The sequence below is a fragment of the Lytechinus variegatus genome, chromosome 4, assembly GCF_018143015.1.
Source record: "Lytechinus variegatus isolate NC3 chromosome 4, Lvar_3.0, whole genome shotgun sequence".
NCBI classification, from domain to species: domain Eukaryota; kingdom Metazoa; phylum Echinodermata; class Echinoidea; order Temnopleuroida; family Toxopneustidae; genus Lytechinus; species Lytechinus variegatus.
In genome coordinates, this window is record NC_054743.1 from 26,955,615 (window position 1) to 27,099,793 (window position 144,179).

General features: G+C 35.8%; 5 protein-coding genes and 1 pseudogene across 7 annotated transcripts in view; 3 read left to right on the forward strand and 3 right to left on the reverse strand.

The window, feature by feature from the left end:
• Positions 1–499: 499 nt before the first annotated feature.
• LOC121413726 (enolase-phosphatase E1-like) lies at positions 500–16,672 on the reverse strand. 3 transcript variants are annotated; one of them, XM_041606653.1, is made up of 7 exons: positions 16,559–16,672; positions 13,252–13,288; positions 12,145–12,277; positions 10,929–11,029; positions 8,850–9,022; positions 7,817–7,971; positions 500–6,572 (listed from the first exon to the last, which is right to left on the reverse strand). In XM_041606653.1, exons 1-7 carry the CDS (start codon positions 16,636–16,638, stop codon positions 5,137–5,139), a joined length of 2,115 nt encoding a protein of 704 aa, XP_041462587.1. In that variant the 5' UTR covers positions 16,639–16,672; the 3' UTR covers positions 500–5,136. The 3 variants fall into 3 exon arrangements, with proteins under 3 accessions (XP_041462587.1, XP_041462589.1, XP_041462588.1); XM_041606655.1 differs by having other exon boundaries at positions 16,563–16,628; XM_041606654.1 differs by lacking the exon at positions 16,559–16,672 and adding an exon at positions 16,388–16,552.
• Positions 16,673–23,771: 7,099 nt separating this feature from the next.
• Positions 23,772–34,475, forward strand: LOC121413727 (superoxide dismutase [Mn], mitochondrial-like). The gene is made up of 5 exons (XM_041606656.1): positions 23,772–23,886; positions 28,476–28,675; positions 31,211–31,327; positions 32,542–32,721; positions 33,434–34,475. Exons 1-5 carry the CDS (start codon positions 23,858–23,860, stop codon positions 33,580–33,582), a joined length of 675 nt encoding a protein of 224 aa, XP_041462590.1. The 5' UTR covers positions 23,772–23,857; the 3' UTR covers positions 33,583–34,475.
• A 5,173-nt stretch (positions 34,476–39,648) lies between these two features.
• On the forward strand, positions 39,649–65,463 carry LOC121413729 (cylicin-2-like). The gene is made up of 7 exons (XM_041606657.1): positions 39,649–39,671; positions 52,158–52,389; positions 53,692–53,835; positions 57,902–57,994; positions 60,919–61,020; positions 62,198–62,290; positions 63,717–65,463. The coding sequence occupies exons 2-7, from the start codon at positions 52,201–52,203 to the stop codon at positions 64,977–64,979; spliced, it is 1,884 nt and encodes a 627-aa protein (XP_041462591.1). The 5' UTR covers positions 39,649–39,671; positions 52,158–52,200; the 3' UTR covers positions 64,980–65,463.
• A 9,677-nt stretch (positions 65,464–75,140) lies between these two features.
• Positions 75,141–104,372, reverse strand: LOC121413730 (moesin-like). Its single transcript, XM_041606658.1, has 15 exons — positions 104,259–104,372; positions 103,503–103,633; positions 100,608–100,691; positions 99,203–99,298; positions 85,696–85,800; positions 84,341–84,507; positions 83,810–83,893; positions 83,310–83,456; positions 82,281–82,377; positions 80,387–80,550; positions 79,865–79,974; positions 79,227–79,480; positions 77,741–77,971; positions 76,735–76,921; positions 75,141–75,693 (listed from the first exon to the last, which is right to left on the reverse strand). The coding sequence occupies exons 2-14, from the start codon at positions 103,512–103,514 to the stop codon at positions 76,754–76,756; spliced, it is 1,719 nt and encodes a 572-aa protein (XP_041462592.1). The 5' UTR covers positions 103,515–103,633; positions 104,259–104,372; the 3' UTR covers positions 75,141–75,693; positions 76,735–76,753.
• Positions 104,373–109,464: 5,092 nt separating this feature from the next.
• Positions 109,465–129,293, forward strand: LOC121413731 (annotated as a pseudogene).
• A 5,863-nt stretch (positions 129,294–135,156) lies between these two features.
• Positions 135,157–144,179, reverse strand: part of LOC121413732 (citramalyl-CoA lyase, mitochondrial-like) — a 25,811-nt gene continuing 16,788 nt past the window's right edge. Inside the window, exon 7 of the mRNA XM_041606660.1 lies at positions 135,157–135,704. Coding sequence (XP_041462594.1) covers positions 135,603–135,704 — 102 coding nt within the window. The 3' untranslated portion in view covers positions 135,157–135,602. The remainder of the gene's footprint in view (positions 135,705–144,179) is intronic.

A 144,179-nucleotide genomic window follows, 5' to 3' on the forward strand; every position in this document is an offset into this window, starting at 1 on the left:
ATGCTTTGATCGCCTAGGCAGCCCAGCTAAAGCCGGGGTAATAATAGCAGGGCCTGCTGGGAGAACAGTTTTCAGAACTGAAGTGGCTTCCCTGGGTAAATAAACCTATATTATTATTATTATGATCACTCACAGCAATCAATCATAAAATCAGCTCCATAATCAATCACTAAGCTTTATTTTACGGTTCCCAAAAGTTAATTCTTTTTTTAAACAATTTTTGAATCCCAAGTATTGGCACGATTTTGGCACATAGGAGAGAACCATGCATAGAGGATTATTGTAGATTTTATTAAAGCCGGGTGGTCACATTAAGTGGTCACATTGTCAGAAATTCAGTAACATTTCAACATTCTACAAGCACATTAGTACTTCTTCCAACTCTGAAATCGGCATGGGACAATCATAAGGTTTTTTTTTTACATAATACTTTTAAAAAAATATTCAAGACAGCCAATGACTTGGAATGAAACAACCAAAATACTTTTTTTAGAGTACATCTATACACAAGAGTGTTGTCACTTTTTTGACATTGTTGCTTCAATGCAACTTTAATGATGATTCACAAAAGTGAACAATTCGAAGCCCCTTTTACAATTCTACCCACAATACACCTTGCATATGGTATCTTTCATACACCCGTCGTATTACTTACTCAGGGAAATATTGAGAAATCATCATCATAGATATTGTTCCATTTTGAACAAATATCAAACATGACCTGTAGGCTGTACATAGATCATGTCCGTACTACACTGCAATTATTGGTTCAAAATTTATCTTTGGATTGCTACGCTGGATTTATTTCAGAATATTTTCAAAGGAATTGCATCTGCCTAAGATTTTAGCTCTTCAAGAGAAGCTTTCATGAATTGAATTCATGAATTTTGACTTAATCAACAATGATATGCATTGCAAACGGGAAAATATGTTTATTTCTGACGATAAATAACAAGGTCAATTTCGGTAGGTTCAGGATTACAATGTCCGTAAGTAAAAAAAAATGACAAAGGATCAGAGAAGCACGACTCTGTGTAGTTTGGGTTAACAATGTGATCCTTCATTCCACGGGAAACAATTGACATATTATCAAATCACTTACACTTTTATAATCATATAACTTATCCAGTTCAACTATACCAAATATTACACATGAACTCTCAATTAAGGTGCTGTAGACGAGACCCAAAACTTTAAAAGTATAAGGGCCAGGGTTTAACTCCCAAAGTATTAAATGTCTTTTAGCAAGACGTCTATTGAGATATATGTCATTCATCCATCCATTAAAGCCCAGCGCACATTAAGTGAAGCAATAGCACTAAGATCCGATTGCAACAAAATCCTGTGTGCGCCAACCTGCAACGCTCTGCAACTGCAATCCGACATGTTGCAGAAAAATAGCAGACCTAATCTCAGACATCTGACATGTCAAATCTTCCAGGGATTCTTTTGCAATTTTGGTAATTTCAGCCAATCAGATTTGTCCTAGACAATGACATCATGACCAATTCCTACGCCAACAATGAACACATAAACAAACCACTGGCCAAAATCATGGTCGTTCTTCTGGCCGAGTCTATCCCCGGTCACGTAATTAGGTTGTTGCACTGGATCTTCAAGCAACTCGAAATAGTAAATTGGAAAATGACTATTTGACTGGCCTAAATTGGTTTAACTGCTTCAGAGCTGAAGTTGAATGATCATTGGTCAAGGTTAGACCTCAAATTTTAAATTTCAGTTGACATTTGATTTAAGTCTAAAAATCTGAAATGAACATGTTGTACCCCCAAATCTGGGACAAATGGCAACTCAGAGATGGCAAAAAACCATGCATCAAATCGGCCCTGTATCAGTGCATAGGCACCATGTAGATGCAGCGCGTTGCAGAGCGCTTGCAATGTGCAGGCTGGCCTGCAATGCGATTGCACCAAGACACGACTGGCAACTTATTCCAACCATATTTCAGTGCAATAGCATCGCATTGTGTGCACTGGGCTTTAGGCAAGACATCCCCCCCCCCCTGGACATTATCGCTAGTTGCAATGGATATCGTTATCAATCACCAGTTGTGATAGATCACGTCTGAATGCTCCTTAATCACGAGGGGTGATTGATCACCACTTGCTACCACAAACAAAACACTAAGCAAGAACATCTGTATGTATGATTTAATTTTTACATTTGATTTTATATTGTGTTCAATTGCTGTTCAATTTATATTGTGTTCATTTGTTGAAATCTGTTCTGCGATCAATGGCTAAGTTTTGTATTATGAAACCCAGGGGCCCGTAACACAAAGCTTAGCAATGATCATAAAACATTTTTCTACGACTGATTGCATTGACTACAATGTACAATCAATCGTAAAAATCAAGCGTACGATCAATCGCAAACCCTTGTGCTTTGGGACCCAGGTCTTTTCCAGTACCATTGCAAGAGAATCTATAAGGGACTCTCAAATGTTTTTCCATCCATGGACCCTACCTTTTTAAACAGGAAACGTAGTTGACATATGCATTTTGGTTGGAGAGATCTGGAAGTAATGTAAGCTGACATACATGACATAACAGAACGAAAATATGATAAGAATTTTCAGAGATGCCAACCTTTCCCCATTAATGTACTAACATACTTTAAAGCAGTTCCTTGATTTCTTTGATACAACCTAGGTTGATATCTTTAAAATATCTATTAAAAAATGCATCTCTTCTCTTAATTTATCTTTAAAGAAGTACACACAAAAGTGACAAAAGTGTGCAGAAGAAATAAATGATAATTTTCATTAGGATTATTATAATTAATTCTATTTAGTATTATAATTACTGCTATCATTATCATAAATATTTAAGTAATCATAATCATTCATAATATCACTATTATTTTCATTGATGCATATCTTCAGGTACATCTTGTAATTCATGGATAAATGGCATAAAAAATGAATTATCCAAATATGCAAAAGGCATAAAATATTAATTATCCAAATATGCAAATGATTTTCCCACCAATTTCAATTTTTGCTCCAAAGGCCCGAGGCCTATTTTTCATAAAGAATTACGATTAAGGTCAATACCAAAGAAACCTTGATTTTTATTGGCTGCCTAGTCAAGACCATGATATTTTTTATCTTTCATGACAAATTATATATTGTATTAAAGTTCCGTTACATGCCGACTGTTTCATAAAGCTAATCGTAAGTTACAAACGACTTTACAAATGACTGATGACCCCGTCTTAGCAACTAATTCAACACAGTAGAAATCTGGTGTATATCATATACCACAATAAAAGTCATTAGTCATCAGCAAAATCCCTCATAACATTTGAACAGCTTGATGAAACATCCACCTGGGCCCTGTTGCATGAAAGAAAAACTCAGGCAATATTTTTGCCAGAGTTTTCTATGGCAAAATTGTTATGCAATGGGTCCCTGGTCTCTGAGAGGTGTTATGGAGAGATCCAAGATGGCCATCAACTTTGGGTATCAAAAACCCACTCTGCAACAACTTGAAGAGTAATCCTGTAAAGAAATGACTAACCTGCAAATCTTGAGTAGGTTACAAAATGGCAAGAAAACAATTATTAAAAAAAAAAGTAATAAAAAAAAAAACGAAATCCAAGATATAAAACTAGCAAAAAATGAAAATAATAAATGCCTCAGGAGTAAAGACCCCTCCTTGGTCCCAGTTTCACAAGTACATCAATCTGGGTGTGTCTCTTTCTGCCGGTGGTGCCATAATGTTCTAGGGCCCTGTCACAAAAGGGTTTGCAATTGATTGCACATCCATCTGTAACATTTCTGTTAAGGTATCTTTACTGGTCATCATTTGGAACGGTGACCTTGATTGGCCATTGGCCACCTAGCAATTGATGACAAACCTTTTGTGTAACAGAGCCATCAGACAAAAGATTGAAGGGGAGAGAGCTATTGAAAATAAATGGTGTGTTTGAATTTAAATTCAAAACAAACATCTCCAAAATTAAATTGATTTTGAAATACCTAGAATAGAACCATACCTTATGCATAACTTGAAAAGTACATTGTGCATAGAATATCAAAATTAGACCGGACATATTCTCCTCGACCTGAGACATACCAAGGAATAGAGACATTTATGAACTTCATATTTGAAAAGACAATACTTTTTTTTCGAAAATGGAGATATTTTTAATGATGAAAATGTAGTTCTTTTTTAAATTGCCCCGATTGTCTCAGCCAAATAATGATGGTACTATTCTTTCCTTTGTTTTCATAACACTTTCCACAAAATATAAAATGAATCTGTGTTACAATGGAAAAATAATTGTTCATAAGAACATGAACATGGGAATATATCTAGTGGTGGTGCAATGTGCACACTAATTATGGATTGATACATCTACACTGAATGGACACTTTTTTTTGTGACAATAAGTTATTTGAAGTCTATTTGACAAATTCTTTGATTTTTATTCCCCGATTTGCATTTTTCAACATGGTAATATACTTAATATTTCCTAATACTGCATTTTATCCTCTTTTTTAAGTCTGAAATAAATGGATATCAAAAAAGAATTTGTTTTCAAGTTGGAAATTTGACAATGTGCAAGAATAATTTCAATGATTTATTTTTCCCTGTAAACACCATTTAGCAAAGGATTAAGGACACTGATGCAACAGAAATAGGCATAATATGTATCAGGACTTTTCACTCTTCTCATGTATACAGACTTTTGGGCTCTATACCTGACGCTATTCAACCACAACAAAAAAAATGCGTTCACTTTGTCACAAATGTTAAGCACTTCCCCTTGAAAAAAGGGTAAAATGCAAACTTAAGGTGAAACAAATCTTATTTTACCATGCAATTTACATTCATCATTAGCAATGACACAAATGCAGAATTACAGAATAAATATCTGTCAGCTTACATTTCAATACAGGATCATGGGTTGGCATCTCTGAAAACATGACTTTATATTTTCTTGACAAGGATAGAAAAAGAAGATACTGTAAGTGCACCAAAGATATCACAAGTTACAATTACTTTCATTAAACATAAAAAAAACATGAGGCTGAACAGGGAACATAGATTTTTATGATACACTGTCTGAAGTTTGTGAAGTTAAGCTCGATTTACTAGTGCGATTGTTGACTCAGACAGAAATCTCTTCGGGATTAGAGTTTGTAGCGGAAGGGATCTCTTCGCACTGTTCTAAATCAGTCCTTTCATCTGGACTGTTACTGTATGAAACTGAATTGATGGATTTGTTTATCACATTGTCTGTCGTCCTTACAAATTCCCCATCCGACACACAATTTTGTTCTTCTTGAGGACTAGACAAGTTACTATCTATTCCGTCCCCTGGGTTAGACAGCCCGTTATTATTATCAATAGTCGTTTCGTCAGACTGCTTATCGGTGATGTCTGACTGTTTATCAGTGACATCGGATTGTTTATCAGAAATATCAGATTGTTTGTCGGTAATTTCGGATTGTTTGTCGGATTCATCGTCGAGACTGCTGCTGAACTCTCCCTCAATAGCAGCCCCGAAAGTACTATGATCTCTACCCAAGGTGTTTGATTCTTTATCATCGTCATAATCACAATTCTCACTCTCCCCCAACCTCCCATGATCGGATTGTTTCCCGTTATTTTGGGGTATGAAAAGAAGGGGTTCAGAATGGCTGTCATCGCCATTCGTACTGAATTCTGGGGTCAGGGTTCCTGACCTGCCACCCGTCCTTGAACTGACAGCATCAATCTCGGGAGCATCCTCGCTCTGTAAGCTTCCCTGAGAAGATTCCTCCACTGGAGTCCTGACTTGCGCTTCTTCCTCCTTCACAAGGTCTCTGAAGTCTGTACTTTCCACTTGCTCCTGTTCTGAAGGGCTATCTCCAATCAACAACTGACCATTGGAGTCTGGAGCTTCGGGAGAATTCCCTCCTTGGAATTTAGGGATTTCCTCGCCTTCCGCCGCAGGGTTGGGTGGTTCGCACGTCTCCTGGGACGGCGCCTCTGTCCTGAAATCTGCATCACCGATGACAGGTTCATCAGCTGCACTACGGCGGTCCTCCTCAACCGGGCTAGCAGGAGACTCGACGAAGTGGGATGGGTTGCACCAAGGTTCCACAGACAAACTCTTATTTTCCACCGGACCTTGATCATGCGGGGACATCACCTCCATTGGTGTCTCTTCATCTATGTATTCTGTAGTTCTCACATCAGGTATCTGCTTATCAAATGACTCCTCTTCCTTCTTCTCCTCCATCATCACCTCCTCCACCTCCTTCTTTTCTTCTTCATAGTCTACAAGCTCTTTACAAGGTTCTACATGCTTACCCTCTGTGCTTTCTTGCATATTTGTTGGACTAACCGGCTGCATGTTTTGCTCCTCATTGTCTTCAAGCTGAGGTTCATGTTTCATGTCGGCTACTGAGTCGGGGGTCAGGAGTATCCCGGCAGACTCTGCAGCATAAGTCAATCTGGCAATTTCCAGCTTTTTCTCTTTGAGTTCTTGCTGAAGTGCTACGATGGTACTCTGCATGCCCTCCCCTTCGTCGTTCAGTTGGATCACCATCTCGTACATCTCTGTAGAAAGGACACAAAACAAAGCAAATGTGTGCTGGTAAAAGAGGTTTCAACAAGTCGAGTTCCAGTATAAGTTTTTTTTTTTTAGTGTGCCAGATAATGTTTTAAAGTGATTTAGAAAAGACTGATACTAATAACTATGGACTTAACAATCTATGTATACAATTTGGCTTTGGAAGTACTATTGATTCAGTCTAACAAAAAGAACATTATAAAGGATAATAATACTAATAAAGACATTTATAATGTGCAAAAACATCTCTTCAACAGTGCACAGTCGCAATACATGTATGATCAAGATAGGTAGAGTGGATATGCCATAATCTCTCTTTGTCTCAGGTCTAATCACTATTAAGTTTGCATTTGATCAATCAAACATTTCACATTCTATGCAGTCCTATGTCTCAGTGTGAAAATCTGAACGTCCCTATTCTCATTTTGTTGACACAACATTTGCTCCTGCAACAATTGCTCCAGGCTTTATTTTGTCGAAGATGCAGGGTTAGGGTTAGGGTAGCAAATGGGTTTTAAGGCCCCCATTCCACAGAGGGGGGAGACCTTTGAAAGACCAAAAATTGAAATTTGTCATCTCTGTGGAATGGCTCGGAAAGATTCCTCAAAGAACTCTGAAAGACTGATTGATACTTCTAACTGGACTTAGACTAGTCCTATAAATTTCTTTCAATGGTCTTTCAGAGATCTTTTATGCAACAATTGATCTTTCAGAATTTTTTCCATGGACTTTTTCTGGTCTTTCGGTGATCTTTCAATGACCTCTCGTGACTCTTTCAGCGATCTCCACAAAAATCTTGAGAGACTGTCGGAAGATCATGGAAAGACTAAAAACTTTGAAAGTTCATCGAAAGACCACTGAAAGACTGCGAGAAGACAACCAGAAACTACTTTCCTGAAAGACTTTTGAAAGACTGTTTTGAACCGTTTCAATGTTTTGGGACTCAGGAGGACCACAAAGACCATTGAAAGATCCATCAGGAATCGTGAAAGACCTCAGTGTCATGGTCTTAGAGCAGTTTTTCAGAGGTCTTGCTCTCTGTGGAATAGGGATTTAAGTTAGATTAAGGTTGGGTTATAGCTTTTTGCCGGAACCCCCGCTTTTGCAGGGAACCCTCCTTTGCTAGAAGGGTATTCAAGGCCTGTTACATCCAGGACTGAAGTTAGTCATATGAACAGTAAGGGGAATTTACAGCCGAGCAGAGTAAATGTGATGGAATCATCCTTCCTACCATCCTGGCTGTTCTTGAGTTCTTCATTGATTTCTTTCTGCAGAGCTAGTTCTGCTTCCACTTGGGCTACCTTTCCCTGAGATACTTGTTTACCAAGCTCTTGGTTCTCCTGGATCAGTGTACGACAACGAGCCATCAAACGCTTCCCAGTTTGACTGAAATGTAAAGAGAATAAACGAGTATATATAATAATAACATTCCGCTTTTATATAACAATAATAATAATATAGGATATTTATATTGTGCACATATCCACCTTGTTAGGTGCTCAAGGCGCTCCTATACCACTTATAGAGAAATTCCAGTAGTTGCAGTAAACACTGATTTCATGAGAAAGTCTGTAAAACAAGGCTTAATTGTCAGTATATCATCGAAGATCTAGATCTGGTACAGTTACATTAACTGAACTTTGTGAAATCTTGAAATCTTGAAATCTACGCTGAAAAATGTTCACACCGAAGATCCCCAACACAGATAAGCGCACGTGGGACAATGTATAATTATTGCTTAGAGCGTCGGGCCCGACGCTCTACCCGAATCCTGTGCTTATTTGATTTCTCAGCAATTACACAATTTCTTCCAGAATCCTTTGGCACATGCGTTTTATTTATACAGACACTTTGGTGGTCATTACATTGGATTATGTACGAACTCATTTTGATATCGTTACCAAAACTAGCATTTACCTTTAATACATTGGAACAAAGTCTCTATATAAAAGCACATTACAGAAAGATCATCATCCCGATCATTGGATCCTGGCATTTCAGCACACAACATACATGCATGCACTTTCTCCATTCCTCTTTAAATAAATAAGTGACGATGGTGATGAGAAATAAATAATATTCCAGATACATTTTTGCAGTATAAGCTCCATCCACTTCACCCATTTTACCCCAAAATAAAAATATGATATTGTATCAAAAAGCTGAAATTCAAACAAAGAGTTAATTGTGACACCATCACTTCTATGCAAGTATATGTATTACAAAGGACTTGCCCTTCTCAGCCAAATATTCAAGTTGTTTACCTGTCAGGAGTGAATTTCCAAGCAGCCATATCCTCATGAGCTTGTTGAAGGTTGGTGGTCTTGTCCTCCAGTTCTTTCTTCAGACGTTGAATCAAGAGATTAAGAGCAGGATCCACAGTGGCAGCTCGAAGCTGTGCTGTGCTCGCATTTTGATTCTTATCTGCAAGCTGATTCTATTTCATGAAAGACAAAACAGCATAAATAGGGTTAAAATCAATATCTTATTAATTTCTCTGTTAATGATCGCACCGTTAATCTTTATTATTGCTCTGTTAACGATTGCTCCTATGGCAATTCTCTGCCATTTGCTATGAATTACTAAGATGAGAAATGAAAAATATTTGTCCATCTAAGGAATAATTCTCACGGACATCAGTTAATTTAATGTTGTTACTGAATGAAATGGTGTCGGTAAAAAATTCTTAAGAAAAAAAAAATTCTCTCGTTTAATTAAAATCAACTTATAATTGGGGTTAACTTGACCTATAATGATGAATGACGGGAACATGGGAACATGTTCTTTGGTGAAAAGACAGATTTTCAATCATTCCAATTCACATCAATTGAATTTCAATTAAGAACTAATAGTAGATCCAAATTCTGATTGCTAAGTATCCAAATGAAAAGTTGAACTTGTTAAATATTGAATAGGGTTATAGGAACTTAATAAGTGCCTCCTTAAAATATTAGGGAAAATCACAGCATAAGGGCATGTACCAGTCTTTCGTAAACTCAAGCGTTTCGTTACATACAGCTTCCTGGTGAGTGTTTCATAAAGCTGTTCGTAAGTTAAGAGGGACTTTAAGAACTGGTGATCCTTTCCTATGGTAAATGGTATATACATTGGCGATGGTTTAGCGCATAAGGATCGCTGGTCGTTCTTAAGTTTAAACAGCTTTATGAAACAGCCCCCTAGAACTGCACCCCAGACCAACTGTCAACTGACCCGGGGGGGGGGCACTCAGTATATAATGCATAGTGGATATGTGCCGCAGAGGGGACCCCCATTTTTACACTCAAATTTCCATTCCAAGGCATAGCATTTTTGCCTTGTTGAGAAAAAGAACACAGAAAGCCGCTCCAAGGCATAGCATTTTCTTATCGAGAAAAAAGAAGAGAGAAATCCGTTAAAAATCTTCGCATGTTTTTTCGTTACGCCGCTCCGATCGCGTTGAATGAGCTGCAATTTTGGTGAAAAGCGGCCGCAGAGCTCCCCGGCGGAGGCCACGCTAGCTGCATCATGCACGCATGACCGTTCCGTAGGGAGGCATACAAGCTCACACGCTGGCGATCCGTTCCAAGGACCCCCGTTTTTACAAACATTTGTCGTTCCGAAGCCCGTTCCGAGGACCCTCCTTTTTACAATAAGCCCGCTCCAAGGCCCCCGTTTTTTGTCTCGCCCGCGGCACGCCCCTACCACTTTTTTGGTCAAGTGCCCCCCCCGGCAACTGATAGTATTTGATGCTAGTACCTACAGCCCTGATTGATGATATATCTGACCTTTAGTGATCTAACAACAATTACAATTTTCAGTAATAGATCTGTCAGAAACAAACAAAAAAGGATTTTTTTTTATCATATTATTATTTAAATAATAAAAAAAGTTTTCTTCACTGTAAACTTTGTAGATTTTGATCTAGTAGATTTTGATCACTTTGCTACCAGTACTGGGGGTAATGGATCCTTAACATACTAGTATACACTTTATAACAAGCAAATTATATATTTTCTTAAGGATTTGCCATAGACTCAGAGTTATGATTAATTAATTTAAACAATAGGTCTAGTCGTTACGGATCTCGTCTTTCAATCAGAGTAATATCGGTTCAATTCTCAATCTCAACCATGGCATTCTTTCCTTCAGCAATAAATTTACCCACATTGTGCTGCACTCAACCCATGTGAGGTGAATGGGTAACCGGCAGGATACATTCCTTGAATGCACTGAGCGCTGGAAGGCAGCTCAAGCTAATGCTGGGGTAATAATAATAGTGCACCACCAAATAGATTATTTCTGGATAGATAGCGCTATATAAATGCCTATTATTATTACCATGTTGTAGGGTACTGAATACTTACAGCTAGTTCATGTAGTTCCTGTTCCTTGGTGGTCAATCTCATAACAAGAAGCTGTTCACGGCGAGCTGCCTTGAGATGACGAAGCTTGTCCTCTCCATCACCTTCAAAATTAAAAAAAAAAATAGATCACCCCTAGAAATATCATCAGATATTCCTAGGAAAATATATATTCCAAAGAATTAATCACATTCCAGGGGCCCCATTGAAAAATAAAATGCAATCACACGCAAAGCAAAACTTGATACAACCTGATTTAAATTCGATCAGAAAAGGTCATTTAGAACTTGCATTTGATTCTTTAAAATGCATTTAAAGGTAAATTTTTCTATAGCAGGCCCCCAAGCTCATGGCTTATTCGTAAAAGAAACTTTACATTTGATGGAAAAGTTACAGCCTTTGGAACAAAAACAAATAGAAAGAAATCTGTGTCTCCCAAAAAGGTAATTGCACTGTACACAGGAACAATATGCAACCAATATGGAAGGTTGAGTTATAAGGCCATTCAAATGAATGTTAAAAAGCTCAACCATAATACTAGGGGACTCAACATTTTTCGCGACAAATCTGCTACACAAAATTAGTTGACCGTGTCGCTCTCTGTTTACTTTCAAGTCTCGCGCAACCTTTGTGCATGTGCCACACACAGTGTCCTTCCTGCTAACGTCATCCTTCTCTCAAGCACTGTTTGGCAGACCACCATATAAATTTTGTATGTAATCACTCCATGACACATTTAGAGCTATCGGAAGCACACATGCACGTGTGTATAAAATTCCATCCAGGGCTTTCTCTTTTTGGGCTGTGTCTGATCCATACAGCAGCACAGACTCAATTGTTGAAACAAGAAGTCGCTCTTTTACGGCATCTTTAAATTTGAACTTCCAGACTTTCCTCATGCTATGCAAGGGATTCCATGTGAGGGCACGTCTAATCCCGATGTCCGTCGATGTAATCCAGAAACCCAGATATCTGAAGTCACTCTTCATCTTTCATGTAAGTACATGTACTGCACCATCTATGGTTGTACATGTAATAGTGGTGCCATGAATATATTACAGGCACCTTTATTACCTTTGTCTTCTTGGCAATGAGTAGTAGACCAATCTCCTTGCAATCCCTTTCAACTGCCAGTAGCACTTCTCTTGCCTGGAGGAACCTGACAGCTTTGTCCAGGCACCAACTATCATTAGTAAATAAATCCATGACATGTTCTTACCATTGTTACTAGTACTGGCAGCACTCATCTCTAGTCTTGCCTCCAGCTCTGCTATATATTCATCCTGTTTTTTGATGTGTTCCTGCAGATCAGGTTTACAAAGACTATCCACCTCATCCTCACACAGCCTTGCCTGAAAACAATATCATACATGAACATCAATACAAAATTTACTACCTCCCAACACATAATCGATAATAAGATGGCCAAGATTAATTTCCCACTCTTTTTATTCATTCATAACAAAATAAACGGGAAAAAGATCTTAATTAAACTAAGCTAATGCACATGTACATGTAACTTTTCATTCAAATTTGATCAAATACACAATCCATTACCCTCTGAATATCAAAGAAATTGTAAGAGCCTTTGGTATGAACTTCTAAATTTAAAAATATTAATGATCAAAGTTCTAAACAGTGGTATGAACACCATAAATCAAAAGTCCAGTCTATTTTGAGCTTCTGTAGGAATTAAACCATATTCAATTCCAAATATGAAATGTCATCAGCGGTCTGAAGCTGATTAGGACTTTATTCCAAACAAAAGATTTGCAGCAAAGCAGGAATTTGATTTCAGTATTTCTATCATTACGCCAAGTTTGCTAAACTTGAAATAAAATAATTTTACTTCTTGAATCTATTACATTTAAAATGCATTTTGTTAAACAAATATTCTCATAGTCGGATCGTGTAGTGATGGTGGGTTTGAACACCACACAAGAATACCCATAAGATGAACATCATGTATTGTACATGTATGTCAAGTTTGCAGATTTCTTTTTACACATGTAGATCAGATCATACTGAACACAAAGTTTTAAAAAAGTCACAATAATGAACCACATTTCCTTTAACATGTGACATGTTCCTTTTTTCGGCTTCAATGGCTGATCAAAAAGCAAATTGAAATAATGACAGGTGTTGAATACATGCACGGACTCAAATTTGTGTGAAGATGAATTAAAATTAATTCCATATGCATGTAGAATGTTTGAAGAATGAAACCAGCTCAGACCCCTAAATACAACAACATAAAATACATTATTGAAAAACAAAAATACAAATATTATCTTGTCAGAATAAAATGATTTGTTTTGATTCTTACCCTTTTTCTGGGACTTTCTTCTGTCATGTTGCTGTCTCTGAAAGATGAACAAATAACAAGATATCTACATGTAAATCATCTACAATTAATAGCAACTGTGCAATAATTACGACAAATGAAATTGATCGAGTAAGAGAAAAGGATTCTAGCTGAGCTGAAAATAATTTTCAGTAAAGCATTACTCAAACCTTTAAAAAAACCAAGAACCGTTAGGGTGTTTCTGAAATTTGTTAGCTAGCTTTTAGTCAATTTTTGTATAATTGCATGAGATATATCACATTTTATAAAAGATTCTGTTTAATACTCTTATGGACATGTAAAATGTTTGCAGACCTTTATTTAAAATGTATTTCACATGGCACATCATAATAAATGGGCAACACGAAAGATAGTTCTTGCAAAGACCCTTACATGTACGTGCAATCAGCCCCTAATTTTTCAACAAAAAAAGGACATTTCGATCTAAGTGAATGAACCATAAAAACATGATTAACCATTTCAATAATTAACAGCTAAAATGAAAGCCCCACTTTCTAGAATCATCATTGTACACAAACATATTACAGTGATATATTCCTTTACAAAATTCATATGTTTTACAAGGAAAGTGAATATATCAAATTCTGGTAAATTAAACATACACATTGACATTTCCTTTCAAGTAGGCTACATTGTAATCTCCTCTAAAAAGGCTAAGAAGGTTAAGACTATATTGGCGTCATTTCCCCTGACGAAGTACTCAATAGGCTTAATTTGGTCAGACTATGCCTCATGAATATTCATGGCCGAATTATAAAGCATAATATTCAACACCCGATAAGCTTGACTTGTGCGGCATAACGGTAAAAACATTATGTCATGTGAGGTTTGTCCCTTTTGCTGACGGGGGCTTGAATCTCAACTTCAATGATTTTTACAAGATCAGTATTTTTTTATTAAATATTTAGGCAAGATTCAGAAAAAAAATCCAAGACCAAGATTTGAAGTCTGATTAAAAGCCTTCAAAACAGAGTTAGCCCTTATTGGCACCCACGGCTTGCAAGTGTATATATGATATAATGGTGGTTTACTTGAATTCTATTAACATATTTATTATGAAATACGGCACCAGCCTTTCGACATTTGTTGATGTAGATGGCGTGCTTTAATATTGATGAACGAAAAGCAAATAAGAGATTGACATCAATCTTGACGTTTGCGGAGTGATTGTGCAAAACAAAATCACAGAGCGGAAAGCGTGTTGCAATTTGCTTTTTGCGTTTTCAAAACACAACCACAGAGTCGAATTCCGCTTTTTCCTTTTTCATGACTAAAACAGAAAAACGATTTATCCATTCATATCTTGATCGGGCTTGATTGTTATATATATCCTCATAAACCAAGACAAATGGTGTATTGATAAATTGGGATTGTCCTTGTTTATGTGGACAGTTTTTTTTTCACTTACCCCTGCGGGACATAGATGGCAATTACTGCCCAAGTTCACCGTCTATTTTTCATGACCTGATATGTTTACATTGACTAGATTCTAGCGCACTTGATTGGTGTAGGCACTTGACAAGGTGAATGAACCTTCCTAGATTTCTTGTGTGGAGAAATCTTTTGAAAACAGAGACGATTCCTGTAAACTGGGACGATCCTATTTTTCTGAAGCTGACCAGCACTCTAGTCTCTACTGACTGTAGATCCAGATCTAGATCTAAAGTTGGGTCTAAACGAAGTTAGCATAGGCCCTACACTTTGACAGCAGCAATGACATGACACTTGAGTTGATAGAGTGCAAACCATGGCAGAGTTAAAATACTAACAGTTACTTTTGATCTAGTAAAAAAAAAAGTCAACTGAATTTGTTCATTTTTTACTTCAGAATCAGACTTCAACATGAAGTCTTCAGTTTGAAAATCAGTAGGCCTTGCCAAGTCTAACGTTACATGCATGTCCAACAAACCAACCAACCAAAGTCAGACTTACAACTTTAATTTTTTAAAAGCTGGCCAGTTAAACAATCAAAACGTTACTTGAAAGTTGAAAATACATGTATGATACTATATGAGAATTATTGAACCCATGGGCCTCTGGTAAAATATGCTTTGCAGGGTTGAAAATAGACTGAGGGATGAGCGATTCCACCCTCATGTGCTTTGGAACCGCTCTCGTAACTGCCCAAGTACAACTCCTAAAATGAAAATCGATCCTGTCTGCGCCCGTCCAGTCTACTGTTTACGGCAGGCAGGCCAGCGAAGCTACAGTTTTTGCTTTCATGCATCATCGCATTCAAGGTCCTTTCTGACGTGTAACTGAAGGCGCGGCGCTTCAGAAAAATGCCTATCGAGTTTCAAACTCTCGATATCTTGGAGGATTCCTCTAAATACAAATTTGATAAACTTCATCCTATTCAATTTGATGGACAAACTTGTATAGACTAAGTCAACGTCCAGGTAACGAGATACAAACAATAAACATTACTCATTAGTCTTAACGTTCCATGACGGGCTACATCACTAGATGTATTGATGTAAACATTAACGTCATGAACGTGGCAAATAAAAAACAAATTAAATAATAAAATGAAGAAAAAAATAATTCGCAATTATCTACGCCTAACTTAGTAACTTAGATCTAGGGCTGGCCCTAGCATGCCTAGGCCTAGATCTAAATAAACATTGTTTAACATTAAATTAATTTGTAAACATGGTAAACTAGAACGAAGAAGCAGGACAAACTGTGATGCGCAACCCAATCATGACTTTGTGAATTGTCAACATACACTGCCACTGAAAACAAATCTTGATTCATGAAAAAAAATGGCTCTGGTAAAATTATAAAATGGCTCTTAATATTTGTTTTTTCAAAATCATAATCATATGGCCTCAAAATCGCTTCCTAAAAATAAAAAGTAATTTCAACACTGATGGCTGATGCCTTGATCGGGCTAAGTCTGGCTGTGAAAAACATCAGCTCAATACTAAAATAGCGTCAATCAATCGAATAGGGCCTAACGCTAACCGGGCTAACGTTATGAGTGGAGCTGGCCTGGCCTTGTTTTTTATTTTTTTTTTATAACGGGCCTGAATTTAGTGAAAACTGCCCATGAATGAAGTTTATTGAGTAGGAATTGACTTTGTCTTTAACTTACATTAATCCCTCCCAGATGTGCCTCTTCTGATTGTGTTAGTCCAACAAGAGTTACAAATTTAGGAAACCATAAAATATCGAATTTCCCTGTCTGCATGCATTACGATGTTCACCATGTGCACTCATATACAAATAGTCCGTGTACAATCTCTATGGGATTTTTTTCCCATACCTACATGTAATGCGCATACCGTATGCATGTAGCTCGCCCGTAGCTCGCGCTGATAGACGGTCAAACTGCCGTGCCTCCATATTGCCGAGACTTGCGTTTACAAATTCACGTGTATGTTGTGAACCGTAGGGGGGATGGCTCCCGGGGTGGCTTAAAAATATAATTTCATTTCATTCTCTTACTTCTTTACTTTATTTGATTTTTAATGTTTCATTTTATTTCATGATTAATTTCATTGTATTTTCTATTTAATTTTATTCTAGTGTTTTTTTTCCAATCTTATTCTATTTTATTTCATTTCATTGTATTATTTATCTCAGGCTTTTCTTTCCTTTCCTTTCTCATTGTGGCGTGTCTAAAGGGGGTCAATTAGGGGCACATGCCCCGGGTGCCGCTTTCAGGGGACGCAAAAAAGGGGAGAGCTAGGAGGTGCAAATAAAGAATAGGAAAACAAAAATGAAGAGAAAAGGCAAAGAAATAAAGACGCAGAAAAGGAATTCCACTGAAGGCGATTTATACCTCCGTCTTATAAGCGAGGATACATCATGATTTAAAAACATAAGCTCGCGCTTCAAGCTCGCATTACGCTGATGAGATATGTATCCTTTTAATGAATTCCTATTCATTTTGAAAAAATCAAGAAAATCACAATATTTACAAAAAGTATATATCTAGAGTACAAAATAAAGGAAACAAGAAAAAGAAATAATGAAACAGGTAGAACAAAGACTAATTCAAGGGTGAATTTCGTATTGGATTTCAGCCCTACTATGAGAAATAAATTTCCCTTTCTTTCGTGTGCTAGAAAGTACTATAGTTCATGAAACTTGGGAGTGATTTTGGGACATAAGGGTAGTGAAGTATTAATGAACATCCTGCCCGAGTTAGGGGCGGTGACGAGACGACCCTTTTATATAGGGCGCTGTACCCCCTTCCTGGGTAGCCGCCCATGGCCTATATACAGGTTTCTGAGCCACTCGTTTCTACTGATGGTCAGAAGAATGTCTGGTGTATATACTCAAAAATTTATAACAAATTCTTGACCAATATTGATTTGAATTCAAACAGCAACAATACTGACGTCCTGGCAAAAGGGCCGGAATTCCCTCAGCTTCAGGCCCGTCTGAAGGAAATTGAGAGTAGAACGGTTATGTTTTGAAATTATGAACTGAACCGTGAGGACTAATTTAAATAGTTTGTGAATATGATTTCTTTCACCAAATAAATAATGCGAACGAAAATGGTGAGTTATTTTTGGAAATATTTACCTGAAAACGGGACAGTGTATAATTGTGAACATGAAACATATCACCGGAAATGCAAGCGCGAAGCGCGAGCTAAGAAAACGGGACATTTTAAAGGGGAAGTTCACCCTGACAAAGAAGTGTATTGCAAAGATAGCAGCAAAATAAAAAAAAATGTTACAGAAGGTTTGAGAAAATCCGTCAAAAAAAAGTTATTAGAAGTTTATATATTTGACTTGTGACGTCATATGCAAGCAGCTTTCCTACATATCGTATGGTAAAAAAAAATCAGTGAAATGTTAAATTCTAAGAAATTTGAAAAACAAAATTTTACTGTACCTCACTGTCATTTCACGCCTGTTCCTAAAAAGAAAACAAATATAAGTCATCACGAATCATTAAAAATTTGAATTTCACACATTTTATATCATATATGGGGCAGCTGCTCATTTTTGATGTCACAAATTAAAAAACTTAAAATTCTAATAACTTTTTAAATCTGTAATGGATTTTCCTCAAACCTGCACCAATATACTTATTATTATTTTTTCTATTTTTACAGCAAACTTTTATTCAGGGTAAACTTCACCTTTCAGGATTATTTGCAGAGGTTTATGATTAGATTCGTATATTCACTGAAATAATGAATGATGTGAGCGCGAAGCGCGAGCTTAATTTTTTTGAAAAATTGACCTGAAAATAAGCACTTTTGATGACTTTTGTCGGTGTTCAGTGGAATTTCCCTTTTACACTCTTTTAATTTTCAGTTCTCATTTTTAATGTATGATTTAAGCCGAGATGAAGAATGCTAATAAAAGTGTGGTGACATTGAAAACGCGGTAATAAAATAAATGGGACATATCCCATGCACTTGGTTGCGGGGAGGGGAAAATTTGAATAAAATAAATAAAATGTCATGTATAAAACATAAACATTACTTTCTCACCTTTGATTTTTCCTCCATTCATCTGTTTAAAAAACAAATGATCACGGTCATAATGCGTATCCGACAATGATCATAATAATTATTCTTCCCCTATTTTTGTCATATAATTATGATCATTCATCAAAATATGATCGACCATAACTTATGGGGGGGGGGGTAGCACAGCTACTGGTCATCCTCAACCTGACTAGTCTTCAGACTTTGAAACAGATGGTCGTGGGTTCGAATACCAGCCAAGGCGTAATTTCCTTCAGCAAATGCACTGTCATGCTGCACTCAACCCGGGTGAGGTGAATGGGTATCTGGTTGGAAGCAAAAAAATCAACTTTTTTTAATAAAAATACCAAATTTTGTGATTTTGACATGATATTCAGAAAATGATATCATATTTCACTTTCAATGTTTTCTTTTATTTTCCTTTCCACTTTTTTGCTTGGTCATGATTTTTTTATTTGTGGGGGGGGGCATCCCGAGCCCCCACCCATCAGTATACCACTGTTCAAAGGCACCATAACCTTCGTAGCACACAATGAAAGGATTTTGGGGAAAAAAACACGCTCTCCCACTTCGGTTAAAAAAATGTTCTTGCCTAAAGAAGGAATATTCAAAGCTAAAAGAGAACATATTAAAAAGGAATAACAACAGAAATATTCAAGCAAATATGTAGATTTGGAAATGAATTTTGACCGCACAATTCGAAAATTATGGCAAAGATCATGAAAAGGTTACGAGGAAGTCTGCTGATTAGCAAGAAGTCCGACCATCATATTTATCATTTTATGCCATTTTGGCGCAAGCTTCCTTTTTAACCCCAGACAAAAACATTCCTTGTTCACTCAAGCATGAACGAAACTAAATTATTTTTATGGCATTTGAAGGATAAGACTTCAGGGCACCTATAATGACACCAAAATATCGAGATCATAATTTGAAACAAACATTTTATAGACTTTTCAAATCTGTCCCGTTTTTTTTTTTTTGATATACGCATTGTATTATTATTATTATTATAACCTTAACTACTCGGGGGATAGCTCCCCCCCCCCCCGTGATCTTCACCCAATTAAGGTTGTATAATCGTTGGTGAGAAATTGCCGGAAATTCCATCTCTGATCATTGATCAACATAACGATCTTTTCCTGCACCATTATTTTGACAGCACATTGCAGGGGCGGATCCACGATTTTGAAATAGGGGGGGGGCGCCAGCGGCGAGGGAGCGAAGCGACCGAGCGGGGGGGGGGAGGGTGTGAAAGGGGGATACCCCCCTCCCACGGCAAGGACTTTTTCAAAAAATCATGTCCAAAAGTCGTATTTTGAGAGCACCTTAAGAAGAAAAATGCACACTTAAATCACTGTAACTTCATGAATAAAAGACACATACTGACTCATTTTGGAGCTGGTTTCCAGTCACACACCGTATAACGGTCATTCAAAACATACATTTGGCAAAGGCTCTTCACTTGCTTGCATCGTGTGATTGAAACGTCAAATTTAAATGATACGAAACTGAGACTTGTAATCGATAAGTTCCGAATAATCCATTCTGTTTATTGTCATATGTGTATTTACATTGTGTGTTTCAAACGAGAATTGTTTAGTCGTATGGCAACATGCATATAAAATTTTGTTCTTTTTTCCCCAAAATGCACAGTAAATTGTTACAAACTACAGAAAAATAACGACATCATCCTCTGGTAATCAACCTTTTCCCTCGTATTATTTTCAAATCATCTTCAATAATCCAGTCATTCTGCACAACCTCAAAGTAATATAATGCTTCTTAAGGGGATTCTCATCATTTTTATTGTTTACGTTTTCAATTTTGCTGGAAATTTTTTTTAAAGATATATTGTAATCAGCAAACCTATAGATTATCAAACATTAAAAATGGGGTAAGGGGGGGGGGGTTAATGTCACAATTTCTACTTTTTAACAATACACAATGTGTCCTCGGGACGTTTTTCCCCAGCACGAAAGTATTTTTATCCCCCCCCCCCCCCCGTCACATAAAATCTTCGCTCCTTACGCTGACATATAGCTGCCTATACACAGCAAACGCGGAGTGGGGTCGACTGGTGATTGAGAATATACAATTTTGCTCCTTGATAATTCGTTGGAATGATTGCTTCGGCGAAACTTAGTTGGGGCGCCCTGGATAATATGCCTCTGAATCTACCAGAAAGTGTAAAAGTTAGTTTACATTAAATACAAATATGTCTGACCTATACATTTCAGTGAAAACGTACATGACCAAGGCAGAATGATAATGCTGCGCACGTGGCGCCCGATATAGGGCTTCATCTTTGAGTGAATTAAGAATAATCTCGGGGATAGACATTATCATTCGCATCGTTGACACTTTCTCTCGCGATCTGTTACTTACAATTTACATGTATTTGCCATAAAGACGGACAAACGCATGTTACAAAAAACACAAAATTTCGGGAAAAAATGATATCCAATCCAACATCTTCACACTGGTCACTGCACTGCAACTCCCGATTACAAGTGGTGCAACTTTCCAACCAATCGACTTGCGCGCCCTGGAATTCCGGAATTTACATATTGCAATACAGTATGACAGAGGTGCATTTGTGCGAACACAAAGGCCATGAGCGTAAGTTAAAATATAGTTTTGACTATATCTAGCCCTTGAAATTGACTACATCGTACCAATCCAGTAAATGTAACCATCAAAAAAAAAAAAAATCCGGCGAAAATAGGGGGGCGCGCGCCCGGGGCGCCCCCCTCTGGATCCGCCACTGCATTGTAATATTTATCTCTGATGATCGATGATTTCCTTATTTTTTCTCGAACTTATCAAACTTGGGGCTTGGTGAAGAAAGAAGGAAAGGAGAGAGAGAGAGAGAGGAGTGGCATGACATGCATGAGAGGAGGACCAGGAACTGTTGTGCGAAACGAAATCTCAATCGGAACGCTGATGCTCGCTCGATAATCGCGACGCGCGCATGACGCACTGTACGTGTTGCATAGAGGGGCACTGCATTGACTGCAAAACACATTGGCAAACACGATTCATCGAATTATATCAAACTATATAGGCCTAGTAATTTTACATCTCTATATGGATCTGTATTATGATCTTATATATATGATCTGTATGATTAGTTAAGGAGTCAAGGACCATTGGCGAGGCTCGAGAGAAAGATTAAAAAGGATAGGGTGACTGAGAAAAAACCCCAACAAACATCCAATATTGTAATGGGGGCGCGGGGCGAAAAAAAATCAGCAAACTTTTCCCAACATGATCAAAGAGCTAACAGTTTTGGGTTTATTCGCGGGGAGGGGTCGATGGTCCTTATGAAATGTGTATAGGCCCCTATGTGATATTTAGCTTTGTGTAAACATAAAATATATGCGCGAGCTGATTTTTTTTAATATGATCTGTATATTTAAGACTTTTAGTAAGAATTGGGGTAAGATCTTAATGCATATCTCATAGTAAAAAAACAAAGAATAAGTGAAACGCAAGCTGAAGTGATGCAGTGATGTGTATATTGCATATTTTGTGCAGTGATCATAGACAGGCAATGGGAACGCGCGGAGCGCGAACTGATTTATTTTTCTAATTTTTAAATTATTTCCCTCCCCTTTAATTTTGTCTCATAATTATGTTCTCCTAACTTTTTGTCTCCTTTTTTTTTGCTGCTAATAGAGGACCGGTGGCTTGATCTTCAGCCTGGAGTACTGCCTGTGTTTGGGGATTGGACAGGAAGAATGAAAATGCCTCTTATTTATCGGCGGAGCGAAAAGGGGAAAGAAAACTAGTGGAAAAATAAGAAGAAAGAGAATTGGAGAAAGAAAAGTGAGTGAAATAAGGGTAGGGGAATCGAAAAATATAAAAAACTTATACTCACTAACAATTAACTGAAATTTCGCTCGAACTTTAAGCTCCCATTGGCTGTTGAGTGGGATAATTTACTACAGAGGATAACGTGGGACATGAACTTTCCATTTTCAAGTCAAATTATTATTCTGTTCGCGATTTTAGTTTGATATTATTCGTATATTACTTTGTTATGGCAAGATACACATCCTGCATGTTCAGGATTTTTTTTAAATATGTGCTGAATGCATAAACATGTATAAAAAAAATAATAAATCGCGCGACGAGGTTGATCGGATATTTTTATTAGTCATGAATTAACACAAACAGTCCTTGAAATGTCTTGATTTTCAGGTCCTGAGTATATACTAAAAAAATATAATCCGCTCGCACTGTCTTGCTTGCATTAAAGGGGTACTCCAAGCTGAAAATAGTATAATTTGAACAGATTAAGAAAACTCGGACAAAAAAAGGGAAATTTCATCAAAATCGGTGAAGAATGACAAAGTTATGGCATTTTAAAGATTTGCGTTATGCGGTGAAACAATTCTAGGCATGTCTTTATGAATAAATTCAAATTTTTCCTTCAAGAACCAAATTGGAATAATAACTGCATATATATATATATATATATATATATTCATGGCTGTAATTTACAAGGGAGACACATCATTCACACATAAAATAATTATGACTTCATGATGACACTTCGTGTTCGAATTATTTTTTAGCTAGGCGATATGAAATACCTTGTTTGTAAGATAAAGCCAAGAATTGGTATACTCTTTAGCATCTAAATGCTGATCGTTCTTTCAGCCTAACATTGTAGGCCTTGTTAGTAAGAACCACCCCCTAAGAAATGCAACAAACAATCAATTTCAACGGCCGATCAGGGGAAAATGCGAATGAAAATATCACCCACCCCCTTAATGGCGAAAGCTTGATCCGCCCTTCTACAACGGGCTGCACATACCACTACCCCCCCCCCCCCATACTCGATCTTATATTTGCCTTATACGCGACACCATAACATATTTGCTGACCTCGTTCGCGGGCATCCGCGAACATCTATTCCCGAACACTTGTACGGTACTTGCCTAGGCCCTGGCCTGTGCGCTGGCCCAGATATTTGACCAGGTTGCGCTAGCAGATAACGGCTCCTTGGCCCTGTGAATTAAGCACCGGGTGTAACTGTAAGCATCAACTGGAAAGTTGCTGATCGGAGCTGGATTGACAATTTGACGTGAGGCTGTAGTAAAAATGCTTGCTGCATCTGCTTTAGTAGGAAGGTGAGTACCGGTGCACAGTCTACACCGTCTTTTTAGATCTCTATTTTAAATTCAAATCTAATAATGAGCATGCAATAAAGGGCTAGGCCTAGATCCTAAGTAGGCCTAGGCCTAGACTCTAAAAAAATCACAAAAATGAAAAGGTTGTCCCTCACTTCAGTCAACATCAATTTATCAAAACAAAAAGGCCTCATCGTGATCATACTCATCCAGGCCAGGGTGACCAGATTTCACAAAATGAAATATGGGACAATCGACAAAGCACGCGCACACTGCAGACCAAGTCGGGTCTAAATAAAGAAGGCTACACTGCACAGTGTTGGACTTAAGAAAAAAGTATAAAGAATTGGAAGGGAGGGTGAACGCAAAAGAAAAGAGATTAATTGAGAAGAAAGAAAGAATGAAGGGGAAAGTGAAGTAAAGTAAGGAAAAAATTAAAAGAAGGATGAAAGAAAGAATAGAAGAGGGAAAGGTTTCCATCATTCTTTAAAATGAATATAGAAAGAAAGAAAAGGAAGATGAATAAATGTGTGAAACTGAAAGAAAAAATAAAGGAGAGAAAGGAAAAAAAGTAAGAAAATGGAGGAGGAAAGAAAGAATGAAGGGAAAAAATATCTTCATTCTTTGAAAGAAAGAAAGGAGCAAAGAAAGAACAAAAACAGGAAGGAAGGAATTAAGGGAAAGAATCAGAAGGGAAAAAATGAAGAATGAAAGAAAGGGCCAAGAATGAAGGAGAGAATGAAAAAAGGAAACAATGGAAGGAGAGAACTAAAAGAAAAAGGAGAGGTAGGGAGAAGGAAGCAAAGAAAAGTTAAAGTAGACAACCGAAGAATCAAAAGTATTTTATAATGTCTTTTCGTGGTCATCATTATAAAGGGGAAGTATTACTAATCAGATATATAACTTCACTTTTTAAAATAGTGATTAGAGTTTGCAGAAATCAGCTCTCAAAAATGACTTATTTTCATGGCATATTTCTGCCTTCGTCCGTCCTCTGGCGAGCTCCAGCTGAGTGACGTCACACCAAGAGCAGTGAGCAGCTGAGCTGACAGCAGCCCATTGAAGACGATCTTTCCAATCAGCGTTTTTTGCTCTTAGAATTGTTTATTCCTCACGATTGGTCTTATTACATAGATAAAAGTTTGAATTTTCTGAACAGTAAAATGAAATGCACATTTAACATATTTTGGTAACCGATATTTAGCTTAGAAAAAATTATTTGTTTTCAAGAAATATACGTGAATAAACAAAGCATATTTTCACTTAGAAATCATGCTTGCACCACATTGATATTATTATCAATATAAAACATAGACATTCGTCTTCACGACTGAATAAAAATTATGAAATTTAATTACGTAGCAAGTTCAGGAACCACAAAAAACACGGCAATATCCATCGCGAAATGATTGGAATTGCAGTTGGATTGCCGAAGCATTGCGAGGCAACAGCAGCGAACGCACTTTGTATATATATCATTATGAACGATAAAGATACTCTCTGTGGACAAATCTGTACGCACATAGTTTTTTTGTGAGTGCGGGGATCCTGGTTCGAAACTCTTTGATTTTTTTTGGTTCGGGATTTTTTTTTTTCAATTATATTCCTTCCCCGTTCCTACCAGCTCTTTTTTCTCTTTTTATTTTCATGTGAGATTCTGTTCAGTCCTGTATTTATTAAATCTTACTTCTTAATTGCTGCTTTTTATTTTCAAGTTAGATTCTCTAGGCTAGGCCTACTTTGGGCAGCGACTCCCTCACGGTAGTCACTTAAGAACCAAGTTTGAAAGGACACTCGTAAAATTACGTCACTCTCGCCGATGAATATTCATTAGATCGTGGTCGTGCGTGTTCAATACAAACTCTCTGCATGCATGCACTCGGTTTGTATTGAACACGCACGACCACGATCTAATGAATATTCATCGGCGAGAGTGACGTAATTTTACGAGTATCCTTTCAAACTTGGTTCTTAAGTGACTACCGGTACCCTGATCACTCACTGACTGGAGTGGAGCAACACAATGATGAATGCAGTAGACAAAATCGGTCTTTACAGTCCACAATTCAATAAAAACGGGCAAAGGAACACAGTTCTGATTCACGTTTGGTCTGAAGTTGTCGAAAACAGAAATTGAATGTCGCATAACATGAAGAAAATGGTAAATTCGGAAGATATTGAACAGGTCAGTAAGGTGATTCAGTGCATGATGCACAGAGAGCTGATGAGCTTGTCGATTGTGTGACGTCATTATTCTCGACTGTTTTCAGCTGCGTGATTGTCGGTCTGGGGGGCTGAGAAGGGTGTCTAATAATTTCATTTCTTGCATTTCCACGACATCTATAAGACTTTTTAGTGATATATTTGTGTATAAAAAGACAATACCTTTCCATCCATATATAATTTGTCTATAATCATCACTTTCGTGAATTTTCTTCGTGTGTATCCTTTAAAGGAAAGAAAGAATGAAGGAAATAAAAAAAAGGAAATTTAAAAAAGAAGGAAAGTAAGAGAAAGTAGGAAAAAGAAAAATGAACACAGGAAGGATCAGGGCAGGAAAACAGGAAATAAAGATAGATGGAACAAAAAAGGGCAAGCAGGAAGGATGAAGAACGAAGGATAGAAAAGAAAGAAATGGGGAAAAAAGTTCAAACTTCAAGCAAAAAAAAAATAATATCATCTAACAACAATCGTAATGATATTTTGTGTGTTTTTATATTCTTAAAATCTTAAAGAACTAAAATGTTTTAGAAATGAATGAAATTTTAAATTGAAACATCGTCAAACTTAACAATTAGATGAAACATAGGGCATCATACACAGGCATCTCTCCCATCCCAGTACAAGTTCGCAGCTGAAACAACTAGATCTAGTTATGAAAACTCAATAATTTGTTCCTCCGATTACATCTCAGTCCAAATCAGTTGTCTGAGAATCCATAATATGATTATAAAAATTTCCCCGCAGATTTTATTATTTTGGTGGAAAATTGTTATCATGTGAGATTGTTTGCACCATTGAAATCTGCTTTGATCCTACATGGCTAGCTAGTAGCCTGCTACACACAGGCGCGCAGGAGGCCAGTTCATTTGCAATGTATTGGGTTAGCAAGAAAATCACTGCAGATCTTGCAAAAGTTAACATTTTTTATTTTATTGTCTACGCTTCGTCATCTGTTGGTTGTTTGATAAAAATTTGTCACTTTTAAATGTATTCACTATATTTTGAAATACGGGACAAATAGGCTTCCCGGGAAGGGTTCGTCGTGACAAAAGGAGCAAAATATGGGACGATCCTGGAAATACGGGACGTCTGGTCACCATCTACTCATCTGTCGTCATAGTCATACACCTTCTTAATCTTATTCCAAGTTCTAAGACTAATGTATGACCCAGAAAAGATAAAGACCACTCAGTCAATGAACAAGGTTATGAATATGATAGTCCTAGGCTTGTTCTCTGTTAGTTACTTTTCCCTGTCTGCCTTTGTGGTGAAATAAGGTTGACAATGTTGGCTTATTTTCTCTTGTTTGGGCGGGTGGACAAATGCTTGATTTTTTGACACTGTCAGTTTCCATTACAACTATTCATCATACATATTGGTTTTTAAGTGAATTTAAATCTTTTAATTATTTTTTCTAAATTAAAAATAGAGATTGAGAAATGACAATTTTCTCGAACTTTTATTTTTCACCATTAGAGGGCCCACACAAAAATATGCAAAAAATTGCATTTTTGTAGCACTCCAATGAATACATAAATGATCCCTATGCTACTAATGAATAATAGATTGCAAACTGTATGAAAACTAGTGTTTTAGGTTACAAAAGTGGCATTTTATTTTTAATGAATTTTTAAAATGTGTGTTGCACACTGCATAGCTACAAGTCTATCTACATTTAGATTCCCCACAGGCAGGGTGGTAGCAGTGAACAAGTGATAAAAATGCCTATTCTAGAATAAGAAAATGGAAAATAACTGAGAAAATGAGATTGTATTAGATCATCTTCAAGATTGCAATTGAGACAATTAACTTCTTGTTACTGTTAGACAAGAATAACCTTCGTTTCTGGGGATTTATTTTTCAGTTTCTGACATCTTACTTCAGTGGAACAACCAATGTACTGTCTACAGAGGCTGAAGCTTTTGTGAGTTTTGGTCTAGACAGTGAAGCCAACATAGACATAGTTCAGCAGAACAATGAATGTACAGAAACTAAGTTGTTTGTAGTCTTCACCTGAATGTTAGGCTTTTTATTCTAAAAATTGTTATGTTATTGTTAGTATTTTTTTCTTTTATTGCACTAGATTTTTTTTTTCATTTGAATTTTATGTTTTAGAGATTTAAGAATATTGATACTTGTCTAACTAGAGCTAGAGCCAGAGGACAAGAGACTTACTTTGGTTTACATCCTCCGGGTCTCAGCAGAAATGTGTATTACTGTACATTGTTATGCTATTATAATTTACCTCTATTCATTTGTTCATCAATTGCTAGACTGCTTTTTATACAACTTGATGTTTGTGTATTGCAGTACGTTACTATAATAAATTAAATTTGATTTAATTGTATAATTTTTTTCTCATAAAGGGCACTCCTAAGGAGTCAAGCCAGAGTGGTTTCTGGAGTGAGTTCCCTTCACACATTGCCAGATCTTCCATACGATTATAATGCCTTGTCACCAGTCATCAGCTCTGAGATCATGGAGCTCCACCATAAGAAACATCATAATACGTATGTGACCAACCTCAATACTGCAGAGCAGACGTTGGAACATGCAGTTGAAGCAGGTATTCACCGTAAATTCCAGCCATGGTATCAATCACAAAATTAAGTTAAACAGAATCCAATGAAAATGATAACCCACTTTGTGTTGAAAATAGTCAGTTAATAATTAGCAAAATAAGCATGTCATACTGATGGTTAATGGTAGCAGGCGTGGATCCAGCTGAATTAGATACCATTTCGGGGGTCATACTGTTTTTGAACAATACCTTGCCTCCAGGGTTGGCGATTTTTTTGATTTTTTTTAAAAAATCAAAAAAATCGGATTTATTTGATTTAAATCAGATTTTTTTTATTTTTTTTATTTTTTTAAAGTTCCTTCGAAAAAAAGGGTAATTATCCCCCCCCCCCTTACTCTTACAATGACATCAATATTGATGTTATACATTTCACCCCTAATATTGTTCTTAACCACATATTTTGTAATTAAAATCCAGTAAAAAAGGACAATCAAAAATAAATTTGAGGAATCATGTATCTGAACTTAATTCTATCATACATAGGCCTATGAAGGAATATTCCATAGGGAATTCCCAGTGAGTAGAGAAAATTCCCCTCTGGGATTTTTCATTCAAATATTTAAAAAAATCCAAGAGAAAAAATCCCTTATCAAAACTGCCAACAAACCCTTTGCCAATTACTAGTATTCATGTATATTGTAAGAGAAATATTTCTCATCAATGATTTTTTTCAATTAGTCACAGCTTTACAATAGTCAAAGAGAGTTACAACTGTACATGTTAAGGATCTTTTTGATAAAAAGCTCTTCGCTTGCTACAGATATAGATGCAAAACTCTCATTTTTGGAGAACAATATAGGAGATAGCTTAGTCAAAGGGTGACTATACTACATTCTGTTACTGTGATTTTTTTACATTAATCTACAATTTTTATTCCCATATTCTCTACAAAAAAATCTGTTTGATCCATGAAGTATGAAAAAAAATCTACTTACTTTTAACTTAAAGGATAAAAACTGCAAAACTGCTTAAATTACAACATATGTATTACAAAAAGAAGTATTTTATTTTAAATGAGACACAGCTTACAACTGCCAATGATTGTAACTGAAGTACTTGCATCTTAACGTTAAAATACAGTGTTAAATGTTTATTCTGAGTTTTGCAAATTGTTGTTATAGAGCTCTTTCCATTATTACATGCAGATACAAAACTTCCATTATTTGTAGCACTGAACATAAAATGGGCTGCAGTGACTTAAAAGGTTTATAAAAGAAAGCTTTTCTCAACAGTCAAATTATGACTGTACTACATTATGTTAATGTGATTTTTATAATTATGTTATTCAAAACATCAAATATATGATAAATGTAACAATACGAAATAAGAGGCATGTTAAATATGTTGATTACATGCAGGTATCATTTTTTATTTTACATGACAGAAGTAGTTATGTGTAGGCGAAGGATCAAAACTGGAAAACTGCCAACAAACCTTTTCTCATCGACTTTTATATATTATATATTTTTTTACAAACTGCTCTCTGAAAAGTCTTTGGATTATGTGAAAACTTTACGTTAAGAAAGAAATTGACTAATAATAACTGACAAAGAATGTAAAATTTCAGAAGAAAAACTCGACATAATTTACAAAAAAATGAGTACCTATTGACAACATACATCTGTAGTTTTTAAGGAATTACCTGATTTTATTAATTTGATTTTAATTTGTTTTAAGTAGATATGAAGACTTTGTTGATCTTTTATTGATATAAAGTTAATTCAAAGTTTTTCAGTTGACTTGAAGAATTAAAACTGCATTGAACAAATACTTTGTCCATGATTTGTACATGTTTCAATGGAAGTGATTTAAATCAATGATTTTTTAAAAAAATCATGGTGATTTAAATCGCGATTTAAATCACGATTTAAATCAACGTGATTTAAATCCGCCAACCCTGCTTGTACACGGCCTCCCATAGCTATTGTATCTAACCGGCTTGATCAGCGCCTGAATGGTAGACATGTTTTTTTCCACGTGTCCACATACATATCCTTGCAGAAATTTTCAGCCTATACTCTGTTCTTAGCATAGATTTCATTAATTGAAGCCGTTTGAAAATTACTTCTTATTATGATTATTCAAGTGTACAGGCTAAGTAATGCGTACATGAATTCATTTTAAATATTGAATTGAATGGATTACTATAATATATTTTTTACACTGTAAAATCAGGTTTGTTCACCTTTGGTAATGCTTCTGAATGAGTCAATGAAGCATTTCATCAAACTTATATCTCTTTTAAAAAGCAAAATGATTTTGATGAAATTTAACTGATACAAATCCTTGGTGTTTTGGGACCCTGGAAAGATTTGGAGAAGAAAGTATCATCTCATATTCTCATTGATAAAATAATTAAATGTTCAGAATAATTGTTAATAATTGTTAACCTGTTGACTACCGATTCTGATATTCCCATCTAGGCTTTGTATGGTGATGACACAGTTCCAGTAGGCAATGTAACATTTGTAGAAGTTGTACTCCTTGTTAATATTTACATTATACTTGACATATTCCTAGGTGACATCAGCGGAATCATATCGTTGCAGTCAGCACTGAGATTTAACGGGGGAGGCCACATCAACCATACCATCTTTTGGCAGAACCTCTCGCCAGACGGTGGTGGAGAACCAACAGGTACATGAAGCACACCCTAGAAATCAACCATTAACCAGACCCAAGAGTGACAAGACGGTCCATTGACCACACCCTGGAACCCTTTACCACCACTCCCTAGAAGAAGAACAATTAACCACACCTAAGAAGAACCTTTAACCACACACCCTAGAATAAGACCCTATCACATGATGGTCCATTGACCACACCGTGGAACCATTTGCCACCACTCGATAGAAAAAGATCCATAAACCACACCTAGACCCTAGAATAAGACCCTCTCACAAGATGGTCCATTGCCAACACCCTGGAACTATTAACCACCACTCCCTAGAAAAAGACCCATTAACCAAACCTAGACCCTAGAATAAGACCCTCTCACAAGATGGTCCATTGCCAACACCCTGGAACTATTAACCACCACTCCCTAGAAAAAGACCCATTAACCACACCCAGACCCTAGAATAAGACCCTCTCACAAGATGGTCCATTGACCACACTGTGGAACTATTTACCACCACTCCGTAGTAAAGGAACCATTAACCACACTCTAGAATAATAGGACCCGCTGAAAAGACGGTCCATCGACCACCACACCCTAGAACTACACCTAACAAAAAGAACCCTTAACCACACACCCTAGAATAAGACCCTCTCACAAGACAGTCCATTGACCACATCCTTTAACCATTAACCAGCGCAAGAAAAAAAAACCACACCCAAGACCCCTTCCAGAGATGGTCCATTGACCACACCCTTGAATCATTTACCACCATACCCAAGAAAAAGACCCTCTCACAAGATTGTCCATTGACCCCACACCAGGATAAGACCCCACAATAACAAAGTAATAACAATGATAATTTTTATTTTTGTAGCACTATTTCCACTTAAATAAAAAATTCGGCATCCCATTTTACATTGCTTGATAAATAAAAATGTCAGATCTTGTTAGATTACTTCATATTCATCATCTGAATAATGATATTATCTGATTAAAAAAAAACATAACATCTTTCTCCTCTCATATAATCTCCACCTATCCCCCTCCCTTCTCCCTGTCATTCTCCCTATTCTCCTTTTCTGTTACCCCTCCCTCCCTTTGCTCTATTTCTTGTCTTGCTTTTCCCTTCCTCTGTCAATCACTCTTCCACTTTCTCCCTCCCTACTTTTCACTGTCACCCTTCTCTTCCTCTCTATCTCCATGTTCTTGTCACCTATGTATTCTCTACTAGGCGAGTTGTTGAGTGCGATCAAGAAAGACTTTGGATCCTATGACGATATGAGAGCCAAGCTGACTGCTGCTACCGTAGCCATCCAAGGATCTGGATGGGGCTGGTTGGGTTACAACAAAGGTACAGGAAGTATTCAGATTGCCACGTGTGCTAACCAGGATCCTCTCCAAGCTACCACGGGTATGATATTATCATAGTAATGATGATGATGATGGTGGTGGTGATCATGATGATGATTGTGATGATGATGATGAAGATGATGATGAAGATGATGATGGTGGTGGTGATGATGATGTTGATGATGATGTTGAGGATGATGACGATGATGATGTTGATGATGATGATGATGTTAATGATGATGGTGGTGGTGGTGATCTTGATGAGGATGTTGATGGTGAAGATGAAGATGGTGGCGATGATGATGGTGATGATGATGATGACAATGACGACAGTGATTATTTTATGATTGGGATTATAACTGGAATTTATCCTGCCTCCCTCCATTTCCCAGCCTGGGTGTAGTGCAGCACAATGTGGAAAAAATTATTGCTGATGGAAAACACACCATGGCTGAGATCCCACAACCACAACAATAAAGTGCCTATTATCCCAGTGACTGCATGATGGGACCATGCTATTGAAATATTGCGACATTGAAAATTGTGACATTGAAAATTGTGACATTAAAATATTGTGACATTGAAATGTTGTGACATAGAATTTCAATGAATGTGAAATATTGACCCAAATTCACATAATTGTTCTTTATTCAGAGGAAGACTACCTGCAATAATAAGAATGTTCATCCTGAAGATTTCAAGACTTGTCTTTATGTCATATGTTGTACTACCTTTGAATAAGTCTTCCTTGTCTTTATATCAATCTATGACAGGATTGGTCCCACTCTTTGGTATTGATGTATGGGAACACGCCTACTACCTACAGTACAAGAACGTCCGCCCCGATTACGTCAAAGCCATCTTCAACATTGCAAACTGGGCTGACGTCGAGAGGAGACTGAGAGATGCGATGACCAGTTAGACCATTTGATAAGACCCTCCTGTAAGACCAAGCTTGGCAGATTATCTAGCTCCTACGCTCAAGATTGTATAATCTGTCCAAGAGTGTCGCTCTACATGCTTTATTCATCATTATATAATGACACTTCTGCTGTATTGTTCAGTATATCTCTATCTCGCCAATCAAAGTGTGGAAATTGAAATAATATTATTGTGCATGAGCTTGTGTCTGGTCCACTGGACCAAAAAAGCATGATTGTACTGGAAAAGTACAAGATTTTAATATCAATTTTCTCTAAGCACTGTATGATCGGTTAACTTGCTGGAATTTGTACTAAAGATTCTATTGGATCTTGATTAAAGGCAGATATATGAAACAGAATTTTAAGTACATTATCTATCATGATTATGAGTTCCCAATTGCGAACTTTTAATGTCTTCAATGCAAGAAGGGTTGCCATCTCTGTTCATAATCTTGTATTGCTCTCACTATGGTCTCACATGATAGGCATACATGAATACGTGGGACTGTACATAAATTTCACTCATTTGTGATGCGTTGACTTGTGATAAGTTTCACCTATCATATGCGAAACGAATTTCATTGAAATATGATTTTACTAGTATATGTCAAAGAAAGTTTAAAATGAATAATGGATTTTTTTGGTTTGTGGACAACTTCCCCTGGCCTTGGGACTATGGGAAGATGTCTTTGGGAAAGGTTTGCTCGGCGTGGAGAAGCCCTTTGGAGAATCCACCCTCCCGGGAATCTATGTTCTGGGAGGGGGGGGTGTTTTCAGGTTGGAATGGTATTGGTATGTGGGGGGAATTACCCTCCTGTGGAAGTCGTCCTGTTGACTTATTTTGGGATTTTCTTCTTGATTAGTTCAGCTACCACTGATAAATCTTGCGAATCATGCTTAGAGAAAAAGAAAAAAAAAACCCAGGAAACAATCATCTTTGAAATCTATACACTTTTATATTTTCTAGGTATTTTATGTTGTCCTCCATTTCTTGAAATGTGTATTGTATCTGTAAATGTAAAATTGAAAACAAGAAGGTATGTAGATGTTGACATTTACGTAATTGAAGACAAAAATTGCCAATACAGCATCAAATGCCTATATTGCATCAAATGTGTATAGACTTGTTGAAATATTAATTGACCATTCTGTATGATGTGAAACAAATCATTGCATGTGAAGGGAATGGGATCATTTAATATGTGAGATCATTGAATCCATTACTGTAAAAGTTTTAGTGGACCCTTGAATCAAAGATTTTTGAAAGAATTTTATTTGGATATATTTTCACCAATCACATTAAATGTGTGAAAAGTAACATCTTTGTACTTTGTTTTGATTTTTTGTTATGTCACCCCCATAATAATAACATAAAATGCTAAATAAATGAACAAATAAACGAAATTACTAGTTGAATGAATGAATGAATGAATGTGTGAGGGAGGGAGTGAGTGAGCGGATGGATGGATGGATCAGTAAGTCTTTCAATTATAAAAGCATAAAATAAAGGAAGGGCTATGTAGACAGGTCCTGTGGAGATGGAATGACTGATAAAGTTGGAAAGCAACAGAGTGTTAACGCCCTCAACGTTCATTGATGGAAAGGATAGTAGATGAAAAAAAATGATAGGATAAATTTGATTGTGGTTAGATTTATTAAACAAATAGACTATGAAAAATAGAAAGTTTTGGGGATAGAGAACAACGGATGTTTCGAATATTAATTGTTAAAATATTTTCAAACAACTTATTTTTAAACTTAAACAATTCTTTAAAAGTTTAAACAATGGTTTTGTCGGGCTTAACTTCAAATTAAACATTTTTGTTTACAGTATAGAGACTTTAAGAGATATATTGAGAGGAAGTGGTGATGGAAACACTGAGAAAGAAAATAAATGGAACATTGAGAATAAGAGACGTTGAGGTAGACACACATTCGGAGTCATTCGCCATTTTCATTTTAATTATATCAAAGTAACGATTATATTTATAAAAATGGAACAAAAGAAATCAAGAAAATCACGAAAAAACATACATATATATATATAACGAGTGATAATTCTAACAGATGAACCTAAGGCTAAGAGTGGCATTTATAATGAATATTATTTCTTGTATAATTCCTAAAGCTGATTGAAAAAGCCCGGGGAAAAAGCTACGAATGAATTTTATGAACCATCATCGTGGATGATTCGACTGAAAAATAATCACTTAAAGAGAATTTTCGAATAACTTCAAATTATAAATTAGAATATAAATGGTATTCAAGAGACCGACCAAATAAGCAACCACTGTCAGAATTATGGATATCTTCTTATTTTGCCTAAACCCTGAAAAGCACCTAAAAATAACCCCGGAGGGGCCACTTACATTGACGAGTGGATACCATGCGCGACCAAAAAAACACGTAAAAAGGATGTCTTTTTCACGATAGGGCACGTTACGTACGTAACGTGATAAGGGTGCCCAAAACACAAAAATAATGAAAAAAGGGTATCTATTTCGCTAGGAAAATTACGTGTTTAGGGTCTAATTTGCGGGGATGATAAAACAAAATTAAAATGTTTTATAAAGGATGTCATTTTTGCCCCAACACTTCGTGTTTAGAGTCCGATTTGCGCGAGGTGTAGAAGTGGGGTCGTACTAAACCAAATAAGGTAAAGCCGACGACCGAAGGAACCGTAACAATAAAACATTCCTGTACTTGTTTAGGGGTTCATTTCAGGGAATATTTGCCAAGAGTATAGTTTTTGTTTCCAATACTTGTTAAGGGTAGGGTTTCACACGCCAATACTTGTTAAGGGGTTCATTTTCAGAATATGGAAATTACGTGTTTAGGGTGCTTTTCGAGACCCCTTGGTCGCGCATGGTATCCACTCGTGAATGGAAGTGGCCCCCCCCCCCAGGGAAAATAACACATTATGAAAATGAAATGAAATGCAGAAAGGGAGTAACATATTTTCAGAAAGTTAATTTGAATCGTGTATTCTTATATAGAACTATGTAGTTATGATCTATTTAATCAACTTGTTTTTATGATTTTGTCATCATCTTTTGTTGATTGCGTGAAGCTTGATGTCAAACTTATTCGTCTTTGTTTTTTCTATAATATATAAAGATTTATGATTCACGATATTCGTTCCGATGTATATGTAAAGCGGAATATTATCATTATTGTTATTTTAAATTGCGGAGTTATGATCTTTATTTAATCAACTTGTTTTACAATTATTTTTATCATCTTTGTTGATTGCTAAGTCTAGACCACTAAATTAACATAATGATTGTGAAACTTCATGTATAAAAAACAAATAAGTGTGATATCAAAACTTTCAAGTAATCATTGCTTGAAAGTTTTGATATCACACTAACTTATTTGTTTTTTTATACATTAAGTTTTACAATCATAATTTAGTGGTCTAGATTTAAATGATGTATGACCCCATCAGAAATAAGCCTTCTCGGCTTTTATGGGCTATCCTGTCAAGGTATCTTTTTTATACTTCACATTATTCATGTACTTGTTATATTTTGCCTGACAAATAAAATCAATCAATAAATCAATTTGGAGAGTATAAAATTACCTAGAATCAATCAAGGTATAATTTTTTGGCACGGATTCTTACTATTTGAAAAGCTAAAACATATAAATTGGTCTTGTAATGTTTACACGATTGCTATCTTTAATGTTTAAAAAAAATCCTGAAAGAAAACTGAAACTGATGTTTAACTTTAAGAGCTAGAAGTGAAAACAGTGCCATTTTCAAATGTGAGCTCAGACTCTCACTGCGTGTAACCAGTAGGTATACATAATACTTTTATTAGTATATTGTAACAATTTTTTAAAATTCCATTTTGTTTATCAAATATTTAACATGGTAACCATATTAAAGAAGGAGGCCAAACTTCCTTGTCATGCTAGTCATGTATGCGGTTTATCAACGTCAATGCCACTGAAATGTTACTTTAAACCATCATCTCATTTCTTTTCTATCGTTTATCCTCATTAAAAAAAACACATTGTGGCATAGGATGCGAAGGAGTCTGATTACAGAATATTGTCACAGTATAATTTATTCTTGGAAAAAATAGTGAAGTCCAATTCAGAAGCACAATTAATACAGGGGCTGAACTGAAGCCCCCCCCCCCCGTTGTTCGGGGCCCCTAAAAACATGATGAAATAACATCACGATGAGTATTACGTTGATCAGGAAATGACAATAACTGTGAGAAAGGATGACAGAGGAGAGTTAAGGAGATAAATACCAATTTTGTTCTTCGTAATAGACTATATTCAATCATTCATTTGTTTCATACAGCATGGATTTCTTTTATGTTCCAAAAGAGACAGTTGAAAAAGAAATTGTTTGTGCTTCTGTTATCATGATAATGATCTCTAAGTCTGTTAACAGGGAAGAATAAAACCGGGAAATTCCTGCTCGAGATATTACCTTATGAATAAACCCTAACATGCCCTTATTAAAGGCCAAAGTCACCAGGGGCCCGTTGCAGAAAGAGTTGCGTTTAAACGCAAGTTAAAAAATCAAACGCAAGTCCCAAATGCGCGCTGTTGATTGGTTGAAAATCAAGTTGCGCATGATTTTTAGAGTTGCGATTGATTGCAACTCTTTCTGCAACGGGCCCCAGGCAACATAATGATTTAAACAATCAGAGAACGATCAGACAAGCATAATGCTTCATCGAATTCAGATCATGTAAAATGAGAAAGTTTAAGGCATTTGAAGTTTAGCCTAGTATCACTTATAGTCTAATAAATTTTAGAAATCCTGGTGATTATTATTATCATTATTATTATCATCATCATTATTATCATTAAAATTACTATAATTATTACTGTTGTTGTTGTTATCATCATCATTATCATCATTACTGTAATTTATTACATTATTTCTTAGACTATAATAATAATAATGGTATTTTATTACTGTTCGCAGCAAGAGCTGAATTGTACAGAACTTTTACATACAAAAACAGCATTAAACATAACAGTATCAAAATAGAATTATAAAAATACACAAAGCATAAAAAATCTACTATCATTAATACTTCGGGGGTTAATATGAATCAACAGAATATTTTCAAATATAGGTAACTGCAGAGGTTTCAAATTTTGCTTAAGACTTTAGACTTAACAAAGTTATTCTTTCTTCTATTCCACTTCCTCTATTTTCCTCGGAACTTTCCAAGTATCTTAGCTGCCATTACAAACTTCTATGAAAGTTTTGATAATTTATAGCCACGTTGTATATGTTCCACGAATAACGAGTGGGCGGACCCATCCCCCTCCATCTCCTTCTCCGACCCCCCCCCACTTCCTCCCACACTCTCTCTCCATCTCTCTCCCTCTCTCCCATCTGAAATCAACATCATGCCACTCCGCTCATCCGCTCTACACATTCCGATCGCATATTTCTACTGATACACCAACAGCCAATATAAACAGTCGTGTATACCGCTCCCCATTCTCTGGCACTCTCTCTTCTCAACATCATGTTAGCAGGAATCATAAGGTATTGGTGATGACGACGACGATGTTGTTGAAGTAGTCCATGATTGCGTGTTCGACGACATCGGTAAGGACGACAGCACGCGGTAATCAACAATAGGCCTACAGACGTCAAAAAGACAAGATGCGCTCCTTGAGTTTTTACCCTGAGATAACCAAGATTATAATCGTCTGCTAAAGCATCACAGACTGTACTTTCGCTCTTCACATTCAAACTCTCATTGAGCGCTTTCTAATAAACAACACAACGTACGTGCGGGAGATATGTTGCAAATGGTATTCCAGGGTGCACGCGTGATCATATTGCTTATTTCTTTATCCGGATATTAATATCAGCAAAGTTAACATTGACTGTCAGTATTACTTTCAATGTGTGAGTGCACAGACGTTGTCATAAATTTCCTACAATAATCCTGGAACTCTAGCCAACGCCAATACCAAATTGCCCAAGTGATATACGTGACTTTTGCTCAGTTAGTGTGGATGATAATGGAAAGCATTATATCGTAGACGTCTTTTCACTCTTGCCTCAATTTCTTTATCGTATCTTCGTCTATTTCGGGTAAGTTAATTAGATGAGCTTCTTGATGTCATGTTTACTAGATAACCATACTGCATGCCATCGTAAGTAATGTCATGACCAATCCCTTGCATAGTTTTAGAAGATTATATTTTACATAAAGTTCATGAAATATATTTCCTTTCTCAATTTATCCCACATTTTTTCACCATCCTTATTATCAACTGCATAATGATATTCATCAGTATTTGTATGCAAAATGTACACTGTAAAAACTGTAGTGTTAAAACTGACACAATTGGTGTTAATAGAGGACCACACCCTGAGGTGTTAAAATTACACCCTAGAGATTGAACATAACACCAAAGAGTGTAAATGTAACAACCAAAGGTGTTGTAATAACACCTATGGGTGTAAAACTAACACCACCAATTTAACACCGGTGTAAAATAACTGGTGTGGCCCTCTATGCAGGGGCGGAAATCTCTCCCAAAAGGTAGGGGGGACAAGGGTCTGGAAAATTTGACAAGCCAAAAAAAAAAGGCTATTACCTAAAATTTTAGGTCATTTCGACGAAAATATATTTGACAAGCAAAAAAAAAAAGTCATCTCGTCCCAAAACGCACGTTTTATTCCCATTTTGAGTTACGTATTTCTTAGCATCACCAAAGACCCAAAATAGTAGGGGGGACATTTGATATTGTGCCCCCCCCTACTATTTTGAGTAGGGGGGACACGTCCCCCCTGTCCCCCCTGGGATTTCCGTCCATGCCTCTATGTACACCGGTTAACACCACAGTTTTTGCTGTGTAGGCCTATATTGTGCTCATATTTCAGTCGTAAACATTTTGTTGATTTGTTTATGTTTGTACATAAAGTGCTCGATGTAATCGTGGTGAAATCAACCCACGATGATCATGCCTGCAGGGGCGGGGTCGCAGGGGACAGGGGCGTCGGCCCATGTATTACCTTTGAAGATATAGATGGGGGGAATGGTATAAAAGTATAGAGAAAATAAGTGTGAAAAAGTAGATAGAAAGATGATTAAAAAACAGAGTCAGTTGGGTTGGTGACTTGGTGTGGATTCCTACCACACTCCTATTTTTTTGTTCAATATGAGAAGAAAATGGATCTGTGTCGTCTTGGACCCCAATTAGGCCTACGCCGGCGACATCTCCAACTATTTCATAAATTCACAGTCGACCGGGTATGATATCGATGTTTTCAGACCCCCCCCCCAGTCCCTTTGCATAGTCATGCAAAGTTGTTCCATTTCCTCCTCTCTCCGGCTCCCCTCCCCCCCCCCTTCTCCAATATTTTCCCATAAGTCTGTACCTATCTCGGGTCTGCGAGATTTTATTACTTCTTGGGAGAGTCTGTTACGATCCGTGCTTTAGCTGAAGACGGGAGGGGGGATTAAATCTGTATAAAATAAGAATGTATAAGAACATACAAAACAAGGGAATTTCCCTGTTTTAATGTAAAGACAAGTAGGAGAGGAAAATCGGTTTGCTGAAATAACAAGCTTCGAAAGAAATGAGGGGGATGGGGTAGAGGGAGTACGTATTTCCCCCTAAATTATCTACTAGTATTGCACTTAGTGATTTGAACCTGTAGTGGGTTATTGGATTGTCTTGTGGAGCCATATTAGGGCTAACCTAGGCTCTATTAAAAGGGATATTATCATGACTATCCTTGTCTTGTCGTACACCGTTCTTTTCACCCCCCCCCCCCCCCGCAAACAGCATTGGTCAAATTAAATTACCAATGAGTTGATATATGCATGTGGTATTTTATGCTGGTATTGTGTTTTTTATTCAATAATGTAAAAAGGAAGCAGGAAATATGGCTCTTAATTGACTTGAAAAATATACTTGAAATTGAATATTCGATTTTGCGTACATTATAATATTGAATATATTTCACTTCCTCTAAATAACAAAATTCAGCATTAATAAACATAATAGACATCCATAATACACAGACCTGTAAAAGTGTCGATCATGGTGTTATACTAATATCTGACAGTTGACATTTTATCACAATATTTAATTTTTGGGGGGTGTGGGGGTAAAATCATATTCAATTATGATCATGATTTGGTTGTGTTATTCGTAAGATATTATAGGGACTGAAAATTTAGGAGAGTCTTGACAAGAATGGGTACTCCCTGTGTACTTTTTAAAGACATTGCTTGATAATATTGATCATAACTTACACGTCCATTAGAAATATGCGACATTGAGTAGAGTATGATGTTAATAGAGAAAGAAACCTTATCACTTTGAGTGCATTCAAGCCAAGGAGTAAAACGTAGGATGAGCATGAGAACTTCCAACCTAAAAACTATGTATGTACAGTATGCGGTATATTATGGAGGCTATCAGTATGTAGGATAATAGTTCGAAATGCGAAGCGAGTGATCTGAGCCGACCTCATTGTACTGTCTCTACAAGGTGTTCAAAAAAAAAAAGAACACAATACACATCTTTGCAGAAAACGATGAGGACGATGATGATGATGGTAGTGATGGTGTTGGTAGTGATGGTGGTGGTGATGATGATGAAGATGTTGCAGCTGCTGCTGATAATGATAATGGTGGTTGTGGTGGTGATGGTGGTGGTAGAGATGATGATGATGGTAATGGTGGTGTTGATGGTGGTGGTTATGGAGATGGTGGTAGTGGTGGTGGCAATGGTTGTGGTGGTGGTGTTGGTGATGGTGGTGTTGGTGATGGTGATGATGGTGATGATGATGATAGTGGTGATTGAGATGGTGATGTTGGTGGTGGAAAAAGTTGTGGTGGTGGTGATGGTGGATGATGATGTGGATGATAATGATGATGGTGCTGATGTAGTGATGATGATGATGATGGTAGTGGTGATGGTGGTGGTGGTAGTGATGATGATGGTAATGGTGGTGGTGTTGGTGGTGATGGTGGTAGTGATGGTGGCAATGGTTGTGGTGGTGGTGGCAATGGTTGTGGTGGTGATGGTGGTGGTGATGATGATGTTGGTGGTGGTTATGGCAGTGGAGGTGATGATGGACATGGTGGTGGTAGTAGTGATGATGATGATAATGGTTGTGGTGGTGGTGATGATGATGATGGTGGTAATGGTGGTGGTAGTAGTGATGATGATGATAATGGTTGTGGTGGTGGTTATGATGATGATGGTGGTGGTGATGGTGGTGGTGAGGGAGATGGTGGTGACAGCGGCTGTGGCGGCGATGGTGTTGGTTGTCATGTTTCAATTAGCTTAGTTCAAGTTATGTGATTTAATTTGAAAAAGAGATTTGAATAAAGTATTAAAATTAGGCCTGTGTGACCTTCAATATATTGATAGATGAAACTACATCGTTTATTACTAATATTATTGTTACCATATCATCATCACCATTATCATCATCATATACTGCTGCTGTTACTACTACTACTACTACTACTACTACTACTACTACTACTACTACTACTACTACTGCTACTACTACTACTACTACTACTACTACTACTACTACTACTGTTACTACTACTACTACTACTACTACTACTACTACTACTACTACTACTACTACTACTACTACTACTACTGTTACTACTACTACTACTACTATTACTACTACTACTGCTACTACTATACTACTCGTACTTCTACTGCTACCACTACTACTACTACTACTACTACCACCACTACTACAACTACCACTACTGCATAGATCTACTTTATTTGAAATCATGACATTCCATGAATTTCATATTGCGAAAGTCATAGGCCCCTACTAAGTTATGCAAACATTTTCCTAAAAACAACAAGATATTTTTTTTCAACAGAAAATTTACATTTCATATATTTTTTGCGGAACACCCTATGATAATAGTAAACTAAACCCTCATGAACGACATTCATTGCATAGCTGTAATGTCGAGGGACAGATTGGTAGTAAATTAGATTTGATGTCTATAACGCTTTACCATGGCCAGACCCAAACAGATGGGAGTATGTCATGTCTGGCTGGTCGCTATCGAGCCAGGGGGCCCGTTGCAGAAAGAGTTGCAATCAACCGCAACTCTAAAAATCACGCGTAACTTGATTTTCCAACCAATCAGCAGCGCGCATTTGGGACTTGCGATTGATTTTTTGACTTGCATTTAAACGCAACTCTTTCTGCTACGGACCCCTGCACAAGAAAGAAGAAGAGAGAACATAGTAACTTTGGAATAGCATCCGGTTCATGTTTGGCCCAACGATATTATCTAATTATTCGAACAAAGATGCTCAATTGTAAAGTTGTATGATTATTTTTGTGAAGTCAAATATATTTTTCTCCTCCGACAATGTTTAAAATATGGCTGCCCTACTCCTACGATATTGTGAAAAGGCAATCATTTGTTATGGTCCAGTCGAGAGTTTTTTTTTATCCTGGAATATACATTAATTAGATTAAAATGTTTGATATTTCATGTAATATAATACAAAAAGGAAGGAATAGTGACTATGGATTCCATGACATCTGCTTCGGTTATTGCTTCGCTATCAATTTCACACCGGGATTTCACTTACTAATTTCAAACAACTAATTAATCCTGGCTTCAATATACTACCGTACACTAAACCCAACCCTAAAGCATTACAACCTTAACGTTAACTTACCCTAACCCCAAACACTAGCGTACCTATATACGGGGGGGGGGGCAGTCTGCCCCCTGACGAGCCACAACCATGCAAAGGACGTATCCCTGCCCCCCCCCCCTGACGAGCTTGAAAGACCTTTATTGCCCCCCCCCCCTGACGAGTTTGAAGACCTTTATTGCCCCCTCCCCCTGACAATTTTTTTTTGGCTTGTCATTTTTTTTCTGGTACGAAATCCTTTATTTGTGATTGAAGACCTTTTTTTCTGATACAAAAACATTTTTTTTTGTGATTGAAGACCTTTTTTTTTTGCTTGTCAATTTTTTTGGCGGACGTTTTTGCCCCCCCCCCTGTGAAAAATCCTAGGTACGCCACTGACCCGCAACCCAATATCTCAGATTTTAAAAAGCCTGGATCAATAATTTTCAGAATCAGAATTATGTCGTATCACCGAGTATTGTGCCCTTGCTAATTTGCATCCTGCCCGTGCGGTGCATTCTCGAACTTTATTTTGTAAAAAAAAAACGATATTGAGTTGTTTACATTTTACGTCTGATTTTGAACAATTTTACAGTAATATACTTATTCGTTTTTGTCTCTCCCTCTCTCTTTTTATTCAAATCAAATTATTCCCGGGGTAGACTTGACCTTTAAGAAAAAACATCGTCCTGCATACATGTATTTTGAACTTCCTTAGATGGCCCCCTGCTCAACATTCTCGTTGATGCTAATCAATATAGGAGGCCATGCTGAAACTGAAGTATAGTACTTGAGAACTCTTGACCTCACGGAGGGACCTATATGCTAGGAAAAAAGGAATATGTAAACAAGAATTTAGGCATATACACCGTGTGTGAAAATACATGAGCTGAAGCAACAACCTCAATTATCATAAAATAGGCCAACATCGCAGGGGCCGCGGAACCGGGGGGGGGGGGTTCAGCCCCCACTTTTTTCCAACACCGTGTATAAAAATGTTAAAATGACCATATGATTGTGATTTTTTGCATGGTCAGCCCCCCCCCCACTTTGGAAACCGTTCCGTGGCTCCTGTTTTGAAATTGTGGGTGTGGGGGGGGGGCTGACCATGCAATAATGTACAACAAGATGGTATGGAGGGGGCTGAAGTGAGGAACAACCCTCCCCCCCCCCCGTTTCCGCCGCCCCTGCACCGTGTGTGAGAGTAAATCAATGAGCTGAGTTTAATTATTTCGTAAAATTGAACAGCAACATTAGAGAAATAATAATAATTTGATTGCAGAAAAAACACACAAAAGTATTTTATTTATTTTATTTATTTATTTATTTATTCATTTATTCATTCATTTGTTTATTTACTTCGTTTTGTTTCCCCATAGTAACCCCGTCAGTGGACTAAGCCCTGTTTTTCTTGGGGGGCACTGTTCTGCACTGTGAAATTAAACTAGTTATTCATAATTCACGCATGAAGGCAGAGCCTCTCAGAGGTATAGGAGATAGCTCTAATGGATTGTTAAATTGGTCATCAAAATTAATCCGAAAATATGAAAATGAAACAGCAATATATATAGGCCTACATAATAGTCAAACCATTCATTGTTTTGCAATATTTCATGAATTTCAATGATTATAGTAGTGATGAACTGTTGTTAAATATCGAATTTCATAAAACATGTAAAATCTCTCGTTTGGGTCACATTAATAATATAAGTTTGCATGGGGAGTCACTCCATATATCGAAATTTACTTTTAAAAGAAATGTGAAACTTGAAATTCCACATGATTAATTGCTAAAATTAAATACATGTAGAAACAATTAAAAAGAATTGAGAAATGTAAGCAAAATGACCAAATATTTGTCAACCTTTTTTTCTTAACAAATTTTTTCGGGACAAAAATAGCGGTCATTTTGTAGTGAAAACCTTTTTTTCTTTGCTTGTAAAATTTAGATCAGCACCCCTGTTAGAATATTGTTTCCAGGGCCCTGAAATACGACACAATTGACTCACTATAGTTTTCAGGCCCTACACTAATACGTTAAGTGTATGAAAATTTTTGTAAACCTAGAATCTTCGACTGAAAGTTTGTTGCTTCCTTGTTTCTAAACAGTTATGCGAATTTAAAGGGGAAGTTCACCCTGACACAAATGTTATTGTAAGAATAGCTGAAAAAAATATTGGTGATGGTTTGAGGAAATTCAATCAAAGATTTATTTTCAAAAGTTTATTTTTTTACTTGTGACTTCACATGCGATTAGCTTCACATATATCGTGAATTAATTAAATCCGTCGAGTGGAGTGGAAGCAAAAACTCCCAATTAACTTCAGAAAAAAGGGGTCGAGTTCGATCGAAATAACTTGAACCACGACTCATGACAGAGATAATGTGTCAAAATAAAGCAACCTGCAGCAAAATGAAGCAACCTGAACAATTAACGATGGGCATCAATGGGTTTCAATAATCAGTAAAATTGTAAAATTTTAATGAAAATAATGACTTCAGCTGAGCAGGAATATGCCTATTTTGATTGAATGATTTAATTTTCATTTATCATAAACCATTATTTTATTTTATTATCATTCGTGTTCATGCCGTGAAATGAAAGCGAAATAAATCAAAATCAATGGTGTAACACAAGTTTACTTCAAAATCAGTTACGATAATACATCACGCTTGTTTCATTTATAGCTAGGGCAGTCACGTGGTAGTGAGCTAGTCTGCAAGCACAGACTCAAATTTATAACAAAAAAACAATACCAGGTCTAGGGTAGAGACTAGGACTAACTACATTATGTGTGTCTTTAATCATAAGCCATAGTCCATGGGTAAATCTAGTCTCACCATTCAGACTCTGCATTAAGCGCTACAAGAAAACCAAAGGTGCCTGCAGACTGAGCTGTCTATCTCATTGTTCTCGCCACAGTGCTGGGAGAGAAACAGAGTGCCCTTAAATGGACATGTCTGTCTCCAAGGACAGTTATGACAGAAACTAAAACATTCATTTATTGATATGGTTGCAATATTTTCGAAGCTATCCTTGTCATGTGCATGATCTACCAGATAATTAGTGTTAAATTACTTTCATTATAAATCTTCAGATGTATTTAAAGTTTTAATTTCATTTTCAGTCTGATGTGGCCTTGAGATTTTTTTTCACGTTTGAAGGTTGAATTATTATTTTATCATGAAAATAATCCTACTTCCACTGGATGACCAGTATACTATCTTGGTAGTGTTTCCATCCATCAGCATATTTCAAGTATACACTATAAAAAAATACAATCATTATCCTTCAACAGTTGAGTACAGATGGGGTCTTGGGACCGCTTGCCCTCCCCCTCCAAAATGTTCACGATCAAGAAAAAAGAGAAAAAAAAGAAAAGGAAAGAGAGAAGGCTGAAATATGATATTATTTTCTGAATTGTATGTAAATATCTATTTCAAAACTGGATTTTGGTAATAAAAATATCGAAATATTTGCTTGCTTCGCTCGCTCGCACCTTTGTATAAGTTTTGCCCTATACGCCATATCACGCCCTCTATAAAATGTAGGCTCATTTCAAAGACTCATAGTTAACATACATTTCGTTACAAAATGAAAATGAATCTATAAGATATCACCTTTTTTTATATTTCATTATAACTTTAATGCATGCAAGAAAGAAAAGGTGTCAGCTTATACTTATTAGGCCTACTCACAACCATAACATTAATTGTGATTTCTAAAATTATTTGTTGTAATTTCATCATTTTATCTCACGGATGCAGATTTTGTTTCGTTTTTGTTAAACATTTCTTTTCAACAAATAAATGTTGAATCTTGAATCTCGAAATGATTCAGTGTTCATGCAAGGGTCATGCGGGTGGGGGGATCGATGGGGCTACTGGCGAAGAAAGGGTAGAAAGCAGATGGAGCAATAAGCATATAGCTGTTCACGGAGCGTATCAAGAGGACATTATGAGTTTATAATGAGCGACATCTGTGTCTGATATACCTAATAGATTCAACAGACATTAATTAATCAGTGCTGTTTCTCAACGCTCAAACAAGGCATCGTCGTCGAATAGAGAGCATAGGCTGTGTTTCTTGTCGAAAGCTATGGCGTTAGATCTTTCTCCTTGCACGTAATCATGTCTGGACAACAATATTCCGCATTTATTTGATTTTCGGCATTAATATAAAAATTATATTAACGTTTCTTTCATTTTGAAATTGGACTATAAATGAAAGATAATTTATTGTAAGGGGCGGTTTTTTTTTATTTGTTTTTGTGTTGTTCTGTTTTTAGTGTTTGTGCTTTAGGGGGGGGGTTGGGGGCAGGCAATATTTTCCTTAACCAGAACCAAGCAATAAAACCGTATTCTCCAGACATTTACAGATAAACCTTCATTCTACGTGCATTATCATGAATTATTGTTTATGAAACCATGGACTTTAAAACAAAATAATATTGTAGTATACAACCCAGTGGCGTATAACAAATTACAAACCTCGACAAGAGGGGCAAACACTTTCTGACATGCATGCAGCAAAAAATAAAATGAATTAATAATAAATGAATAACTACAATAATTTAAAAGGCCACCAAATTCTGTCGGGGGTATACTTTCCCCATCGAAATTCCTTAAAGCCGCACCAGCTATGTGAAATGCCATTTTTCTGTGCTTTTGTACATATGGTTTACAGGTATAGAATTTCTCGGCAAAAAAGGCCCAGCATTTCTTTAATGCTCGTTAGGGGCTTGTTAAATATTTCAAGAGCGATATAAAAGATTTCATTCCACTCTCTATAGGCACTTGATACTAGTTTGATGTATTTTCCAGTACAATTATGCCCTATCTGATAATTGAATTTGAACGATACACGTCAATCGGAGATACATGATTGTATAGTCTTATGTTTGGATGCTGCCTAAGTATGAAGGGTACATTGAACTACCCCCCCCCCTATTTTCTATTCATATGCATATATACGTTAAAGGGCGACTGTCCATATATTTTTTTTTCAAGTGAAAACACTTTTTAAAAAAGGATAAAAATATTGTCCATTTAGGGGGGGGTTCATGTTGGGGCACATCTGGGGCTCGTGACACAAAGGTTAACGATTAATCGTACGCTTGATTTTAACGATTGATTGTACATTGGAGTCAATGGAATCAATCGTAGAAAAATGTTCTACGATCATTGCTAAGCTTTGTGTTACGGGCCCATGCAGGTCTGTGCCCCCCCCCCCCTTGAAAAGCAAACACAAAAAATGCTTTTTTTTATGGGGAATATGTCATGCATGCGGAGTTAGAACCCTGTTTATTTCTTGACAACTTTTTCTAGTACAAAAATGGTCCCCATTTTGGAATAACCTGGATACGCCCCTGTGTCCGCTGATAAGAGCACTGCTGTGTCATGTGAAAAGAATATATTTTTCGCTGCAAAAAAACAATTGAAATTGGCTTAATATGTCACTTTCTCGCCTCTGTATCTAGTCATCCTGAAGCCCCCCCCCCCCCGCGTATAAACATTTTACCCTTAAACGAATCGGTAGTTCAATTGATTTTTTTTCTTTCGCCAACAAGAATCCAAGAAAACCATTTGACCGAATATCGCCTCTGAAATGGACCACCTAACAATGATACAAACATTTCGATATTTTTTTTAACTGATATTGCAACCCCCAGCCAACTAAAGCGCAAGTGCAATTGAACAGTTTCTCCTCTTTTATGTTACCATGTTCATGATCATATAAGGAAGAATGAAATAAAGAAATGGGCTGTCATTGATAGCGAAACTGTATTTGGCCTATTTCACCACAATGGATGAGGTACAATCGTCATGAAACTGAAACAAAGTGTTTAATTCTTTATTTGTACCCGTCAGTTGTTTGCAATGCTTAACACAGACAAAGATAAATATATATTTCGCTTTCATTATTAATGAAGTTCAGACTTAACTGAGTTAACTAAATGCAAGTCAAAGAGAATTCTTCGATATTGTTTTGTTTTTCTGATTTTGTGTTTGTGCATGTGTGTGTGTTTGTGTTAGGGTGCTTTGAGTTAGGCAGAGGTGGTAATTATCTGTAATATCAGGGTAGCTATAGAATTGAAATTAATTTTAATGATGAAATATGACATGAGATCACGTTTTCCTAAAAACTATGAGAAATTTCTTTTACCGAGATTTTTCCAGAAACTTCCACAATATTTCTCAGAAAATGTAATCAACACACAATCATACCCTTACCATGTTTACCCACCCCCTACGGTCCCCTACCCCCCCCCCCCAAAAAAAAAAAGACAGCATCAATCGATTGATTTTTATTGACTTTCCTTTTCACATTTTTACGAAATATGATAAACATATAACTTTACAAAGCCAGATACATTGCAAGTAATGGGGAACGCAATACAAGATGGTCCTCGGGTGATTTTAGTATTTATAAGGAATAGGGGGGGGGTGCCGAAAAGTAATCAAAGCTTGTATGAACTATTATAAAAAGGATGATAAAGAAAACGGGGACTGTAGATTACCCGTAGTATTCAATATTGCTATAGATTACCTTGATATTTCAAACGATATCAGCTGTTCAGAGAAGCTAGAATTTCCGCATTCATAAACTTCAGTACCAGGACATTTCATATTTCTCCACTTTTCTATTAATACTTAATTACTCATTAGTTATGTCTCCAATTTGATTGTCGAGTATAAAGGTTGTAGTTTTAGTTTTGTTTGTATCATATTTCTGCTTATAATTACAACACACTAATTTCTTTCGAAGAACCCATTAAGGTTGTCAGAGTAAATAGAACTGAAAGTATTAATTGCGATTCTGAAAACTGATCTGAACCTAAACATGTTTCTTGAACTTTACTGGAAATAATATATGTAATTGAGTTATCGGCACACCCAGAATAATGATAATAATGATAAAAAATAATAATAATGATAATAATAATGATAATAATAATGATAATGATGATAATAATAATAATAATGATGATGATGATGATGATGATAATGATGATGATGATAATAATAATAATAATTATAATAATGAAGAAATAATAATTTTAATAATATACTAATTTGCGTTATTATTTGCATCTTCTTGTTTTTGTACTTTTCATGTCCATTTTCTTTCTTTCCTCCTAAGATTTTCAGAAGACGCATAATACGGGAGATGTGGGTAGGGTAGGCCTATGATAATTTCGATAATCTTAAAGGGGTGGTCCGGACTGAAAGTATGTATAGCTTAATAAATAGAGTAGAATTCACTGAGCAAAATGCCGAAAATTTCATCAAAATCGGATAACAAATAACAAAGTTGTTAAAATTTAAAGTTTAGCAATATTTTGTGAAAAGAGTCGTCATGAATATTCAGTAGGTGGGCTGATGATGTCACATCGTCACTTTTTCTTTTATATTTTATTAGATGAAATTAGGTTTATTCAATTTTTTTCCTCCAAGAACTAGAAAAATTGGATTGACAACTGATTTAGTACATTAGATATTTATTGCTGCAACTTAATTCATTATAAGGTAGACATATTACTCACACAAGTATGAAATAATTTTAAAAATGTGATTTTATGTAATAACATAAGAAAACGGAAAGTGGAGATGTGACATCATCAGCCCACCTAATGAATATTCATGACGACTGTTTTCAAAAAATATTGCTAAACTTTAAACTTCAATAACTTTATTATTTGTTATCCGATTTTGATGAAATTTTCGGCATTTCGCTCAGTGAATTCTACTCTATGTATAAATATATAAATATTTTCAGCCCGGACCATCCCTTTAATTTATTGCTTACCTTGAAGCGGTTTCAGGTGTTATTCTTAATCTTGTGGTTTTTACTTTAATTATGAATCCGTTAATACTCTTAAACTTATGCAATTCTAATTTTCCTTTTTTTTACTTCCAGTCTCATATTTCGAGTTCGTCGTTCGCTTTACACTCAATCCAAAATGATGTCACCTGACAGTGACGTGGTGTCACATGACACCGAGACGGGATCACCTGACAGACGAGGACCAATCGTAGTTCATGAAGGGGCTATCAGTATCAAGTCGCGTATTATGTTCTGCACCAGATGGAAGTCAAAATACGTCAAAGTGCGAGCTGATACCAAACAGCTAGCCATCTACGACAAAAAGGTTTGTATTTATTTGTAATATTTGTCTACGGTTTTGACAAAAAGAAGAAATTAATTCCCCTCATCAGGCAGACCAGTATACAATACAAAACATTACCCAGTTTAGGAAAAATAACAATATCCCGTTATTTTCAAAATAAAGAATGATTGCTACCTCGAACAAGCAAATAAGTTCCTTTTCTACAAGAAAATGCAAACAAAATGTTAAGGAGATGATACAGAAATTTGCGGTCAGTGATTCATCTATCTTTTACTCTCGAAAGTGACGATTAGAGACAGAGAAGTTTATCCAAAAATATTAATCCAAAATAATGATTATTGTTGATATGCCAAGAAAGCTGAAATCCGTTGCAGAAAGTGTTCGAAATACTTAAATGCAACTAGAATTATGCCTATCATGATTGTAATGTCTAGTTTATATATCAAAACAAAAATAAAACATAGGTCTGCAAAATGGGCGCTTTGTGATCAGTTGACATTCACTTTATACGTTTATACTTTGGAGTCGTGTATGAGGGCAACTCTTTGTACAATAGTCATCTGAAGAGGAATATTTGCATACATACCTCCATTAGAGAAAGCTGCAGCCACTGGTCATGTGCTAAATTCATTTTATCAGTTATCAATCTCCATTCTCCTGCATGGTGAAGAGCGCCATCTTATGACTAATGGAATTGGAGGAAGAAAATGAATGCTAGGTGGAAGGGGTGGAACAATGAGATATAGCTGAGTGGATGGCATATGGAGAGGGGGTGTAGCGAGGGGAGGGGAGTGGGGGAGTGAAGGGAAGAGAGGTAGCAAAAACGTATTGTAGTTTAGGGGATCAAGGGATTAGAGGGGGTGCATTGAGATCAGAGAGGAGAGAGCCAGGGGGAGGGAGGGGTGCAGGGTGGATCGAGGAGGGGTGTAGTGCATGATGGGATCAAGGGACGGATCGAGGGGAAAAATAATGGAAAGTGGAAGAAAAATGGGCAGAAGAACGGAGGGAATTAGGGCTAGGAGGGAGTTCTGGGGAGCTTTTCATCGACATTTTTGTCCGACAAGTTGTCCGACTTTCGTGGATTTTGATTGACAACGAAAAAAATGTTCGACAATTCCTTTCATGAAACGCTCCCTTGGAAAACTACTCACTTAAAAGAATCCCTGATCAATCCCGATGCATTCGACATCGTGAATATTACTCAGTTCTTATGATAATCATCCTTTGTTTATAATATGTCATGGGATGTGTGCGTTACGTACGCCCTCAGTGATCATATCTCTCTTCTCCTCCTCTCTCATCGTCCTGTTCGAATCATGCTAGGTATCGGCCAATTCTACGGGCAAGCGAGGGGAGTGCCTCCTCATACAACTCAAGCAGGTTGTCGAATGCAAAGCAGATGTGACCAGCAAGAAACGGAATAGCTTTCTCATTCAGAAGACCCCAAATGCTGGCTCCAGTCGTCAGGTAAGCAACGTGGCTCCTAAAACTTCAAATTAGGTTGCATTGTTAGCAAGGAGGCGCGAAATAATGATTTGTTTTGTGAATAGAAATTCAGATACGTTGATGTCAGTCTGTTTAGTGAATGTGTTTCGCAGGCGATGCGATCCATTGTTGTGGAGAGGAGATGCGAATTCGCCTGACGCACTTCACCATCATCATCATTATTGTACTTGCCCAATCTCTTTCTCTCTCTTTCATAGTCTTTCTTCATCCCTCATTTCGCATTTTGTTCCCCTTACTCTTCCTCCTTTCCCTCTCCCCCTTTTGCTCTTTATTCCTCTTTTCTCACGGCCTCTTACCCCACCTCTCCCTTTCTCCAGTTCTTTCTTCCCTCTCTATCCTGTTCTCTCTCCTCTCCATCCCCCTCTCCTCTTCTTCATCTCTCCCTTTTCTCACTTTTCATACCTTTCCCATTCATTCTTTCCTCGATATTGCAAAAAATACTCTTCAAATTCTACTAAGAGGCAATTTAACCGGGTTCTATAGGCCTATAGGTTAAAATGGTAAACCGTTAAACTGCATAACACACGTCTGAAAATGTAGTCAATTTGTTGATAATAATTCTACCCATTTTGAATAGACTCTTCATGCTACAGTCGTTTTTTAATTAGCATCTAGTAAAAAAACCCACCATGATAAGGATCCCAATTCAGATTTTTATTTTAAGTGTAGCGCCTGCAAATCAACAGTCTCTTCCTAAATCATCTCTTTTTTTTATTATTATGAAAAAGAATAGATTATAATTTTGTGGTTATTTCACTTTCCATCAGAAATTCAGGTCCGTCAGATTGCCTTGCTTTTCTTGTTGTTAAACCTCGTGATCTGTCTGTAACGTACGATAATTACGTACATTTTGATATACCCCTCGTCCTCCCCTCTCATCCATTCTTTCATTTCATGTTACCCTTTTCTGTCCCTCCCTCTCTTTCTTTACCTTCCTATTCCTCCTTCAACGTTTCTCTTGCTTTCTCGACCTATAGTATCACTCTACATCACCTTCTAAAACATAGTATGCTAAAATGCATGCCCCTTCTCCCCCCTCTCTCCCTCTCTCTCTATCTGGACAACCCTCTTTGTTGCTCACGGCTAGTATCTGGGTATACCAATGAGATGTTGAATGGATGTTGTGTCATGGTAACGGAGTAATAATGAGATGAGTGCCTGGCGATCCCAGACTGATATGCGTATAGACGAGCGGCTTGTTGACCGCCCCGTCATCTTTTATTATATTACAGCATTGTAGCATGTCAAATGTGCTTTTGCCAAGCGCTTTCGTTTCATTCCATCTTTAGGAAAACGTCAATCATGTTAATGACTTATAAGCTCTCGATGTATATTCAATGTACATAATGATATCATGTAGAGTATCATTGTGACTGTATAAATGAATTCTTATACAATCATAAGAGGGATAAAATGCATTTATTGGATGGTGTCATAATTATATATGATTTAAAAGTAATAATCTGATAAATGATTGTGATTACTTTAAAATGTATTTGCTTTAAGGCGTGTTTTGACATGTCTGTCGAGACTTTATTGCTTGATAATACTATCTTATCTTTGTGATAGTTGATTGATCTTGAATTGATTGTGATGACATGACATGCAGAAAAGTATACCTACTATATGGGACTCAAACCGTATGTTATTTCAACATTCACACCGGCGTTTGTTTGTTTTATTTTTCACCATGCATTACAAGAAACAAATTAACAGAATATAATATTACACTGATAATAATAGTACACAGTAGGAACTAAGCATAAAAAATTGAAGTTATGGAAATGCTAATGAGATATTTTATTTCCTCAATTGCTGATTTAATCAAAGTATACCTATAATTAACCATTACCATAAATGTATCTTATAATTCACTGGTGTCGATCCGTGACTGACGTCATACTAGTCAAGTGGGTATAAAACAATAGATCATCCCCCTTGAACAATAAAGATTCACCACACAAACCAACATGTCTTATATTGTCATATTAAGTGACATTCAATCACTTCACCAATACTATATAGTATGAAGAAAACTAAGTAATCATAGTCATCATTCGAGTACTTTATATTGTAATTCCATATTTATATATTCATGTTGTTATTATTATGTATAGGTTAGTAATATAAGGATATTCACGCTCTTTAAAGGTCAAGTCCACCTCAGAAAAATGTTGATTTGAATCAATAGAGAAAAATCAGACAAGCACAATGCTGAAAATTTCATCAAAATCGGATGTAAAATAAGAAAGTTATGACATTTTAACGTTTCACTTCATTTCACAAAACAGTGATATGCACATCTCGGTCGGTATGCAAATGGGGGAACTAATGACATCACTCACTCACTATTTCTTTTGTATTTTATTATATGAAATGTGAAATATTTTGATTTTCTAGTCATTGTCATGAGAAATGAAGTTTCATTCCTCCCTGAACACATGGAATTCCATTATTTTAACATTTTGTACTTCAGACAAGGAGGTCCTAATCCTCAAATTCGTAAGATATTGAAATATTGTATAATTCAAACAATAAAAAACAAAAGAAATAGTGAGTGAGTGACGTCATCAACTCTTTCATTTGGATGTAACAGGCTCGTTCATATAACTATTTTGTTAAAAATAAGGGAAACTTTGAAATTTCATAACTTTCTTATTTTACATCCGATTTTGATGAAATTTTCAGCATTGTGCTTGTCTGATTTTTCTCTATTGATTCAAATCAACATTTTTCTGAGGTGGACTTGACCTTTAAGTGACATTCACTCTCTTCACCAATACTATATAGTATGAAGAAAACTAAGTAATCATAGTCATCATTCGAGTACTTTATATTGTAATTCCATATTTATGTATTCATGTTGTTATTATTATGTATAGGTTAGTATGTTCACGCTCTTTAATATCCTAGACTATAGTGAATTACAAGATTAAATTTGGGACAAATATACGAGCATTACAATGGGGAAACCCCCATACAGTTAATTGAAAGTGTTAAGGTGTAGCGGCCTGACATTATTTTAAAATTTTAGACTTCAATTTTTGATATGACTGCATGGGACATAATGATTTAGAGTGATTTCCACTTGACGTATCGCTTTGGTTAATGTTCTTTTTATGGTTGTATTTTTTTGTAATTAAGGCATAAAGTACACACAGATTTCCCTTGCATCATTTTCATGACATTTGATGCTCATAATGTTTCCTGTCCGTCAAACGACTTGTCTTTGTAAGAGGAAGTAATTCTGTTTATTGCAAAGTTAATTCCTCTTTTCATATATGCCTGTAGATAACAATTATTTATCAAGTATATGATTATTATCAAGAAGGAATAAGAACGGATTTAGATCTCAATATATGCTCAGTCCGCAAGATAATAATATAAATAAACAGAATGCATAATATACAACTCTAGTGCTCTTAAGAAGATAATCTGTGTTGAGGGGGAAATTTTCTTTCATACATGATTTAAAGGGGAAGCCTACTTTTTAAATTGCTTTCATTAGAATTATCATAGGTCCTATATATTTTTTAATATACTGAATTAAAATTGAATATACTATGATTTATACGCAAGATATAATGAGTGTGTGTCATCACTTACTCTTTCATTTGCATTCCACCCGTAATGTGCATTAATCATTGTTTTGTGTAAATATCAATGTGATGCTTGTTTGTATACAGCAAAAACTGTGGTGTTAACCGGTGTACATAGAGGACCACATCAGTTATTTTACACAGGTGTTAAATTGGTGGTGTTAATTTTACACCTATAGGTGTTATTACAACACCTATGGTTACATTTACACTCTTTGGTGTTATGTTCAATCTCTAGGGTGTTATTTTAACACCTCAGGGTGTGGTCCTCCATTAACACCAATTGGTGTCAGTTTTAACACCACAGTTTTTTACAGTGTTTCTGTTTCTTTAAAATTGACCTCTTGTTAGATGGAATTGATCTTCGAGCAACCATGTTGAATTATTTTTATTCACATATTTTTTCTCTCTTTCATCTTTTTTTTCAGATCATATTTGGCTGTGTTAATCCAGCGGATCGGGACCGGTGGGTGCACATCATTAATGACGTCATGAATGGAACCATCACCGGCCAATCAGCGGTGAGTTCAGACATTTTGGCGCAAATCGATATGAAAGAAATTATGAGTCAGTGTGATCATTCGAGTATTAAATGCCCCAGACCTCGTTCCTAATAGAAAATCAAATACAAGGCAGACAAGCGAGGGTTGTACAGACATTTGTTTAAAAAAAATTCATCCAAATATAATTCACGAAGGGTTTTTTTTCTTCAAATTGCAATTCACAGAGGATTTTTCTCTATTTATTTAAGGAGATTTTCTAATCATGCCAGGCGATAGGTCAAGAGCTCGGTTATTGATTTATTTAATTCATGGTCGATAACTTCGCTTCACCCTGAAGGTTCTGTTCTAATCTGTCTTGGTTTCTCACCGTAATTCATGGCCCAAACCCCATGTCTCATCTTCTCATAAGTCTGTTATTTCAAATGCTTCTTGATTTACCCATATACCTGCATGAGCCCGATTGCCGATGTTGATATTTTCCCGAGAGCCCGGACGTAAAAGTGAATATATATGGAAATAAATAAATGAATGAATATTGTTCATTTCATTATGAAATGAACAAGTTTAATTATTTTTAGTTATTTCATTACATAATGAAATGAATAGATTTCATTCATTGATTTATTTTCATGATAGTTAAACAGGGTTGGCTTATCAGGTTTAATCAGTTACGGCACCGGGGGGGGGGGCATAGGGACATTTGGACCCCCCCGTTGGAACCGTTGCCCCTATATTGCCCCAGAAATTTTGAAAATTACATAAAAATGCTGTATAATATAGGAATTGAATATTATACTCCGGAAAAGCATCAGTGTATACCCTTCATCATAAATTAAACTTTCAATTTCATGTCATTTAAATTTCATTTGTTTATTTCAATTTCCAACGATATTAATCATTATATTGGCCGATATTATAGATTGTAAAATAATTGTCCATTGAGTATAGCGGATTAGCGTATGCATCGCAGCTTTTAAGAATAAGTTGAATAGGCATGATAGGGGGAGGGGCAGGGTGGGTAGTACCTCTTGATTAATGTACAACCCATGAAAAAAAAATACTTCAAAGAATTCACTACTCAAAAATATTCCATGTTCATGGTCATTATTCCGCCTAATACCTGCGCTAGGTCATGGCTTTCACCTCGATTTTATTCTTTTTCATGAAACTGTGCGCGCTTCTGACTCATCGATAAGCCAACAGCAGTCGTGTTCATTATTGGATCATTTAGGGTTTGTTCACGTAAAGCTTTGCTTACTGGATTTCTTAAAATTCGCAATATAATTATTATGAGCCTTGTGGACATGGTAGACTCGTGTAAAATGTATTTTTCATAGGATATGAATTTAACAGTGTCAACGTAGGGAATCTGTTACCCGCTAATACGATATTCTAAAAAAAAATCAAAATCATTGAATAGAAAATCAAAATAAAAATCATAGTATCCCCTATATAGAGACTATAGCCTAAAACCCGAAGTTTTAATTGATGTATATTATACGTTAATTTGTTCAGGGTTATGTTCGTTCACTTCTATATGAACCCATTTAATCAATTGATATTGTTGTATTTCATGTCCCCTTTTCATCAAGGTCTTGTTATATCTTATTTTGTTATTTTTGTCCTATTTCAATTCAACCTTTAAAAACAAAACAACAAATTCAAGATAAAAAAGCAAACATACTTATATAAAGCACGCCCCAAACTTTTCTTGTATAGTGACTACGATAATTTAAATCTAAAAAATAGTACACTGACAAACTGAAGCTTTTTGGCATTCGATCATCAGAGTAAAATCGCTTAAATGAAAAATAAAATGAGGTCAAAAGAAAACCGCATGACAATTAATAATATCGTAATTGACATAATGATCGAATGGAAGATTTTATTATTTCTTTATAAAAAAATATATGCAGGTACTGTTTAGCATATATACTATACCCTAATCCGCTCCTTTTCTCACCCTATACCCTCCCACCCTCACCCTAATTTTAACCACTTAAAAAAATTATATTGGGGTCGCCATCTTCTACTTTCCTGCCCCTGCCTAATATTGGCCCGGCTAAAGCTATGTCTCATTAATTTTTATTGATAGGCCTATATTGGCGATTGCTATTCATTGTGAATTCATTCTGAGTATACAACTCGGCTACAATTCAAAATGAATTCAAAATGCGTATGCACGATTTGTTTCAAAATCCTTGTAAAATTCGAAAGATCATATTAAAGCCTCAATTTCGGACCAGGGTAATTGGATACTGTTTTCAGGGATATTTTTGCTCAAAAAATCAGTGACAGAATCGGGTTAGATTGCCTGTATAGGCCTTACTAACTCTATCTTCTTGTGCAGTTTAGGTATATTATGAAATGAGTACCTTAATCGATCTTTAGCTGTGACATACACTTCTTTTGATTAAAACATATTTTACAATTTGGTTTGGTTTGACGACCAATGTTTATTGATGTGCGAGTGAGTGAAGCGATGGAGCAAAGTTTTCAGTGCATTGGAGTGCGCGTTTATGACGCCCGATGCAAAATTACGCGTTTATTATAATTTTTCTTACACGAGTATACCGAGTAGGAATCGTCTCCGTCAACTCTTGGGGAATATTTCGTCAAGTTTGCATGGCATGCAACTCTCATCATTTACCATGTTTACTTGCGTTATCGAAACCAACGGCACTAGCGTACCTGCTTTGTCCCCGAAAGAATTTAGATGGTTTTCTCTTGTTGGTTGTTTTTTGCTCATCATAAAAGTAATTTGCTTGCGATATTGGGGGTAACATTATTTTCCCCTATTTAACCGCATAAAACAAATGCCCATTCTGACGAGATTTCTCTGCCATGATATCTTGGGTAACCTTATAAAGTTACATTACAGATCGATTTATTTGACTCCAAATCAAAATTACTTATAATGTATTCATTATTGGTATTTACAGTTTGATGAAGTAGTAGTTTCGTCGAGCGCCCTCACACATATTGTAAAGACCAGGCCAAAGAATCCAGGTCGGAGACCACCGGGGCATCGATCAAGAGCATTGGTAAACTATATCAAATATTGATAATTCTTTAAATAATTTTAATTATTCATTCTGTGCATTGTGTTTAGATTTACTGTTACCGTCTTGTTCTCGCATTGAGAATGATAAATGTAGTATTGAATACCCCAGTTGAACGAATGTTCAACTCCTAAATTCAATTCAATTCCTCATTTTTCATTTTCTTTAAAAGAACATAAAAAATACTACAAAGTAATATATCATATACATACACATTGACGAATTGACACTTCAAAGGACAGAAATATGGAAATGAAGGGGTCCACTCAAACCATTGCTTGTAAATTGTGGGTCCCCCTTGAAAATGTAAAAATAGGGTAAACGATGTGAATGAAATGTTTACGTCTCTTGAAAATTTTCTCCAAAGAATGATTCCTAAACTGGGCAAAGATTTTCACAAGAAAACTATGAAAAACGATAGATTTCATCAAACTATTCATCTATAAAATCAACTTTTCATCTGATTATAAATGGCGTTAATGCATAAATTCGTCTTAGAAAATGTAAATATATTTGTGTACAAAATCAGTACTATTTTGTCCCTTTAAGCGGAATCAAGTACGAGTAATAGCAGGCAGGGTTTCCTCTGTGTTTTGGGGAAGTGTATGTAACGGAAGATTTGTCTTGTTTCCGGATTAACGTAGGATTATCGAAAATGTCAGTTGCTATGAGAGACAAAACGAAGCAATGAACCTAGTAATTAATAAATAACATAGCCAGCAGCAACAAAAACAACCACAAAAAGAATTAACAGCACGCCCGCCGAGTAGAACCCCCAAAACCTATATATATATATATTTCACACGTTCTATTTCGTCATGTTTGTTCTTCAATCTTCCGTTTTGATCGTCCCATCCTCCTTCTTTTTTCATCTTCACCTCTTTCTTCTTCTTCCTCCTCCTCCTCTTCTTCTCTCTCTCTGTTTCATTCATCTTTTCTTCTTCTTCCTCCTCCTCCTCCTCTTCTTTTTTTCTACTTCATCTTCTCCTTCTTCCTCATCTTCTTTCTCTTACTCCCCCTCCTTTTCATTCCTCTTCTTCTTCTTCTCCTTCTTCTTCTTCAGCAAGGCAATGATGGTCATAATCGTCAAAAGTTATTATTCATGTTATTATTACCGTCACTATACTTATTAAATTATATGCTGATCATGTTTGCCTAGGTCACGTCACCGACCGGTGAGATCAGTAGCTTTGGAGATGATGCGGACTCCGGAGTAGGGGCATCATCAGAATTATTAGCAGCACATAGCACGGTGAGTAGGAATGATGATGATGATGATGATGATGATGATGATGGTGATGATGGTGGTGGTGGTGGTTATGATGGTGATGATGATGATGGTGATGATGATGGTGGTGATGATGATGATGATGTTGATGATGGTGGTGATGAAGGTGGTGGTGATGGTGGTGATGATGATGGTTATGATGATGATGGTGATGGTTGTGATGATGGTGAAGGTGGTGATGATGATGATGGTGATGATGATGAAGGTTATGATGATGATGGTGATGATAAAGGTGGTGATGATGTTGATGGTGATGGTGGCGATGATGATGGTGATGATGATGGTGGTGATGATGATGATGGTGATGGTGGTGGTGGTGATGATGATGGTGATGATGGTGGTGGTGGTGATGATGGTGGTGGTGATGATGATGGTGATGATGATGATGGTGATGATGATGATGATGATGGTGGTGATGGTGGTGGTGATGGTAGAGGTGGTGATGATGATGATGATGGTGTGGTGATGATGATGATGGTGGTGATGGTGGTGATGGTATTGGTGGTGATGATGGTGATGGTGGTGATGATGATGGTGATGGTGGTGATGGTATTGGTGGTGATGATGATGGTGATGGTGGTGATGATGATGATGGTGATGGTGGTGGTTGTGATGATGGTGATGGTGGTGATGATGATGATGGAGATGATGATGATGGGGAGGACGATGTTGTTGATGACGGATGTGGTGTGGTGGTGGTGTTGATGACTACTACTATGGTGATGGTGGTGATTGTTATTATATAGTAGCGGCGGTTTGGGTTGTGATGATTGATTGGTCGATACGAATCAACTAAATTTCACTTCATGAATTGTGTGTTGCAACGATGATGGCTATATAAACAGATGACGGAGGTGACATGATTCTGATGATAGCAGTCTAGCGGAAGTCCTGTGATGATGATGACGATAGTAATGGTGGTGACTAAAATGACGACGATGACAGCAACACAATAGTGATGACGAAACTATTGAAAACGCAATAGAGAGGCTTCGGTAAAGGGAAAATGAAATTATCTTTGACAAGAATGATCATAATATAGAGATGGTCATGGTGATGGGGATCGAGAAAAGAAGATGATAGTGGGTGATGATGAAGTGGTTATAGGTAAACTGGTAAAACTGCCTTGCATATAGGAAGGTGAGAAATAAGATGAAAATTAAAAAGATGTAATCGAGGTATCGGGTGGGGAAGAGAAGAAGGAGAATTGCAACTCTTTGTAAGGAGGAGAACGAAAAGGAACAGAAAGACAATGTCGATCCTCACTATTTAAATGGAGGAACGATTTATCATTACCAGTGGTTGTAAGATAAAACACGAGAGTATGATGCAGAGAAAGAAACAATTTCTTACATTTTAACAATCTCCTTACCGTTGTCATTTCTTACAGGTGCACAAACTCGATGGCGATTCCATCGATGAGGTCATCGAGCAATCTCCTACGTCACAAGAGAGCGTCGAGCGACGGGCCGAGAGCAACGAATGCTTGGTGGATATCGAGGAAGACCCGAAGCCAAAGACTGAGAAGGTCTCGACGCTCCAAAGGCTCAAGAAACAAAAGAAAGGCGAGTCAAAGACTTCCAAACAAGAGAAGAATGCTTCGTTCTTTAGTCGACTTGGGTCGCGGATCTCCCGTGCCCTGAGTAGGAGTCAGTCCACAGAGGAATCAACCGAACAATCAAAGAACATCGAACAACGCACAGGGTCCAAGAAAGCTGATGGACAGGATCATCAGATAGAGACAGAAGGAATCAAAGAAGAGGAAACGATAGAAGAGGTTAAGTTAAGCCCCACGTTTCACGCCATGCCATCCGCCACCAAGTCGGGCCACGATAAGGTCATCATGGAACTTGCGGCGATTGCTCAGAACGCGAAGCTCGTTGCGGCGAAAGCCGAAGCTCTGAAATCGGCTCGGCTTCAAGGCGACAGCGATTCCAGTGGCGAGGAATCGTCGGGGACTAGTCGGACACTGTCCCGACGCGACTCCGAGATGAACATCGAACAGGCCGCTGAGAACCTAAGGACCACGCTCCAGAACCTAAGCGAAGCTGAACTGCTCGAGATGGAGAAAACTGACAGTGACAACCTTCAGAAACCAGAAGTTAAACCTAAACCAGATACCTCCATGAAGATGAAGATGGATATGTCTGTTATTAATGAGATGGAAGGATTCTTTGCAAAGTCGAATAAATCGCTTAAAAATAGCAAAGAGAACGGCGACAAAGCTCCCGGAACGGAAAGTGTGGAGGCGAAAGAAAACAATGACGTAAAGGGGAAAGATAAGGACTTGGACGTAAAGGAGAAGGAAAATGGACACGATGATAGTGTTGATTCAAAGAAAGAAGAGGATGAAAAGAATGAGGTTGGGGATAATACACAGGATGAGAAGAAGAAAGAAGAGAAGGAGGAGAAGGATGAAAAGAAAGATGAGGTCGGAGAGGATGAAAATGAGAAAGAAGAGTCAAAGACAGATGAATCCAGCAATATGAAAGAACCTGAAAGTGAGGAGAACGAGAAGGAGGAGAGTAGAAAGAAAGAGGAAATCGATACAAACGTCAGTCAAGACAGCACACAAGTTAATTCTCAAGAGAATGAGCCAGATAACCTGAAACTAAACGGAGATTTAAACGACGATGGCAAAACAACGAACTAATCTGCTTTCATCTCTCATAATGCACTTGAAATGATTATTGATAATTCACTTGATAATCTTGCTAGTGAAATATATTGTAACAGATAAAAATAAATAAGTTAATATTGATAGTTCAACATAATTGTTTTCAGAAGTGAAATAGGAAAATGCTCATGATTAACATTTCACATTTCGCTGCATGAATCACGTGCATGTTTTGTGTTTGCAATGAAGCAATCGCAAATAAGAAAAATAATGTTTGGTCGACATAAGTGTCATATCTTTTAGGGAGGGACAAGGTCTTTGGCAAGGGCCCAAAAGAGACACACGGTGTCCCATGATAGTGTGACTTTCAGAGTAAAGGCAAAGATGTAGAGGGGAAGTGAAATAGAATGAAAGCTTAATGTGATGAAAGCATCATAATTAAAGATGGACAGAGAGCTGGGATCCGTTCCAGAAAGAGTTCTTAGAATCAATCGCAAATCCCTATAATATGCGCGTTTCATTGAAAGTCTAGTCAAGTTGCGTTTGATAAACTTGGAGTTGCGTTGATCATAACTCTTTCTGCAACGGGAATGTTTGAGACGGATTTTAGTGCTTTCCCGGATGCTGCTTTATCAAGGATTTGCCCAGGCCCCCTTCCTTGTCTTTAAGAAATTAGGTCGAAAAGTTTGATTGCCTTGACTCGAGATTGACTTAAGTATACGAACTTGATTGTATACACTCTTAAAAAAAATCAGTCAAAAATGACTAGTTAATAGGATCAGCTGTGTGCAACTGTTATTCTAGTCATATTTAACTATTTTCTAGTCGTATTTTACTTAGAACAGAGTTGTTTCTGACTAGAATATATGTCAGAAATGTGACTACACATATCAGTTGCAGTACACCCAGCTGACTACTGCTGGTTTCGTCAATGACTGATTTGTTTTAAGAGTGTAGAATAAGATAAAATTTGTCACTATTCTTCCAAAAAATAGCAAAATATCTGTATATTTGCGCTGTTTTATATTTCTCTCAGTTGGTTAAAGTATTTTCATAGCATTATGTTTGATGTAAATTGTGTAAGTGCCAATAACAAAACGATCATCTTCAATCATGTAGGCCTATTCTTGCAATCCGTTGGACTCTTAACTGTTAGGCGATGCATGTGATATGTTTTCATTTTATCTGAATGATATATACAGTTCCATACTCTTTTCACTTCGTCTATATTTTGCTTCCTTTCTAATCACTTGAAAATTTTAGGGTGGGGTCGATCCTCGCTTCCCTTCCAATTTGTTGGGCCGCCCCTAGAGGAATCAAGGTTTTTCCATACAGGGATTTCTTTCCGTTTAACACTAATTCATTGTGCTGTTAAATTATTATAGTGTTATAATATAATAAACCTTTATAATATTAATAACTTGAGTTATTTAATCATTTGTACTTTTTATTCATCTTGAAAGCACAACAATTCTTGCCATAAATAATATTTTTTAAGAGAATGCATAAGATTTACCGTCTAATATTAGATCAATTGATAACAACAGATTTGTTATTTTTATGTGATATAGTGAATATTGTAATAATAATAGTGAATATCAATATTGCGCGATCTATCGAATATAACACTCTGAGTGACTTTGATTCGTAGGAATAAAATGAAAGACTTTAGTTTGTTATAAGAACTGTGTAGTATTTGCGATTTAAAGCATTTTTTTCTCTCTTTGCAAGTCATGCACGGGAGCTGCAGATTTAAAATCCATACAAGAAAATATCAGAATAAAATAATGAAATGGAACGTTACCAAGATTTACCTCTCAAGACTGATCTAGATATCATAATTTGTACTTCGTTAAAGTACTTAAAGGACAAGTCCATCCCAACAGAAAAATGATCTGAATAAAAAGAAAAATCAATTAAGTATAACACTGAAAATTTCACTACAATCGGATGTAAAATAAGAAAGTTATGCCATTTCGAATTTTCACTTTATTTCACAAAACATTTTTCATGCTCATCCTGGTCAGTATGTAAATTAGGGTACACTACTTACTCACTATATCTTTTGTATGATTTATGAGATATTTTGATTTTCTCATTATTATGTGAAACATTGTTTTTACATTTTGTAGTTCAGTCAACTTGGTCATTATTGTCAAATCTTTACAAATTGAAATATCGCATAATTCAAACAATAAAAACAAAACAAATAGTGAGGGAAATCAACAACACTCTCATTTGCATATCGCTGAGTTGTGCATATTAAAAAATAAGCGAAACTTTAAAACATCTTAACTAGCTTATATTACACCACATTTTGTTGAAATTTTCAACGTTATACTTGTTATGGTTTTTCTCGAGTGATTCAAGTCAATATTTTTTTCTGGGGTTAATTTGGCCTTTAAATTGATTTGTATAGAAGTGTTTGATTCGAATGATTTTAATTGGGTCATAATTCGCATCTTCACCTCGCCAATAGAATTTAAATCATTATATGGGGCCCGTATGTGATTGATTTGCCAGTCATTATGAAACAACTACCCCGATTGGTTCCTGGTCTGCCTTTTTAACAAAGTGCGTAAGCAACCATGATTTTGATTGGTCATTGGCATTTAACAACTGCAAACCTTTAAAATCATTCTACTGTACCTTATTCTTTTTAATAAAAAATGTGTGTTTTTTAAATGCATGTCATATAGGTGCACTATGGCTCGATGTGGATCCAGCTTGCATGTTTGTGAAAATTAGTTTACGACGGTGATAAATTATTTATTCATGGGCACGTCTCTATATCAGTACTGTGAAGCTATGTCTGCATGCTTATAAACACTCGAAAAACTGTGGGAATTCTTTGTGAGCAGTGAATGAAGAACGGACAAATTTGGAGTGAACTTTTAATGAAAATGATAAAAATTTTCACTCAATCCAAAACATCCACTCGTAATTTTCTCGCAATTCACTCTTTTCAGTGAATCGTGACACTCTTACTTGTTTTTTAAGAGTATATTGAAATGATTATTGTATTGTTTAATTTTTATACTCATGTAATTATTATGTGCATTATTATTGATTGTAATTGTACTAAATTGTATTACCGTGTGCTTTGAATCATATATTTTAGTTTGTATTTTATTTCTAAGTTATTATCGTTCTTTTTAAGAATTTACCTTGTACCAAATCCACAATTTGCTCCCAAGACATTTACTCTGGTCTTAATATCTCAGAGGACATAGGGTTAGAGTTAGGATTGTAATAGAGTGTTTGGTTCAGAATAATGTAAAGATAGGAATTAGGGTTTATTACACAGCAAAAACTGTGGTGTTAACCGGTGTACATAGAGGACCACACCAGTTATTTTACACCGGTGTTAAATTGGTGGTGTTAGTTTTACACCTATAGGTGTTATTACAACACCTTTGTTGTTACATTTACACTCTTTGGTGTTGTGTTTAATCCCTAGGGTGTAATTTTAACACTTCAGGGTGTGGTCCTCTATTAACACCAATTGGTGTCAGTTTTAACACCGCAGTTTTTACAGTGTATGCATGGAGGTAAGTATTATGTTGGCTTACCGCGTGCAGATTTTCCTTCAGAGTAATTGTCGTCGGAGCAAATGTCATGGAACCTCGTTAAAATCATTGGGGCTAGTACTGTGCACTGGTTGCAGCTCCATGACATTTGCTCCGGCGAAAATTGCTCCGATGGAAAAGCTCCAAATTGTTATTTTTTAACGATGCATGCACGTTCTCTGCGGCAAAATACCAGGTAAATCAAAATTTGAGGGATACAGGAGAGTCACTCCCATGTGAAACGATTTTATAGGGGGTATTTAATTTAGCCCCCAAATGGGTTACCAGTCTTTCCTGACCATGGTTAATGGGTTAAACTTTGTGGACACCTTCCGCCCCGTTCTGATGTGAGTGGTCCTGTGGATAGGTCTCTGGGTTGTAAAGTATCATTCGGCAGGGGCGAGTCTCGTTTTTTTGCTATTAAAGGAGGGGGTCTGACCAATTGGTTTGACCCATAAACGATGAGCTGCGACGTACTGCATCCTTAACTCCGTAGATCCGCCACTAGGTGTAGTTTTCGCATATAGTACGGGGAAACTCTACAAACGCATCGATTCCTTTGAAAATGCAATTAAAATCACATTGAAGAGCTGAGAGGCTTTTGTCGAAAGTTGGTGGGCTGGGACAGCAGATGATCCGAAGATTTGCACCGGACGAACAATTGCACATATGTCGTTGTTAACAGTCAAGATATTCCGATGCTGTCCCGGTCGGCCACGAACTTTCGACAAAAGCCCACCTCCCCCACGTTACGCCACTGTGTGGGGTTCGAATCCCCGTCATCAGTTGTTAAGATATTTAATGACAATCTGGAGAGTTGTTTTTGTTTATTTATTAATTTATTTTATTTTTGGCATACGAGGTTGGAGCTTTCCAGGGGCCGTTGCATCAACAGTTGTGGTTTAAACGCAACCAAGGAATCAATCGCGCAGGTCCCTATTACGTGTGTTTCATTGGCTGAAAGTCAAGTAGCGTTAGAGTTGCAATTTGATCACAACTATTTATGCAACGGGTCCCGAGTTAACAGCCAATTACTCGTAATGCCTCGTCGCAATGATATTGATATATGGTGCTTTATTGGCAACTTGGTCGTACATTTCATTTGTTGATACAGTTCGCATGACACGTTACATGGGGGATGTTTGTAAGCTTGTTTCAAATTACTGTACTAAAATCTGACAGAAAAGTGATGTACTATCTTTTCTATACATTCAAACGTCATCGTTCTTTTTTTTCAATAAAAGTGTCACATTTCAGTCACTGAAGATTCGTATTATCGTCCTTTTTAATGTTTTATGTTATTGTTTAAATTGCAGATTATCATTATGCATAATGATAGCAGCGCTTTGTATCCTCTGGCAAAAAGCACTTTATAAATCCAGCTATTATTATTTATATGCATTGGTGAATGACCTGCTTTGTGCCACTGAAGCCAAGGAATGATTACCCATGTAAAAAAAATGAACATTAAAACAATTATATATTCGAGGTCAATTCAGCCCAGGCCCAAGACAGTCTTTGCGATAAATTTGTATGTGGAGACGATGTCTCCCAGAGATGTAACTGATTGAAATATAAAGTAAAATCAATCGTTATTTTAACCTCTTTATCTTCTCTTTATTCTAAACAGCAAAAAAAAAATAATAAAATACTATATTCATTCATCCTCTACACACGTTTCTCTCCCACCCTCTGTCATTCTCTGTGTATTCATTGCTCAGTTCATACCCAATCCATGGGCTTTCTTTTGAAGAACTAGCAATATCACCACCAAAGTCCTCAACTATTCAAATCTGACTAGTTTCCTTACCCATAATGCAACATTCTGAGTAGAATAGTCTAGTGATACAGGCCAACTTTAAATTACTACATACATTCATGTTACCTTGCAGCAATACAAGCACTTATCCTCTATTATTTTAGTTTCCCTTCATTTCAAGCTAATTCATTCTCTGCACTAATAGCTATGATTTATTATCACCAAAGTATGTTTTGACGAGCTCTTCATATTCAGGGTTGGGTCAGTTCGCTCCCCGCAACACACACAAAATGTACACCTTTTACATTTTTATTCCTTTATTGTGACACCTGGGGAGTGTTTCATCAACATTTTCATCCGACAAGTTGTCAGATCTGACGTCTTTCTCTGATGTTGATTGGCTGAGAGGTACTGTTACTATGGTAACTGTCGGATAAAATGGGACTTGTCGGATAAAACGTCCGGCAAGTCCTTTCATGAAACGCCCCCAGGATCCCCATTTCATAAAGACCTGTTATAATAACAACAAATGTACTATCAGCCAATCAGATTGGAGGAGCTTTGAACTGTTATTGCAAATATATTATGTCTTATGAAAAGGGACCCAGAACGTTTTAGCCAGCATATGCCGACGTAGGCATAGGCTGAATATCCCCCCCCCCCCCTCCTCAGTCAGCCTCTTTAGGATTAAGCACGCTTACACAGTAAAGACACCACAGATGACCAGCTCATTGAAAGGTGATTTATTTCAATGCAATTATCTGACACGATTACATTTCATCTCGATCACTCCTATATTATATCCAACCTACATCATTCATACAAATGATTTCTTTTTTTGTAAACTTTATAATTAAATATGAACGATTCACATTACATGTGGAAGTGCCTACAATTACATAAGTACTGTCGCTTAACTCAATAATTATATTTATTTCACTTTTTTTTTTTCAATTCCAAATTATTTCTTTATCAGCAATAGTTAAATATACTTATGAAAAAAATAAACAAAAAAATCTACGAGATAAATGTACTGTATCACGTAATGTTTGCAAATTAAGAATGGATTTTCTCAAAAAATGTTCATTTTAACTAGATATGTTACAGTACTGTGATATATATATTAGTACTTTTTATTAAGTACCCAGTGAACTTAATTCCTGAACCGACAAACTGGTCGGTGTTTCATAAAGCTGATGGTACATTTATGCATGACATCACACACGACTGAAATATGTTCCAAGGTACCAATACCTCCCTACTTAGGGACCCTTTAGCACAAGAAAGGGTTCCAGTTGAGCATAGATTCATTCGTAACTTACGAACAACTTTATGAAAACACCCACCAGGGTATATTAACTTAATAGTTTGTACAGCTATAACCCAAAGTTATTTGTTGTATGAATACTAAGCGATTGTTTCATTGATTATCCTCCTGATCACTTTCGTTGATTTTGATACAACATGACAGTCGATGATATGCATTTTACCTCACACCTTGCGTATACAGTGCAATAAACATTCTTTCAGGATAGATGCTGAATATCCACTTTAAAATCCTATCTTCCCTTTCCTTACTCCATCGATGTTTAATAAACACAAATGATATAAAAGATATGATACAGTATAATCTCTATGTGAATGATTTCCATGTACAAGTATAATATATGGGAACTGTCATTACTCTTTTTTTCTCTATACAGCTCTTTTTCTGTTTAAACTAAAGTGAAAAACAAAAAAACAACAAAATAAACCTAAAATTAATGACAAAACTGTCTAGAAAATAATAATTTACACTACATGAAAATGTATGGTGATATTTTCTGTAAATAACTGAAGCTGGACATAAAATATAGCATGAATATGGTAAATGTGCAGTCTATTAATAATACACCTACTTAATTTTGATATTTAATTCATATACATATACAGTATACCTCTAAAAAAATTAAATTTCTTTTCATCAACCCTAAAATATACAAATTAGCTTAGCCAATCTAACGCCACATAATTGAAGGAAAATAATCTAGCATTCATATAAAAAGTATATGCTTTTGCAACTAGAGCGACAACAAATATATTTACTCAATCATTAAAAAAAATGGCCATTACTTGTTAAACAATTTAAATACAAAATATCAAGCTCTGAATACCTCTTTGTATAAGATTGTACAAAACGCAATATATTGTTGTGTTCTAAAGAATACAGGCAACAGGTATATGTATCAAATCAATAAGTAAACCCATGTTATTTAAGTACATCTTCACCGGCTTCACAAACTCAATATGGTTCTCATTCATTTGGAAATATGTATTTTTACTCTAAACATTTAAGTTTATGACACCCGTCGTATTTCATTTGATTTTGTTTAATTCTCAGAGGGATTATGCTTGATTGCAATCATCCTTCTATCTGCTTGACACTCTGTTGGATTGTCATGACTTTATAGTCACATGACTTATCACATGATTCATGATCACATGAATAATAAAATGATTGATCATTACACTGATTTCATATCACATCATGATATAAGTTCACATTAATTAAAATCACAAGATTGATGATAACTTTGATGTTGCACCAGCAAGACTGACAGGAACAATGAATTGCATTCAAAACACGATTACATGACTTCAACAAAAAATTGTTGAGAACATAAAATACAATCACATCATATGATTGCATGGTTTCAATCATAAGACTGATGAGATCTTACTAGAATACGTCAACTTCAAAGATGAATTTGGTGCTGCTGCTGAGCTATTAATCTATTAAGTATCATATAGGTGTTGGATAATCCAAGACAAAGCAAAGATTATACGCATGAAAATAAAAATGCAAGTAGGATTGAAGAGATTTTAAAATTGACCCAAACTTCAATACAGCACCATATATTAGCATACACTAAAACCAGAACCATCACTACTACAATCAGCAATTATGATCTCCATTAGCTCTTATGAAATTTGTTGTACAAGAGTGTGCCATTAAATACATGTTATATACAACATTATGTGTAAGTTGAGGGTGAATGCAGTTCTTTGTACAAAACTCAAAATACTAGCCCCATAGCTGCATGTTATACAGAAGCTTTTTTAAGGCCAAGGCACTTGGTTCTTATCAACCATTTTATATGAAAGCCATTTAAAATGCTACGCCCTTTATATATATATTCACACAAGTTACACTCTATTTTCACCAACTTATCAAAGCAGAAAATAAACCAACAAGCTTTCCTCCATACCTGTCTACAAAACAAAGAATCACAACTGGGTCTTCCGACGACTAGTGGTACGACTATTGCAACCGTTGCGACTGCGTGTGCAGCACATTGAAGCAAACTGTCGCACAACCAATCACGAAGGACCCTTTACCACGACTAAAGTGGAATGTTAAGGGAAAGTAACGTTTCTCACCTTTCTGAAGAAATCTCACTAATTTATGATAAATATCTGTTTCAAGGCAATATCTAATACAATCGGCACTCGAGGGTAATTCTGATGCCATTGGGTGATCCAAGATGGAGTCTTCATTCCCTCTCCCTATGGCCAGCAATGTAGGAGCCCGAGAGATTAGCTGCTTCCACATCATGCAACTCTATTACAGTTATTTCCACCTCTTCTCACAGTTCTGTGGGTCAGCAAATTATAATCATCTCATCTCTCCAGTGAAAGCTGAAGATATTATGTCTTTTTTTCCCTAATTACGATGAAAATACCAAGCTCTGGATTTTTGGTTTAAATCTAATACCTCGGCTACAGACACCCATTACCATGCCAAGCGTGACAAGTGCAGACAAAGCAATTTACCAACGTATCGTATAATCATGATTATCAATGGATGTTAAGCCAACTGTAACATCAATATATAATAAACTAGGTTTTTAAGGTTAACACTATGATATTAATATACATGACACATTTGCTAGTTACGCACCGAGTAATTTTACCGCTCAATAATTTCAGCCATTCATATAGTCTTTCTAATCATACAGTACATATACAGACATGGTCTTTTTATAAGATTTATAACAAGGACTATTTTGCTTTAACCCTTATTAAACGGGGGGACAAATTTTGTCATTACGCCGTCGCGCAATTTTTTTTACCACGCGGCTCGCTGACTTTTTACTTTCAAGTCTTGCGCATCTTTTTAGACCAAGTTTGCGATGCCCGGGTACGCGGTTCTGAAATTACAAAACATTTTGTAGGTGCATGTCAGACCCGAAATTGGTCAAAATTGTGATTCTGTGTACAAAGTAAAGCAAATTGTGTTATTCAACCAAAAATCATAAATGTATGATTATTTTTACTCTGTTGGTTTAAATGGATTTATTTTAGGCTATTTATGATCGCAAAAGGGTCCCAGACAAAGTTCATAGGAAAAAACAAAGGTTTGAAAAAAAATACATAAGAATTATAAGTACAATAAAATACATAAAGAAATTAATTATATCTTTGCAATTTTTTGGTAGATTTTTGTCAGAAATGTAATAATTGATACTCCCACCAAATATTAGCATTCTACTAGCTATATAAATTTAGTTAAAGGCAAAAACATACCCCAAAAAACAAACTTAGGGCAAATTTCATAGGCTTATTTGCATAATTACGAAAAATACATTTGTTGAAAATTTACCGTACAGTCTTGTAGTTACGATACGGCTCTTCGCGTGTGCAAATTTGCACGGCTATCGCGTGATCAGCGGCCGAGATCTGAGAGAGGGGGGGGGTCATACTGGTTAAAATAGCCCAGTTAAGATAGGCTTAAACATAAATCATCATTATCATTATCATTAGTTTTATTGACGAGGCGAGATGACATACTTTTTTTTAAGATCAAAAGCTAGCATTTTGACTGTATAGATCAGAGGTCCAGTCGTTCTCACTGAAAGGGAGTCATATAATGCAAATATCCTATGAATTACATTTTGAAGCCACTGCTCAACAAAAATGTCACAGCCATAGATATAATAATAACTTTGATTTAATGTGCTGATGCTTTGCTGGGTTTTTAAACAATAACCATAGGATATTTTTGGAGTGTGTGTTGACTTGAGATAATCATGGTGGTATAAGCCATGATCTAAAAAGGCTCAGTAGTATAGATTAGTTTCCTTCAAACATCAAAAAAAAAAATTCGGTTCAAGTTTTAGCACTTTATATCCCACTCGTCTGAAGGTCATATGTAACTTTACTAACAACATGTGTCCCCCCTCCAAAATTAACGTATTTATCAGGGCACTGTACAAACATAAAATTTACTGGTTGCTAGTACAGTTGATATTTGCGTTTGTTTTACGAACAATGTTCAATGCAATCACTTGTAAATATCAGGATTGTAATTGATCAGTATGATTTGTGTTACAGGACCAACGCTACATCCATGCCAATGCTGCTGATACATCCTGAGTTCTCTCTGCATAAAAAAAAAAAAAAAAGAAAAAGTGGATTTAGCGATTGGTCCCAAACTACAAAGCCAAGGGTCAACCACACAATTGATTTTCAAAACTAATCACAAGTTGTGGTCAATCCAATTAAGCATACATAAAGATTTGTTCTTCTATAAACTGTTAACCCTAAAAAGTTTACGTATGGGACTACATTAGTCCCATGCGTAGGCTATCATGGTGTTAAGTGTCACATCGTAAAATAATCTATCAGCGTCAAGAAAGAGGTAAATACTCAACATTTTCTTGAAAGTTCTCAAACTATGTTAAGTTTCTTGAAATTTTCAGAAAGTTTTTATTTTTTGGGTTACCCCCAATGGTTAACTGTAAGTGCCAATTTAATAATGGAGTGTATGAACGTTTTTCTTAACGAACGTAATGACTCGGGCATAAAAATCCACACATGAAAGATCCGCACTGTCATTTCATGTCATTACAATGTATGAGATTTTGCGACAATGGACCAGCAATAGCCACGGCAGGTGAGCTTATAATCTATTGTTGTACCTACCTACATGTAAGTCAGGTACTTTAATTTTGGAGAGAACCTTTGATTAAAACGTACCATAACAAAATTGTACTGAGATTTGTTTAGATATTTGATCTTAGAGTTACGAGGATTATGCCATGTGTAATGTGCAAAGCGATTTTCATTATGATCACATGGTCTTCTAAGGCATCACATTAGCCCAGTCGTTGAAGATTACTCAGGAAATTACTGCTCGTTGTTTGAGCTCATCATAAAACATCTTGCTCATGTTAACATACAAAACTTCCAACTAACTTTTGTAGATTGTTGCTAAATACACCCCAGGGGAGCGTTTCATCAATATTTTCATCCGAAAAGTTGTCAGATCTGACATCTTTCCACGATTTTGATTGGCTGAGAGGCACTGTTCCTATGGTAACTCTCGGATAAAATGGGACTTGTCGGATAAAACGTCCGACAAGTCCTTTCATGAAACGCCCCCCAGGAGACATGATTATGAACAGATTTATGACTAACTTACTTCATAGATGTTTGATTACTTATATATTCTCGAAAGTGTCGATACGTTGCCGGGTGTTCCCGCTTCGGATGTTTCTCAACGTCTGATATTTGTCACGCCCTGCTCTGATGTTCTCCTGATGTATCTTGTCATACCTATCTTCACCCTTGCTTTCATCCTTCATGGCCTGCAACTCCGACTGAAGTTTCTGTCATGAAGGAATTTTATCGAGTTGATTTTTAAGTAATGGGTATGATGACATTTGGGCAGAAAACTCACAAACTATTACTAATAGTTAACAGAATAATATATACAAGCTTCTACTGCTTGTGTATTAAAGTTAAAGGGGAACTTAATCCAGACAAAAACTTTAATGTAAAGACAGCAGAAGAAAATGTAAAAATATTGGTGAAGGTTTGAGAAAAATTTATCAAATATTCAAAAACACACAAGAGTGCTTATTTCATATTTGCAATTCTTGGCAAACATTTATGTTCAGGTGATAAATGGGAACAGTAAACTTTGAAAAAGGGCCAAATCAATAACAGGCAAGAGCTGGGGCAATTTTGGATTGCAATGAGTATAGATTGAGTTGATATCAATTGTTCTTATTGTTTGTTGGTAGAATTCACAGGGTTTCCAGCTTTTCAAGAAAACAAAATTCCCTGATGAATTGAAAAAAAACTCCCTGATAAATGTTTAAAACCCATTCCCAGTTTCGCATGTTTTCTAAGTTGCCGCAGTGAATTATTTTCGGTATAAAAAAGAATAATGTAAAACTAGTTAGTACCACCATAACCAGTCATTCAATGGATGTTGTTTTGATATGTACAACAATATAACAGAGTCAAACTGACTACCCTGCTTTCGACTGTTGAGCTGATCAAAATTCCCTGATTTTTTCCTCATTTGAAGCAATTTTCCCTGATTTAAGGTATTTGTAAAAATCAAATTCCCTTATTTTTCCCTGAATTTTTTTTTTTAATTCCCTGATGGGCTTGTAACCCCTGATTCACTAGCAAATTACCTGTAATTTGTCTATGAGATGCTTATCTGGAAGATAGGATTCTTTATCATCTAAATCATTGTTGTCATCCTGCTGTACTTCCAATTCGTGATCTTGTTCATCTTCTTCACCTTCGTCTTTAGGAATTAATTGTTGAGCCTCTCGTTGAGCAGCTAGTTGAGCAGCATGCTGAGCAGCGGCTGCCTCCTGTGCTTCTTGGAGCTCCCTTTCCCTCTCCTGTGACAACCTCAACTGTCAAAACAAACATATATCACGGCAATAAACTCGGCGGAAAATCCCAAAATATTTTGAATATCAACGGACATCCAAAATCATGGAGACAAGGGTCCATTTCTTCATGGAAAATTCACTTGCTCATTGTTTTTGCCATATGTGAATGAAATTTCGCGCATTTTTCTGGACCTATTCAATATGATATCGTTCTATCCTGGAAAATACTCATTAAATATATATACCATTGAGGCCAGAAGTATACATACACCCAAGAAGTTCAATGAAAAGTTGACATTTGCCCAACATCATAAAATTCACCAAATCTTATGAAATATTTGTGCTATCATGACAAATTTGATATCAAACAAATGAGTATGTCATGCCCCTTCATCACATTGCTTTGTCATCAGGAGCTGAAAAATGATTAGGTGTGATTTCCTCCAGAAATATTCATATTTTAGACAAATTAAAAATAAAAACTTGACAAAAACTTTTCATATTTGTGCTAGTTAATTCTCAACAAAAACATTTCAGACTACACTTTTTTGTTCAGTGTTCACATCATGATAGAAAATGTAATATAAATCATAGATTTTCCATTTATATACTTCTTTGAAACAATGTTTGAAGATATAACAAATAGAATACATTTGGCACAAAGATCACTCTCTTTCTTCAAAAAATTCCACCTAAAATATACTTAAATCGCAACGGCATCCCAGTCATGTTAAAGAGCTTCATACACCCTTTCATTTGATACCAAATTTGTCATGGTAGTCTATATATTTCTGAAGATATAGTAAATTTTCAATGTTTGGCAAGCGAACAAATTTCGCTGAATTCCATGTGTGTATATAAACTTTTGGCCTCAAATATATCTGCAACATCATAAGGACCACAGACAGCCTAAAATGTGATTTTCAGTTCATGTGGTAAAAGCAATCTTTTGTCTCACACTCAAGTGCAAAAGTAAACGGAACTTCGGACTCATCCCCCCCCCCCTTCTTCCCCTGGTGGTATACAGTTTAAGCCGAGCAATTGGACTCCCCGAGCTGAGCTGGGTAACTGATATAAGCAGGGGTGTGAGTGGTCACACACAAAAAAATGAATAAAGCTGAAGAGTGTAGAAAAAGTCTGAAAAAGAAAGACCTCTCATATTCTTTGCACAGAGGAAAGCCCAAAATAAGCTGAAAATGAAAAACAAAAAAAATCTGAAATCAGATAAGAATCTGAATTCTCACACCCCTGTATAAGGCCAAGGAACAGTGATTACCTTCTCTGCAAATTCAGCCGATTCTTTTAACGACTCTTCTCGACTTTGTTCCAAGCGTGCTTTCTCTTCTGCTAATGCCTCTACTCTTGCTCTCATTTCTTCCTTCTCTTGAGCGGTCATCTCCCTTTCAAGGGTTGCCTCATTCATTTGCATTTCCATTGCAGCCACCTTGCTTTGATATTCTTCTGATTCCATCTGCTGCTGCTTCAATTTCTCTTGCATTGCTCTTGATTCCTCTTCCCAACGTTTCAAATCTGTGATTTAAACATAAAATGCAAAAGTCGTAACAGTCATGAAGTGAATAGGAATTAAATAATCAGGGCCAAGTAATTACGGTGTTTTCTTTCATCAGTGACTGCCTAAAATCTTTTATAGAGACAGATGTAAAATACAAGACTGTATAACAAAAGTTACAAGAAATTAATTGCTAATATCTTTAAATTGTGACATTTAACCCTAAATGTGTTTTTTTATTTGTTGTATTTAATAAAAGGTGTTTGATCTGCCACCAGCTCATTAAATATGCAAAACCTTTCTATTCGTGCATATCTACTATGCACATGAGACAAAAAAAACAAACAAACAAAAACATATCCATTGTTTGAATTTAGAAACAGAATAAATTTCGTTTAGCTAACCTTCTCTGTTCTTCTCCTCAGCTAATTCTTTCTCACGTATTTGTTGTTGTAATCGTTTGTATTTCTCCTCAGTTTCCTGTCTCTTCTTCATCTCAATAGCTAGCTGCTCTCTGTAAAATAACATCACATAGATAGCCATGGATTAGTACAGCCCTAAAATAAAAACTTGTGATGATGCTGATGCTGCCAATGATGAGGACGACTATGATGACACTGATAATGATGATGCTGATAATGATTATTATGATGGTGATTATGATGATAGTGGTCGTGGTGATGCTGATCATGATTATGAAGGTGGTGATGGTGATATTTGTGATGATAGTGTTGATGGTATGATGATGATGAATGCTTCTTTTACTTCGAAACCATGTCTCCCAAATATAACAGGACACGGGACAAAACACAAGAAGACATATCTGTAACACCTATTCTTGCTTTATCTTATATCATTAACTGAATTATATAGCCATCATTACAATAATGGAAAATAAGTAATAAAACACAAGGAGAGTTGTCTACCTTTCCAATTTTTTGGCTTGCTTCTCTTCCTTTGCTTGTGCCTTCATCTGTTGCACCTCTATGGTATCTGGCTTACGTCTGCGCATGTAAAGTTCATGGTTGCCCATACACAAGGCAAGGATTCTCTTGTTGATTCGCAACCGAGAAGCGTAGAAAACAAAGTCCTGTCAAATAAAACAGAGTATAGTTGAGGGAAAGGCAATCTCCAAACACTTGTGAGAGATTATCATATGCTTTTATATCTTTAAGATAATGGAAAATAGTGTTTTAGTATTTATTTTTATAATATTAGACACGATTTAAACAAATAACAAGTGGAATGCTTCTGGCAGTCTTGCCTGCATCACACAATGCAATAGGGTAGCAGGGCTGACTTTCAATTACATGACAGATGCATTATCTTTTTCATAAAAAGGAAAAAATACAATTTTATGATAAATCCCTAAGTTGATTGACCTTGACTAAGAAACTTAAAAATTTCATAATCGTAACATTATGATTAACTTTAGTTAATATCAGTTTATTGAGCCCAAGATGACCTTTGAGTTGACCATTGCTGAGTATACTGAACATCCATTTTACTGACAATTGATCATCAAGATATTGAGTTTTATGGATAAGGAACCTACACTTTCAAAATTACTCTGAAAATTCAAAATCTTAACCTTCATTAAGTTATTTACAGTGATAACACAAAATGGTCAAAGTTCATTGACTCTATATGACCTTTGACCTTGATCAAGTGACCTGCAACTCAATCCAGTTGATCACTGACAGTTGATTACCCATATCTTAAGGATTCATGAAAGACATCCTTATACATCCAAAGTTAAGATGACATGTCAAAAACTTAAACTTGGTTAAGATTTCAATATTGAAACCCCAACATAGTCAAAGTTCATTGACCCATAATGACCTTTGGACTTGATCATAAGACCTGATGACACCTAAAGTCTCGCTCTGCTATGCAGGCGAGAAATAAATGAAATAACGTAATATGAAGAGCAATATTTTTCTTTCACAGCAAACTTTATTAATGACATTGAATGATTAATGTCAGATGGCTTCTAGATAAAAATAATTCATTTCAAGGGGTGTTTTGCCCGATATTTTCTTTATTTGGGTAACTTTGTTTATAAACTGTCACAAAAAAAGGGGAAATATTGACAGGTATGTCAATTGTATCTGCACTTTCTTGACAGGATGTAAAAAGTCAAACCATCCAAACCATGTGGCTTTGTCCCCATATCCTCCAAGTGTCGTAATGTACATGTAGATCTAGTTTAAAAATGTGATCCTCATATACAAAGAAAACAAAGCAGGCTACTATGATCAACTTTATGTTAACTAGTGGACCCTTTTAATTGTCCGTGAGTGCTTGGGGATCCCATTCACAGAATACATAGTGAAAGAGGCACAAGCACCCGCGAATCACTATATGCAGAATAGAAATCTGTCAAAAGCCATAGGAAACAGGCGCGACAGTCAACGAATCTGCAATGACACAATATCTTGTAAAATGTCTTTCTAAATGGGGGTTTGGAAGATCCATGCAGGAAAGTTAAAATTGACAAGCCATCCCATCACCAACATTAAGTTGCCAAAAGTGAATTCTGAGATTTTAGCGAGTTTGAAAAGGCACATCCTAAGTTTTAAAATGATACATAACTTGTCAAAATTGGCGAACAACCCATGAAAGTACTTGATTGAATGCAGAAAAAACAAAGAGCTTGAACAAAATTAAGGAGAAAATGGCTAAACCATAAAAATAATGGCCTATATGGGCCGAAATATGATCTCCGCTGTCGACTGCCACAAAAATAAGCAAACACACACCCAAGGCATAATCTATAATCTGGAAGATAAAGTTCTTTCTGTCAATTGATGTACTTACCGGAGCTTTCTTCTCGATTGGCTTGATAACAAACTTCTTGTCATTGAATGAGATGTTTCTGATTTCACTCCATGGGAAGCCAATCTTTGGTGTCAATCTGTGGCAATAACATGTACATACTCAGTTAGAAATTTATAGACCTCATGCACGGACATTGTCTCAAGGCCAACTTAATGGCTGACAACATTCCCTTGCATGAGTAGGTAATTTGCAGTTGGCACATCTCTGACAATACCTTTTACAATGTACATGATGTCATATGCACAAAGAAAATTCAAATATCTTATTTTTAATAATGCAAATTAAATCTGAATATTTCGACACTTGTTTAGTAAGTTCAGGACAATCTAATATTTTTTTGCAAAACAATCTTTTTCAACTCCAATCTCAGCATGGTTTTATCACATAAAATCTTTTTTATATATTCTATATTCATGTGTTTTCCTCCTTGAAATCTAAAAAAATATCATCACAGGGGTGTGAGTGGTCACAAATAAAAAAGATCTGAAAAAAGCTGAAGAGTATTGAAAAAGTCTTAAATAAAAAGAGCTCCCATACTTTTTGTACAGAAGAAAGCCAAATATAAGCTGAAATTCAGCTGAAAAAAAAAAAACTCTGAAATCAGATAACAATCTGAACTCTCACACCCCTGTTATCATTACCCTGGCTTTAACCAAGCAAGCCTTTTACAGCACACAAGCATTCTGAAGGAATAAATTCCTGCCAGGTACCATTTACTTCCCCTGGGTTGAGTGCGTCGCAATGTAAATCAATTTCTTGCTGAAGGAAATCATACCGTGTTTACGATTTGAACCCACAACCCAAGTTTCAAAGTCAGGAGGCTAATCATGTATGGGGGTGCCCTGGCCGAGTGGTCTACGGCACCTGATACCAAACATGCGAGTCCTGGGTTCAATTCCCTACCACGGCACCATCAGCAAGGCATTTCTATTCACCATTTCCCCCTTATACAATGAACAAGTACAATGCTGCATAGTGTGCAAGTGCTTAAAGAAGGGGTGTACATACTTGTCGTCCTTCTCGTAAACATTCAATCCGAGCGCATCGACTCCTAGCCAAAGATCAGTACCTTTCTTGTTTCTGATTTCAAAGTAATTGACACCATACATCTCAAGATCCTGTGCAATCTTCATATACTCGGTAATAGCATCCTCCCTGTCCAAAAGAAAAATTGAAGAAAAAAATGGTAGCGATGCTAAGTCTTGATACATAAAAACAATCCACTCCACACAATGTGAATAATAATGAATATACTGTAATTCCATTAGGGCTTCACTTGAGCTAATCAAATCCAATATTGGATTTTGACGAGAAAGAAAGAGATGCTCTATTCATCTATTCAGCTACGCCTCATTGAATAGAGCATCTTTCTTTCACCTCATGAGAAATCTCGTACTTTTCGCTATTTGTATACTGAACACATAGTACATGAGTAGAAAACAGCTAGGCCTTCATGGTCAAGTTGTTTGAAATCTAATAATAAGGTAGGTGAAAGAACAAGGACTTACTTTGATAATGACAGATGCTCTTGGTGCCAATTTGAGACACGTTCGTACCACTGCTCCTTCGTCATCTTGTGCTGTTCTATCACTCTGAAAGACAAACGTACAATGCACAGAATTATTTGAAGCTCTTTCTACTCTGTTTCATTCATCAAATTGGCAACATTAGTATTATTAAAGTATCAGAGATGAGCGTTGACAACTATTATACCAAATCAATGAGTAATGATAATGATGCATTCTTTTGGTGGAACAGGTCTTTGCATGCCGTTATTAATATGTAGGGCAGTGGTTACCTGTTAATCTGTAAATGAAAACAGAAAATCTGTTTTGGTTCATCAATGTTCATGTGGAAATTTTTTATTTAAATTTTGTGAACGGGATCTATGTCTTCGCTGTGTACAATTTCGATGACAAAACGGAATTACTGTTTGAGATCAAGCTTGAAACGAAATAACAGGTTTCCAGAAACTGGCAAAACTTTGCAAGATATAACTCTCTTAGATGGCACTCGACATGTTACATGAATTGCCTTACCTTTTAGGTAGGATGTTGGTGTCCTCTGTTAGCCTAGCCTTTGTTGAAGCACTATGAGGTCCATATTTAGCCTGTGCTGCGTATGATGCAAGCAACACAGAGGTTTCTGGTGGGCAGTAGACCTCATCACTCAAGATACCTTCTTTGATTTGCAGGAAGAACAACCGCTGATGACAGAAAAGTTGAAGAAAAAAATACATTATTACATGTACAGTCGGACATAAAGGCCTATTCAATTTCAACAGATAAAAACAAAAAAATATCAAAGATACCCTAGATCGTACACTTACAGGATATGTCTTGTACTCTTCACTCTATGACCAATGTGTGTTCATGTACTCCTACATGTACCTGGTCCCAAGAACACTGGCCAAAACTAAGTAGTTTGCTCTGCAAGAATTATCCCTTATTTATTATTCCACATTTTGTTACCATGGCAATGTATTGAATGTATTTTGTATATTCAATTTATTTGTCTGCGAGTTGAATGTCTCAACTCGCAAATACTGTGCTAGCTACACATGAGCACTGGGACGAAATCGAGGGAGTTGCGCTTCCTACAAGATTTGCAGAATATATGGCCAGACAGAGTGACTGACAGACCCCTATACACCCTCACCAAATAAAGCTGAATTAGACATTCAATTGTACAAAATCTCTGGTTCAAACTAGGATGGTGTACAAACCTATTGATTATCTATTACTGCAATTTGGGCATTTATTACATGTACATGTAGTAGACTTTTCTTCAAGTTCTTCAAGCAACGCTGACTGCCTCCTTCAATCCTGAACATTCTTGCAGTATTGTAGTACCGGGGGCCGGCAGGCGCAATACACTGGGTGAACACCCTACTCTTTGACGAACAGTGTATTGGTCATAACATGCATAGGTTGTGACTCTCCTATAAACGGGACCAACATTTGCGTCCTTTCCAATGGACGGAGTGTTTTCTAACTGCATTCACACCTGCACTGAATACAGTAGTGAGGCACGCTAACACACAACGCTATATAGGTAGCATCAGATTTTTTGTTGGATGCGTTTCAGCATGAGCGGGACTCGAACCCCTCACGCTGAGATCTACGATCTTATCCGAAACATGTGCTCTAACCGACTGAGCTATGCTCAGCTGGTTCATTGTCTTGTGCACCCTCCTTCAGGCTGATGAGTTTTCATTAACTCCTCAGATTTGGATTACACAGACTGGATATCAAAACACTGTATATTCACTCACACAAGATAAAATAATAAAAAATTAATAATAATTTCGAGGGCTAAATTGCCAAGAGCCCCCTGTATTTTTTTTCTGTGATAATGTGTGTGTGTGTGGAAGCTATAGTCTATAGATTTATACCTGTGTAATCTCTTGAATGAGCTCCTCTGTTACTTCTTCTGGGTAGAATTTGACTCTGAATTTGAACTGAAGGGGGTTGTCTTTCCTCAGGTCTTGTGCAACCACCTAGTGAGTGAGAGAACAAAACACATTATAAAGTGTTATTTACCAGTAGTAAAAAGAAACTTAGTATCAGAAAACTTTGGGGTGAAGAGAAAGGGGGGGGGAGAGAAGGAGAGGAAGGTGGATAATCAAAAGAAAAAAAGGGTTAAAAAAGGAATAAGGAAGGATTATGGAGCAGCACAGTAAAAAAAGTAGGGAAGAAGAAAGAAGAAAGAGAAGTAAAAAAAAGAAGTAGCTTCTTGAGGGACTTTGCTAACTCCAAAATAATCAGATAAAGGACATGGCATAATTCAGTATGACCCAAGTTTAAGTTCGATGATCCCTAACAAAATTCTTTGGCTCATGCCAGAAAGAAATAGTCCAAAATGTAAATGGCAGGCCTAATGAGTAAGGTCCTTTGTGACATTTGACAGGTCAAATGACCTGATTCAATTTTGGGATCATGAGGTCTCATGATCCCCAAATTATCAGGTCATTATCACATATACATTTATAGCCAAATTTGAAGTTGGCCTTTTGAACGGTTCTTGGATTTTATTGCAAGTACAAGCTTGATACCCCAAAACAAATCATAATCCCTATATTCATGAACATGTGAACTATTAAAAAGTTTGAAGTTGATCCATCAAACTTCCTTTCATAAATGTGAGGAAAAAAAAGAAAGAGATGGATGGGCAGACAGGTGGGAGCTCATGAATCTTCATGTATAGAAGATGAAAGAACAGCATATTGACAGTACATTTTACTTTGATAATGTTTTGAACTTATGACCATCTCTCAAGAAAGAGAGTGTGCATTCAGCCCTAAACTTGACTTGGAAAAGAATTTCAAAATCCATTGCTCGTTTTCAATGTATTCATACTGAGAATCTTTATACACATGATATGAGGCAATAAACTCTTTGCAATGTTACAGCGCAAGAATTAGAATTGTCCTCAATTATCATGCATGTATATGGTAGAATATACAAGCAGTACTGTACTACGCAGGCTTACACTCAAGGCTCAAAGTCCAAGAGCATGTACAACCTTCTACCTATTGTATTGAGGAATGGTGAATAAATAATGACATGCTTCAATGGGCTTACTCTACAAGGGGAGTCAACCTGCGTGTAGATATCAAGTGAAAGGCGGAAACTCTTTCAAACTCTTTGATAATCAGAATCATGTTTACTGTATACTGAGACAATAATACTGATGATTTGTATGGTGCAATACAATGTAATTAAGCTAAAAAGATACTGTCTGTGTTCAAACACATACAAAATTTGACCTACATGTAATAATAAATTTTCAATAAATGTTATATACAGTACATTCTTAATAATAAATAATAATTTAATGATAATAGTAATAATAACTAGAACTACATGTATCACTGAAGATGATCAATACAAGCACCCTCGCCCTATGCCATTACCATGGCAGCAGTTTCCAACACATGAAAAAAGAAATATCTTGCCCATCTTTACCCCAAGACCAACATGTATATGTGTGAGAAAAATATCATGAAAAAATATGTCCTGTACATCTTTTATACCTCAAGACCAATGTGTGAACCAAATTTCATGAGAATTGTTAAAAAGTGAGGAAGTGGTTGAATTGCAAGATTTGTACCTTATTTTTGCCAAAATATACCGTTACCATGGCAACACAATTTCCGACACATGCGAAAAGTGTGTCTTGCACATCTTCACCCCAAAGCCAATGTGTTCCAAGTTTCATGAGAATTGGTTAAAAACTGAGGAAGTAGTTCCATGCGCAAGATTTGCAACGGTCCGACCGGCCGCTGATTCCTAAATTCCCCCTTCAAACTTTGTTTGGAGGGGTATAATAATAATAATATTTGCAAACAATAACAACAAAAACAACCCTGGTTAAACTTAGTTTGCAATTTTTATTTTTGCAGATCTATGTGCCTTGCAGTTTCGCACAGTATTCTCTATGATGTTGTGAAGTCCCCTGCACATGGACACCTCTATCGCTTGTCCAGATTCTACAGCCATCCTCCCCTTCAATAAAGTTGTTGACATGTCAACATGAAGACACGACTTTGCTCCATGATCATAAAATACTATAAAGCAGCCAATAAAATGGCAGCCTGCTCCTGCTGTATTGACATGTAAATGTTATAACTGTAGAACTCGATGCAACACATCCATTGTAGGTCCACACGGTATGGGCACTTTACCAAAAGTCAGTTGCGTCTTTTTTTAAGAATCCCGCAAGCATCAATCGATTGCTGAACCTCAACTATCATCATACTGGTAGATAACACAATGGGAATGCTAGAATGCTGTTGTCAAAGAGGCTTCCTCTCTTTAATCTGTACATATAGTTGGAGGATATTTTCCTTGCTTGGGGGGGGGGGGGGTCAGAAAGATAGTCACTCTTAAATGCCTTGTTGCGTGCAGTATAAAAGGCATCACCATGCCAGTTGGTCAACGCGCAATACTGCATAATAAGATTGTGCGTTTAATATTGTGTATGCGTCTTCATTGAAGTGCAACTCTGGAAAGACGAAGTCATACTTTCTCCTGACTTGTGTAACATACATGTACATCCCCCCCTCCCGGTCTTCAAAAATGATCTCATTTATAAAATGGTTATATCGGGGATTTTTTTTTTCAGGAACTGTTGAGGCTAGATCACCCTCAGCTCCTGCCAAGTGTATTTCGTGAACGTTAAAGCGTTTCTGTTTTTAATGAAATTATTCCAATTACATTTATTTTTTTAGAACATTGATTGGCATCATCCGAAAAAAGAAATTTTGCTAAAATCGATAACAATGATGCAATGTGATTTGTCACTTGTTCTATTGGCCTACTGATTTGAGAAGGATGCTTGAAGTTTTTTTAAGCATTCCACAGACTTCATATTGATGGTTACAGTTAATATTTGCCATGTAAGCCTTATTATAATGGAAAGTTGCACATCTCATATTCCTATGTAGTTTTCATTATTCTAATATTTGCCTTGCTTTTACATAAATAATTCACAATGTATGTATATTTTTGATCACATGATAAATATTAACTTTGATTTCAAAGGCTCTTGATATTGAAATAAATGTCATTTGCTCACTGCAAGTCTGCTACTGCATTTAGACCTACTGTAGGGTTGACCAAGCTTTGCCCGCCCCCCCATTTCTGTATATTACACAGTGTGATATTGTTCAATAATGCACTGCTCAATATCGCAGTGACTGCCCAATTTGCGAAGAATGCAGGCACCCCACTGGCTGGTTAAAGCCAGGGGTCAGAGGTCATTATTACTCCCACTTCTAAACAGAATCATCAGCTCCATGGAATCTGTCTGTGAATTGAATTGAGATGAATTTAAATTCACCACTTTTTAAACATTAATTTAATTTTTTTTAATTGGGTATTCAAAACTGATTCATAGGGTTTTAAAATTCACCATGTCCACTGTAACTTTGCAACAAGTCAGTGGTCTACCTGATGATCTAGATCTACATGTATGTCTCCACAAGCTACTGAAATCCTGGTTTTGGGACAAAGGATGTGAGACAAAATAGATATTAAGATGCCTTACGAAACCTTCCCCAGCCTGGGGCAACATCCTGTGAGATGTTTAAAAGTACACTGTCGTATTGTACTGTTCATGTGTGTATTGAACCAAAATAACATTCATGCTCATTTCAAACAGCTTCCTGGTTTAGCATTGTTTATTTCATACTGTAGAATACCAATCGAGCAGCAATTTTTTTTTTGCAAAGTGTTCAAAACACAGTGAGATAATCTGCCCCATTGCATTAAATTGAAATGTAGCAAAAACTAAAAGAATCCAGTAAAAAAAAAGTTGAATGCTCCCCAGGGAGAGGAGAAAATGCATGCATTTTGCGCAGGGAAGCAAAGATTAAATGAAATATACATGTATCTGTATCAAAGCGCTTCATTCTGATGTATGAAATAGGAATATTATGATTAAATTTCATAAAATTGTGATTTTCAAAATTTTCATTGAATTTATCCTTCCTCCAAGACATTATTCTCATTGAAAACTAATGGAAGAATTTGCTCAAAACTAGGGGAAATATTCCATTTCCTGCAATCTTTTTTTTTTAAATTGGAAAATCCATCAAGACAAAAGAGCTCTGAAAAGAAAAGAAATTCAGATTCTTTCCTCACAATTCCGAACAGTTTTGACCTCTGCATTCCCCATTCATTTTGAACAGCAAATGTTGATACATTGTCAATGAAAAAATATGTAATTTCCAAAATATGTACCGGTACACAAAAAGCCCACAAAACAAATAAGGAAAACAAAGGATACTTGTATACATGCATCAAAGTGAACAGGAAACAAAATCAGCAATAAGCGATTAATAAAAAAAAAGAAGGTTGTTAGGGAATATTTTGTTGAGGTCAAATATAAATTCATCAAATTCTTTGGATATAATATCCACTGCCTACAAGTATTTACATGTAATCTCTCATTTCACTGTTCTATTTGATCACTGCTGGAGTATGAAGTACACATGGCTAAATGGCACATCTGAAGTTACACTTCAGGGCCCCGTCTTACACAGAGTTACGATTGATCCGATCAATCGCAACTATGGACAGCCAGCAACGTCAACATCTATTATGAATGCTTGTTCAAAATATTTTCTAGCTATGATGTATATTCATGCAATCATTGTTTTCTTGAAAATTCACTCTGCTTCTCTTTGATTAACAAAGAACATTATGCCAATCTCCTATAGAAAAACTTATGACGCTGATGGATTTCCATGATAGAGTTACTATTAATCAGATCAATCGTAACTCTTTGTAAGACAGGGCCCAGGAATCTAGAAAAGAACACTACTGTTTTTTTTTTTCAAGTAGCATTGAACAGTGACTGAGTTTCACTGACGAATTTGTTCTAAGCCAATCAGATACAAGGATTTTTTAACTTATAAAAGTCTCAGTGAAAATCAATGACTTGAGTTTGGTGAAATGCTCCCCCGGTTTATTACAAGAATTCCAGTCTGGCGAAGGTCCTATGACTGGATCCTTTGTCCCAAGAATACAAGATAGTGCGAAAGGAATAACAAATGATGCCATCTGGAATACTTGTAATCACACAAGCAATAACATACATGTATTAAACCACAGGATGGAGCAACAGAACCTTGAATTTGAAATGAAAAATATATACATTTTCACGAGAATGGAACAAGTCTGGCTGATAATATGAAGTACATGTATGGCATTCACTTTGAAAATTTTTTTCTAACTTTTGTTTAAGGTTGAAAAATTTGATAGACTCATTGGCTATTACATACATGTACACACCTTGTAGCAAAAGTAATTTATTGCCAACTAATGGTAACTACCATGGTAACGATGCTCATCAGTCTTCCACCAATCAGAATCAAGGATTCCATGCAAGTTACCATTGGATGGCAAAGGTACCCCATAATGCTAACTTTTATCAATGGCCCTAGACGGATTAAGCAGCCATTATGAAAAGAACAGTAGGGGAAGGCGGGGTATTAAGTTGTGACAGTTTTTGCTTTTTGCATGTTAGAATTGATATGATTTAAATCTTGTCGAAATGAGTAAATTGCCTTGAAATTTCATTCTTCTGAAATATTTTCCACCTATATATAACTTTCTATCCCCACACTGAAAGTCATCGTGACCTTTGAAAAAACGATGTCAAATGGCTCAACTTGCCCCATATATGGGGTAAGTTGAGCCACAAAAACTATGTACAAAATGTATGGGGGGAGAACCAGCATGTCAATTTTTTGTTTTAGTCTTTTCACTTGCTAATTCTCTATAAATACTAACATCCTGTAAAAGGAAAAAGGCAGTTATGTAAATTTGCTCCTTTCAGCCTGCATTTCAATCGATTTTTATTGTTTATTTTTTTTATAAAATACATTACCATAGGAATTACCATGGCTCAACTTGCCCCATGCTGTTTGGCTCAACTTACCCCAGTCCGAACTTAGTGCGATAATTTTGTATCCACACATTTATTATGCATCCATCATATAAAAGACTATGACAAGAATGAAGATCCATACCTGGACTAATAATGTTGTTATCATGTCTTTATTATATTTAAAGACGTGTGTGTTTATAAAGCACTTATCTATTTCACACTCTTTTTTACTTTTTTGGCTGAAATTCATATTTTTCCCTCTAAAAAACTACTTTTTGTTTCAAAGTTGGAAACAATGTGGTGGGGTTAGGGGTTATGCTATGGGTCATCAATACATGACACCACCACAATGTCTGACTCATTCATTATTGGCCTGGGGCTGGTGGCTCAACTTGCCCCTATGCTCAACTTACCCTGCCTTCCCCTACATAAATCTTGACTGACAAACAATTTTCTCCATGCTGGTCCCACTGGAAAGTATACTCTCTCAGATGCAGGCCTATTACAGACTGTACATCTACATACATACATTGCAATTTGTATTCAGAAATAATTACAATTAAAGATTACTGGCAAGGTTTTCCTTTAACGTGTTGATGTAGTTTCAATTGATCTTGTACCCTCACTTCAAAGTACTTGTGGATTGTGGTTTTAAATGGTTTCATGTGAAATAGAAATCTAATACTGGTATACACGTACATATAATTACAAATGAAAGCCCTCGTAGACCTACAGTGTACATACTGTACTGTAGGCCCCCTACATGTAATGTATATGTACACATGTTTATGTAGTTCTTTGCAGTTTTGAAATTACTTTTTATTTCGATTTTAGTAAAAAAATAATTTAAACAAACAAGCAATAACACTACTAAAAAAATCCATCAAAACTGGATACAAAATATGTAAGTTATTTCATTTTAAAGTTTTGCTTTATGATTTCACAACAAAAAAGTAAAATGCACATCCTGGTTGATTTTGAAATGAGGAACCTGATGGCATTGATCCCCCACTGTACTTCATTGTCATTACATCAAATATGAAATATTCCAATTTTCTCCTACATGTACAATTTAGTTATGATGTGGAATGAAGTTTGATTCCTCCCTTCATGAAGAGTCAACTTATTGTCTCATCTGAAAAAATGAACAATTGTATGTATTAAGTCAAATGATGAGAAATAGTGAGAGAGTGACATCATTGACTCTCTCATTTGCATATGACTAGTTCTTTAAAAATTTATCAATGTCATAACTCTCTTGTTTAACGTATCTGATTTATTGTAGATAAGGTATTCAGCACTGTCACTGTTGTGCTTGTTTGGGATGGACTTGCCCTTATAAATCTGAAAGTTTTGCCCAAATTTCAATCAAAAAAGTAGAAACCGCAGCAAATACTCAGGATACATGTATCAAGACCAATACCTATTCTTCATAAATTTCAGCTTTCCATAGAGATTCAGAGGACTGTTCAAATGAACATGATCAATTTCTTTACATGTAAGTCAACTTTAATCGGTCCCAATAGATATGATTGATAATTCAGAGACAATTAACTTCATTTAAAATTGGATAACATCTTTTTGCAGCTTTAATATGAAATGCTGCCTACATGTACCACACTGAACATGCCAGCTTGGCTGGTAATAAAGATTTTATGATGTGGAAATATTCAAAAGTGATAAGCAATCTAAATCAGATTAGATTAATGCTGATGACATAACCTTTGTAACCTCCACATCAAGGTGTGGTTATTATGACCTTTAATACAAGCTAGTTCCATAACCTTCTTTACATGTAAATGGGAAAAACTTTGCGTTGTGAAGGTACATGTACATGTATACATGTAAATAAGATAAATGTAGACCTACATGTACATCAATGCATATAAGGCCTACAGTGAACTAGTTCGTCACAACTGTCTTTTATAACTCTTGGGAGTAAATAGTAAAAAAAATCCCCTTAAGTGGATCTTAGAACTTCCTAAGTCTGTCCATGTACATGTACATAATATGTTAAGTTGCTCTGTTAACACCCTTTGATATGAAATGATAGCAACTTTGCAAAGAATTGATTCAAAAAGGTACAGTACAGTACAAGGAGGCCTGCCCGTTTATATGCTGCCATTGACTACATGCACATTCACCATCATTTACTTCTTGAACCTAATCAGAGTCAAGTGTTTTTGTCCAAATTTAACAATACTGAACACATGGCAAAAAGGTCAAAGATTATCAGGGTGAAATTTTTTTTTTGCATAGCATGGATGACCTTAATTATGTAAATTGGCCATCTATCAGTTTAGGCAGAAAATATGCACACCTGATAGGTGATCGTTTGCACATTATACATGTGTACTGTACATTAGTGTTGTTGTCGATAGGCTTCATATCGACATTGATGTCGACATACAAGGATTTTAAATGTTTACATGTCGACACGCACACACCCACATTGACACATGTAGGTCTCAACATGAAACAAGTGGAATGCCTCTGGCCGTCTCACCTGCATCACGCGATTCAACATAGCAGCAGTGCTGACTTTGAAAACTACTATAACGCGCACAAGATGTTCAGTGATACTTGGTTACTCTCATTTCCACGTTTTATGAATAGGGACAGTGATTTTCCGCGATCGCGGAAAGCGGACGGAATTCACGGAAAAGGCCTTTTGAAACGGAAAGTGGCATTTCAAACGGAAATTCACGGAAAACGTATTTTCCCTCAATATACACAGAATAGCAACAGAAATTACTCCAAAATAACAACAAAATGAGAGTATTAAATGGCCACAAAACCCCAGAAAACACGATCTCACTTCGCTACAATCATGACTGCTCTCGACATCATCACACTCGATAGTACCCCGTGCCCGTACCTGGCCGGCCGGGTTGAGCTTCTAATCGCTTCATATCGCTCAACTGCACGGTCGTGTGTTGCTGCCCTCTACGTTTGAAGATGTAACAGCACGATATCGTGGTCTTAAAATCCAAGATGGCGGATTGGCGAAAGCCGTTGTCTGATGTTAACGATGTCCAAAAAAAACCCCAAAATTATTGATAAAATTTAATTTCACTGCAAAATAATGCTAATCATATGAAAGGTGAGGATGTATGCATGCTAAATATGATTGAAAAATTATTAAATGCACTCGCATTGATCCGATTAGAACGGATTTTATTGTGTTGTTGGTCCAGTAGCAGATACAAATTTTGGCCAGTGCGAGTGTATGCGCTGTGATTTTGCTATTCAATGTGTAAACGGAATTGTCACTTTTCCGTGTGTACAAAGTGTATGGGGAAACGGAATTTCCGTTTTCTGACATGCTGAAACGGAATTTGAGATTTTCTGAAACGGAAAAGGCCATTTTTTGTGGTATATGTACATACATGTATAATAAAGGCTGTCACATCGTTCCATACAAGACTTGTGGGTGAGTTGTGGGTAATTGCCCACAATTCACCCGCAAAAAAGTTTGGAGCATGTTCAAAGCATTTCTGAGTGCAAATCAGACTTGCGTGTGCTACTGCGGGCAACTACATGTACATGTAAGATACTTTCCATGTGGGCGACTTGTGACATGGCCTTATTTCTATAAACATTTTCTTTTAAACGATGCGCCAGAGAAAAAAATCAACTTGTATATTACATCCCACACTTTTATCATGCCAATTTTCACACCGTTCGCGCAATAAGCGACCAAGATCTCAAGGCGGGGCTGATTAACCCCCTCACCCGGTGTTTTAACTCAAAAAAAAAAAAAGCCCGGTCTGGTTTAATAGGTTAATGACTTTTCTCTACGCTGAATGCAAAATTGAATAGTAAAATCTGCAAGTATATAAAGCTCACTTTATGAACATGTACACATAATAATGGGTTCAAAAGGATATCAGTGGCATTCACACTGCACAGAATAAAAATAATTATTGGAAGGTAACATTTTTATTGAAAAGTTTAAGTTGCAAGATGAAAGATCAAGAGGTCTGATGAGAATAATGAAATAACTGTAAAGCATACTGTATTGCTACTTTTTTTTTACATCGAGCCAGCTGGTCATACAACTGATACAGTTGGTGGGCGTTTCATTAAAATAAAATGTTTTTGTCAAGTTACCGGTACACACAACTGAACGAACAACTGGAGCATGTTCTTACACGTACATGGAGGTGGTAATTGCTATGCTGCCCTCATAAGCCCAATATAAGAAAGGTGGGTAAATACTAGGTCAATTTGTTTAAATTTTTAAATACATACATGTATACTGTACCTTCCTGTGTTGCAAAAGTGAAATTGTGCATGAGACAACTCATTAAAGCAGTCAAAATACATATAAACAGAGCCTTTTAAAGTCATATAAATTTGAGCAAATTCTTTGCCCAAATCGGATATTTTCTTACAAAAACATTGTATTCTTTAATATATTTTGGATCTGGAAAAAAAAATTGCCAGTCGAGCGATCCGTACATGTAGGTCACACTCAGATGGGGCAACATAACATTTTTTTAGGCCTTCCAGAGGGATATATCATTTCTCGGACATTTACATCAATTACATGTACATTGTAGCATAAAAAAGGGTCGCCAATCATACTATTTAAAGTCATTCATAATGTACGAACCAATTTACGAAACACCAAGTAAAAGGCCGGTATGATTTCTCGGTGAAAACAGAATTGCAATAGCTGTACAAAGATATAGGTAATGTAATCAATCACATACTTCCTTATCGCAAAATCTATATAAAAAAAATTCATAAATACAAAACAGTGAGTGTACTAATACCATGTACTCACTCATAGATCTGCTTTATACTGGCCTAGATGTGTGTACACATACACAAGTATATACGAGTACATTGTATTAAAGTGAAATTAAGTGTTAATTTAAAGTTTATTTTACATCTGACTCTGATGTAATTATCTCTATATTTTCAAAGTCACTTGCAGTTGAAGGTGACCTTTACCTTTAATGCAGTATTCAAACTAACCTTTACAAAACCAGCTTCCAGTGTATTAAATGTTAACTTTTGCCCAATGTAAATGAGCCCTTTGGGAGGGGTTTGAAACCTTTGTGCTATAGTCCAGTCAGTAAATAGAGAAGAAGCTGATCGTGGATAAGGTTTGATAAGCCATCAAACATGCACACATAATTGCATATATCAACACATCAATAGCTAGTAGCTTTATACTACATGTACATGTACATGATGATATTGATAGCATGTGAGTAACAGTTTTGATAAAAAGCCTGGACCAGATCTTCCTTATCAAGTTCCTAGAACCGAACCCTAGTGCCTGCATGTACATGTACATGTAGTTGTTCATAAAGGTAAAAAGCATGACTTTTCACATGATTAGAACAAATTCTTTGGTGCAAATTCATTTGCATTGGGAAGTCATGTTTAGCTAACTCCAGGGTCACCAGTCATTTTTAACTCATGAACAAGCTTAAAATACGAAGCACCCACTTTAATGCCCTTTTTACACACGCTAAAATTTCCTTAACCATGTACTATAGGTGGGGCTAAATTGCCATTTAGCCCCACCTATAGTACGGGGTTAAGCTTAGCCCACTTTCTTTTTACACAGCATTTTTGCAAAGTGGGCTAACCCCACCTTTAGTAAGGGATTATTTGGCCCTGCAAAAAAGCAGGGTTATCCCAGCAATTGCGGTGCTAAGAGCGATTGTACTGGGTTAATATCGCTAGTGTAAAACGAAAGTGGGCTAAGTTTAATAGTATGGGTTTAAGGAAATTTTAAAAAGGGTTCGAGTGAAGTACTACATGTATATTCATGAGCTACTACTAGTCCGCGGTTAGCGTGTTTCGTGTGTGAAAAGCAAGCATTCCTTATCCGGGGTTAGCAATAAAAATTTGGCATGTGTGAAAAGGAAAAAAAATAGTACGGGGTTAAGGACAGTATGGGGTTAGCGATAGTCCGGGGCTAAGAAAATCCTGTGTAAAAAGGGTATAAGACCTAACCTAGAGATGATATCTACATGTAATTTACATTATCCATAAATTCACAAGAAACTTCTGAACATTTGTGCTAACACTTGAATGTTCTTAATACAGTAGCTTCAAAATGTGTACTATAATTAGTCTACATGTAAAGTCAAGAGACACTACCACACCCATATTTGAACTATAAACATCAAATAAATTTAATAGATAAATAAATAAACAAATAAATAAATAAACATGTAAATGAATAATACATCACTGAATTTATATTGTTAGAGATGGAGTCTTGAAATCAAAATTATATTGCGAAGTTTAATAGACTTCCATGTATCAAAATCCACTGGAAAATCACTTTTATCCTCTTGTTTTTCTAAGCTCTTCAGGTCAAACAAGTTCACAATTATAGCGAGAACACATGTACAGAACTTTGTTTGTGTCAAGGGAGATGTTTTTCTTGAGACTTATTCATGGGCATAGACAATTCCAGAGAAAACACAATTATCGTTCTCCAATTCATACAAGAAACAAATCGTGAATGTATACCCAAATTCTTGGATTGACCAGAGCTTATACTACCAATAGGAATTGTAATTTAAGATTAGAAGACATTTTTACTACTACTAGTGAAAATTGCTACATTTTGTTTGGTGAAAATGGCTGAATTCTATAACCATTGACCAAAAGTATCACATTACCTTTCATAACAGGAAGAACGTTTTTAGAGTGAGAGGGTTCTCAAGTTTAGAATTAACATACATGAACATGCATTGTATATTCACGAATGCGAATCTCAAGAAGAAAATCACAGTATTTACATATAGAAGGATGGGGAAAAAAACTTTTTTAAATAGTAAAACCGTTTTCATGTTTTCATGCAATATTGAGAAAATGTGTCTGATGAACTTTTTTTACTTTTGAGGGGCACTTTTGGAATGAGTATTCTTTTAGAATGGGAGTATTCTTCATGAAAACTACAGAACTTTAAAACAGTACAAAATAACTGTGTGAAAACTGTGGGCATCTTTGTGTATATAGCAAATACTGCAATACAACATGGGTTTAAAGGTCAAACTTTCATACATTAAATGAGAGTAGAGCATATATTGCATGCCGTCCTCATCATCGTGAATACATTTGTAGTATTGCAGAATAGTAGAATTTTGCAGTCTCCTACAAAATGTCTTGTAATTGACATCCCAGGGCATAGCTTGAGTCTCCAATTAAGACTCGGAAAATATTCAACACATATTCATCTGCATGAGTGCAGGGTAGTTGCATTATACCCTTTGGGCGCTGACGTTGCAATCTTTCACATTTGTACAATAAAATTCACCAATCATAATAATTAGTTTTCTCCCCTACCTTCCAATTAGACAAGCTAATAAAAGGTAATAGTTCTTTATTAACATTTATATAATAATAATAATACGTATCACTGGTGTAATATGTAAATCTTGAATTAAAGAAAATAACATGAAAACAATTGTCATAATCATCCCCGAAATTAATTCTGTGGGGAAAAAAAGTGACATCATGATGCCTACCTTTTTGTTGAGTTTTAGCCATGTTACAAGTCCTTTTGAATCAATGTACTGCAAACCAAAGAACCAGATCTCCCTCAGACCTATTGTTTTCACAACCTATCATGATAAGAAATATCAATAAAATCATCAAATAAAAATATTTTAACCATACACACTTCAATATAAACATAAACCAAAAAAGTACTGCAAGATAGGGGGTGGAATGGAGATGTTTCAAAGAGTTAAGGAATTGCTAAAAGTGCCAGTTCACACATGACATGTGATATCTCACTTATCTCTGTAACAATAGTACAATACGGTACCTTGTATTTGATTCTAAAAAAAAATCTTTTTGATTTTCAACAAGTTTCTAGATGGTCAAGAATGGGATGTTCTGTGAGGGGGGGGGGTCAATTCATTACTAAAATCAAATATATAAACAAACAGTTTCATGAGTACTGTCATCTCCCCCCCCCCCCCCCCCCCCCCCCCCCGCTGCAAAATTACATTGTTTTCAGGGTTTAATGAAATTTGTTTTCCAACAGTTTATGTTACGAAATGCATTTGTACTATCACATAATATGTACAGAAATAAATTAAATTTCAATTTTATTACTCTGCATGTTTATAGATACAGATATACCCAAGTACTACCTGTAGCTGTAGGTACCATTACATCACAAAGTTGTCGAGATAAAAGATAAAAAGATCCATGTTAAAAGGTTTGAGTGTCTAACTGTACACATCTGAAAGTCTATCTTGAATAAAAGTATTAATCCAAAGAGACAATCTCAGAATGGCTAAGTGCATTTCACTTTGACATTTTTTTAAGTAAAAAGACTATGCAGGGGAGCACAGGTTATGTTTTCATCTGTTTCTATCAACACACCACCTCCCCCACAGCCAACAGTATCTAATGAGTCACAACCATAGGTAATTGTACACGACTGACCTATCTATATGGGATACACCCAAACATTGCATACAAAGTTCAGTTTGGGACACTCCCTTATAAAACTTGCATTCAAAAGTGCAGAAGATGGGGTGCTGGAATTATTAGTTTAACAAATGAGGGGAGTATTACCGTACATATAGCAAAAAGCAGCTTTTTACTCCCAGTGAAATTTGGAAAGGGAGGTGGGAGTGCAGAATTCACTAAAAGTTTACTATCAAAGGATTTTTTAAATAACACTTGCATTATTGGTCTATGAGATGGGCTTCACTTGGCATTTGAGAGTTGAAGGAAAATAAACTGGGGGGAGGGGCCTACAAGTAAGCCAAATATATCGACAATCTTGGAATGGTGGGGATGGAACAAGTTCCCAGGTTTCTCATACATGTAACAATGCATCTACATTTGAATTTGGTCTTGTTTTTTTTTACAGAAAAGGATGAGGGTTAATTAACCCTTTCAACTGTTTCTTACTTGATCGAAGAGCTGTTTGCCTGTTGTGTTGGGCTGGATGGCAAACTCCAGCTCTGCATCCATAGTAGTCACACGCACTGCAACCTGTCATGGAAAATAGAATGTAAACGACATACATGTAATCCAACGAGCAAAATCAATTAGCTTTTAATGTGGACTTAAAAGAAAAACACCAGCCCCTGGTGTATACAACAAACCTGAAATAAGGCTTGTACTGGGACAGAGCAAACTACTGTACATGTAGGTGTCAAGTTTATTAAGAATGTAAATTGTACAGTGTATTATCTACACGTAGGCATTTTTACTTTCAAGCAGAAAGAAAACCCTGTTCAGATGCAATCTTTAATGACTATGATGTACATAATAAACCGGAAGATGGCCATGTGTTTTGAATTGGGCCAGTAAATAGGTGGAGTTGTGACATCTGCACAACAATTTTGGGTATATATTCCTTTAATTTTCTCTGCTGATAAGTATCAGTATGTATGATCTTGTATGAGAGCATTACAGTCATATCAAAGAGAAAATTTAAAAGTAATGTTGTTTCCCCCTCTAAACTACATGTAGTGGTTAATTAGCAACATGTGAGGGTGGAGGATGATCAGAAGCAAAGTCTCCTATTAGCACACTGATGGACTACACACACCATCCATCAAGCTATCGTTGACTTTCATCATAATTCATCATGATGATAGTTTAGATTAATTGTAACTACCGGTACATGTAATTAGTAATTCAAAAGTGTAATTTAACTTAACTTCTAATTAAGCTTTAAAGAGCAATATACAAAGATGCATGAATGTGCATGTGCAAGGTGTCCTTTTCTAATGTAAGCAATGTATATGAAGCATACTGTAAATATTTCAATTATGGTAACTTACAGGACTTATAACAAGATGATTCATATTAAGTATTCAAAAAGGGTTCATTATTTAAAATCATTAACAGCATAGCCAATTTATAATAAACAACAAACAATAACAATTGTGATTTCAGCATTAGTGCAAAGGTCAAGATTTACGGCAAGTTTTGAAGAGAGAAATCACAGAGCAGATCTCAGGTCTCTATGAATTTGGAAAAAAAATCATTCATGTACATGTACACACTGAAATTAGAACTATTGTGCTTGAAATTATAGGGCTACAATTAATCCATTCATTAGAGAGGTCATTAGAGAGGTCATTCGGCAATGAGATGCTCAAAACATTGAAGTCTCTAACTCTCTATAAACAGATCCCTTAAACATCCTTGTCCTAGCTTTGGAATTACATGTACCAAGAAAAATGTTGGTGTGACTGATGGAATTACAAGGTAAAGTAATTGAACTACCAAAGAGCTTCAAGAGGTGGCTTGCTCCACAAAGAAGCATGGAAGAGGCTATATAATTGTACCAAAAGCAAACTATGCAATATATCTTCACAAGAAAGATGACTTTTACGTTCTTAAAAATGAAGACATAATGTGCACAATAACCTTGTAACTTTCATCTAATCTGGACTATTCACTTTGCATAGCATGGAGATCACACCTTTAATAAATCCATTGACGAGTAAAAACATTAATCTACTTGATGGTATAATTATACAAAAACTACTTTACTGATACTTAGCTTGATTACATACACCAGTCCTTACACAATAAATTTGATCATGGCTAGATTCAGATGGGTCATGCTAAATACTGGTTTAGTTCCAGATGATGCATTTTTCTATGGTTTGAATTAATTTTTCTGAATTCATATGTTGCCTTGTAACTTTATTCTAATCTGGACTATTCCACTTTCCGTTCACTTGTATGGTAGTGGATCGTATTACCGAACACTTTTCATGAATTTGATCATATCAAACACAATATTCCAATAAAATTCACCAAACTTTCACCATAAATACCTACAAAATATAAATATGCAGAAATTTTGCCAAAATTGTTTTTCATTTTTACGACATCAGCTTCCAATCGGACCTCTCTTCGCAAGTGAAATTTTTGGTCACTTGAAAAAGGTATCGTATTACCGAACGTGTGTTTTCTATGGAAAAGTTGGGAAAACAAAGTCACTGATGAGCTATTTTGACCATATTTTATTGTTTTGAGGATATAAAGACTTCGAAATTGTGCTTTTGATCATTTTTCTATTCAAGTGCCCTTTGAAAGGATGTTGTAAAGGTTTGAGCGTGTTTGATTATTTTCTGATGCACATGATGCGCGCGTTCGGTAATACAAGGCCGGTCGGTAATACAATCACTCACTATACTTGTCTCGTGTCTTTTTGCTGTGTTTGCCTAGCGTGAGTATTGTATCGCTATACCGCTCGGTAATTTCTATTGACTTTATGCAAACGGAATTATCACTTTTTCTTGTGCACAAAGTCTATGTGGAAACAGAATTTCTATTTTCTGACAATCTGAAGCAGAATTTCAGATTTTTTCAAACGGAAAAGGCAATTTTTAGGACAGGAAAATCTCGGTCCCTAATTTTGTGGGCTATTTTTTCATTTGAAGGGTTACTTTTAAGGGTAAAAAGTAATTGTGCAGTAAAAGCAAATATTATTGCCAGTTCAAAAACTGATTTTCTAAATAATCTTGAATATTGATGTGGAAGGAAAAGGTTCATCGTGGTGAAGGATTGAGTAGAAGAAATAACCAGTTGTCTCACGATGTATCAAACGTAGTAGGAAAGCAATCTAAATTATTGTTTGGAACAGATCTTGGGGCGACTCTAGAAAGAATAGTCGCCCCAAAGCATGCATTTCGGTGGGGAATTTAGGGGCGATTTGGGCTGTCGTGAGGGTTAAATTGCCTGTCGCTCTCATGTCATGCATGTATTTCCTACACTGCTCAGCTCTATCATAAAAGAGTAAAAAAAAAAAAATTAACCAGCTGAAATCATCATACTCACCCCACGAGGCATTTTGGTGTCTTCTGTCTGACAACTATGTGAATAAGTATGACTATCTCTGCTTTCACTCTCCTCCTCAATTAAGGTGTTTTATTCCAATTGTAAGCAGCTCAATCAAATCTTCTTCCCTCCTGCAAAGACAAGTGCAATTTCAACAAATATCAAGCATGAACTCTTTCAATTAGGTAACTTCATCTTATAAATACTAGGAGTTTTTAAATAATTAGCAAATCCAATCTGCCGAGAGTTTGATTCTTTCAGATCTCAAATTGACAAAACCTTGTTTTAGTGTTTAGGAATAGGTGGAGTCAAATGAGGAATACCATACCGTATGATTCATCCAAACATACACATGTATGTACACACCCACCTGCAGGCTGATCCAATCTCATTCTTGCAATCGAGCTCTCACGAACGGATATGCGGAACCAATTCAAATTCTATGGCTTCGCAAATTACGTACGAACACACACTCTCGTCCCCGAGCTCGAGAACCGCAAGCTTGCGTGGAGTGCATAGGCATACGGTATCGCCGCACCGCTGCTGGCCTCGATTGCATCGGCCACCATTGCTTAAACCCGCCCGAAAGGTGGGCGGTACTCGAGTTAGAAAACGTGTTTTAGCTTGCGGCAGCTATAATATGTCAGTCCAACAAAAACATAACGAAGTTTTCATATCATTTCCTTTTCCATTGAAACGCCACTATTCCGAAGATAAATAATTTTAATCTTAAGAACAGATGCAACAGGTACTTACCGTTGACAAGCTGTGCCGGTTAATTCATTCAGCTGTGCGGAAGCTGGCCGAAAAATATATCGGGCCGGGATTTGTATTGCCACTTCATTCAAAATGGCAGTCAATGGGTGTGGTGACGTTATCTGTCAATCAAATTCTTCAATACTCGTACCCCCTCGCGGAAATATCGCTCAATTGGGGGTTACGACAATGGCTCGTACCTGCAATTTAAAACTTGACCATTGTTTTCAGTAGTAATTTTATGAGATTATGAAGTAAAAGTACATTTATTGAAACCCGGGATTGAAATTTAAAAGTGCCACCCAGATGTTCATATAATCTTCTCGTCATGTCTACATCTCTTAGGGAAAGCTTGAGATAACGAGATCTCGATCCCGTTAGAGAGATGACAAGATCTAGCTTAGATCTCCTGTCTACATCTAATCATGAGGGAGATGAGATGACAAGGTCTCTGATTTCGGATCATCAGGATCATATACCTGACCCAGTTGGAACATGATGGTGAAAATAAAAGGCAGAGAAGGTACACTTTTAAACCCTTCTGTCCCTTATCATGCAAATATATTTGAGGCACTAGTATAGGTACAGGGGCCGCGGAACGGTTTTCAAAGTGGGGGGCTGAACATGCTAAAAATCACAATAAATTGTATGGTAATTTTTGCGTTTTTGTACAGGTTTTGGAAAAAAATGGGGGGGGGGGGCTGAAGCCCCCCCCCCCCAGCCCCCCGGTTCCGCGGCCCCTGTAGGCTACTCCCGGCTGAAAACTCAAATCATATTAAATATGATTTGAACCCATTTGAATAGATAAAGTAAAATCAGATGCGGGAGAGTGCAGTTGATCAAATTAAATCGGACAAGGAATAGCAGCAAAGTTATGACATCAATTTTCATTATTCCGGTGAAAAGTTCTATGCATAGACTATGCATCTTCATTAATATGCAATGAGCAAGCTTACTCAAATATCTCTTATCCCCGTTTCGTACATTATACAGTATGATATTATATTCATTCAAATTTTATCCATCAGGAATGAATAAAAAGTTCGATTAAAACTGACTTTGTAAGATAATCATTGCTGCATGTTATTTTGTTAATAAGGAGGCATAATACGCACGTAACAGGAAAGAATTGTGATTTCAGATTTAAAAATTGAATGAAAATAACAAAAGCCATAGGACTTGGGACATTACCATTTTCACAAAATATTGCAATTATACTTCGTTAGTATGTTATCAGATTTCAATGGAACTTTCAGCGTTTTGTTTGATGAGAAAATGAAAAAAAAAGGAAGAAAAAAATGCCTTTGAATTTTTGACACCCGGGCTCATTATGAGCCTAATAATTTTGTAAGCACATTCATTAATGTTATTGACTTAATTGTTCTTCATAAAATAGGGGTGGGCCATTCGAGGCAAGACGATCTTATTTTCTCTCAATTAGTTGGACCCCCCCCCCCCCCCCTTATAGGGGACGCGAAAGGGGGGAAAAGGGGAAAAATACTGGGAAAAGGGAAGAAAAGTGAATGAAATAAGGGGAGGTGATCAAATAAGAAAAACAAATCCAGGTCATTGAAAACAAAAAAATAAGTTCGCGCTCGCACTGGCTTGAGTGAGATAGTAATTTGCTCAAGAGAATACAAAAACATGGGTCTCATAGTATTCTTTTTTCAATATGATGCACAAATTATAATGTACTTGGGATCAACAAAACAAAAAAGTATCTTAAAATACTGAACATTTCGATTTATAACTCTGCCGAACTCATAGAGCATATATTTTGGGATTATCCAAGTACTCGAGGTTTCATTATGGATGTACTTTAAATAATATATATATATATTTCATTTCATTACATTATATACATTGTATATATACATAAGGAAATATAGGAGCTCAAGTTCGCCAAATGTTATATCATCCAAAACAAATCCAGAAAAACACTTTCATTAAATGCTTCATATCTACTACGAGTTCTGTTGACCATTGTATTTATGTTAAAAATAATAAATTCTTTCATTTGATAGTTGATGGAGGAATATAATTTTGCTGTAGATGTAACAGGGTTTTGATTATGCTGTATGTTTAATCCATACACTGTTGTATTATATTTTTATGTAATGTTGTGTTTTATATTGCTCGAAAGATATTTTGAAATGAATATGATTTGATGAAAAAATATTCTGTTCGCGAGTCGAGTTTTAAAAGTTAATTTGTTTCAACGAGATACGCATCATTTGTGATTTAAAAATGATCAAATATCAAAAACTCTCAGCTCGCGCTACGCGCTTCGCATTATTTGATTAGGGAGATATGTGTTCTTTTCATGAATTCCAACAAACATTCCTTTAATATTATTACAAAATGAAATATCTAATATAGACCGACTGTACTAAAAAGGAAACATTTGTAATACAAATGTTTCCTTTTTAGTACAGTCGGCCTAAATTAGATATTTTCATCACTTTGCAAACGCAATGATAATTAGATATGCGTTGTGTTCATAACTTAAAGGCCAAGTCTCCACCACAGAAAAATGTTGATTTGAATCAATAGACAGATAGAGAGAAATCAGACAAGCACAATGCTGAAAACTTCATCAAAATCGGATGTAAAATAAGAAAGTTATGACATTTCAAAGTTTCGCTTATTTTTAACAAAACAGTTATATGAACGAGCCAGTTACATCCAAATGAGAGAGTCGATGATGTCACTCACTCATTATTTCTTTTGTTTTTTTATTGTTTGATACAATATTTTTATTTTTACGAATTTGACGATTAGAACCTCCTTGCCTGAAGCACAAAATGTTAAAATAATGCAATTCCACGTGTTCAGGGAGGAATGAAACTTCATTTCACATGACAATGACGAGAAAATAAAAATATTTCATATTTCATATAATAAATTACAAAAGAAATAATGAGTGAGTGATGTCATCAACACTCTCATTTGGATGTAACTGGCTCGTTCATATAAATATTTTGTTGAAAATAAGCGAAACTTTAAAATGCCATAACTTTCTTATTTTACATCCGATTTTGATGAAATTTTCAGTGTTATGCTTGTTGAATTTTTCACATGACAATGACGAAAAAACAAAAATATTTCATATTATAGTAAAATACAAAAGAAAAAGTGAGTAAGTGATGTCATCAGTATCTCATTTGCATACCGACCGAGATGTGCATATAACTGTTTGGTGAAATGAAGCGAAACTTTAAAATGCCATAACTTTCTTATTTTACATCCGATTTTGATGAAATTATGCTTGTTGAATTTTTCTCTTTTTATTCAAATCAAGTTTTTGTTGGGATGGACTTGTCCTTTAAAAATGTACAATTTCCTGTATGGGATTTTTCTTCTTCTCCTTCTCCTCCCCCTCCTCCTCCTTCCTCCTCCTCTTCTTCTTCTTCTTCCTCCTCCTCTTCTTCCTTCTTCTTATTTTTCTCCTCCTCCTCATCCTCCTCCTTCTTTTTCTTTATCATCTCCTCCTCCTCCTTTTTTTCTTCTTCTTCTTCTTTTACATCCTCCTCCTTCTCCTCCGCCTCTTCCTCTTCTTCTACTTCCTCCTCCTCCTTCTCTTCTTCTTCTTCTTCGTTTCCTTCTTATTTTTTTAAAAGCAATGCATTCAGAACAATGTATGGAAGATTTTAATTAAAGCATATAGGGCTCAAATTTTTCATATATTGAATAATTATTTTCAAAAATGCTTTGTACTCATAAATCAATCAAACAAAAGACAATTAGATTGAATAGCGTCCTCTGCGATAACATGCAAGTCAAATACTCATCTACCCTCACTTGCCATTGTCCTATTACCACGAGTCGTTAGATTTTTGTGAATCATTTTTTTTTCTTTTGATTTTTGTTCTGAAACATTCAAACCTAATTTCGGCGTAAAACAGAAGTAGATATGCCAACTTTCTCAGACAATGTATGAAGCAGAGAGTCATGCATAAAGGAAATTCATGATAGTGTTGAAAATCTAAATAAAATGTTCATCTCACGCTTCATGCTCGCATTTTTGTATCCTCTTCATGGGTAGGCCCCATATCTTCAAATGTTCGTTATTCCGAAGGATCGTTAATCCTAAAACAACATAGGGTTCGTTATTTCGAAGGTTCGTTCGTCCGAAAACAAAATAAGGTTCGTTATTCCGAAGGCTCGTTAGTCCGAAAATGAAATAAGGTTCGTTAATCCTGAAAATGAAATGATCACTGGCTCGTGCCCCCCCCCCCCCTTGAGAGCCGCAATTAAAATTTGTAATGTAAAATTGCCGATAAAACACAAGTGGGCTATAGTATATGTTAATTCATGATTGTACTTTGAACAAATATATAAGCAGGACCCCCCCCCCTACAAAATTGAAATAAAATGAAACATAATGAATCAAGGAACATATAAAAACAAACAAACAACAATCGAAGAACAGATCCACTTAACAGTGAGCAAACATTGCTTAAACAAACAAAAACAAAATAAACAAACGTGTACATATCAAAATATGGACTGGTAATATAAATTCAATTCATGCAATATAGATACAAATACATGTACACCATTTCTGTCAATTTAGTCGGGTTGGTTATGCGATATGAGTTACAGGTGTCTTGCAAGGGCATCGCAATAAGGGTCATAAGCTGACGTCATTTTATCTCATAGAAAACACATACGACAGGATAGAGTAGATTGATGACCCAAACCTCTACCTTTTTTCTTTTTTTCGACGAGGTTAAAAAAAGGGCAGGGGATCCAGGATTTTCCAAAAGGGGAGGGGGGATTTTTCCGGAGGGAAAATTTGACAAGCAAAAAAAAAAGATCTTCACTTTCAAACTGAGGAGGCACACCTCTATTTTCATGACATTTTTTACATTACACATTTTAAATTTGCTTCCCAAGGGGGGGCACGGGCCGCTGTGCCCCCCTGGATCCGCCAGTGATAATGGGGTACGTGCGCCCCTGACCCCCCCCCCCCCACCTTCCCCCTTGGTCCTGCAGTCGTATACGCGTCAACTGGTGTCCTGCCCGAATAAAAACAATAAACACGAAAAAACAGGACGAAATCAAAGTTACGGATCATTGATTTAAATAGCCTATTTGGTTGGCCCTATATACTTTTCATCAAAGAAAATGGGCCTTGTACACCAGCGCCCGTACTGCGTATCGACAGACAGACACGATAACCTCATTCATCGGGATATAGGGCATGTCGAGAGGATTCATGAACGCGCACGCTTGCATGCTTGTACCTTCCAAAAGAAATCGAATACAATAGGTCCATCCTTTTGTGAAAAAGACTTATTCAATAGATAATGCTCATTGAGTCCGACCAGGCGCTGGGGGATACTCATATCCGCTGTACATCATTGAGTGATAGCACTTAGAAACCAGTGGGTGTCTTCAAGTTAGTGTGAAGTGACAGATATGTTCCGACCTCGATCGTCAAAGGCAAGGTAATTGTTCGATTTGAAAACCTGTATTCTTTTTTTATTGTTTTACAATGGTACAATGATAATATTGAACTCCAAGCATATACTACCACTTATATTTCGTTTTGAGTTTATTTCGTGTCAAGTTTATATATAGGCCTATTAAGACTACGAACATGACCAAGATGGTACTATACCACAACAAGGTTAATATATACCACTGCTACTATTTCTACTACTACTACTACTACTACTACTACTACTACTACTACTACTACTACACTCTTAAAAAGGATTGGTCAAAATGACCAATCTGTTGGTTAATATGTGTCCGACCGATAAAATTGGTCATATCAACCAAAATTTTGGTCGATTTGAACCAATAATTTGGTTGCTTTTGACCAATTTTATCGGTCGGACACATATTAACCAACAGATTGGTCATTTTGACCAATCCTTTTTTAGAATGTATTACTACTACTACTTCTACTACTACTACACAGTAAAAACGCTGTTTAAAATTTTTATACAACGCTGTTTACTATATGAACCTTAATTGTTTAAACAGTTTGAACAAATGTTTAAATTTTTAAACAACAAAGTTTTATTTTCAATATCTAATCTTCAATAAATTAAACATGATTGTTTAAACTCTTAAACAACTACTGTAAGGTTCATATAATAAACAACGTTGTTTAAAATAAGCGTTTTTACAGTGTGATATCTGATTCCATCAGTGTTCAGTGAATTAATGAATGAGTTGATTGAGCGTATGATGCTTTAGGTATTGGTTTTGACTGACATTTATTTTCCCTCTCTATATACCTTGAATTAGATTGCTCCGTTTATTCATTTTCAAGACTCTATTCTTTGCTTGCAAGAAGGTTTACAAGTTGCTCTCCCCCCCTCTCTCTCTTCCCTTCAACTTATGATATTACAATAGGAAAGAAGGTTTCCAGTTGCCAACCATCTGAATTACTTGAAATGTACTTTTCTTTGTTGCAGTCCACTTCATGTTGCACAAAATAATATTCTGTCCGTGTGACGAACTTCTACGCTCCAGATATATTAGTACCTGTAGTTAGTTAAAGTATAGAGAATATTTGATGATGATGATGACAATGATGGGCGAAGGTGCAGACCGGGGTCCAAAAGAGGGGCATCAAGGAGGGGTAATAAGAGGGGGGGGGGGGGGGTCGCCAAGTGAGGGGTCCAGATGGGGGTGTCCAAGTGAGGAAAACTAGTTTTGGGTCATCTTTTATACCTTATTACATATTCACTAAACTCATTTCTAATTGGACAGGGATGTCTGCTGGAGTGCGTGATTTAAATAAAACTACACTTTTCATTGGTCAAGTTTAAGGAAGGCTGGGATGCATGTTTCAAGCAATTTGTCTAGTCAAGGCTCATTAGTAGGTTCTAGGTAAAGCTTCATCAGTACCAGTAACCAATATTTATGTCTTAAAGTACTTTGTTCATAGTGTGGGCAATTGGTGTAGGGGAACAAAGAGGGCACTTTGTGCACAAAGGCTTACAAGAAATTGGGGAGCCTATTGTAAAGAATAACATAACCAAGGGGGTTATTTGTAAACAAAATGGAGACTTGTTGGGATGACTATGATGGATTAATACTGGTACTTGTTGGAGAGATTGTAATGTCTCAATAAGACTACATGTGAGCTTACATGTGAGCAGGAGGAGAAGATTGAAATAGCATAGAGGAATATAAATAAAGAGAAATGCAGAGAGATAGCAAGGCATAAGAATATGAAATATTGAAAGAGATATTATTAAAGACAGATAGCACGATGTAAGGCAAATATACCACTATGCTACATGACTTGTGTATAGTAACAGCGTTGTATAAAATCTTAAACAGCGTTTTTACTGACCGTACTACTACTACTACTACTACTACTACTATACTACTACTACTATACTACTACTATACTACTACTACTATATTACTACAAAGTAAACCTAACATTAGAATTTGGATTCATTATTCCTGAATTACAAAGAACGAGTTCTTAAAATCCATTCTTTTAAAGTTTTTTTTAGCGTTGTGTAAGAGAGCAAATGAAAAATTCTCCATAGTTTTATGTATATTTTCGTCATGTTTGATAAAGTATTAATAAAGAAATCATTTCATGTCGTTATACATGCATGCATGGGTGCACTTGATTATCGGGAGAATTCCACTTCGTGCTCCAAATAATTGTTTACGTAAATATACAATTTTTTTCTTATTTTCTATCTATTTCGTTATTTTTATATACACTTGTTCGTAGAGCAAAATTAAATAAATTTTGTGAAACTATAAATTGAAACTTCAAAATACATAACTTAAAAAAATGATACATCCATCCGATATTGTTGGAATTTTCAAACATTCTCATTTCAACTCGTGTTTTCATTTCAACTTGCGTTTTCCTTTCAACTTGTTTTCATTTCTACCTGTGTTTTAATTTCAACTTGTGTTTAATTTCTACCTGTGTTTTAATTTCATCTTGTGTTTTCATTTCTACCTGTTATTTTATTTCAACTTGTGTTTTCATTTCAACTTGTTGGTCTCATGCTCAACATGCTTGTTAAGGTGGATGAACATTTATGGTAACGGGACATTGAATTACCTCTATATAAGGAGGTTCTAGCCATTCTTCATTATACATTTTTAACGAGCTATTGTAATTTTTTTTTTTACCAGAGTGTGTTTTATCAGGTAGTTCTATGACAACTATGCATATAAACATGTTAAAGATTAAAAAAAAAAAACTTATCGGTTAAATAAAATGATGTATCAGAAACAAGACAGTAAATTTCGTTATTAAGAAATGCATGTTACGCATGTATGAAAAGCATCGTTTTAATAACGGGTACATCAAAATAGTGTATCAGAAAACACTCCAAACAGCAAACACGTGTTTTTATGCATGTTACACAAGGATGAAAAGCATTGTTTTTATAATAGGTACATCAAAATAATGTATCGGAAAACACTCCAAACAGCAAAAAATATTTTATTGTTAAGAAGTACGCATGGATGAAAAGCATCGTTTTACTAACGGGTACATCAAATAATGTATCAGAAAACACTCCAAACAGCAAACATGCAGGGGCGTCGATCCATTTTTCAGATTGGGGGGGCAAAATCATGAATAAATTTTCCAAAGGCGCTCGATCAGACAAAACAAACTAACTCACACACACACACATATGCCTATATGTACATATCTATATGTATATATATATATATATATATGCTGAAAATTTTAATATTTCGATCTGAAAAAAATTGAGTTTAATGGACGTTTTTAATAAAGAACAAGATATATATCTCCAACAAAAGATTATTGCAAATCGAAGTGGGAGTTCTTTTGAGGTTTAGAACTGAAAACGGGACCATATGCACCTATTTAATCATGGAAAGAATGGGTTTTGTTACAGAAATGATGCGAGCGCGAAGCGCGAGCTGAAATTTTTTGATATTCCAATCTGAAAAGTGAACATTTTGAGCACGATTTTAGACGAAGAACGAGTTGTATATATCTCAATCTCGCTTGCTGATTTCTGTGTAACAGTACAATCTTATTTTTTTTAGCACATGCGGAATTATTGGGGGGGGGGGGGGGGGGGGGCGAAACGATATGTTTGTTTGCCCCAATATTTTCATTGGTGGGGCGATCGACCCCCCTGCCCCCCCCCCCCATAATCGACGCCTCTGCAAACAAGTGTTTTTATGCATGTTACACATGGATGAAAAGCATCGTTTTTATAATTGGTACATCAAAATAATGCATCAGAAAACACTCCAAACAGCAAAAAATATTTTATTGTTAAGAAGTGCATGAAAATCATTTACAGATGCTTGTTGATACACAGATAAACAGCTTGTCCTTGACTAAGGCTTGAAATGTGTAAAGCTCATCTTGGTTCAATTATTACCATGATTATCATTATTGGATCCAGGGTGGGAGTTGATTGTTTGTTAGGGCTTCTGTTCCGGTTAAATAAATCGATCACACTAAAGAACTTCCTTCACCAGCATTTCCGATTTGAAAAGTGAAAGTCGTTTGGATTAGATAAGAGTATTTCACCCGCATTGGGGCCTGATTAAAGTGGGAGTTCAACGCGAAAACAGGTTTGTTGTAAAACAAGACAAAAAATAATGAAAAATATCGTTGAATTTACGCGTGAGGAAAATCCATTAAAGTTAAGAAAGGTATTTGATTTTTTTGTTATTTGTTAAGTCATAAATTACACGAGCAGCTGCCCCACATGCTCTTTAATTATGTAATTTCAATATATTGGTTCATGATTCTCGTTTCAAGAGCAGGTGTGAAATGATTTGCCTGTTGATACATTTTTTTTAGAAAATGACATTTCATTTATTTTTTTTCTTGTTTTACAACAAACCTTTTGTTCACGATACACGTTAAGCTGCCCCCATATGACGTCACAAATTAAAAAAATGAAATTCTAATAAAATGTCAAATCTCTCTCAAACCTTCAATAATCTTTCTAACTGTATTAATTTACTTGTTAGTTTTTTTTCTGCTATTACAATTACAATTTTGTGAGGGTGAAATTCCCCTTTAATGGTTAGAGAGGAAACGGGGGGGGGGGGGGATGGCGAGGGCGCACCACAGAAACGTAAATTGTATATGTCTGAATGAAAAGGGAAATACAACACTAAAGTTTATGCGTAGGAACTTTCAATTTTATTGATATGCAAGAATTGCAAGATATAACATCGACTGCCTCACTCTCCGTTGCTTGTATTCTTGTCAATTCTTGCCGACCAACACCAAACCGAATGGGGAATCATAGTGGTGTATAATAATTCCAAGTTTACATACTTATAATTATATAATCACTAGTTTCAACAATCTCAAAATACCCCATCTGACATCGATTGTTGCTAGATTCCCCATGCCGGGGGGGGGGGATAGAGTGCAAGCAGCACATTTAAAACTATAGCGAAGAAAATCGCAATTATGTTTATCATGTATGTAGAATGGACGTTTATCACATAATAACGCTGATATCGAATTTCATCGGCTCTAATTGTTTCTATTCCCGAAATGTCATGAATATAATTATATTCATTTCTATTTTATTTTTAGTGTATCTTTGTACGTGTCGCTAGGCGTAACACAGAAGGCAAGCCAAGATGACATAGCAAGGGCATACATATTGGTAAGTTGCTTGACTTTGACATCAGTAATTCATTTGGATTAAAAATTTATATTTGATTGCATTTACCCTCCACTGTCAGTCACTCTACCGATTTTGACTCTTTGTTTTGTTTGAAAATAATATTTTCTTTCTTCCTCATAATCAGCTGAAAAATGAAGTTTTTGCATTTTAAAAGTTCACATGATTTCATTTTCCGTGTGTGTCATCGTGAGGTTTATACAATAAGATGTAATATATAGTTTTTTTTTTCACACTGAAATGGGGTTAAGGGGGGGGGGTGGGTCCGATTAGCCCCACCAATTTCATTAGCCCACTTCGGCTTCACCAAAGTGGGCCACGGTAAATAGTACGGTGGCCCTGGTAAAAAGCAGTGAATTTTGCAAGGCAAAGGTGATTTTAAAAAATCAGTAAGATAAAAAATGAATTGATAAATACTGAAAACATATGGAAGTTATAATTCACACATGTATTACTTATCATCAGTCATATTTTAGTCAATCAGGCTATGAAAATTAATGCAGTTAATTGATAAAGTCATCCATATTCAAGAGTTTTGCGACAGTCCAGGGTTAAGGCGTTTACAGGGTGGAACGCGATCACCAATCTAGGCTCAGCAAATAGGGTTAAGAAAGACCAGGGGTCGATCCAGGATTTTTCGAAAGGGGGCACATTTTCTCGAGGAAAAAATTGACAAGCAAGCAAAAAAAAGGTCTTCACTTCCAAGGGGGAGGGGGCACACTTCTGCTTTAACGGCAAATATTAAATTACAAACTTTAATTGTGCCTCTCAAAAGGGGGAGGGGGCACGGGCCGGCTGTGCCCCCCCCCCCCTGGATCCGCCACTGAGAATGACAGTCTGAAAAATAGTTAGTATCGGGTTAAGGATATACTCTGGGATCAATATGAGGTTAAGAAAAAGCGTATTAATTTTGTTTGTGTTTAATGACACGAAATTACAATCATTGGTCTTGTTTTCTATCCAAGAATATATGAATACAAGAACGACTCGATAGTTAATAAGTAAAATACCATTTAACTTATTTGTTGCATGAGTAAGTATGAAAACTGAAATTGTCTAATTTGTTTTCAAGTGTTGCACGCCGTGTTAAATATTATTGTACCAATTTATTATGAATTTCAGTCTGGAGTATAGTACCCCTTCAAATTTTCGAACCAGAATAACCGTTTCAAGCATTTACCTTAATTCAATTCATTCTAGAAAATATATTGTCGATGTCCTTGCTTTCCATTATTCTCCACTGCCGTGATCATTGATCGTGATAAATCTCTGATACGTGCACGTTCTCACTTACTACGTCACTGATAAGAGATTACTCGCAAATAAAAAAAAATTATGATCTCATTAACTCCCCGCGCATTTTCCTTTATTTCTGGCGGAATGCGTTAAGAAAGGTCCCCATGAAGGATTTGCGAAAAGTGAACGAGGATAAGAAGAAGCCACAAAATCGCACTAAAGGAAACAATTGGAGTATTAATGCTTAGATTAAGGATTCGTGCGGTTTTTCAGAAATGAATTATAGGCCGAAAGGAAATCTTTTCCGGAATGTATTCGGTTTTGTAAAAAAAAAAGATTTTATTGACTTACTGCGATGAATGAGTAATTTGATTTGGACTTCTTCTTTATTAAAAATTCATCACTGGTATATGGTTGTTTTCTTTCTTTTCTTTTATTCTCAAACAAAATAAAGATTAACTGGTGTGAATATTGTACGTGGCTACTCAATCATGATATTTTGTGTAAGGCTGTGTGTCACAGCACAAACACACTAGGCATTGCCCAATAGCTAAATAAATCAATATCAATTCAACTTTTATTTCCAAAGATAAAATCATTAATACAATTTTAAAAATTTAACAATGTGATGGAGGTAGAAACCTCAAGTCGCTTATACAGAGGCGTACAAGCATTTAAGCCAGACCAAGAAAAAAAATAGAAGAGAAAATGAAAGAATGAATATTATATATCAAAATCTGTCACAAACTTGGATTATTGTATTAAAAATGTCAAAATTTTTGCTCGCTAACTTCGTTTCTCGCAGCGTTTTATAATTTTTGCCCGATACGGCATATCAGGCCCCTTCAATATTATTTTTGGCTCATTACGCCACTGCGGTTATGCAAAAAAAAGGGCAAACTGAATACAACGAAATATATACAAAGAAACATTCAGGTCGAAAATGCTGATTTATTTAAATCATGTATCGAAATTGAATGTGATAGTTAACTAAACTAACTAATGAATTAAGGATATTTTTATTTGGTATGCTTCAGGTTTGATGAATGACAGTCGTATTAAACGAATTTGGCAAACCGAATATGATAATACTATTCCATTAATAAATTATAAGCGACATCCGTGCTGAATAGCGATAGAAAGCAACAAATGACATACAAATGTTGGACAAAATTATCTTTTTATTAGGACATAATTATGACCTACTTGCTGATAATGTCTGTATAAATGTATTATGCCTTACAAAAATAGAATTCTATGTTTTATATACTTAAGAGTTTCCTTTATTTTCTTGCTTCAGGTTTGATGAATAACAATCATGATTATTAAACGAACTTGGCAAACCGAATATGATAATACTATTCCATTAATAAAATTATTATAAGTGACATCCGTGCTGAATAGCAATAGAAAGCAACAATGGCATACAAATTGATGTTGGACAAAATTATATTTTTATGAGGACATATAATTTTATGACCTACTTGCTGATAATGACTTTATAATTGTTTTATGTCTTACAAAAATAGATTTTTTATATACTTAATAATTTCTTTTATTTTCTTCTCTCAGCTTCACAAGAAATACAAACAGGATGTAAATGAAGGAAAGACAGGATCTAAAAGAAAGGTATGTTCTGGTTTTCTACGAATTCGTTTTTTATAATTCTAATCACAAACCCCCTTTAATCACGCAAAGATATCATTTTTTGTGTGAAATAGATCGTTCTTTTGAAATCTTTCGTGGGATTAAGAAGTTTAAACAAAGACATTTTTTAACCAGATAGTTATAGGAGAGATGGAATGAGGGGGGGGGGGGGGGGGGGGTAAAGGGCGAGAGCTGTTTTCGAATAACTCGGCCTATTTGTACCACCTTTCGGCTGGGGTGGAGAGGTGATGTCAAATAACTCTAACTCCTTTTGACGTGAAAATACATACATTAATGCTAAATGAATAAATATACACTTAAAAAAAATGATCTCTCTTTTTTTTGTGGGGGGGGGGTCTAACTTCTGAAGTATTTGCAAAGCGTAATCATTTATTACAAACTGTCTTTTAATAGTTCCTACATCATAGAACGTTCATTGGCCATTTAGGTGGAATTCCCCTTTGCTTGGCGCTATTGTATATCTCCAAAATGATATTTCCGGACCCCAAAATCGTTTCATTAATTTCAATGAAAGCAATACAATGGCAAGATGCAACGGCGCTGAAGTATAGTATACCCTCTCAGACAGAGAAATGCCTCCGGCAATAATCATCAGTATGAGTGTCTAGTCGACATTTATTTTCTTTCATTTTTCTTTACTTTGAAGGACGAACGAACTTCTTAATATCACGAAATAATAATGGAAATATAGATTGATTCATCGGCGTGTATTATGTTTAACACATTATTTTTTTTTATCCGAAAATGAAAAAAGTACTTTCTTCAACATATTACTATTCTGATTCGCTATCTACTCTTTCTTTATTTATTTATTTCTTTCTTTCCTTCTTTCTTTTATTCTTTCCTTCTTCCTTTCTTTTTTTCTTTCACTTCCTTCCTTCCTTCCTTCCTTCCTTTCTTTCCTTCCTTCCCTCCTTCCTTTCTTTCTTTCTTTCTTTCTTTCTTTCGTATTTATTCTTTCTCTCTGCAATAATTCACTGGATTATATTTTGTATAGGGATAACATTTACAAAAACACCCAAACGGATTTTTTGAAATATAAATGCGTTGTGGGGGGTGGGGCGTGGTTGCTCTTTTATATAAGCGCAGAATAGCCCCCCCCCACACTCCGCCTTGCATATAGGGGCCTGGGAAGAGAGAGGCTTACCACAATAAACTTTAGCCAAGATTCATTGTTTTAATCAGGGATGCATGGCGCCAATGTATATGGAGAGAGGGGGAACCAAATGAAGTATAAATATAGGTGTGTCATAATATTTTATATAGTTTCGCGATATAGCAAACTCTTTTTAACTCTTCCTTTTTTAGGCCACCTAACCCCTCTTCGATCTTCGTAATCACTTGGGAACAATTTAGGGGAAGGGGGAGGGGGGATGTGGACGCCCCGTGCACCGAATCTGAATTCAGTCAGAATCCAGGACCAGGATTTGGGATGATATCATTAACTAAAACCGATCAAATAAAGAAATTCAGTCTTTCTTTATACTTGCATGGCCACATTATTGACAGACCTTAAAACGATGTAAAGATCCTGATCAGATGATTGTGATACCGGTCAACCGGAAACTTGAAAATGAGAATGTTCGAACCGGATTACCGGAAACAATCTGAGTCGGATGACAGTTTCTGTAATTTCCAACCCACTTTAGCTTGTTTTGGAAAAATATAAAAGAATTACCACGTGTCTTTGATGGGAAAGTTATATTGGAAGGTCTATTTCTCACATGACGAAAACTATTAAAACTCTTAATTGTTCAAAGAGATGTATTCGCGTATTTGTTGGCGGGCCGAGGGGGGGGGTACTGTGATGAGTCATGATTTCTGCTAACTTGTACTATTCGTCATTAAGGCATAGGATTTCCCTTTTCCTATTGGAGTTCATGCTATTTTATTACTCGGTTGGTTGAGGGACTTATTTTATTTATATATTTCATTTCATTTTATTTTATTATTATTACTATTTTTTTTTTTTTGGGGGGGGGGTAATTGGCATATTCAAATCAAACGACATAATGCCGAATCTATAAAAGAATTAACAACCTCTTTCAAAATATCAAATCATTTTCTCTAGAGCTTCGCCTTCTCACAATTCCACACGTCAAGCAGAGTGAAAATTTGTCAACTTTCTTATTTTAATCCATGATGCCATTGGACAGAGGAGGACCTCGATGTTTTTAATATAAAGCAAATATAAGCCTTACGAAAAAAAATTAAATAGAGAAATAATTAAAATCTACGCGGATTATAAAAAATGACCTCCCGATTTCCTACACTGATGGCAATAGCTTGACCAATGGGCTCTATGTACATGATGTAACACCGGATATCGCAAGTATGTTGGTTTCATATCCATCCCTATAGAAAGTTGATAACGCGAAAAATGAGATAAGTAAAACGGGTAAACTTCATCAATATTGGATATAAAATCGGAAAGTTATAACGTTTAAGCACATTACCTGGTTTGAAAATGATAGTCGATGACTCCATACACTTTCTTTTGTATATTATCATATGAAATTAATCCTAAATTTTCGTATATTTTTTAATGAATAAAGCTCTTACTTCATTACTTCATGCTTACAATAAAAGGTGACATATTTCACATATTTTGGAACATATTTCATATTGAAAGTAATAAACTACAAAAAATAATAATTGTGTGATGTCATTGACTCGCTCTTCTGTATTGTGCAATACTTGATGAAATGTCGCAAGCTATGAACGTTGTGGCTCAAGTTCTTACTTTATATTCGATACTTGGATTTTTTTTCTTTTAATTCACATCAACCTGTACGGGTAGATTTGAAATAAAACACACTAGGAGAGGAGAGGGGTGGGAGGGGGGAAAAGCGGAAAATTGTATGAATAAAGAATTGGATGATAAGTAATCAATGCCAAATATGCATTTATATTGATGAGATATTGATGTACTGAAGCAATGGCCTCAAGATTTTTGTGGGGTGCTGCGCATAACATACAAAGCACCACTGGAAATCATGTTGGTATGCTGAAATGTAAAAGTTTTGACCAAAATCACCTTCATTTTGGAATGAAAACCTTTTTCCCCTTTCTGTTCCAAACCAGCAACCTCTCTTCAAAAATCATTCCCAGGTCCGTATATTACCCATATCTTCAAAACTAATATGAAAATACAAATTAATAGAGATATAATCAGCATCTCCTATCGTGTTACCAAAGTACCCAAGCTCCCGGTAGGGCACTACTAGAGAGAGAGAGGGGGAGAGAGAGGGGGGGGGGGGGGAGAGAGGGGGTGGAAAAAAGAAGTGCCACCTATAATTTTTCAAGCAGGTGAACAAAATTTAAAAAAAATAAAAGAAGAAATGGGGGGGAGGGGAAAAGAAGAATAAGGTGGAAAAAAAAGGGAGGTACTTATGTCTTGTAACTCTATAATATTACCCCTCTAATTCAAGTGAGATTTTTTTTTTATACAGGTTGTCTGTCACCTTCTTCTTTGTCCCTCTCTCGCATACTAAAATACCCTGGCACTGCCAATGTCCATGGACCTACGTACTACATTTTTATGGGAAACATTTATCCACTCTTCAGTTGCCCACATAATCCTACATCGGCAGAAACTCAAATATTGTATTATGATTGTGCTCAATGCAACCTATGAAAATTAAAGGACAAGTCCACCCAAACAAAAACTTGATTTGAATAAAAAGAGAAAAATTCAACAAGCATAACACTGAAAGTTTCATCAAAATTGGATGTAAAATAAGAAAGTTATGACATTTTAAAGTTTCGCTTCATTTCACAAAACAGTTATATGCACATCTCGGTCGGTATGCAAATGAGGGAACTGATGACATCACTCACTCACCATTTATTTTGTATTTCATTATATGAAATATGAAATATTTTTATTTTCTCGTCATTGTCATGTGAAATGAAGTTTCATTCCTCCCTGAACACGTGGAATTCCATTATTTTAACAGTTTGTGCTTCAGGCAAGGAGGTCCTTATCATCAAATTCGTAAAAATGGAAATATTGTATAATTCAAACAATAAAAAACAAAAGAAATAGTGAGTGATTGACATCATCAACTCGCTCATTTGCATGTAACTGGCTCGTTCATATAACTATTTTGTTAAAAATAAGCGAAACTTTGAAATGTCATAACTTTCTTATTTTACATCCGATTTTGATGAAATTTTCAGCATTGTGCTTGTCTGATTTTTCTCTTTGGATTCGAATCAACATTTTCCTGATGTGGACTTGACCTTTAAACTGAATTATCAGTTTGATATTATTTATCTTTCTCTTTTGTAATTTTTAAAAATTATTATTGTTATAGTTGAAGCAGGTTGAGAAGGCTTATGGCATTCTGGGCGATCCGTCGAAGCGAGCGATTTACGACAAACATGGAACGGTGCAATGGTGGGCAAAGATTCGGCATAAATTCTCCCCAGAATCTCTCGATAAACGTAGCCCAGCCGTAAAAGTAAGTAATGACAATCGAAATAAGTTCAATGTCATTTCTTTTTTGTTACACTACAAAAACTCGATCCAGTGTTGAGTTACCACCTGCCCGGATTAATGTCCACACCCAGAGACTAGAGAAGTGTTAAACAACACCAGTTTGGTTTTGGTCTATAACACCAGATATGTGTTTATAGGACACCAATTTGTATTAAAACATTATCGGTTGATTCCAAACTGGTGTTGTTTCAATACTTCTCTGGTGTGGACATGATATAGATTCCGGGTCGGTGGTAAATCAACACCCGGAGTTTTTACAGTGCACTTTAAACGTTTACCGAATCCCAGGAATGTTTGAAAATTCTTTGTCTCTTCAAGCGCATACAAATTAGGTAGGCCTACATTCATCTAAAATCTTAAAAGATATTATATAATAACTTATGTTGTGGTTGTTTTTATTTTGTGACCATGTCAATATATCGTGAATAATGGGATTTTTTATGACTTGTATAAGAAGAACATGAATATGTAAAAGAAAATTATATTCAAAATGCGGTACAGTGCGTATCAAAAACAGTTTACACTTAGAAATAATCCTGTAAAATTATATTTTTTTAATATCTTGAAGCTTTTTCCATGCACATTCAAACAATGGTACAGATCTCTTTAAGCGAATGAAGATACGACTGTCGAAAAACTTTTTCCGCTTGAGTGAGCACCACTTACTTATGAAAAGTTCGTGAAAAATGATTTGAGCAGAACTTGGAAATTGTTAAATGGATAAAGTAGGCCTATACGTTATCATGAAGACGTTAGCTATAGGAAGATTGATTTCAGGATATATTTTTCCTTGTTAACTTGTTATCTTAATAAAAAAAAATCAGAGTGCCACTGCGCCTCCCCCCTTCCCACGCACATGAGGCCATCGTAATGATATCTGCTTTACACAGAGCTGTGATTCTTTTTGTTAATCATTGTCATTCTTCGAAAAGTGTAGAGAAACAAGTATTAAACGAATGTGAAATGTAAACACACTTTATGTGATAAAACTTAGTGAAAATGCTGGAGATGTCTGAAAAAATGCTTCGTTTACATTCAGCTATGTCCTCAGATCCATCTGGCACAAAAAGGTTAAGGTCGTGCTTACCTAGGGTTAAAATGTTAATTTTGGTGGCAAAGTAGTTACAAAATATTTAAATGTATCTGTTTTATTTCAAGAGGCTGAAATTAAATTCAATGCAAGAGAAATGTGTGAGAAGTGTTCCGCTTGGTCAGTTTGTTTTCGCCTGTTTTTCCTTGACATAGCGTCAGCAGTGAAAACGAGCATTTCTGCGCATACCGATTTCCGCGAGCATTACAAAAATTATGTCAAATTGTTTACTTTTATAATGATAGATGAGACCCAAACTCAAGAATATAATGTGAAAATTTATCCCCATAATGATTTTTTTTTTCAATTCCCATGACTTTGCAAAAGCAAAAACTGTGGTGTTAACCGGTGTACATAGAGGGCCACACCAGTTATTTACACCGGTGTTAAATTGACAGTGTTAGTTTAACACCTATATATGTTATACAACACCTTTGGCTGTTATTTGCACTCTTTGGTGTTATGTTCAATTGCACTCTTTGGTGTTATGTTCAATTGCACTCTTTGGTGTTATGTTCAATCTCAATGGTGCAATTTTAACACCTCACGATGTGGTCCTCTATTAACACCAACTGGTGTCAGTTTTAACACCATGCACAGTTTTTTACAGTGTACGCACGATATAGGCCTATATTCCTTTCTTCACCGGAGTTGTTGACCACTTTCCTTCTTGTCTTCTCTTTATTGACTTTTCACTGTCTGTTTGCATTTATTCTTCTCTCTCCACTTTTATTCGATCCCATTCTTGTGCCAGTTGACCCCTTTCTCTGTAGGCCTATATCTATTCAAGCAATTCCTCTTACAGCCTCTTAATTTTTTTCCTATGATTTCTCTTAGCGTGTATTTTAACATACGCATAAAAAGCTTGCATTCCATTCCAGTTTGGTCCAATGGTTTCACTATACATTGCTATACCTCCTTATTTTCTTTTATTCTACGTGAACTACTTGGTTTGATACTTTGATCGAAATTCAAGGGCAATAATTCTTTGACTTCATCATGCAATAACTACGAGTTGTACATTTATTGAGGTCATTGCCTCAGAACGCTACGATTGACTGATTATACTCAGTAGAAATAAATAAATATCAGGTTGTGACGAGTATACGAATACCATGAATAGGTCCATTAGTATTCACTGCACTAATTTATGATATTGGTATTTGAAATTCATATTCGACGCTGTAAGGACAACTTCCCTTCCAAGTTGTTATAGTATAACGTGTGAAAAATTATTGAGAAGAAAGAAATCTTGAATCAATTTACAATTGTATTCGTTTCCACTTGCAATATGAAAGTTTGCATGAAGCTAGACCAGTCCCCTAATAAATATATTGAGTAAGCGATGAACAAACAAATGAATATCGAAAATTCAAACACAAGTCATGAATGCCAATGTCATTCTTCACAGAATCGCTCTGCGTTTGACAATAATCATGTCTTCAGAAATGCAAGAGAAGCGAATGTAATTGATTATTCATTATTGTGTAATCCATTTCCCATTGAGGAATCTTTTCCCCTCAACTGATTTTAGATCCGCTGTTTGAGATTCACTCATGCATGTCTGGACTAAACAGCAATTGGACTAATGCTATGTTGATTTATCTACATCCCGTATCACGCGTGCCGTACGTGTCACAGCAGCAAGAATGATTCACTGTTTGGTAATTTCAGACCATAATCATAGATGCAGTCTAATTCCACCTATTAATATGTGTTAAACAAACTCTTTATTGTTTGGAAAGGAACGGATGGGAATTTTCCCTCCTCATTCTTCCATTATCTCGCTCTCTCTCAACCCTCTACCCCCGGCCTCTACCCTCTCTCTCGCCAGTTTTTGGCTTCATTTTCAGCAAACGCTCTTTTTTTCGTTATCAGCCAATTTTCTGCTAACATTTTATCTCTTTCATTTCTTTTTGGTTGTTGCAGTCTATCTCTCTCTCTCTCTCTCTCAATTACCGCGAATCGTTGTTGAAGTATTTTATTTAAAGTATGACGTAATAATTACGTTTCCACGTTTGGGCGATTGATTTATTAATGAAATGTTAAATGTGACATAAATAACTATGAATAACCTCAGTTCGAATTGTTCAATAGTTTTTCACGCGCATCAACGGTTATAGTAATTGCATAATGTCCGCGACTCCACTTCAAAGGGGAAAACCCCTTCTCGAACTCTCATTATAGTTTATATATCCGGCATTCCTTTCTTTTGTTTTACGGTCTATGGAAACTTCGGGGGGGGGGGGGGGGGAGCTCCCATCCATCTGTATGCCAGTGCTGTATATTTTCATGAATAGAACAAATACTGGAACATTCTTTGGGATCAAAATTGTTCATAAACCATAATAAAAGAAAAGAAAGAAAGAGTCCACTCTTGAACAAAGCTCACAAAATCTATCTTCGGAAATATTTGTGCTACCACTACAATTTTCGTATCGTATATAAACAAAAAATGATCCCGCGCTTAACATCAACTGGCATGCAATAATCATTGATTTTTTTTTGAAATATGAGTTTTGCTCAAAACATTTTTTTTTTTTTGGGGGGGGGGGTAATGACAGAATTAAAGGGATACTCCAGGCTGGATATATTTATATCTCAATATAAAGAGAAAAATTCACAAAACAAAATGCTGCAAATTTGTTAAAAATCGGATAACAAATAACGAAGTTATTGAAGTTTAAAGATATGCATAATTCCGGTGAAACCGTTCTACGTATGTCTTCATGAATATTCATTAGGTGGGCTGATGATCATGTCATATCCCCACTTGTTCTTTTGTATTTAATTTTATAAAATCAGGTTTATTATTTTTTTCTACCAAGAACTAAAACAATTGGATTGGCAACTGATTAAGTGCATTAGTTATTTATCGCTGAAACTTATTTCATTATAATGGAGACACATCATTTACACATGTATGAAAAAATGGAACTAATTATTATGATTTCATGTAATAACTTAAGAAAAAGGAAAGTGGGGAAGTGACATCATCAGCCTACCAAGTGAATATTCATGACGAAGTGCATATAACTTACTGTTTTCACAAAATATTGCTAAACTATAAAAATTTATAACTTCGTCATTTGTTATCCGATTTCAATGAAATTTTCCGCATTTTGCTCTGTGAATTTCACTCTATTTATTTAGATATATTTTCAGCCCGGAGCATCCCTTTAAATATGCAAGTCTTGTTGAAGAAAGTAATTACTATTTCCTCTAATTTTTGCTCATTTTTTGCTGAGTAATTGTTCCTTTGTCTCACCATCTTATTAGTCAATGATCTATATGGTTTCAATTATGATCCAAAAATTTAATGTTAACATGAGTTGGTGAAGAAATGTGCATTGAGATAAATATATTTTGGCAAGGGTTTGATATGAAAAATTGCTGAAATAAAAATTTGAAATGGAGAAAATAAAATTGAGATGTACATATACTTCAGGCAAAAGAATGATAAATTCTTACGTTTAATGCAAAAGTTATGATAATGACAAATATTTTGTAGAGGTATGGATTTACTATTTTAGCCAATGAATTGTGTTGGCATGCCAAGTTTTGACTTCAACTGCATTTGTGTCCATTCAAATACTTCATTGTTTATCAAAAGTATACTCATCTTTTGTTATGAAACTCTTATTGTGAAATCACTTTTGTTTGCATTTCTTTGATTATCGCATTTGCCCATCTGATCTGACCACTGATCACGTGGGTAATTCTGTCACAAGATTTTGCATGCAAATGTGAATAAACGGATGGAAAAGTCAATAACATAGCCTTTTTATCTTGATCGTCGAAACTATGACCTTCTTTTCTATAATGCCACTAAAACAACTAAACAAGAATGACATATAATAACTATGTAGATAAATTCAGTACTCCTGGATTAATGAAATAGATTAATTTAAGTCGAAAATCCTCAAGGATTAACGATCTCCCAAACATTTTTTTTTTATTCCTGCAGGGTCTATTTACATTCTGCTTCACAGCAACTTGCTGTTGCTTCTGCTACTGTTGCCACCACTGCTGCAACACGTGCAAACCGCATACATGCGAGCACGACGACGACGAGATCTACATCCCGGGAAAACTTCGGAGATTACCTCAGGGAAGGCAACTACACCCCGTCCCCTTTCAATCTAAGACGCCAGAAGGAAGACCTGAGGCAAGCAGCGCGAAGAAGACGAAGGGACATGTACATGAAGAAGGGTCGGGCAAAGTCCAAAGGCATCTGTCAACAGAAGGATGGGGGAGAACCAGAGGGCACACAGGACATTGACAAGACCCAAGGTAAAGAGTATCAGATGAAGAGGATCAGCAAGAAGTCGTTGATCAGTAAGGACAGTGGATGCGACGTAGGATTGGAAAACAATGGATATGGCTATGATCTGGATGAGGGCAGCATCCGTGACAGTGAAGGTTTCGATGAGGAAATTAGATTGGACCAGGCTTCTGTGGATGTCCACTGCAAAGAGGATCAAGGCCATCAAGGAAACTCCCCCAGTTTAAATCCTATAGAATGTTCTGTTAAGTCTATTGAGTGTACTTTGGCTGATGTACAATGCAAAGAAATCCAAGAAAGTTCTGTCAGTGAACAGAGTGAGGATAAAGACACCTTGAACCACATGCACCAAGAAACACTTCCAAAGTCAGATACTGTGAATGTTCTTAACGAGATAAACCTTGGACATTGTTCGGTGGATGTCCACAACAAAGAAGAAGACAACTCAGTTGATGAACACATTAACCAGGACCAAGATAATAACTTGGACCACCTTCGGAACTCACCTGCATCAGATACTTTGGATGATCTCAAATTAACCAACCTTGAACCTTCATCAGTGGATAAACAAAGCATTGAAGATCAAGGCTACTCAGCAGATGGAGACACCTTGAACCAACAAGGGAACTTATTAGTTTCAGATACCGTTCCTAGTCCCAATGAGATTAGCCATGGACATTCTTCTTTGGACGTCCAGAGCATAGATTGTCAAGACAGCTCAGAGGATGATCAGTCCGTAAAAAGCGAAAAAGATCAAGAAATCTTGGACCAATCAGGGAAAGCTTGTGATTCAGAAACTTCAAGCAGTCCTGACGAGGTTGACCTATAATAATCATGAAATTAACAAATCATCTCAGTACTGTATACATCTTCGTGATTATCTAGTGGTTGTGTTCCTGCAATGTTGATCATGAGGTCCTTGGTTCAAATCTTGCATAAGCTTAAGTAGTGTCATTTATCGAGGCATTAACCTTTGATTGCTTCTTTCCACACAAGAGCACTACTTCTCTTTGAAAATAATGGGGAAGGTGGGAGGGGTGTCTCTTAATATGACTTTTATTACTATCCATAATTTATTGTATCATTCCAAACTATGAAATAATGATGATGTGGCCAATTAGAAAATTCAAAAGGTTCAAAGGTTTTCTAGGCCCTAGGAAGTTTTTCAATCTTTAGTCTGTGTAGACCCTCTGGCAAAATATCCTATGTTAGATTCTTATTTATGTTTATTTAAAACATTGGCTGTATTTTGTTCAGAAAATTAACTTGATTAATGTCACCAGCTGTGTACTATAACAAAGGTGCAATTATCATTTTTACATGTGTCATATATTTTTTATTTGTGTCTGAAGCCCACCTCTTTAAGTTTTGTGTGCTCCGATATATGAGGAAGTAAAATAAACCAGGAAAACATGCAAGTTATTCTGTACTTAAGACTTACATCAGCTGGAATTTCACGTACTGAAATCAAGTTTATGCGATATGCAAACTGAAATGTCAAAGTACTGTTTAAAAAGGCTTGAGTGGCCACAATTAAAATTGTAGGACAATTTCATCAAATTTCATTTGAACATGTCATAGTATAAATCGGTAAATAATTTCAGAACATTCGAAAAGGTCTTCAAATCATTCCAAGAATTGTACAACATTCTTTGAGTGATCTGAATTGAGTGTGTTTGCCGGACAGTCTGTATCGCATACATTCTTAATTTCGAAGCTTTGTTATTCCAAAGGTTCGGATATTCCAAAGATTCATTATTCCGAAGGTTCGTATTTCCGAAGGTTCGTAATTCCGAAGGTTCGTTAGTCCGAAAACAAAGTGAGGTTCGTAATTCCGAAGGTTCATTAGTCCGAAAACTAAATGATTAACGAACCTTATTTCGTTTTCGGATTAATGAACCTTCGGAACAAAGAACCTTATTTCGTTTTCGGATTAATGAACCTTCGGAACAAAGAACCTTATTTCGTTTTTGGATAAACGAATCTTTGGAACATAGAACCTTATTTTGTTTTCGGATGATCAAACCTTCGGAATAACGCCACAAATGTTCGGAATAATGAACCCTTTTACGTTTTTGGATTAACGAACATCGAGGTATAGGCAATTTACATGTTTCGGAATTACGAACCTTCAGAATAAAGAACCTTCGGAATTATGAAGTGTAACCGTCTGTATATGTCTTGATGCGTCAATAACACAAATGAGTGACTGGATCCCATTCCTTAAGACTTGCTACAATGAAAAATTGACAATTTCTATAACAAGTTTACTTTAAGTCAATATAATGAAAGAAATCAGTAGCTTTTTAAACTGTAATTGTAAATTTATTATTACAACATGTTTTATGAAATGGATCCCAGAAGTGCGAACCTAAAATGTCAATGTATTGTAGGCACTCATCTCTCATACTTTATTGTACAGTGGTAGTATGAGGTAAGGATTTATGATGAATCTGAAAATGGCAGATTCAATGCAATAACTCAGGAATTATATAAATAAATTCCCAGAAAAGAAAAAAATTAAAAATATAATAACAGGAGGGGTAAATTATTTTCTACCACATGTGAAGTTTTACTAGAACTTTATAAAATTCTTAAAATGATGCCTTTTTAAATGACAATGTTGTTGTATAAAGTCTGAATGTGAATAAATGATACTAGGAATATATTCATAACTCTCAGATGGTGCAAATATATGTAACAGTTCATCTAACCAGGGGATTGTTTGTAATTCTTTGATCTAACACTGACACATCACATTATATGTGAGAAGTTTGTACATAACTTTGTCATTCCCAATGACCACCATATTGATGGAGACCACCATTCACAAGACATGGGTGGCAATCGATATTACATGAATTAAACAGTATGCTAACCATATCAGTAATGCTTCTTTTTATCAATGACTGCTTTATTACTTACGTATGATAAAATCCATCGAAATATTGGAATGTTGGTCCTGATGAATGGCAATATTACTTGTTTCCTTTTTAAGTATGGGTTCTCTTTATACCACTGTATGTTTATTCAGTTTGTTTTATATTTTTATATCATTTTTTATCAATTTGTTTTGCACTTTGTTCAAATTAATTAAACAGAATTTTTTTCAGTAACCAAGAGCAATATCATGTTTGTAAAGCAAATATATACATATCATATAGTAGGATTTGAAAGATCAAATAGTAAGCTACATGTGCATTATGAATAAGTGAAACTTGAAGAGAAGACATCAATTTTGTACATTTACAACATCCAAGAGATCTTAGTACGATGGCTTTAGGCCTAAAGTAGTGCTAAAATTTCATCTAAAATTATGTACCGGTATGTCTTTAAAAGATGACACAAGTCTAGGAGTACTGCTTAAAATTACGTTCCAGACATTGATATCTTATCTATCTTAAACTAGAACACCAAGGCCCGAAATGTATATAATCTGTTTAATAGTTAAGGGATACTTATTTTTGTGCCATGGTTTTTTTTTTAGTTCATGCTATAAGCTCGTCTACATGTATGTCATTGTAATTGCAAATAGAAACAAAATATCCTTATTAATAACTTCATTTGTCCTTATCAAGTTTCTTATCTGATCCAAGAAATGCAGTTGCTCATCAAAAGTGCTAATAAGACTGAAAAACCCACCATAAATCTATATTAACGATTCTAACTGAAAAAGATGAAAATAATCAACTACATGTACTTCTTCCGCTGTTACTAACGTTTTTGTGTGTGAACTACACAGTAATGACAATTTCCACTGTGCTTTGATGTGATAGTATTGATATTGTACACTGTAAGTAGGGGCACATTACATGTCTGTATATTTATTTTGTATATCGTATTTAATAACTTATTAAAAGACCCGTTATAACTTGATTCAAATTTATGGATTATTCTATGTTGGGGTACCTTGTAACAAGGCCGTCATATAACATGTCGTAATAAATAGAGGATAATACTTGGAATCCAGTTTACGTACATTACTTTGTGCTATGTACAGCAAGGCTAGTCAAGCTTTCAGGTTGTCAAGAACAACTTATGTATGAAAGTATAACATTTAAATGTTGTTAAACAGATCTATTGGCATCATATGCTAATTGTGTATACACAGAGTATTATGAAAATGATTAAATGGAAAACTTAACTCAATAAAATTGGACATTTGTACTCTGTATTTATTGTTTTACCTTCAAGGTTGTTTAATAGTTTCATACCAAGATTGAAAGGGGGAAATCAGGAGTAAAGCATACCATCTCCGCTCACTTGTAAACATATCACTATTTCTGATGCACATGATAATTAAGAGTTCTCGCTTCCATGACGGCTAGCGGATTCAAGGACACAGAAAATGTATTGTTAAATGCCCTTCAAGACAAAGCATAACCAAGAAGTCTTTGTTGATAATTGGTGAATCAAAACGGCAGTTTAATCCTGGAGTCTGGACAAACAAAACTTAGGACGAAACTGCTCTTCCGGTTCACCAATTTTCGACAAAGACCTCCCAGCTGTTATTTGATGGTCATTTTCAATAGATTTAATGTGTTCTTGAATCTGTCCCATTGCAGTTGCAAGAACTACCTAATGTATTCAAAGAACAAACATGTGAATCTGTCGATCAGTAAATCTCATTTCTTTGGAGCATAGAAACCTTTTTGATTTAGATGAAAATTTGACTTGGAAGACTACTTTAATAGAATACATAGTTTGCCTGTTCTGGGGGGTGTTTCACAAAGATTTAAGTATGACTTAGGTCGCACTTAAATGCCTATGCATACATGATATGCAACGCGCGATCTTAATGATAGATATGCAGTAGTGCACATCCTCATGACAAGATCTGACCCATGCGGTCAAGCATTTCATACCGTAACAACTCGGCAGGTATTTCAGTGCGGCTCTAAATCATACTTAAATCTTTGTGAAACATCCCCCTCGTCTCATTTACACAAAGCTAAGTAACTGATCGTACAATTGATTGTGGTTGATGCAATCATTTGTGAAAACGTGTTCTACAACTTATTGCTAGATTTTGAGTGATGGACCAGGCCTGGTCTGAAAAAAATTACTTGCACTTTAAATCAGATTATTTGACTCATTAAGATTTAAATGTGTGTTTCAAAACTTCATGCTCACAACTAAAAATATCAACTGAGTCTCAAAGTTTACCAAGGCCAACATGAACTTTTAGTTTCATTTTCATACTGTTTCAAAACCATATTTGAGCTTTGCAAACCTCATAAAAATGTTGAGGGAAAATTGGTAAACATAATCTACACCAATATCAGAAAACTTAAATAAATATGCATTCCATTTGTGTTTACTTTCACCAATTAACTTTGAACAGACTTCAACAAATGACTACCCAAGTGTTTAAACCTACATTTGTATTTAAACAATTAAGTGTTTTGCAGTTTTAAATCTAAAGATAATGATATAAATCTGAAAAATTAGTATAAAAAATAAATGCTAATATCCAAGTCCTTTGGAAACGCATAGAGACATTATTCACAATGTCTTATGCGCCATACAAGAACTAGGCCTAACAAGAACTGACTATTATTATTATTTAAAATAAAAGTCCCAGTCCATTGGATAGTGAGATTATTTGTCAGAAGAAAACTAGAAAATAAATTGATGAAAAATCATGGGTGGTGTTTCATTTAGCAGTTTGTAAAGTTGATTCATTTTTATAATCTCCTTGGCCAGAATTACCTTGTCATCTCAGTCCATTTTTTTTTAAATGACATAAACAAAGTTATGTTGGTGAAATTTGAAATAGTATAATCTGAAGATAATATTGCACTTATTCCACTACAGTTCCAAACTTTCAATGAAGTTTAAAAGGGGACCCCCTTATATACAAACAATTAGCATGTTACGAAGGTAGAATATAAACAAAAATCAAAATAGAAGATTGGGAAAATTCAAACAAAATACATGTTTGGTACATACAGCTTCATAAACAAACATATCAGAATTTTAAATGTGATTGTACTACTGAAGGTAGATCACATTCTATTTGAATATGAAAACATCCTCTCCAGTTTGTAGATGGGCCATCAATGATAAGAAACTACAATTATTATCTTTTAATCTAATACATGAAAGGACAAGTCCACCCCAACAAAAAGTTGATTTGAAAAAAGGAGAAAAATCCAACAAGCAAAACACTGAAAATTTCATCAAAACCGGATGTAAAATAAGATATGACATTCTAAAGTTTTGCTTCATTTCACAAAACAGTTATATGCACATCTCGGTCGGTATGTAAATGAGGGAAGTGATGACATCACTCATTCACTATTTCTTTTTTATTGTATAAAAAGAAATATGAAATAATTTGATTTTCTCGTCATTGTCATGTGACATGAAGTTTCATCCCTCCATGAACACGTGGAATTCCATTATTTTAACATTTTGTGCCTCAGGCAAGGAGGTCCTAATCGTCAAATTCGTAAAAATTGAAATATTGTATAATTCAAACAATAAAAAACAAAAGAAATAGTGAGTGAGTGACATCATCGACTCTCTCATTTGGATGTAACTGGCTCGTTCATATGACTATTTTGTTAAAAATAAGCGAAACTTTGAAATGTCATAACTTTCTTATTTTACATCCGATTTCGATGAAATTTTCAGCATTGTGCTTGTCTGATTTTTTTCTATTGATTCAAATCAACATTTTTCTGAGGTGGAATTGACCTTTTCTTTGAGAATGAATGCACACCCCTGGGCCATAAAACTTAGCAATTGATTGTGGGGCTGTGATACACAGTAATCAATGAAATTAATCACAGAAACCAGGCCCAAGATCAAACCCATAGGCCCGAATTCACAAAGGTGCTTTTGAAAACCCACGGTTGAGTCCATGGTTTATGCAGATTTCTTGTATAAATTGCACTTAATTTAGCGTGTATCGGGTGCTTGTATAAAACATGTCCAATGCCGATGCGCACATTTGTCACAGTGTGCCAAAGTGACGCCTGTTACCATGGTTAGATACGCTATTTTATTCATGAGTCCACTGTTTGAAGAGTGGACTCATGAATAAAAACAGTGGACTCCTGAATAGAATAGCGTTGATAACCATGGTAACAGGCGTCAATTTGGCGCACTGTGACAAATGCGCGCATCAGCATTGGACATGTTTTATACACGTGCCCGATACACGCTAAATTAAGCGTAATTTATACAGGAAATCTGCAAAAACCATGGACTCAACCGTGGGTTTTCAAAACTACCTTTGTGAATTCAGGCCTTAGATTTTTGTCACAGGGACCAGGTCAGCTGTAAGCATAGGTCTTTGAATATGAACACACCCACTTTTGCTTGTACAAAGTTGAACCATCCTGGCAAACTCCACAATATTACTGTTAAATGTCAACATCAGTCATATTTTCTTTCAATATGAATGTTGTCCTGGTCAGTTTGCTGATGGGCATTTCATCTCTTTCTGATTTTTTAAAAAATAAATTTCCTACTATTCAAGACTAAAAGCAAACATACTCTTAGAATGTGAATGCACCCACTTCTGCATGGACAATATACATTATGTCCACCTTGCGAAACTCCACATTTTTTTTCTTGTTACAGAACAATGTCAATCACATCGTCCTTACATGTGAACACACCCTGATCAGCTCATACACATGGAAAGGTTATATATCTGGGCTACATCCAATAGGTGTTAGTTGTTATTGCTTAAGACAACGTCGATCGCACTTGTCTTAGAATAAGAATGCACTCCAGTTATATCTTTCGCTTTGAACAGGACAGACATGTCAATAATCCTCACTTTGAGTATAAACACATCCTGGTCAGCTGTTACACGGGCAATCTTGATTTGTAAACTCCACAATAATGTTTCTTGTAAGACCATCAATCCTGACCATCAAAGAATGTGAACGCACCCTGGTCAGCTCGCCGATGGGTCATCTATCTTGGCCAGTTCCATGATGTTTTTTGCTTGTAACACAAGGGGCATGTCGATCATACTTCCTCTGAACATGAATGCTCCCTGGAAAAACAATAAAAAACAAACAAACTTGGTCAAATTATGCCATTTCAATAAATCGTTCCTAGGCAGTGTTGAATCAAGCCAATTATATTCGACAAGGTGGTTCGCGAACCACCAGTTTCGCCTGATATCGTGAATGAAGAAGAGTGTTAATCCAGAAGGAGCTAAATCCACTTATAGCCTTTTTTTAATCAAAGCTTTATAATTCACCACTTTCCCTTTTCCACTGCTGTTTTATTCTGATGTATATAATAGTGTTATCATCTTAAATTGATTAAATCATGTTTTCAAAAATCTAACATTTATCATTGATTTCTAAGAATTTTGAAAATGTCTAATTACATGGATTTAGCTCCTTTTGGAACAAAACCTTAGTAGAATGTCCATTTTTGCCAATTTAAACATGTTTAATATTGAAAATTGAACACAAAACACATAAATATTGCTAGGAGAGTACATTTCACATCTTTAACCCCATCACCCTCATGGACACACATGTGGTATTACCCAAGGATCATAGGTACCAAGTCTGAACACAATTGATGCAGAAATAGGGCAGTCAAACAAAAACTTTAACATTTTTGTAACAGACCATTACAGACCAACAGACCAATATACTAACAGGAAAATTGGCTACTAGGTCTCTGCCAAACTTCATTCAGGCAAAACAAAAATGATTGCTCCTAGGAAACCAAAAGAATTATATTGGATGGTTCAGAATGGAATACCAGAAATATTCCAAGAGTATTGGAAAATATTGGCCCTAATGAGTGAAATATTTCTGGTATTCCATGAAAAAAGCCATCTAATATAATTATTATCAGCTGTCCCACCCCCCCCCCCTCCAAAAAAAAAAGGAGGTAGAAATATGATTGAACAAGTCATATCACATATGGCATCAGCACTTCATAGGATCAAATTTGGTCGTTGACATGTGACATGCATGTAGTTGATTATGACGTCATTGAGCGTAGTTGTGCTCTATGCTGCACATCGCATTGCTTTCATTGTTGTACGCGTTGTATATTTCATGCATTCGCATACATGTGCGCATTAGACTGTTGAATACTGTCTCATATTGAACGGCAAATTTTGTACAAGAGCCTATGGGATATTCATCAGATTTTTAGGGATACGCTTTGATACTGCCCGGGCAATTGATGCAGACCAAAATAGGTGTTTTTAATGTATTGCTAAAACACTCTATGTATATGATAATAAAATATATGCCATTTCAATAATCAATGAATAGATCAGAAATCATTTGGAATAAAGCTGACTATAATTAACAAGTGGAATGCCTCTGGCCGTCTCACCTGCATCACGCGGTTCAATATAGCAGCAGTGCTGACTTTGAAAACTACTCTAACTCGCACAAGATGTTCAGTGATACATGGTTACTCTTATGTCCACTTTTTATGAACTAGACCAATAAACTTACAGAGATATGATGGTTATTCAACAAAAAACCCCAACATGGCCAAAGTTAATTGACCTTACATGACCTTTGACCTTGATCATGTGACCTGAAACTCGCACAGGATGTTCAGTAATACTTGATTAACCTTATGGCCAATTTTCATGAACTAGGTCCATGTACTTTCTAAGTTATGATATCATTTCAAAAACTTAACCTGAGGTTAAGATTTGATGATGACGCCGCCGCCGATAGGAATGTATATCCATAATTTCATTGATTTGACAGTTTGGTGTGTTCTCCTTTGTTTACAAAGGGCATTTTGCACACATCCTGTAGAAAAAATTATGACACTGATGGATTTCCATAGAGTTACGATTGATCGGATCAATCATAACTCTTTGTAAGACGGGCCCAAAACTCATATATTCAAATTAAGTAAAGTCAACAAATCAAAATAAAGAGAATGGAGGAGCCAACAAAAAGTGGAAGAGTATACTTCATAACAATAACCAATATGAGATAATGGATGGAGATGAATAAGCCAGTTCGTAGTTCCTTTCTGCGCATGATCAAAAGATTCTACGCATGATCAGAAGAAGGTCATTTGTACTAAAGTGACATGGTGCTTTAAAATCTAATGAGATAAGCACCAACTTTGATGTCTTGATTATTCATATATTCTTTTGAATTGTCGTTTTCATTTACATCCACAAAAAACAACAATGCTTCCACGAACGACTGGTATTTCAGTTTGTCAAGTACATTGTGCAACATGCTAAGATATGCATTCAAAGTAGGAATGCAACAAATACCTTCATTAAGTGTTCATTGGTGTGCTATTCTAGTCACCTGGTCTATTCAATTTCTTCATCCTGCTATGTAAGGCAAGCTTACGTAATATCTTGCTTTGAAATCTGCCTATCATGATGAAAGAAATGAAAGGTCATTTGACCAAAATTGCCCATGAAGTAACTACGAACTGGTCTATAAGATGTTGGGATGATTACATAATAAGAATGTTGAACAAAAAGAATCAGATGTAGGAATGTAATGAACGAACACATCTGAAGAGGAAAAGAATGACAAGAGAAGCAAGTTGAAAGTCAAAAGGAAATGGATGACAACAAAAGCATCAAAAAATGTAAAAAAAGCTGAACTAAATGCCAAAGCTAGAAGTACAAATAACTAAACTTGGGACTAAACTAGACACCAAATGTCAAAAAACAGTCTTACATGAATGAGCACACCTGAATAGGAAAGGAATGACCGACAAACAGGTTGAAAGTCAAATGGAAATGGTGACAACTGAAGCATCAAGAATGCAAACAAACCTGAACAAAATATCAAAGATAGAACTGTAAATAACTAAATGATTAAAGGAAACCAAATGTCAAAATAACAGTCCTACAATATTGTGCCTTAAATTCATAACAAGTGAAGACTTTCAAAAAACAACAACAGCCATCACGACAACAAAGAGTGTAGTCAAGGTCATCAATCCATACAATACAGGAAGGATGTAGCATTTCGTAAACAAGAAAAAGACTCTCTTTACTATACCCAAAAAGCGAAGCTTTTAGCTTTATTTTGTAATAGTAGGAACCAATTAGGGCTTCATACTCATTATGTTTCAAACTTACACCTTTTTCTGGTTTAGATACCTTACTAAATTTCAGGATATAGGGGAAGAAGAAAATGAGGGAAAATGCATAGAAAAAACTTAAATGGAAGAAGAAAAATAAACAAATGAAAAGTAAGAAATTAGAAAAATCAAAATGAAAAAGAACTGACTAGCATATCAATAATGTGTAGCTCATCCGTCATCTCATAATGAAATTTAACACAATTTTTAATTTCAGCCCAGTTGACACTGTAGTGAATTATATTGGTGACACAGATTGAGGAAACAGAATTGAAATTGATGAAGAAATGACATAAGCATTTTTGTGATTTATGAATAAATTTCATATAAATTAGCAAAAATATATTTTTAGTCAATATTTCAAAATTTTGTGTGAACTTTGGTAACCCTCATGTAGCTATACCAGATGGATGAAAAAAAAAATCAAAATTTGTCAACAAATAAAGAAGAAGCATTTTTTGTGATTATGAATAAAATTTGCACAAATTAGCATAATTTTCTAGCCAAAATTTCAAAATTCTGTATGGAAATTTGGTGACCATAATGTAGCTCTACCAGATGGATGAAAAAAAATCAAAATCAGTCAACAAGTAAAGAAGAAGAGGCATTTTCTGGGATTTATGAATAAATTTTGCATAAATTAGCATACACAATTTTCTACTTAAAATTATTTCAGTTCATTTCAATTTATTGATTTTCGCAGCATAAAAAAATGAAATGTACAGGAATGACAAATAATATCAGAGAATTTGGAAACTACAGATAAGTTTTGAAAATAATTCTGTGCAGAAGCTTGGTGAACCTCATGAAGTTCTACCTGACGTTAGAAAAAAAATCAAAATCGTTCAATAATTAAAGAAGGAGAAGTGAGAAATTTATGTGAATTTTTAAACATATGGATAAATCAGCATAGAAATGTTTCTAAATTCTATGGTGAATTTCATGAAGCTCCACTAGATGGAAGAAAAAAATCAAAATCGGTCAACAAATAAAAAAGCAGCATTTTTGTGAATTTTGAAAAATGCGCACAAATTGGCATATTAAATGAGTTTCAAAATTCTGAGTACAAGTTTTGAATCCCCCACCTATTGCTAGCACATAAAACAAAAAGAACCGAAATCAGACTTGAAATCACAAAGGAGAAGCATTTTGAAATTGTAGACAGACAACAGACGCCACGTCACGGCATAAGCTCATCTGAGCTAAAAAAAAGTAATTATAGAATGAGAATAAAATAAAGAAGACACAGATGGACGTATAGGACTTAAAGTACTCCTTTAGGACCCCCCCCCAAAAAAAAATAATATAGACACAAATACAAATCTCCCCTTATGAAACCTAAGATTCCCCCCCCCCCAATAAAAAAAAAAGAAAAAGGAAAGGAGCTCCAGAAATTCTGACATAAAGTGTGTTTGGTTAGAGCTAAGTACTGCTAGCTCGAGGCCAAAGAAGTAACCTTTTGAATTAACTTAGAGAGTTAATCTTCTTCTTAATCTCATAAGAGAGATGAGACTTAGAACTGAGATAAGAGTTCAGAAAGAATTAGGTTAAATTCTCTTGATACACTTTATATATATATTTTTTTCAAATGCAGACTAAGCACTTTGATTGAAGGTAATGTAGTGGACACACAGAAAAAAACCCAAACTTCACAGAAATACTGTTTGTGAATAAATCTTTGAGAGTCCAGTGGCCCGTAACACAAAGCTTTGCAATCATCATAGAAGAACATCTTTACAACTGATTGCATTGAACACAATAGGCGGTTTCAAACCGCCTCGATCACAAGAATCCCCGTTAAATTACGAGAACTTTTTAAGGCTAAAAAATACCCGTTAATTATTCCTGCATTCACACCGCCCCAAAACACATCCTTCGGGATAAGTTCCCGAAGTTACGAGCATGCGCAGTATGGTCTGATAAGCAGGAAAGGCGCGAGATTCAAAATCACTAGCCCAGCAGCCACCCACGCCGCCGCGCCCAACGACACGCTGGGCTAAAAGTTCCCGTAATTTGCTTTCACATCGCCAAAATACCTGCGACCTTGGAAAAATCCCCACGAAAGTTCTCGTAATTTCGCCAAGTACCCACTATTTAGCGGGTATTTTCTTTCGGGAAAATTACGCGTAGTTTGCTTTCACATTACCAAAATACTTGGTATTTTCTGATCGGGGTAAATTTTCCGATCAGAGAATACCTGGAACTGGCGAACTTCGAGGCGGTCTGAAACCACCTAATGTAGAATCAATCATGAAAATCATGCGTATGATCAATCGCTAATCTTTGTATAACAGGATCCTGGGCAGTGGCGGACCATGACCCAGAGGAGACAAAGCATTGGGGGGCACAGCATTGTCTCCTCCGGGTCATGGTCCGCTACTGATCCTGGGACTGTTTTATAATGTTGTTTATAAGTTACGCATGAATTTATTAACAACTGGGGCACGATCATGTTGTTACATATGATTCTAAACCACTTTAATTTGCATTAGTTGAAGATGAAATGTATTTTGCAAACTATATTTACTGCATTACAATACAAAATTTATTATTTTCTACAGGGGTGATTAAAAATATTTCTACCAGATTTTGCTAAAACAACAGGCAAAAATGTGAAGAAGATCAAGTTGTACCTATTAATTTGTAAAGCCAAGTTAATTAGTCAAGAGAACCTATACAGAACCTATATAGTTCTTTTTAAAAGAAAATTTATATTAAATTAAAATACATGGATTGGTGAAAAGTTTGAAAAAGAAAAATACAATTGGACAAGCAATACTAAATTTATTAATTTCACTAACTTATAAAATTTCTTTTTAAAAGAAAATTTATATTAAATTAAAATACATGGATTGGTGAAAAGTTTGAAAAAGAAAAATACAATTGGACAAGCAATACTAAATTTATCAATTTCACTAACTTATAAAATTTCTTTTTAAAAGAAAATTTATTAAATTAAAATACATGGATTGGTGAAAAGTTTGAAAAGAAAAATACAATTGGACAAGCAATACTAAATTTATTAATTTCACTAACTTATAAAATTTCTTTTTAAAAGAAAATTTATATTAAATTAAAATACATGGATTGGTGAAAAGTTTGAAAAAGAAAAATACAATTGGACAAGCAATACAAAATTTATCAATTTCACTAACTTCTAAATTTTTTTTAGTCATTACCGGTGTACCTATTTACAAATTGGCCACATATTTGATGTCATTGTAATGTAGGGTGGTAAAATGCCAATACGTCTATTACCAACTTGTCCATTCATCACACGGCAGCGGTGTCAACATCAAATCTTAACCGAATGTTAAGCTTTTGAAATGACAGCATAACTTAGAAAATATATAGACCTAGTTAATAAAACTTGGCCATAAGGTTAATCAAGTATTACTAAACACCCTGCCTGAGTTTCAGGTCACATGGCCAAGGTCAAAGGTCATTTAGGGTCAATGAACTTAAACCATGTTGGGGGAATCAACATCAAAATCTTAACCTAAGGTTAAGTTTTTGAAATTTCCTCATAACTTCAAAAGTATATGACCTAGTTCATGAAACTTGGCCATAAGGGTAATCAAGTATTACCTAACATCCAGCCTGAGTTTCAAGTCACGTGACCAAGGTCGAAGGTCATTTAGGGTCAATGAACTTTGGCCAAGTTGGGGGTATTTATTGAATTACCATCATAACTTTGAAAGTTTATGGATCTGATTCATAAAACTTCGATATAAGAGTAATCAAGTATCACTGAACATCCTGTGCGAGTAGGTCACATGGCAAAGGTCAATAAACTTGGACCATATTGGGGGTATTTGTTGAATTAGTTTTACCATCATAACTCTGAAAGTGTATTTTTCTAGTTCATAAGACTTGGACATAAGAGTTATCAAGTGTCACTGAACATCCTGTGTGAGTTTCAGGTCACATGATCAAAGTCAAAAGTCATTTTAAGGTCAATGAACTTCGGCCATGTGGGTGTATTTGTTGAATAACCATCATAACTCTGGAAGTGTATGGATCTAGTTCATAAAACTTTGACATAGGGGTAATCAAAGTATCACTGACAAGTCTTAGGTCACATGATCAAGGTCAAATATCATTTAGGGTCAACGAACATATTATTGTATCATTATATGAATGGTGTCTTTTGTGAATAATTATTTTATAGTAGTTTTCGAAGTCAGCACTGCTGCTACATTTAATCGTGTAATGCAAGTGAGACTGCCAGAGGTGCTCCACTTCTTTAAATAAATATACACAGCTAATTGGATTAGAGGTATAAGAAATATAGAGGGCCAATATTTACAGATCAATGATGAATATAACATCAAATTTACCAAAATATGAAAAAGTAACCCTGATATTGTTACTTGCACCACTGACTCTACACCAGATTGAGAAAATATGTTTCATATTGGGGTTTTTTTTAACGGGTGAATATATAGAAAGTGAACAGGAGTTATTACAACCTTATTAGTCTTGCATTCATAAACATATCCTACAAAAGGGCAATTCAAAATTACAGCAAAAAAGAAATCACTTAGCTGATTAAAGAGAAATTCCAGTAGTTGCAGTAAACACTGATTTCATGAGAAAGTCTGTAAAACCAGGCTTAATTGACAGTATATCATCGAGGATCTAGATCTGGTAAAGTTACATTAACTGAACTTTGTGAAATCTTGAAATCTACGCTGAAAAATGTTCACACAGAAGATCCCAAACACAGATAAGCGCACGTGGGACAATGTATAATTATTGCCCGACGCTCTACCCGAATCCTGTGCTTATTTGCTAATTTCTCAGCAATTACACAATTTCTTCCAGAATCCTTTGGCACATGCATTTTATTTATACAAACAGACACTTTGGTGGTCATTTCATTGGATTCTGTACGAACTCATTTTGATATCGTTACCAAAACTACATGTAGCATTTACCTTTAATCAGTGAAGGTTTTCTAATGGCTCACTTGTCAAAACTTGGAGGAAAAAAAAAGAACTGATACCTTCTCTATTCAACACCAATGTATGAGCTGGGTTGGGGTAGGAAAATTTATTTTCAAGGGCTATTTATTCACATTTAGGTAACTGCACAAATTTAGGGGCTATTTCTTTCATTTAAAGGGCTAATTTCTTGTGCAACAAGCAAATACATGAATGCTGTAGATGCATTTCTAATTCTACTGTATGTAGAATTTTGATTTTCTAAACTTTCTTTAATAACAATAATAATAATGTCATATTTCAACCAAGGTAGCCACTTCAGTTCCGGAAACTGTTCTCCCGACGGGCCCTGCTTAACATGATTACCATTTGTGGAAGATCTTTGTGAATTTAGGAAAGATGGTCACCAGATAGAAAGTATTCAAGTTTGGGACACTTAGGCCCAAATTCACAAAGGTGGTTTTGAA

What these genes read in the sequence shown, in the direction of transcription:
- LOC121413726 (XM_041606653.1), bottom strand. Translation starts at nt 16,638, where the DNA reads ATGGAGGCACGGCAGTTTGACCGTCTATCAGCGCGAGCTACGGGCGAG. An exon ending in AAGAAAGTCCCAGAAAAAGG is followed by an intron (nt 12,278 to 13,251) that starts GTAAGAATCAAA and finishes TATTGTTTTCAG; the next exon opens with GCAAGGCTGTGTGAGGATGA. An exon ending in AGGAACTACATGAACTAGCT is followed by an intron (nt 9,023 to 10,928) that starts GTAAGTATTCAG and finishes TTCATGAAATAG; the next exon opens with AATCAGCTTGCAGATAAGAA.
- LOC121413727 (XM_041606656.1), top strand. Translation starts at nt 23,858, where the DNA reads ATGCTTGCTGCATCTGCTTTAGTAGGAAG. An exon ending in GGAACATGCAGTTGAAGCAG is followed by an intron (nt 28,676 to 31,210) that starts GTATTCACCGTA and finishes ACATATTCCTAG; the next exon opens with GTGACATCAGCGGAATCATA. An exon ending in CGGTGGTGGAGAACCAACAG is followed by an intron (nt 31,328 to 32,541) that starts GTACATGAAGCA and finishes ATTCTCTACTAG; the next exon opens with GCGAGTTGTTGAGTGCGATC.
- LOC121413729 (XM_041606657.1), top strand. Translation starts at nt 52,201, where the DNA reads ATGATGTCACCTGACAGTGACGTGGTGTCACATGACACCGAGACGGGA. An exon ending in CCATCACCGGCCAATCAGCG is followed by an intron (nt 57,995 to 60,918) that starts GTGAGTTCAGAC and finishes TGGTATTTACAG; the next exon opens with TTTGATGAAGTAGTAGTTTC. An exon ending in GGCATCGATCAAGAGCATTG is followed by an intron (nt 61,021 to 62,197) that starts GTAAACTATATC and finishes ATGTTTGCCTAG; the next exon opens with GTCACGTCACCGACCGGTGA.
- LOC121413730 (XM_041606658.1), bottom strand. An exon ending in GGCTAAAACTCAACAAAAAG is followed by an intron (nt 85,801 to 99,202) that starts GTAGGCATCATG and finishes CTCACTCACTAG; the next exon opens with GTGGTTGCACAAGACCTGAG. An exon ending in TCATTCAAGAGATTACACAG is followed by an intron (nt 84,508 to 85,695) that starts GTATAAATCTAT and finishes TTCTGTCATCAG; the next exon opens with CGGTTGTTCTTCCTGCAAAT.